General features: G+C 40.3%; 1 protein-coding gene and 1 long non-coding RNA gene across 3 annotated transcripts; both read right to left on the bottom strand.

Moving 5' to 3' along the window:
• Positions 1-17,855: 17,855 nt before the first annotated feature.
• On the bottom strand, positions 17,856-115,114 carry ropn1l (rhophilin associated tail protein 1-like). 2 transcript variants are annotated; one of them, XM_059945397.1, is made up of 6 exons: positions 114,922-115,114; positions 111,621-111,756; positions 106,509-106,632; positions 95,961-96,122; positions 75,315-75,490; positions 17,856-18,626 (listed from the first exon to the last, which is right to left on the bottom strand). In XM_059945397.1, the coding sequence occupies exons 2-6, from the start codon at positions 111,749-111,751 to the stop codon at positions 18,527-18,529; spliced, it is 693 nt and encodes a 230-aa protein (XP_059801380.1). In that variant the 5' UTR covers positions 111,752-111,756; positions 114,922-115,114; the 3' UTR covers positions 17,856-18,526. The 2 variants fall into 2 exon arrangements, with proteins under 2 accessions (XP_059801380.1, XP_059801379.1); XM_059945396.1 differs by lacking the exons at positions 17,856-18,626; positions 95,961-96,122; positions 106,509-106,632; positions 111,621-111,756; positions 114,922-115,114 and adding exons at positions 86,117-86,198; positions 86,342-87,203 and having other exon boundaries at positions 75,439-75,490.
• On the bottom strand, positions 83,900-86,091 carry LOC132378468 (uncharacterized). The gene is made up of 2 exons (XR_009507045.1): positions 85,976-86,091; positions 83,900-84,401 (listed from the first exon to the last, which is right to left on the bottom strand). It is a non-coding gene; the product is annotated as an uncharacterized LOC132378468 (long non-coding RNA).
• Positions 115,115-119,772: the final 4,658 nt, after the last annotated feature.

Here is a 119,772-nt window from a genome sequence, read left to right as displayed (position 1 = left end):
GAAGAGAGTAAGAACAAAAAAAATGTTACCTCAAACAGGAGGAGGTAATCATTTTCCTGACTATAGGTTGACTCATTCTAGAGCCTAATGGCCGAGGGTAAGAATGACCTCATACAGCATTGCAGTTATCTTAGTCTATTACTAAAGGTGCCCCACAGAGGGTGAGAAACATTGTCCAGAGTTGCCAGGATTTTCTGTAGGGTCAATAGACAATAGGTGCAGGAGTAGACCATTCAGCCCCTCAAGCCAGCACTGCCATTCAATGTGACCATGGCTGATCACCCACAATCAGTAACCAGCTCCTGCCTTCTCCCCATATCCCTTGACTCCTCTATCTTTAAGAGATAAATCTTTAAGTCCTTGGTTCTACCACAGCCTTCAGTGTGTCCAGTTTGACTTCTATAACAGAGCCAACCTTTCTAATCAGTTTATTGAGCCTGTTGGAATCACCTGTGTTGATGCCATTGCCCCAGCACACCACCACATGGAAGATTGTACTGGTGACAACAGAATTGTAGAACGTGTGAAGGAGAGGCCTGCATACTCTAAAGGACTTCAGTCTCCTCGAAAAGTGGAGGTGACTCTGGCCCTTCTTGTACGTACATAGCCTTTGTGTTGGTGCTCCACTCAAGTCTGTCATCTAGGTTCATCCCCAGGTACTTGTAGGTCCTCACCACATCCACATCCTCACCATCAATAGTAACACGGAGCAGTGCAGAATTAGTCTTCCTAAAGTCCATCACCATCTCCTTTGTCTTATTCCCGCCATCATGGACATTTACACTACACACTGCATCCGCAAAGGAAACAGCATTATGAAGGACCCCATACACCCCTCATACAATCTCTTCTCCCTCCTGCCATCTGCGAAAAGGCTCCGAAGCATTCGGGCTCTCATGACCAGACTATATAACAGTTTCTTTCCCCAAGCTATCAGACTCCTCAATACCCGAAGCCTGGACTGACACCTTGCCCTACTGTCCTGTTTATTATTTATTGTAATGCCTGCAATGTTTTTGTGCACTTTATGCAGTCCTGTGTAGGTCTGTAGTCTAGTGTAGCTTCCTCTGTGTTGTTTTTTATGTAGTTCAGTCTAGTTTTTGTACTGTGTCATGTAACACCATGGTCCTGAAAAACGTTGTCTCATTTTTACTACGCTCTGTACCAACTGTTATGGTCGAAATGACAATAAAAGTGACTTGACTTGATGTTGAGCTGCAGCTGATTCAGCTTACGACATTTGACAGTCCTCCACCAGAGCCCTCCTGTCCTCCCTTTATACACCCCACTATTGCTGAGTTAGCAGAGAATTTCTGCAGATGAAATGATTCAGCGTTTTATCTAAGGTCTGAGGTATACAGGGTAAACAGGAAGGGAGCCAATACAATCCCCTTTGGGGCCCCAGTGCTGCTTACAGCTGCACAAACTGTGGTCTGCCAGGCAAGTAGTCCATTATCCAGGGTACCATGGAAGTGGCAACCTGCATTGAATGGAGCTTTTCCCCCAGCAATGAGGGTTGTATGGTATTGAAGGCACTTGAGAAATCGAAAAACATGATCCTCACAGTGCTGCCCTGCTTATCCAAATGGGAGTGGACTCCATTCAGCAGATAGATGACAGCATCATCAACTCCAATGTGCTCCTGGGAGGAAACCTGCAGGGGGTCGAGGGCTGATCTGACCAGGGGCCGGAGTTGAGCCAGGACCAGCCTCTTTAGGGTCTTCATAATGTGTGAGGTCAGGGCCATTGGACAGTAGTCATTCAAGACTTTTGGTTGAGCCTTCTTGGGTACTGGGACCACACATGATGTTTTCCACACAGGACCATTTCCAGGCTGAGACTCAGATAATCTTCTCAATTATCATTACAATAGTAAACTTCACTCAGAAAGGGAACTAGTTATAATGATGTAGCTTTTCATTTATACTAACAAGTTTTCAATTGAGTGACAAAGATCATTGATGACTGCTGTATTTTTGCTTACATGGATTTTAGTGAATGATTTGACAAGGTTATATCATTGTATCTAATGCCCTTTCTGGTTAAAGTTTGCAATTGCTATGATAATTGAGAAGACTAGTGAATTCAGAACACATAAAAAATGGTAACTACTTGAAAGTAATGGCACTATAGCTTCAAACTTGTCCTTGTATATAATGCAGGTCCATAATTAATTAAAGATACAGGATTCCTCATTGTATGCTGGTCAAGAAGATAAGTTGTATGGTATCAAATAGTTTGTAAATTGGGTAGAATTTGCTTGATCAGAGAAGAGAAGAAACCAGTTCTGTTGTGCAAGGATCTATGTGGAAACCTCTGTCGATATTAGTACGTTTTGCAGACAACACAATGAATGAAGCTGGTGAGAAAACGTGGCAAAAGTGAGGAAGGAAGTCAAATGATTCAACAGGATATAGATCATTAGACAGTAGGTGCAGGAGTAGGCCATTTGGCCCTTCTAGCCAGCACCGCCATTCAATGTGATCATGGCTGATCATACACAATCAGTACCCCGTTCCTGCCCTCTCCTCATATCCCTTGACCCCGCTATCTATAAGAGCTCTATCTAACTCTCACTTGAATGCATCCAGAGACTTGGCCTCCACTGCCTTCTAGGGCAGAGCATTCCACATATCCACCACTCTCTGGGTGAAAAAGTTTTTCCACATCTCTGTTCTAAATGGCCTACCCCTTATTCTTAAACTGTGGCCTCTAGTTCTGGACTCACCCATCAGCGGGAACATGCTTCCTGCCTCCAGCATGTCCAATCCCTTAATAATCTTATATGTTTCAATCAGATCCCCTCTCATCCTTCTAAATTCCAGTGTATACAAGCCCAGTCGCTCCAATCTTTCAACATATGACAGTCCCGCCATTCCGGGAATTAACCTTGTGAACCTACGCTACACTCCCTCAATAGCAAGAATGTCCTTCCTCAAATTTGGAGACCAAAACTGCACACAGTACTCCAGGTGGGGTCTCACCAGGGCCCTGTACAACTGCAGAAGGACCTCTTTACTCCTATACTCAATTCCTCTTGTTATAAAAGCCAGCATGCCATTAGCTTTCTTCACTGTCTGCTGTACCTGCATGCTTGCTTTCATTGACTGATGTACAAAAACACCTAGATCTCGTTGTACTTCCCCTTTTCCTAACTTGACTCCGTTTAGATAGTAATCTGCCTTCCTGTTCTTGCCACCAAAGTGGATAACCTCACATTGATCCACATTAAACTGCATCTGCCATACATTTGCCCACTCACCCAACCTGTCCAAGTCACCCTGCATTCTCATAACATCCTCCTGACATTTCACACTGCCACCCAGCTTTGTGTCATCAGCAAATTTGCTAATGTTACTTTTAATCCCTTCATCTAAATCATTAATGTATATTGTAAACAGCTGTGGTCCCAGCACTGAACCTTGCGGTACCCCACTGGTCACAGGCTGCCATTCCGACAGGGACCCGTTCATCACTACTTTTTGTTTCCTGTTAGCCAGCCAATTTTCAATCCATGTCAGTACTCTGCCCCCAATACCATGTGCCCTAATTTTGCCCACTAATCTCCTATGTGGGACTTTATCAAAAGCTTTCTGGAAGTCCAAGTACACTACATCCACTGGCTCTCCCTTGTCCATTTTCATAGTTACATCCTCAAAAAACTTCAGAAGATTAGTCAAGCATGATTTTCCCTTCATAAATCCATGCAGACTTGGACTGATCCTTCTACTGCTATCCAAATGTGTTGTAATTTCCTCTTTTATAATTGACTCCAGCATCTTTCCCACCACTGACGTCACGCTAACCGGTCTATAATTCCGTTTTCTCTCTCCCTCCTTTCTTGAAAAGTGGGACAACATTAGCCACTCTCCAATCAGCAGGAACTGCTCCTGAATCTATAGAACATTGGAAAATGATTACCAATGCATCCACAATTTCTAGAGCCACCTCTTTAAGTACCCTGGGATGCAGACCATCAGGTCCCTGGGACTTAGCAGCCTTCAGACTCAACAGTCTATCCAACACAGTTTCTTGCCTAATATAAATTTCCTTCAGTTCATCCTCTACCCTAGTTCCTTTGACCACTATTACATCTGGGAGATTGTTTGTGTCTTCCCTAGTGAAGACAGATCCACAGTACCTGTTCAACTCATCTGCCATTTCCCTGTTCCCCATAATAAATTCACCTGTTGGGAAATCAGGCAAAAATTAGCAGATAGAGCTCAATTTGGACAAGTGTCAGGTGATGAATTTTGAATAAATGACATCTCCCTGGGAGCATTGGAAGTATGGAGAGATTTGGGATGCAAGTCTTTGAAATGGTAAGTTCAAGGTTTATTTATCATCATTCAAAAATACACATGTATACCACCAAATGAAGCAATGTTCCTCTAGACTGAGATGTACATATAACTGACACAAATAACACAAAGTAGTATTACCGCAAATAAATTAACAAATACTAAGGTACATTTACAACACTAGTTAAAAAGTAAACAGTACAACACCACTGGTGTTTCATGCATGCTGAGACCTCAGTGGTGATAGACAGTTCAGTGGTCTTACAGCCTGGGGAAAGAAGCTGTTTCCCATGTTAACAGTTCTTGTCCTAATGCTACATTACTTCCTGCCTGATGGTAGGGGTTTCAAAGAGATTGTTGGATGGAAGGGAGGGATAATTGACAAAGCTAAGGGCTTGCATATGTGGCGCTCCTGATTAAATATCACAAATGGGTGGAGGAGAGACCCCGACGATCCTCTCAGCAGTCCTCACTGCTTTGTAGGCAATTGCAGTCAGACGCCTCGCAAATCTCATATCAGACAGTTATGCAGTTGGTCTCAATGGTGCTCCCATAAAAATTGGTTAGAATGGGGGGGTGGGGAAGAGCCTCACCTCAATCTCCTAAGGAAGTGGAGATGCTATTGTGATTTCTTGACCAAAGTTCCTTTTCACTTGGTGTAAAGGAACCAAGTGAGATCATCCATTATGTGCACTTCCAGAAACTTGGATGCTCCTAACTCTTTCCACAGAGGAGCTATTTATGGATAGTGAGGAGTGGTCATCTTGCACCTTCCTAACATCCATAGTCATCTCTTTGGTCTTGTCCACATTGAGAATCAAATTGTGCTCACACCATTTTATCAGTTGCTCTACCTCCTTTGTTGATGAGGACAACCACTGTCGTGGCAAAGCTCAAAGTAAATTTTATTATTGAAGTCGCTATATAAAATCCTGAGATTCATTTTCTTGTGGCCATATTCAATAAATCTAAAGAATAATAACCATAACAGAATCAATGACAGACTGCCCCAACTAGGACATTCAGTTGAAGTGCAAGTGCAAAAAGAAGAAATAACAATAGTAAATAAATAAACAATAAATATTGAGAAAATTTGAGTTGAAGAGTCATTGAAAGCTAGTCCATTGGTTGTGAGAACATTTCAATGATGAGGCATATGAAGTTGTCTCCTTTGATTCAAGAGACTGATGTTTGGGGGTAGTAATTTGTCTTGAACCTGGTGTGAGTCCTGTGGCTCCTGTACCTTCATCCCCCCCTGATGACAACAGCGAGAAGAGAGCATGTCCTGGGTGGTGGGGGTGGCGGGGTCCCTAATGATAGATGCTGCTTTCCTGCAACAGTATTTCATATAGATGTACAGGATGGTTGGGAGGGCTTTGCCTGTGATGGACTGGGCTGTATCCACTACTTTCTGTTAGATTTTCCATTCAAGGACATTGGTGTTTCCATGCCAAGCTGTGATGCGGCCAGCCAATATACTCTCCACTACATGTCTATGCAAGGTTATCAATGTTTTAGATGTCATTCTGAATCTCTGCAAACTCCTAAGGAAGTAGAGGCACTGAATGCTTTCTTCATAATTGCACTTATGTGCTGGGCCCATGAAATAATAAAGTCTAAAAATTTAAAGCTGCCAGTCCTCGCCACCTCTTGACCTTCTGATGAGGATTGACTCATGGACCCCTGGTTCCACTGGTCTGAAATGAACTCCTTGCTGTTGCTGTCATTCAGTAAGAGGTTATTGTTATGATACCACTCAGCCAGAATTTCCATCTCCCTCCTTTATCACCACTTTTAATGTGGCCTACAACAGTGGTGTCATCAGTTTCACTGTTGTATGACATTGGAGATGTGCTGAGCCACACAGTCATAAATAAAGTGAGTAGAGCAGACCTGTGGTGCAGCTGTGCTGATGGAGGAGATGTTTTTGGCAACCCGAGGTGACTGGGGTCTGCGAGTGAGGAAATCCAGGATCCAATTGCACGAGAAGGTATGGAGGCCAAGGTCTTGAGGCTTATTCATTAGTTTTCAGGGGATGATGGCTTTGAATGCTGAACTGTAGTCAATGAAGAGCATCCTGATGTTTCAGGGCTGAGTGAAGAGCCAAAGAGATGGCATCTACTGCGGATCTTTTGCTCCGGTAGGCAAATTGGAATGAATCTAAGTTGCTTCTCAGGCAGGAGTTGATAGGTTTCATCACTAACTTCTCAAAACACTTCATCACTGTTGATGTTAGTGCTAATGGGCAATAGTCATTGAGGCACGTCACCATGCCCTTCTTGGGCACCAGTACAAATGAAGCCTGATTGAAGCAAGTGGGTACCAAACACTGCCGAAACAAAAGGATAAAGATCTCAGTGAACGCAGCAGCCTGTTGATCTGCACAGGTCTTTAGTACTTGGCCAGGTACTTCACTTAGGCTGGATGTTTTCTGTGGGTTCACCCTCCTGAAGAACTGCACATATTACTCTAAATATGGCCTAAATAAAATTTTATACAGCTGCAACACAACTTCCCCACTTCTATGTTCAATGTCTGAACTGATGAAGTCAAGCTGGAAGCCCAAGAACAGTTTATTTGTCAAGCATATTGTATGCCTCTTGTTGCACTGCAAGCTTGCTGATTAAATCTACCTGCATAGTTGCACGTCAGGTCCAGAGGCTGAAATCTTAGGATCATCGGTGGATGTGGGAGTTCGTGATGGTTCCTCCATGTTTTGATGGTCAAAGGCATTGAGCTCATCTGGAAATGAAGCTCTACTGTCTCCTATGTTCCTTGATTTAATTTGATTTGTCAAGCCCTGCCACAACAGCCAAGCACACTTTGTTGATTCGGATTTAGTCTGGAATTGCCGCTTTGCTCTTGGGATGGCTTTCTGGAGATCGTACCTGAACCTCTTGCAACTTTCTTGGTCACCAAACTTGAATACCTCCGATCTGGCTCTCAGCAGATTTTGGATCTCATGGTTCATCCAGTTCTTGTGATTGAGGAAGACTCTGAATTATTTTGTGGAGACACACTCAACTTCAGCTGTTTTAATAAAGTCTGTTACAACCATGATGTATTCTTTCAGATCTCCAGATCAGTCCTTCAATGTGGCTCAAAGCAATCCCATAGCTTCTCCTCTGCCTCCTAAAACCACCTCTTTGCTGTCCTAATCCCTGGAGCTTTGCTATTTAACCTCTGCCCGTATGCAGGTAGATTTAATCAGCAAGCTTGCAGTGCAACAAGAGGCATACAATATGCTTGACAAATAAACTGTTCTTGGGCTTCCAGCTTGACTTCATCAGTTCAGACATTGAACATAGAAGTGGGGAAGTTGTGTTGCAGCTGTATAAAATTTTATTTAGGCCATATTTAGAGTAATATGTGCAGTTCTGGTCACCACACTAATGGAAGGATGTGGTGGCCTTGGAAAGGGTGCAGAAGATAATCACAAGATGTTGCATGGATTGGAATGTAATAGCTATCAGGAGAAATTAGGGAAAAAAATGAATTGTTTTCTGTGTATGCTTAGAGCTGGAGAGGGAGAAGGTTGGCATGGGGAAGACACAATAGAGCTATATACAATTATGAGAAGCATAGATTGGGAAGATAGAGTCTTTCTAGAGCAGGCATGGGCAAACTACGTCCCGGGGGCCATATGCGGCCCGTTAAGCTTTTTAATCCGACCTGCAGAACTTGATGAAATTATATTAATAAACCTTGTTAACGTTTTTTCCCCGCAATTCTGGCGTTTTCACAATAGATGACGCACTCTATATACATTGACCTTTGTTGAGGTGCAGCGTATTACTCCACATTTGCGCTTTACTCTTTGTTCAGCTCGACCTATTTGTGTGAACAGGCATGAACATCAACAAAGCCAGCCACAGATCCAAGTTAACTGACCAACACCTCAGATCCATCCTGAGAATCGCCACAACAAAACTAAATCCAGACTTTAATGCGCTGGCTAAAAAGGGAGACCAACAACACTGTTCCCACTGAAATTAAAAATAAGTTTCTCCCTTGTGTTATGTAAAAAATGCATTTGAAAATATTTTTTTCAATAAGCCTTACATGTTACATGTCATTTCTGTTAAGTGATGGACATGAGTAGTGCGCAGGTGCACGTACGTTCTCAAAATAAAAAATGCGCTCCAGATCAAATAACGCGCTCCGCATACTGGCGTGCTGTCACTGTTCTGTCCTTGTGCTGGTCGTTGTTGAGTTTTGGCACAGGGGACAACTGAATAAGAAGGAGCAGGACAAGTAGACCTGCATCTCCTACCGTTTTTGAAATAAAGACAGGCAGGAGGAGAGTGATGATGATAATATCTTGAAGGATAACAGAATTTTCAGTGCTTTAAAATAATAACTGTTACTATTTAAAAAAAGTTGTATTTTATTCATTTAATTTTCAGTGTTTTAAAAGTCATTTCAATAAATAGCTAAATACCATGGGACTTCAAAGACAGATATTTTGTTGTAATGCATTTGTTCATTTTCAATTGAAATTAAAGCACATGTTTTCTACACATCCCATGATATTTTATTTTCTCTTATGAGGTGTATTACCAAAACACTCCGTCCATCTGCTCCTGGTCCGGCCCCCCTGTCAAATTTTAGAACCCTTTGTGGCCCACAAGTCAAAACGTTTGCCCACCCCTGTTCTAGAGGTAGATACTTCAAACAAAAGAGGGCATATTTTAAGGTGATAGAGGGGAAGTTTAAAGGAGATAAAAATGGAAAGTGTAAGTGCCTGGAACATGTCAGGAAAGGTGGTGTTAGCAGTTAGAGGAGAAATGTTTCAGAGGCATTTAGACTGTCACAAACAGGCAGAGAATAGAGCCATACTAATCATGTACAGACAGATGGGGTTAGTGGAACGTAACATGATTGGTGCAGAAATGCTAGGCCAAAAGGCCTATTTCTGTTCTACAGAAATGTGCAAAAGTCCTAGGCACCTTAGATTTTTATATAAATTTTGCTTTAAATGTTTAATTTTGACATTTGCATTACAGTATCAGTAGAAAAGAACAAATTTTAAACATTCATCTTCTAAAAGATTTAATGTTTCAGAGAATTTTTTTGTATTCGTTAAATAAAGCAACAGATTAAGTAATAGACCACTTTCCAAACAAGATTACTTTGTAGGTATATAGCCCGGGCGTGATTAAACAAAAACAATGAACAGGGACTAATGATCAATGACATAATGAGTTGAATGAACTAAACTGATTAACTGAAACAGAAATGGGTGCAGAAGGAATCAATCTGGATGAAGGACAACCAAACTATAAGATGAGGGTGTGGCAGATGTGATGATTTAACCTTCAAATCATCAATTCTTACACCATGGCAAGAGTGAACATAGCAACGAAACCAAGGTGAACATCTTGCTTCAGCAAGGTCTCTCCCAAACAGAAATTTCACAGTAGACAGGAGTTTCAGGATGTGCTGTCCAAGCTCTTCTGAAAAAGCACAAAAAACAGGTTAAGTGGAAGACCAGAAATGCAATAGCCAGCCATGGAAACTGTGTGTAGCAGACAATTGATATATCAAACTGAAGTCCCTTCTAAATCATAAGAAATCTAGCACTGCTATCAGCTCTGAACTCACAGAAACCACTGGAATCCAAGTACGTCCCTCTACAGTCTGGAGAAGTCTTGTCAGGAGTGGTCTTCATGGAAGAGTGTCTGCCAAAAAGCCATTCCTCTGAAATGGAAACAAAATCACCTATGCACAAAAACACAAGGACTGGGGTACAGAACAATGGCAGCAAGTGCTCTGGACTGACAAGTCAAAATGTGAAACTTTTAGCTCAGACAGGAGGCAGTTTGTCCGTAGAAGAGCTGAAGAGTGCTACATATCTACAGCCAATAATGAAGCATGGCGGAGGTTCCTTGCAGTTTTGGGGCACATTTCTGCAAATGGAGTTGGCGATCTGATCAGAACTAATGGAATCCTCAATGCTGAGATGTACAAGCAGATTCTCATCCATCATGCAAATACTATCAGGGAGCCATCTGATTGGTTCCAACTTCATTCTGCAGTAGGACAATGACTTCAAACACATGGTCAAGGTCATAAAGAACTATTGTCAGTGAAAATAACAAGGAGTTCTTCAATGGATTGTATGGCCTCCACAGACCCCTAATCTCAACATCATTGAAGCTGCCTGGGATTACCCGGAGAGACGGAAGCAACCAAGACAGCCAAAGTCTGCAGGAGAACTGTGGCAGGTTCTCCAAGATGCTTGGAACAACCTACCATCAGATTTCCTTATAAGACTGCTCAATGGTGTACCTAGGAGAAGTGATCCAGTTTTAAAGGCAAAAGGTGGTCACACAAAATATTGATTTGATTAAATGTTTACTGTTTGCTGCTCTTTATATTAAATATTTTGATATTTAGAAACTTTTCACTATCTTTGAAAGCATCTTTCATTTACAAAAATGTTTTACATATGCTTAGGACTTTTGCACAATATTGTCTACTGTTCAAAGTTCTAATCATTTACACAAATTTGTTGCTGCAGATTGGTTGGACTCATTGGAAAGGCTTGACTCAAAATATATTGTATCTGCTTCAAAACTCATGGAATCTACAGGACATAAACATTTTAGGAAATAAATCCCAGCCCCTGAAATTTGCCCAGAAGAGTGTTAAGGCAATGGAATGTTGCAGTGTCAGATGAAAAACTTTGGGTGCAAACTATTGTATTTGGCAAGACTGTCAGTGGAACAATCTTCAAAATGAGGTCTACTAGCCCCACCTAAGTACCATTCAAAATGCTTTATACATAATACACAAGGTCTTGAACATGTAAAAAACACATTTAATGTTATTTTTCAAAGGTTGTAATCCTCCTAGAATGGTATAAGATTGAATGTTCATGAGTTCCCGTGACAGAAGAGAGGCAGGGGAAGTTACAGTGAAAAGTGAGTTGCATTAGACATTTCTGATAGTTGCCCTTGCAGTGCCCGAGAACAATCCTGTGCTATCGGAGCTTTAATGCCATTTGCTTTAGAAACATGGGAATAATCATCCTCATCTGTTATGTTTTGTGCAATTAGAGTGCAGCAGATGGCACAGTTTGACACTGCAGAGAGGTGAAGACAAGTCCCTTCTGACGTCCTCAGGTAGAACCACCACTGTATACAAATATTGCTTCTTAGGTACTGACGGAAGCAAACACTCTGCAGCTTGTTACAGCAGAAATTTTATGGCATGAAGTTATTTAAAGTTACCAAGGGATGGGATGGAGGAGTTAGGAAAGTGTTTCCAGTGATGGGAGGATGGGTAGGGCTGATGAAGTCCAGAACAATGGGACACATTCAGGATGACGTATGTCAGAAATACACGCTGTTAGCTACCTTCAGTAGAAATACCTCTAGTATTTAATAAAGTGGCCATTGAATGTGTGTTTGTGGTCTTCTGGTGCTGTAGCTCACTGAATTGATATACAATTGACTATTACTTACATCCTTCACATACATGAGGAGTAAGAATCTTTGTTACAAATCTGTCTAAACGTGCAATGTGCAATTTATAGTAATTTATAATAAACTGTATGTACAACAGGACACAGTTGATATAACATAGAAATACAATTGTATCAGCTTAATCAGTCTGATGGCCTGATGGAAGAAGCTGTCCAGGAGCCTGGGGGTTCTGGCTTTTATGCTGCGGTGCTGTTTCCCGGATTGTAGCAGCTAGAACAATTTGTGGTTGGGATGACTCGGGTACCCAGTGATCTTTCGGGCTCTTTTTACACACCTGTCTTTGTAAACATCCTGAATAGTGGGAAGTTCACAACTACAGATGTGCTGGTTTGTCCACACCACTCTCTGCAGGGTCCTGTGATTGAGGGAAGTACAGTTCCCATACCAGGCAGTGATGCAGCCAGTCAGGATGCTCTCAATTGTGCCGCTGTAGAAAGTTCTTAGGATTTGGGGGTCCATACCAAACTTCTTCAACCATCTGAGGTGAACAAGGCACTGTTGAGCTTTTCTCACCATGCAGCTGCTATGTACAGACCTTGTGAGATCCTTGGTGATGTGTATGCCAAGGAATTTAAAGTTGTCCACCCTCTCAATCCCAGATCCATTGATGTCAATAGGGATTAACCTGTCTCCATTCCTCCTGTAGCCCACAACCATCTCCTTTGTTTTTACATCATTGAAGGAGAGGTTGTTTTCTTGACATCACTGTGCCAGGGTGATGACTTCTTCTCTGTAGGCTGCCTCATTATTATTTGAGATTAGGCCAATCCACTTAGTATTGTCAGCAAATTTGATTAGCAGATTGGAGCTGTGGGTGGTGACACAGTCATGGGTATACAGAGAGTAAAGGAGTGGTCTTAGGACACAACTCAGAGGGGCACCTGTGTTGAGGGGCAGAGTGAGGGAGCTCACTCTTACCACCTGCTGGGGATCTGACAGGAAGTCCAAGATCCAGCTGCTCAAGACAGGGTGAAGGCTGAGGTCTCTGAGCTTCTTGTCAAGCCTGGAGGGAATTATGGTGTTGAATGCTGAACTGTAGTCCAAGAGCAGCATTCTCACATAAGCATCCTTCTTCTCCAGATGTGTAAGGATAGTGTCCTTACACCTCAAGGTTCAAGACATTGTGCATTCAGAGATGCTCTTCTGCACACCACTGTTGTAACAAGTGGTTATTTGAGATACTGTCACTTTCCTGTCAGCTTGAACTAGTTTGGCCATTATCCTCTACTTCCCCTTCTTAATAATGCATTTTCACCTCTACAACTGCCGCTCCCTAAATGCTTTTCCTTTGTTTTTTTGCACCATTCTCTGTAAACTCTAGAGACAGCTGTGCGTGAACATCCCAGGAGATCAGCCCATCCAGCACCAGCTATTATTGCATGGTCAAAGTCACATAGATCACATCTCTTTCCCATTCTGATGTTTGGTCTGAATAGCAACTGAAACTTCTCAATCATGTCTGTATTGAGTTGCTGGCATATGATTGGTTGATTAAATATATGGTATTTGCATTAACTGGCAGGGGAGGGTACCAGATAAAGTGGCCACTGAGTGTATTTTTTTATGTTAGAGACTGATGTCTTATTGGCCTTAATCAAACTCAGTCATGTAGCACAGGCCATGAAGATAATCAAGAACCCATCTGTAGTAAATACTTTTGGCAGCATTTGATCTATATCCTTTTATGCAACAGTGATTCAAGTGCTCACTCAAATGTTGAGGCATTAAAAGTTGGTACCTATTTCCACTGCTCACTCAGTGTTCCAGATTTACAAATGGAAACCATTTTTCATCCGATTCCCTCTAACTTCTTGCTCCATTGCTGTACGGTTTTTGGCACCTTTGCTCAGGGGAATATTGCCCTAATATCTACCCTATTTATGTCCCTTTATAATTTTGTATATAGTACTTCACTCAGGCTCCCAGCTCCCCACAACCTTTTCTGCTCCAAGAAAGACAAACCCATTAGTGCAGTCTCTCTTCATGATTGAAGACTCCACTTCATGCAACATCTTGGTGAAAGGAGACATAAAAGGCTGCAGATGCTGGAATCCGGAGGGAAAGACTAATTGATCTTCTTTTGTGCTCTCTCAACCCCTTTCCCTTTTGTCTGCCATTTAAAACTTCTTAATCTCCATCATTTCCATCCCTGATGGAAGGTTCTGAATCTGGAAGCATCGGGGCAGATAATTTGTTGCCCCCCTCCCCAGGGAAAAAAGCAATCTAGTTATACTAGTGTGGTCTTGGTATAATCTTCCCTCAGGAGCTCAGCCATCAGCACATCTGAGATGAACAAATTGCACAGCACCAAGTTTATAGCTATGCCTCCAGGAGATCTGACACTGTAGTGACAGGGGGATGCAGCAATCCTGAAGGTTTGACCACCACTGGGGTGGAACCAATCATTCAACCCAGGCTTTGAAACCTTCCTTGTGAGCTAGTCCCACATAATACAAGCCATCTCTTGGAAATGCCATCTGTGCCAACTCTGCAGACTCCATACCTGCCTGTAATTTTGGTGGTTGAGAAGTTGTAGTCTCCCTTTGAATACTGTATACACTGTACAAAGATAAAGCTCCTAAAATGCAGGTTGCATTTTGGCTTCATCCTTCTTAAGTTTTTCATCCAGTGAATTTCTGCATTGGTTTGCTCCCGGCTCTGGAAAGATCATAATATATAGGAGCAAGATTAGACTACTTGGCCATGGAGTCTGCTCTGCCACTTGAACATAGCTGATTTATGTTTCCTCTCAACCCCATTCACCTGCTTTCTTTACATAACTTTTGATGCCCTTACCAATCAAGAGCATATCAACACCACTTTAAATCTATCCATGTCGAAGGTTTTCAAGTCCAGAGAATAGCCTGCACAGGAAGATCATCCTGATTGCCTACGCCTTTTCAATGTTATGTTTGAGCCTGGCTGTCCCTGGAGAGGGAGCACACAATATCCACTGCTCTACACAAGGCTTTCTACTATCAATGGGCACAGCAGATTCTGGATACAGATGACTTCATTTGATATTTTTTCATTGTTAGTATTTTAATAAATCTATTTGAAAACAAAACAAAAATACAAGCTCAAAATGGGATACAGCCAAAAAAAGGTAGCAGATAGTATTCATGGAACCACTTTGACAGCTGGAGAAGCCCCACTCCCCAAAGTTCATGGGCTCCGAAAACTGTCAGTACAGTCACTTTATGGGGTGTTTTTGATTTCACAATCAGTAAAATTTGAAACACAAAAAAATTATTTAAAAACATAAATATACTTCAATTTTAAAAATAGTACCTGCTTACTAAAGTCAATTAAAATGATTAAAACTTAGTCACAGGCTCAGTTACATATTCTGCTGCCCTGGGAGTCCACAAGAGCATTTGGGAATACGTATGAGCAGGGAATGCAAACACTAATTTAGACCAATGACTGCACTTGTAAATGGGACTTCCATTGGGACTTATGGATAAGATGCAGCATTATCATTGCATCGGGGCAGAATTTTAGTTATGCTAACTCATTCCTCTTTCCACAAGTGCTGCCTGATCTGCATTTTCTGCTTTCATTTCATACTGCCAGCATCCACAGTATTTCACTTGAGATTTCCTAGATAGGGAAGTCCCCAAGTCTGAATCAAGGCAAAGGCCAGTTATAAATGACAGCCGAGAGGAAGCTTAAAGAGGATCAAGAGCTTAATCGTAGTCACTGAACAACAAGTGACACACAGAAAATGCAATGTAGTTGGAGGACAGCATTAATTTACTCTGCAGTTCAGTAAATGTTACTCTGAAATTCTTTGGAAGACAATATGACAGAATGCAATTCACTTTCCATTTGAAGTTATAACTTTGAATTGTTCCAGTGAAATGAATTAGTTTATAGATTTATTTTTGTTTCTATTTGTGGTAACACTATTTGTGGAGACACAGATATTAAGACAGGTACCATACATATACAGTTAAGATGAACTGCAAACTTAAGTTCAACTGCACAGAATTTACAACTTAGAAACAAATCTTATATCTCATTGAGCAAAACGTACAAAATGCTGGAGAAACAATTCCAGCAACATCTATGGAGGTGAATAAATAGAGAAGGACTCAGCCTAAAATGCTGTTTATTTCCCTCCATATTGCTGCCTGACTTGCTGAGTTCCTCCTGCGTTTTGTTGGTTACTCAAGGTTTTCAGCATCTGCAGAATCTCTTGTTTTTCACTTCAGTTGGTCCACAGTGACTGGATGTGGCACGGTAGCTTAGCAGTTGGCGTAGCGCTATTACAGGTCTGCGACCCGGGTTCAATTCCACCTCTGTCTGTAAGGAGTTTGTATCTTTGCCCTGTGACTGTGTGGGCTTCCTTTGAGTGCTCTGGTTCCCTGCCACATTCAAACGATGTACTGTACATGTTAGTAGGTTAATTGGCTACATAGGTGTTATTGGGCAGTGAAGAGCCTGTTACTGTGTTGTATCTCTAAATAAAATAAAATGATGTTTACGCTCAATATGAATCTCCACTCACCTTTTTTCATTCAGCATTTAATTCCTGACTCAGAACTAAGTGACTAAGTTTTAGAGATAGAAAACTCCAGTGGAGAAAAGGAGCGACTGTACGAGCATCAAAAAAGATCAGATTACCAAGTCCCCTGGTAGATCGGAGACAGAAAAAAACATTTAGTAGCTGTTATATGAAACAAAGATTCACCTGACTTGTTCCTAGGGTGTGGGTTTGCCCAATGAGGAGAAATTGAGTATGTAGGTCTGTACTCTGTAATAATTAGAAGGAGGTGATTTCATTCAAAATTATAAAATTCTTACAGGGTCTAATTGGCTGGATGTAGGGAAGATGTTACCCCAGGCTGAGGTTTTGCAATCCAGGAATCAGTGTCTCATAATAACATGATGAAAAAATTCTTCACCGAACATGATCAATCTTTGGAATTCTCCAGAGAGAATAGAGCATCAGTTATTTAATTAATTGAAAACAGAGTTTAACAGATATCTGGATATCAAGGAATGCATGTAAATAGCACTGAGGTAGAATGTTGGGAACTTGAAAGCCCAGAGAGCCAATCTGCTCCTAGTTCTTAAGCTTTCCTGATTAATCCTACCTCAGTGAGCCAGACAGGTTTGCCCCAGAATTTATTGCAAACTATTTTATCACCTTTGTCCAGTCTCTTGCTTCCTTTCCCTCTGCTGTATCTTCACTCAAGTCACTGTACAATGTAATACTAATGCTAAAATTACATTATAGCAATGTGATGTATTGTGTTGTATGTGAATCATACTTTTTTACTATTATTATGTGCTGCTGCGCAAAGTCAACAAACTGCACAACATATGCCGGTGATATTAACCTGATTCTGAACCGTCGTACTTAGGGACACAGCTTGCACTCGGTATTTGGTAACTTGATTTTCTTTTGTAAAATGAGTCAGACAGTAATAATTAGTTTGAGTAGTAATTTATTTGTTGCTTAATAGTAAAATGCATTTAGTTGAGACTACGAAGCATTTATTACAAAGTCAGAGGAAGTAATAATAATAACATAATGACATCATCAAGGAAATACCATTCCAGCATACATTTTCTCTGCCTATTCATTGAACACAAATCTAAGACATTTCCACAAATACACTAGATTGTCATGAAACTATTGTTAACTGCAACTCATTAGGCATGGATGCTTGTCTGGTCCCAAGTGTCTGAGAAAAGTTACCAAACATTCGCTGCTAAGAGCCTGTTTCACATTAATGAGAATTATTACAGAATGGAAACTTTCAAGCTGATGATGCAAAATAATCGCTCTGACACAGACAATACTACCAGTGTGGCCACTACATTAACTGGACAAATCATTTTTCTTTTTGATGGATCAAAAAAATCCACAAAAAATATGAAATTAAATGGCATCAGTAGGTGAAACAATGTGTAATGTTCAACACAAAAATTGAAATTATTTCTCAAATAAGTTGAAGTAAAATAAATCTTACACTTAAAATTATAAAAATTTCCAATCAGACTTTAAGTTATAAAAGGGAGAAAACACATACACACACACCCATAAGCAGTGTTTAGGTAACTTTTCTCATGCTCATTTAAAAGACTAAAGAGACTGTAGTAAATGTTTTAATTGGTGCACTTAATTTCAATACATCTAAAAATTCAACTTATAAACTTGAAGATTTCAACAAAAGCAGGCTGTCTTGAAGTAAAAGGATAGATTAACATGGGATCTACAACAGAAGTACAAGTCATTCATCCTAACTGGATCATGCACAAGACTCTTCCCTCTACTTCAGTTAACCTTGTCATTATAAGCTTCTATTCCTTTCCGTCATATTACTTATAGTTCTGTTTAAAGGTTTCATCACTACTTACTCCAACTATTTTATCTGATAGCAAGTTCCAATTTCTCACTGGTTTCTGGGTAACTAAGTCACTTTCTAATTTTACATTTTGTATTTTCTAGTGATCACCTTACGATGATGATCATTTGTCTTGGATTCCCTCACTATGTTCATTTTATATTGCTTTAAAGAATCTTCAAAATGTCCTAAAGTGCTTTCCAACAAATATATTACTTTTAATCGCAATATAAAACAAGTAGATCTTACATAATAGCAAAAAGAAAACAGATCTTTGGAAAGATTGAACTTTATTAAGTATAAAATCATAGTAAATGATTCTAAAAAACGTGTTAGTTGTTCGCTGTTGTATGTTATGCTTTTGTGTTAAGCAGTTTTAAACTTGACCTTGAAGAGGTGTTTCATTTTCTTTACTATCTTTAGTTTTCTTGAAGTGTTTGAAGTTTCTGGGTTGTATCAATCCACCTTGTTTATCTCTAAAATAAAATTACAGAAAGTTGGCTGTTATAAAAATGCTCTGCACATTCTTATTTAAAAACTATCTTCAACTGTTTCATCTGCAATATCATTTTCCAGATTTCCTGCAGTTAACATTCTACATTTATTTTCTGCACAAAAATGCATAAGGATATTCTAAATATGTATTTTATAATAATAGATATGTTTTTTTGTATTTTGTTATTGCTAACACATTTGTTCTGTTTCCTTCTAATAGCACAGCTTAAAGCATTACAAAGACTGGGCATCCATAGTAACGAAAGTAATGTAGAGATGAATGAAAAATTGATCCTCCTCACGGGGATAACCAGCTTGGTCAAAATGTAACTTGGGTACATACCTGAAACACAATTGAAACAAGTCTTTTCACATTATTTGCTATTCAGTCACAGGATTTGGTCATCACTAGCATTTTGGTCCATCCTTAGATGCTCTGAACTGAGCAGGCAGTTTAAAATCAGCAACATTGTCTGGGGCCACATGCAGGCCAGACCATGTAGTGATGGCAGATTTTCATCCCTGTAGGATATTAATGCACCAGATGGGATTCGACAACAATCTGGTATTTTCATGGATGCTATTACTGAAACAGACTAATTTAACTACTTAAGTGTGAGTTTCCCAAACACCCTGGTCAGATTCTAACTCAGTTCTCTGGGTCAATAGCTGAGTACTCTGGTTGCTAATCTAGCAACTAAGTGCTGCTGCACAAATTCATCTTTGATTTATTCTTCGCATAGCTGTAGGATGGACTTCCTCTATCTCCTATGATAGTCCCTCTTTTCCATTAAACAATGCGCCAAATTACATTTCCTTTGTAATGTTCTCAGGCTGAAGACACTTGCCCGTGTCTTCTTGTATCTACGCTTTGCTTCTTTCCTAGATAGCAAGGGTATCAGTAATTTCATTCATGTGATGTTATTTATCTTGGAGAGCATCTGCACAGATTGTTGGTTTCAAATGAAAGCATTACAACAGCTATTTAGGATGCAGCAAAATGTGATGTTCTTAATCATCATGAACAATAAATAGAGATCTGTTTGTGTTCATGTAGGCTATAGCATTGTGATGAACATTTTCCATGGCCATGCTGGTGAATCATTGATTATGTCAGTGTAACAAAATTGAGCTGTCATGAAACATTACTGGACTGTTAAGACAGTAGAACAACCCAAAGTGTTTCAGAAAAACATTAAAAACTAATTAACAAGCCATTTAACAATGTACAAGAAAGGTGAACAAAACCTTTGTGACAGAGGAGGAAAAGTGGATAGGCTTAAGAAGGGAATTCAGAGCTTAAGCCTCAGTTTGCAGATGATACAACTGACAATAAAAGAATAATGAAAATAGGAATGAAGCCCTATCTGAAGAGGCACAGAGACTTTAGAGAACCACAAGATGGAAGAGGTCTACAGACAATAAGAACATTGAAATATTTGAAAACTCGAATCAAAATATTTAGATCAGGGCAGTACCTAACTGGGAGCCAGTATCACAATACACACAAGGGTTAAAAAGGAATGAGACTTCAGTGGGAACGCATTATTCACTTCAATCTGTTGTGAGATGCATAAGTGGGTAGTAAATTGTTTGATATGTTAATAACTCAGGGAAAAAGCAGGTGCATAACAGTTGAAAATGGTGGGGGTGGGAACTAGTGTTGATACATTTCTTGTGATTTATTATCCTGACAGTTTCATATAAAGGATGGCACAATCCTGTAAATGCTTTCATCACCCAGACAGAGTGACCAGCTACAATCAGAGAGATGCAATAAAGCCTGAAAATGTAGCTGGTGGCAGAAAGGAAGGCACAACAACTGGGTATTGATGACAACGTGCTTACCAACAATTGCTGCATTTTTATAAGGTCAATTATGATCATCTCCCTCTCTCAATTGTTCTCTTCATTATAAGTGACGACAATTCAACAGTATTTCACGGTGTTAATTGGTTTTAACTTAAAGATGCTACATTATTACGTGTTCTTTCTTGTTTTGAAAGTACATGCTTTCCAATACATGTCATTTCTTGTTTTCCCATTGCAAGAGTGCTGCTCCTGGCCTCATCCCAGTGCCAAGGAATATTATTGGCTTCTCACTCAACAGCTCTCCCTTTCTCTTAATCATCCCCAATCCTTGGATCTCTCTGAGAAATTTATCTTCTCTACACTATTAAATTCTCAAGAAGCTACTGCAAATCTGTCTCGTGAGACCCAAGACCCAAAAATGGTTGTGACTCAGCCCTCAAATCTGCCTGCACAGTCCAATGATACTTCCATGCAACTGCAAAACAATTTTTAGATCCTCGTATTCCAAGATACTTTAAATACAAGTTAAATTTTAAGAGACAATAGTTGCTAATAGATATAATCAGAACTGCTACTGTACATTATCTATTAAAGAATCAAGCACCAACGATAGTCACCCATGCCACTAAACTCTTTTACTGTTATGCACAGTTTAAGTTTTATAGTCAGAGCATCAATATTAATATTTATTTATTCATTCAGTGGTGTGCAGGTGTTTATGAAAACACAGTGCACAGCAACTTATTGTGATAATGTTTACAAGGAAACAACAAAACTGCATCATGATGTTAAATGGAGGAAGATGTTCTATATTTTACACACCACGCATTTAAAAAAAATCTGATTAAAAGTTAAGTACAGGCAAAGATTATTCACAGTAATATAGTGGAAAACAGTGCACCGAATAAGAAGAATTTAGTGGTCTGAGCGGCATTTTCAGTGAGAAAGCACTGAAGCTTTAAGCTGCGCATGTGCATGGCTGCACAGTAACTCAAATGCTCCCGCACACAGAGCCGTTGTTGGCACGCAGATGGAATTTTCTTTTATATAATATCTTACTAAAGTGCGATACAGTTTTCAGGCTATGTAAGAGTTTCCTGCTCAGAACAGTGGCTGGTCTGGGTGCTACAAATAGAGGTAGATAAATGATGGATGGAAGCAGAGAGGAACAACAAGGAGTGGAGCTCTAGGAGAGGAGGATGAAGGTGGAGATAGCTGCTGGGGGTGATAAGAAAGAACATAAAGGCCACCAGTGATAGAATCTGACAAATAAGGGAGGTGATAATCGGAATTATTAAGGGCAAGGTGAATGGAAGATGGAATTAGAACCAGAAAAGGGAAGGGGGGTGGGGATGGTAAAGCAGACTGAAATGGGAGGAGTGGAGCAGGATTGAAAGGAGAGAGCAAGGGGGGGAGTGGGTGGAATTGGAGAGTTCTGCAGTTTTGTACAGTAAGCCCATAATCTATAGTTTAAAAAGAGTAAAACAAGCATAATTCTTCAACTTAAGGTTTTGTGTTATTAGGATCTGAATACCAATGTTTTTGCTTCACCATAGCACAAGAATTTGTCCAGTGCCTGGGTACCTTAGTGGAGACTAGATCATGCAACCTGAATTTGCTAGCAAGCTTTTGCTTCATGGCTGTGGACATCATTCCTCCTAGGAGCTTGTGGGATAGTGTACCAATCTGCAAATTACTGGGATAGCTAAGGTGCTGTTCAGTTTCTTTCCTGTTGCAAATCAGCCAGCCAGTGCTAGAAGAGTAATCTAAAGCTGGGTCTTCCCAACAATCTGAAAAATTAGTAGCTTCACCATCCAATCTGCGAGATGTAAGGATCCCTTTTATTGATCTACTTCAGTCACTGAACCACTACTCACTTGACAATGAATCCAAACCAATAGCAACTTTCATTCATAGAATTTTGTTCTTACTACAAATGTCTTCCTCCAAACATCAGGGAAAACAAATACCCATGACCTGAACAAACTTAAACACCCCTCATGGACTTCCGGTCAAGATGGCAATGATTTAGTCGCTAAAAGCTTTCGCTCCATTTTATTTCTTATCTCTACACTCCTCCTGTCCCTTTTTTCACTCCAAACTGTTAAACTTTTTATTCTCCCTTCTGCCTGTGAATACACCTGTTTTACCTTGGCTTCAAAGGCCACCAAATTGGGGAAGAAAGAAGTTCCTGCCACTGGCCCCTTGATAATGAAATTGAGATTTCATTATCTCGATTTTGGAGCAGCACTGACAGGAGATAATAGCTGAATTTAAGTCTTCTAACAGTTCGGTGGGTTTGAAATTGGATTATATTAGGTCCCTAGTGGAGGATCATGCCCAACACTTATCACATCTCGAGTCTGCCACAGATATGTTAGACCACCATTTTAAAGAGCTGGAAAGCGTTTGTTCCGACTTGAGAGATCATAACAGCAAGCTATCATCCGAAGTTACTGATTTGGAAAGTCGGAGCAAATGTCAAAATCAACATATTCTCGGCTTGCCAGAGATCATTGAACATGGATCTCCCATTGAATTTTTCTCCACTCTGCTATGTGAGATCTTCAGGAATAAAATACTTCTGACCCTGCCCGAGATAGACAGAGCTCATCGGACTTTAGGGCCTATCCTGGAGTCGGGACACAGGCCACGTCCAGTAATTATTTGTTTCCATTGCTACCAGACTAAAGATCTCCTCATTAAGGAAGCCTGTCAGAGAGGGAAGTTGGAATATAAGAGTCAACCAGTTTGTGTTGTCGAGGACTATGCTCCCCAAGCTCTGAGTCTGTGAGCCAAATTTAAAGGAGTCATGAAAGAATTATATAATCATGGATTCAGACCTTTGCTTCGATTTTCAGTTCACCTCCAAATAATTCTTACTAGTGGAGGCAAAAAGTGGTTTAACTCGGCTTCAGAAGCTCAGAAATTTATTGATGACCTCCCTGTGGCTTCGACTCCCTCTGGTTTGGTCTGATTACTTATATCAGTGGAGAAGTACATTTTTTTCTCCTTTTTTTCTGACCTTTCTTTCTTAAGTCAGTAAATTATTTTTTATAGTTTTTCGCAGGTAGGTTAGTGTGTAAAATCTGTTACTTGTTTTCATACTTTTTCTTAATCACTAGTTCATTTTTTTTTTGGATTATTACCTTGAGTTAAGCTTAACAAATTTTGGTGGAATGGTTTTTCTTTTCACTATGTATATCTTTACTTTGTAGTGCTAAAAGTTTTCTTTCTTTTAATTGATGCAAAATGGAGCTGCTGATGATGTTAAGAATCAAGAAGTAGGATTATGGGGTGATTGATTTTTGAAGAGCTTGCTGCCGCTTTTTGGCAGCTTTCTTGTTGTGGGGTGTGAGAGTGGGGGAGGGAACTCTAATCCCAATATTATTCATAGAACCTTTAGACATTTGTATTATTCAGGACGTATTTCTGACCTGTTTTTCTCGTTTTACACTTTTGCCCCAAAGCTGTTACTTGAATTTCAGACAATGTTAATGCCTACTATCTATCCTCTATATATTTTTTTAAAGGACAATGGTTCATCCGTTGAATTTTGTAAGCTGGAATGTTAAGGGATTGAACCATTCTGTTAAAAGAAGGAAGGGGTTTTCATATCTTAAGCAGCCTAACGCAATTGCTTTTTTGCAAGAAACACACATTTGTAGTTCTGATAGCTCTCATCTTATGTCAAGATGGGTGGGACAGCACTTCCATTCAACTTTTCAGGGTAAAGCCAGGGGGTTTTCAATTCTTATAAATCAAAATGTTCCCTTTGAGCTTCATAACAAAGTATCTGATACAAATGGTTGTTTTGTGGTGACCCACTTCATAGCGCACTCGAACCGGCTCACAAATAGCCAGCGCGCCTGCATAAAGGCCAGTCCCAAAAGAGCGCCAGGTCTGCTTCACCCACAAAGGGAAATGCCCGCGCGGGGCTGTGAATACGTGCCCCCTACAGCATCTGCACCCAGGGAGGGCGGGATCAGGGAGGCTTTAAAGCGAGGCCGTGAAGTTCGAATAAAATCTTTCTTAACTGCAGTTTACCGACTCTGTGTCATTATTTCAGCGCTGCACGTAGCACACCGCTACAATTGGTGACCCCGACAGCCCAAACGATATTTAGACCAGAGATGAATGACGCCGCATCTGTTCATGTGGTTTCGTTGAAACTGCCAAGCTTCTGGACGCTGCGACCTCACCTATAGTTCCAGCAAGCAGAAGCCCAATTCCACGTTCGGCAGATAACCTCAGAGGACACACGTTACTACTACGTGGTGAGCTCCCTCGACCAGGACACAGCGGCCCAGGTCGCGGAGTTCGTACAGTCTCCCCCAGCGGACGGCAAGTACACGGAATTCAATGCCCTGCTCCTCAGGACTTTCGGACTCTCATGGCGCGAGCGGGCTGCCCGTTTACTGCACCTGGATGGTTTGGGGGACAGACCTCTATCGGCTTTAATGAATGAGATGTTGTCTCTGGCCGGAGGACACAGGCCCTGCCTCATGTTTGAGCAGGCATTCCTGGAGCAGCTGCCCGAGGACATATGCCTGCTGCTGGCCGACGCGGATTTCAGTGACCCCCGGAAGGTGGCAGCCTGGGCAGACTTGCTGTGGAACGCCAAGAAGGAGAGTGGGGCGTCCGTCACACAGATCACCAGGCCACGCCCCCAGCAGCAAACCAGACCAGGCCCAGCCACAGAGCCCGCTAACCCCAGAGGCAGGGGTGAGGAGACCAACGAACAATGGTGCTTCTACCACTGGCAGTGGGGCGCAGAAGCCCGCCGCTGTTGCCTGCCCTGCAAGTTCCCGGGAAACGCCAGGGCCAGCCGCCGCTGATGGCTACGGCGGCTGGCCATTGGGATAGCCTCCTGTATGTGTGGGACAAGAGGTCGGGACACCGGTTTTTGGTCGACACCGGTGCCGAGATCAGTGTCTTACCTCCGACGAGTTACGACACCCACAACAGGGCACCATGTCCCACCCTGAGGGCCGTGAATGGCAGCACAGTGAGGACCTACGGCACCCATACAGTGCAGCTACAATTTGGCTCCAGCCGGTTCATGTGGGACTTCACACTGGCTGCCGTAGCCCAACCACTTCTGGGTGCAGATATTTTGCGGTCTCACAGCCTGCTGGTCGACCTGCCAGGGCAGAGACTGGTCCACGACGAGACCTTTCAGATGTTCTCCCTGGGTGCAGCCCAGTCGCCAGCCCCTCACCTCGACTCCATCAGGCTGTCCGACAACGACTTCACCAGGGTCCTGGCGGATTTCCCATCGATTCTGGCACCGCAGTTCACGGCAGCCATGCCCTGACACGGCGTACAGCACCACATCCCGACCCAGGGACCAGCCCTCCATGCCCGTGCTCGAAGGCTTCCCCCGGACAAGTTCCAACTGGCAAAGGAGGAGTTCAAGAGGATGGAGGAATTGGAGATCATCTGGCGGTCTGACAGCCCATGGGCCTCCCCCCTGCACATGGTGCCCAAAGTGACAGGGGGCTGGAGACCATGCGGCGACTACAGCAGGCTGAACGAGGCTACAACACCGGACCGCTACCCTGTGCTGCACATTCAGGACTTTGCAGCAAACCTGCACGGCGCATGGATCTTCTCCAAGGTAGACCTCGTCCGAGGATACCATCAAATCCCAATGCATCCGGACGACGTCCCCAAAATGGCACTCATCACCCCATTCGGCCTTTTCAAGTTCCTCCGCATGCCGTTCGGCCTGAAGAATGCCGCACAGATGTTCCAACGGTTAATGGACGCAGTGGGGCGCGACCTGGACTTCGCTCTCATCTATTTGGATGACATCCTCATAGCCAGCAGCAGTTGTCAGGAGCATCTGTCCCACCTCCGTCAACTCTACGCCCGACTGAGTGAATACGTTCTAACAATCAACCCAGCCAAATGCCAGTTCGGGCTCGACACCATCAACTTCCTGGGCCACAGGATTACTAAAGACGGGCAACCCCTCTGCCCGCTAAGGTAGACGCAGTCCGCCATTTTCCCCGACCCACCACAATCAAAAGCCTTCAGGAGTTCATGGGTATGGTAAATTCCTACCACTGCTTCCTCTCTTCAGCTGCCCGAATCATGTGCCCCCTGTTCGCCCTGATGTCGGGTCCAGGCAAGGACATTACCTGGGATGAGGAGTCCGCCGCCACTTTCATTACAACGAAAGAAGCCTTGGCAAACGCCGCAATGTTAGTGCACCCCAGAATGGACGTCCCTACCATTCTCACAGTGGACGCATCTAACATGGCAGTCGGTGGGGTACTGGAGCAACTCATCGCAGGTTGCTGGCAACCCCTGGCGTTTTTCAGCAAACACCTGAGACCACCCGAGCTCAAATACAGTGCTTTCGACCGGGAACTGTTGGCGCTATACCTGGCAATCTGGCATTTCAGGTACTTCTTAGAAGGTAGGCCCTTCACTGCGTTCATGGACCACAAGCCGCTTACCTTTACGTTCACGAAGGTGTCCGATCCCTGGTCGTCCCACCAGCAGCGCCATCTGTCCTACATCTCTGAATACACAACGGATATCCGCCACGTCTCGGGTAAGGACAATGTCGTGGCGGATGCGCTCTCTCGCCCTAACATTCATGCCCTTTCCCAAGGGGTAGACTTTGAGGTGCTGGCAGAGGCGCAGCAAGCAGATGAGGAGATCCCTAGTTACAGAACCGCAGTCTCTGGTTTGCAGCTCCAGGACCTCCCCGTAGGCCCAGGTGAGAGGACCCTACTCTGTGACGTCACCACCGGCCAACCCCGTCCCGTTGTCCCGGCAAACTGGCGGTGACGCGTTTTCAACTCCATTCTTAACTTAGCGCACCCCTCCATCGGGACAACGGTCCGGATGGTCTCCAGCAGGTTTGTTTGGCACGGACTCCACAAGCAGGTCAGTGAATGGGCCAAAACATACATGCACTGCCAGACGGCTAAGGTGCAGAGGCACACCAAAGCTCTGCCACAGCAGTTCCACCCCATCCACTGGCGTTTTGACCACATTCATGTGGATATCATGGGCCCCCTGCCAGTGTCACGCGGAGCGCGGCACCTCCTCACTATCGTGGACCGGTTCACCAGATGGCCAGAAGCGATCCCGCTCACCGACACCACCTCCAAATCTTGCGCCCGGGCACTAATCACCACCTGGGTGTCCCGCTTTGGTGTACCGGCCCACATTACCTCCGACAGAGGCGCCTAGTTCACCTCTAGCCTGTGGTCAGCTATGGCCAGCCTTTTGGGGACTCAGCTGCACCACACAACTGCCTACCACCCACAGTCGAACGGCCTGGTGGAGCGTTTCCACTATCACCTAAAGTCAGCTCTCATGGCCCGCCTGTGAGGAGCTAACTGGGTGGACGAGCTTCCCTGGGTCCTACTTGGCATCCGCACGGCGCCCAAAGACGATCTGCACACCTCGTCGGCTGAGTTGGTGTACGGCGCACCCCTGGTCGTCCCCGGGGAGTTCATACCAGCCCCAAGGGGGCACAAGGAAGAACCCGCAGCATTCCTGGGCAGACTATGTGAGAGGCTCAGCAACCTGGCCCCCATACCCACTTCACAGCACGGGCAGAACCCGACCTGCGTACCCAAAGACCTGCAGAACTGTAAGTTTGTGTTTGTACCAAGGGGCAGGCATCGGCCACCACTACAATGGCCTTACGAGGGGCCGTTTACGGTGATCAGGAACAACGGGTCCACGTTCGTGCTGGACGTTGGGGGGAGAGAGGAGGTTTTCACGGTGGACTGACTCAAGCCGGCCCATGTGGACGTGGCGCAACCGGTCGAGTTCCCGGCACCGCAGCGCAGAGGCCGACCTCCCAAACAGGGTCCGGCCCAAACTGTGGACATTGGGGGGTGAATCGCTGGTTTTGTGGGGGGGGGGGTTATGTGATGACCCACTTCCTAGCACACTCGAATCGGCTCACAAATAGCCAGTGTGCCGGCATAAAGGCCAGTCCCAAAAGGGCGCCAGGTCTGCTTCACCAACAAAGGGAAAAGCCTGCGCAGGACTGTTAATATGTGCCCCCTACAGCATCCGCGCCTGGGGAGGGCGGGATCAGGGAGGCTTTAAAGCGAGGCCGCGAAGTTCGAATAAAATCTTTTTTAACTGCAGTTTACTGACTCCGTGTCGTTATTTCAGCGCTGCATGTAGCACACTGCTACAGTTTTATTATTGTCTCTGGGAAATTATGCAACACACTGGTAGTCTTGGCTAACTTATATGCCCCCACTTCAGACGATGTGGAGTTTTTTTATCGTTTCTTCTCTTTATTGCCTGAGCTGAGTTCATATTCTCTCATATTGGGTGGTGATTTTAATTGTTGGTTAGATCCAGTTTTGGATCGATTGTCCTCTATTCCTAGATTAACAAGTTAATCTGCTTTATCAATTCAGTCTTTCCTAATTATGGTATCTCCGATGTATGGCGTTTTCTCCATCCAAATGTGAGAAATTATTCTTTTTTTCCCACATGTCCATCATACTTTCACTGGAATTGATTATTTTTAATTGATAATCAGTTGATTCCATCTGTTCGTTCTTGTGACTATCGGAGTATATTGATTTCAGACCAGGTCTATAATTCTTCCTGGTTTCCCCCAAATGAACAAACATTGGCATTTTAAACTGACCTTGTTGTCAGATAATGATTTTGTAAAATTTATGGAGGACTAGATAACATTTCTTTAAAAATACTAACACGTCATCTGAAACCTCAAGTCAGGTTGTTTGGGATGCTACGAAAGGATACCTAAGGGGTAAAATTAATTTCATATTCTGTGAATTTGAATAGAAATCCCGTAAAGACCCATTAGATCTGATCAATCAAACTAAAGCAACAGACCAACTATATGCCCGGACTAAAAATTCAGAGCTGTATAAGAAACGAGTGGAATTTCAAACTAAGTTTGACCTTACTTCCACTCACCCAATTGAACGACAACTTTTGGAAAATAAGAGCCGGTTTTATATCCATGGTGATAAATCCTGTAAATTTTTAGTCAACCAACTAAGATGCTCTAAAGTTAATCAACATATTACAAAAATTCGAATGGAGAATGGAAACATTACCTTGAATCATTCTGAAATTAATGACACATTCCAGAATTACTATTCTCGACTCTATACCTCTGAATCTGTTGAGCATTTCTGAAATAGTTTAAATATTCCTAAGCTTTCTCCTGATCTTAAAGCAAAATTGAATGAACCACTATCACTAGAGGAAATATCCACAGCTATTTCTGTACTGCAATCTGATAAATTTCCTGGAGCTGATGGGTTATCTGCAGAATTCTATAAATCATTTTCCTCACTGTTTTCAGCTCAACTAAAGTTAGTTTTAACTGACTCGTTTAAACATGGTAAATTGCCAGCATCATTTAATGAGGTATGTATCATTCTTTTAGCAAAAAAGGGCAAAGATCCAATAGAGTGTTCCTCCTACAGGCCGATTTAATTGCTAAATGTTTATGTTAAAATTTGGGCTAAAGTTCTGGTCCGTAGATTGGAGAACATACTACCCTTAATTATTTCTGAACCAAACTGGTTTTATTAAAAATCATCTCCCTTTTTTTAATATACGGCATCTACTTAATATCTTTTACTCACCTTCAGCTGGGATTCCTGAATGTGACATTTCTCTAGATGTGGAGAAAGCATTTGATCGTGTGGAGTGGAATTCTCTTTTTGTGGTTTTAGAAAAATTTGATTTTGGACCACATTTTACTACGTGGATTAGATTGTTATATTCACACCCCACTGCTTCTGTCTTGACTAATTCTCAGCAATCCCAACCTTTCAATCTTAAATGCAGCACCTGGCAAGGGTGCCTTTTAAGTCCCTTACTTCTTGATCTGGCCATAGAGTCATTGGCGATTGCATTTCGAAGTTGTGCTGAATTGACAGGAATTTGAAGGGAGGGGTGCTGAGCACAAAGTCTCTCTTAATGATCTTTTACATTTTATATCAAACACGACTACCTCCTTATCCCCAATGTTTTCACTCCTTAACAAATTTAGCCAGCCTTCCAGGTACAAACCTAATTTACAGAAGAGTGAACTCTTTCCAATAAATAGAGAAGCACGATTATTGGAATTTCATAACCTTCTTTTCAAGTAGTAAATAACCAATTTACTTACCTTGGCATTATAGTAACAAGAAATTAAGTGGCTTTTTGGAGAAAATGTCACTAATCTTTTAAATCATACAAAACTGAGTTTAGCACAGTGGTCACCCTTGTCCATGTCTCTGATAGACCAAATTAATGTTGTTAAAATGTATATCCTTCCCAAATGTTTATAACTCATTTCAATCTTTACCAATTTTTATTTCTAAAGTTTTTTTGATTCGTTAGATTCTATTATTTTGTTCTGTCTATGGAAGAGCAAATGTCCCAAACTAAATAAATCTCACCTTCAAAAACCTAAAAGGGTAGGTGGTATGGCCTTGCCCAATTTTCATTTATATTACTGGGCAGCCAACATATGTTCTCTTATCTTTTGGTCTTACTTTTATAATCAGTCTGACTGCCCAACATGGGGGCAATGGAGTCGAACTCCAATAAGAATCTCTCCATCTCCGTGCTTCTTGGATCCTTGCCAGTTGTTAATCCGGTTATCAGACACACTCTGAGAATATGGGCTCAGTTCAGAAACGGTTTCTCTCTCTCTAGTCCTATTCTACATAATCATCTCTTTCAGCCTTCTATGCAGGATTTAACATTTCTAGACTGGCACAGGAAGGGCTTTGAAGATCTTTTCATAGATAAGCAACTTTTGAACAATTGTCTGTAAAGTTTGGCTTACCTAACACTCATTCCTTTAGATATCTCCAAATTAGACATTTTATACCAAACTTTCCTGAGGTGCCCAATAAAAATGTTGTGGATTTATTTCTTCATATGAATCCATTGGGTACAGGTTTAATTTCTACTATTCAAGATATGTTAGCAATGTTGAGGCAAGCCCCTTTGACAAAATTAAAACTGCCTGGGAGCATGATTTAAATTTTTCTTTGTCTGACGAGGTTTGGGATTCAATTTTCAAGTCAGTTAATTCAACTTCTCTATGTGCTCGCCAGTGCCTTCTACAGTTCAAGGTTGTACACAGGGCTCATATGTCTAAGACTAAATTATCGTGGTTCTACCCTGATATTAGTCCCTGTTGCAATAAGTGTAAAGGGGGCAAGGCTTCCCTTATTCATATGTATTGGGCTTGTCCTAGCTTGGAGAAATTTTGGGGAGATTTTTTTTTGTAATTTAAATTTTTATTATTATTTATTCTTATTTTACAAAGCAGCACAGCATATCATAGAGCAGATACAGTACAGCATATTTATACAGCCATCCCACGACAGGAAAACATATAAAACTAAGAAACAGAAAAAAAGCTTCTAATTTGAGTCTAACTTAACATACAACCAAAATTGATCTCACACATCTTACACTTTTCCCTCACTGTTAATTCTTCCCAACATGTGTTCATATGATGAAATCTTAACCATTTGGGAGATTTTTTTTTAAACTTTATCTCAAATACTTAATTGCTACTTGAAACCTGACCGTCTGATTGCTCTTTTTGGTACTTCAGGAGAAGTTGACATGCATCTGACTCCAACTAAGTGTCGTACATTGTCTTTCGCCTCTCTCTTGGCCAGACTTGCAGTCCTCCTTAGATATATTGCCCCACCCACTCATGCTCAATGGCTCAGAGACATTATGTCCTGCTTAGACCTTGAAAAGATTCATTATTCACTTCTTAATTCGGACATAAAGTTCTAAAAGGTGTGGGGACCTTTTCTTGAATATTTTCATAATTTCTGTTTAGATTAAGGGTGCATCCCTCCCTTTTTATCTTTTGCATTTAAATCCCTTACTTCCAGCTTCTTACGGTTAAGATTTACAGGTTTTTTTTTGATATTATAGTTCAGGTAGAAGGCAATATACCTTCTTTTCATAAATACAGCTCTGTGATGATAAAGGTTCTGATTAACATTTTTATACATTGTAAGGTTGGCTTGGAGTTGGGTAGTAACTAACTTTACCCGATTCTACTATGGGTGCTTTTTCTTAATTGTTATGAACTGTGCATTTGATATGTTTGTTTGCACTGTATAAATCTCATTTTTTACTTTTTTTGTTTTGTCGCATTGTAGAAAATTAAATTAAAAAAATCCCTCTTGTGAGGCATAATTATTGCAAGAATCTGCTTTAGAACATCTGAACTCTCCCATTTTTTTTTCATCTGTTTCAACAATGCAAATGTCGTGGCAGCTAATATCTTTAAATAGTGGATATGAAATGAACACATCATATCCTATCAACTTAACCAGTTGAGAAACCTAAAAATAATAGTCATAAATTCATAGAATGGTACAGCACAAAAGGAGACTTCAACCCATCATGTCTATGCTGAATGTTTATCTATCTACTCCAATCCCATTTTTCTGATTTAGGTCTGTATTCTCTATACCTTGCCTATTCAAATACATGTCTAAGTGTCTCTGAAACATTATGACTATATCTGATTCCACTACCTCCTACAACAACAAGTTCTTGACATTAATCACTCTCTATGCAAAAAAGTTCCACTTAAATACCCATTAAATACTCCTTCCTTTCACTTTAAAGCAACACCATTTTAGATACCCCTAACACTGGAAAAGATTATGAATATCTTCCCTATCTATGCCTCTTATGTACATCAATCACTATGGCCCCTAGCCTCCATGGCTCCAGGATGAACAAGTGCAGCGTATTCAAACTCTACCCATAGCTAAAGCACATGAATATACAGAGAATGGAGGGATCCCTGTAGGCAGAAGGGTTTAGTGTAATTAGACATCATTAGCTGAAATAGTTGGGCACAATATCAGAGGCTGAAGGGCCTGTTCCTGTTCTGTTCTATTTTATAAAGTCATCCAATTATGGAAACATCCTGGTGAACCTCACCCACACTCTCTTCAGCACAACTGTATCCTCTGTTGTATTGTGACCATCTAGAACGGCACATAATGCTCAAAGTGGATCTAACTAGTGTTTTGTAAAACTGCACAATAACATTCCAATTTTTATGTTCTGTGCCCCACCTATGAAGGAATGTCTATTAATGCAGTGACTGGGTTAAACAAAAAAGCCACTGATAAAATGCTCCAAGAAGCTTCTGAAACACAATACATGTTATCCTGACCCCAAAGCAAAAGAAAAGCTAGAGTCCAGTTCCATTTGGAAAGATAGATCATGAGTTTATTCAAAAATGCAAAAATAAATATTATGTAAAAAAAACAGCTGGGCAATCAGTAACTGTAGAGAGAGAAGCTGCATTAACAATTCAGTTCAATGACTTTCAGGTGAAAATTCATCTGCCTGAAACATTAAGTACTTCTCTACGCCAAGCTATAGGGGAATGATGTTGAATGCATTTTTTGAGGAAAGAGCACAGAGCAAGAGACTTCCTTGTGATCTCAATAGATAAAGATTAATTGATTAAAATTACTTTAAACAGTCAATAGTAGATGAAAGTCAACTCTCATAATCAATTTTTTTGACAGGCTCTCTTTGTTAATTGAAGTTACTTAATAGAAGAACATCTGAAATGGCAAACTGGTCCACTATGGGAGTTGGGGAGGCATTGACTATTTCTAGGTATGTAATGCACTAATGGGCACACTCACATGAAAAAGTGGTTAGTTTAATGGAGAACTATAAATAGCAACTGTTGGCTTAAATGTAATTGCTTGATTCTGAATCAGTCTTTTAATTAATTTTAACATTTCGAAGGACAGAATTAAGAGTTGAGAAAATTATTTACTATATAAAGAACTGTTCTAAGGTATGAAGGAAGAATTTTTAAACAGCAGTAGTTATATTGAGCTGTCATATTTATAATAACTGAAGCAACTGAATAAAGATCAACCACTTTAGGCACGGCAGATTCAAAAGGTAACTTTATAGGGGAAAACTGAAAGCATGAAAGTGAAGATGAATCTCCCATCTAATTAATTAATTTTGTGAGTTTAAAATCAGAAGAGTGGAAAGTTGATTGAGCTGTGCCAATCATTCTGGGATTGTGTAACCAATTGCAATTTCAAATTGCGGTAGTACCATTATAGTGGTCTTACACAGCTTGCACCATGAAATTATGCAGTTCACTCGCCCATGCCTGCCAGATGCATAAAGGTGTACAGAAACGACTTCAACCTTTATGGAACATTGATTTGATACACATTCTGACAAATTGTCCTGAAGAGCCGAAATATATATATATATATATATATTTTTTACCAACTATGAATGTTTCAGTATTGGTCTGCAGCACAGGCAGGAGCAGGAGAGGGCACCAAATCAAGGCATGACAAGGATGGCTGCCAGAAGAGTATGTTGCTCAACAGCCTTCAAGAAACAACACCCTTATCACAACATGACAATGAAGAATGGTTTCTTAAGGTTTGCAATTAATAACAAAGGTTAGTGAATGATAACTAAGATCAGCCAGATATTGTAGGCAATGCTCCAGTCACTTAGCAGTAAAAGATGCAATAACCAAAACATAGTCTCTGAATTAATTCAGGCAACAGTGGTTTACATAGTTTATGTCCTAACATGGTTATTAAGTTATGTACAGAGTGAATTCAGGTCCTTTTTAACAAGTAGTGTAGTTACAGGATTTAACCAGATACCGGTCATCCTAATGGATAGTGACAGATTGAAACATGTGATATTATTGCATCTTCAGTTATTCTTCAAAACCATCACACTGCACACAAAAATAAAAATGTATCCAATTGCTAACAGATTCTACTAACACAGTGCATCTGGGAAGCCTGCATGACAAATCCACTCTGAAGCTTTGTCCAAAGTATCTTAGCAATGTGCTCTTTTGGAATAAAGTCTATACCCCAAATCCATGACTCCCCACATCTGTGCAAGCTCTTGCAAGTGCTTTAAAGTAAAATTACACCAGCAATTATATCAGGCCATTAGATATGGTAGAGAAACCACTGGGATTCTCACAGAGATTTCAAAATACAAGTGCTCAGCAGAAGACCTTTACAATATTTCAGGTAGGATCTTCCACTGATTCTTTCATTATCTAGTTATAATAGGTACACCTACATATATACTAAAGAATATTCTCCACTTGGTTTGATGAATATTGCTCCAAGTAGAATGAATGACTTTAACTACTCTGGTTAAAGCTGTCCATATTATTGTCACCTCCACTTACCACCTTAAAATGTACTGATCTCTAATTAAAGAAATTATACAACATCAAAGCAATATGATGGAATCCCAGACAAGTCCTCACTAAAAGAAGAAAAAGTCTTGGTCTCCACTATTTAGAAAGTCCTAGGCAGCAACTACTTTGCTACTGGTATTGGTATATTATTGTCATAAGTACCAAAATACAGACAAAAGCCTTTCCCTGCATGCCTTCCAGACATATTATACTATGCATAAGGACATCAAGGTAGTAAAATAAAATGAAAAACAGAATATAGATTTGCAGTTATAAAGGCGGTGGAGTGCAGATAGACAAATAAAATGCAAGAGCAACAATGAGGTAGATTGGGAGATCAGAGTTCAATCTATATCATGTGAGGGGTCCATTTATGAATCTAATAACAGAGGGATAGAAGCTGTGATGTCCTACCATCTGCCAAGTGGTAGAGTTATGCAGTCTTCTTCTTCCATCGATTTTCAATGACGACTGAGGCCTGGTCAAGGTTGCATGGAAGACCTGCAGTTGCCCATGCTGCAAGTCTCCCCTCTCCACGTCAAGGGACAGGCGTTAGAACCCACACAACTTGGCACCGGTGTCGTCACAGAGTAATGTCTGGTCAGGTGCCTTAGTCAAGAACACAACCTTAGCTAAGGTTGTGCCTTAGCTAAGGGTCGAACTAGCGACCTTCAGATCACTAGACCGATGCCTTATCCACTGGGCTACCCGCCACTACAGTTATGCTGTAGTATTCCTGTGTGCTTAAGGAATTAAATTTCAGAGGGTCCACCTAACAATAATCTGGGTCTTCCTTCACTTCAAGCATGCCTCATTGCCCTTCAGCAATCTCCAGGTAATTACCCATAACAAAGAAAATGTTGTAATACTGTTTTCTTTTTCTTCATATTAGTTTTCTGATTAAGATTCATCTATGGTTTTCCCTTAACTGCAAAGCAGTAACAACTTTACACTGAAATTGATGACACAGTCATACAACCTTTGACTAATCATTCCTTGGAAGCCCTACCTGACTATTTACAGTGTCTCTTTGGGTTCTCTAATATTTCTACTATGTCAAGTTGATAGATTAATTAATTCTTTCAATGCTGCAGATACCCATGAGAACAATCTTGAACCTAGGGTTATTGGCTTATATTTAGACCATATTATCTTGACGTGAGCTACAGTAGTTAATAAGTAACAGCGGGGCCATTGTTACCCTTGCATAACCTGAGTGAAGATAGCTGATTTTTCCTCTATGGAACTGTTTTACTTCCCCAGTGAGACGCCTCTGAGATCCTAATAATTTACAGGAGCACAGATTTCTGGAATACTATGACACTCGCAAAGCTCTTTTGAACATTGGAACCCAGGGGTCATGGTGGCAGCGGTCCGAACTCAGACGTTGGGTGGCTTCTGCCTGTGCTACAATGGAAGTTGGACCTCAGATATCAGGCACTCATCATGATAGGGAAAACAAGTGCTAATCTGAAGTTGTTTACCACTTTATGCTGTAAAGGATGGACTTGAGACTTTGCATAAGAACAAAAATAACAATGGGACCACTGGAGACATAATGGTCACTTTGTCAATGAGTGGAATGCCTACCACCAGTTTGTTGTTGCTGACGATGATCATTATCAACGTTTTAATTGTTCATAAAACATTTAAGTGAAGTTTTATCTTCATTTAATCTATACTATAAAAGTCCATCAAAGATGACCAACATAATATCAGTAACATTTTCCATATGAACATTATTCTAAATGATGCAGCAGATATCAACCAAGACAACATCTCATAAGAACTATGGTGCTAAAGACATGTAGGTGAGAATTAGCTGCACTTCCAGGCAATCTTCTGAGTACACAAGCAACACTGATATCAACCAGACATCATGGAAAAATTGTTTTTGTGTGTTCTGTTCACTCTGACCAATTACCATCTCATCAGTCAATTCTCAATCATTAGTAGATGGATGGAAGATACAGTTTTCTGTGCATTCCAACAGCATTTACCAAGAGGGATGACTGTGTGTAACCATAATTTACTGTTTTAATATGATTTAATGTCTTTTTTTTTTACAAAGTCATAAGAAAAATATATCGTAACAGCAAAGCACATACAGACATGGAATGCTTCATCAACTGAAGTTGAGAATGGAAATAAACAGCATGCACTTATTGGCTAACATTCCCATTCATAATATTATCATGGAAGAAAGATCATGGATACATCAGCTGAATGTAATTTGGTCTAAAGTATAGCCCTGTAGAACACCTGCAGCAACGTCCTATGAAAATTGACCTTTAACAACCACAATAACCTTTCTTTGTAATAGATAAACCAATGGAATGTCTCAACCCAGCTGTCCCCTGTACCAACTCAAATTCTCATTTACTTTGATTTTCAATGAGTTGTCCTTTGAAGCCACACTCAGGTAACTAGATGGACAAGACATTCTGCAGGAAATCTTGAGCAACGCACATGACATGGTGAAGAAACTCAGTAGGTCAGACAGATCTGCGGAGGGAAATGAACCGTCATTGTTTTGAGCTGAGACCCTTCACTGGTGAAGATGATTAGCCAGTAATTTATGTGTTTAGCAGGAATCAGTGATGTGACTGCTTCTTTTCATATTATATGTCAGTGATTTGAATAATAGAATTGTTGGTTTTGTGGCCAAGTTTGTAGACAATGCAAAGATGGGTGTAGGAGCAGGTAGTATTGAGGAAGCAGGGAGTCTGCAGAAAGACTTAGAAAGATTGGGAGAATGTGCAAAGAATTGACAGGTGGAATATAGTGTAAGGAAGTGTATGGTCACACACATTAGTAGAAGAAATAAAGGTGTAGACTATCTTCTAAATGGGAAGAAAATTCTAAATTCTGAGGTGCAAATATACTTGAGGGTCCTCATGCAGGACTGGACAGGACACGGGTCGACAACCCGCGGCTCTGGCGCCGCATGCGGCTCTTTCATCTCTGTGCTGCGGCTCCCTGTGGTTTGTTAGTTTTTGAAATGTAATTCGAAATTTGAAGATTATGGTGATCTTGTACAATCTAAAAACGTTGTGGAGACCCCATTTCCTGGCACATCCGAACCGGCTCACAATTAGCCACCGTTCCGGCTAAGGGAGATAGCCTACGGGGGTTTGTGAGTACGTGTCTTTTGGAGCATCCGCGGCCACGGGGATGGGTTGAGGGAGGCTTTAAATCAAGGCTGTTTAGTTCGAATAAAGTTACCTTTGACTGTAGTGTCTTTATTTTAGCGCTGCGTGTAGCGCTACACCGCTACAACGTGTTTTTTATCGCTATTAATATACATCACCACTGCCAATGCCTGACACCCGCCAGTGCGCGCTTTCTTTTAATTCTTCGATCCAAGGTAGGCTAACTATGGAGTAACCTTCAACCCAACGTCTTTTTTTTGGAGTTCAAAATGTTTTTGTTGCATGCAGAAATGTAATTTTGTTTTCTCTGCAGGAGTTCATCAATTTCATAAATGCAACACATTATAGTTTGTTTATACATAGCATAAAGGCAAAAAAAAACATTGTATGCAGTGTTATTTCATTTTAAATGTCAAACGGGTTTTGTGGCTCCCAGTGTTTTCTTTTCTGTGGGAAATGGGTCCATATTGGCTCTTTCAGTGGTAAACATTGCCGATCCCTGGGACAGGAAGAGAGGAGAAGCCAGAATAAAAGGATGGGTCAGGGATAGAGAAACACAAGCTGGTAGATAACAGGTGAATCCAGGTGGGGGGGGGGGGTGAAGGTAGGTAGTTGGGAGAGAGTGGTTGAAAGGAAATAGTTGTTAGGTGGAAGAGAAAAAGACCTTAAGAAAATTGAACTTGATAGGACAGAACACTTGAATGTGGAATAAATGGAAGATGTAGCGAGGAACCGGGGGAGGCGATTGGTAGGTTGTTAAATATTGTCTCTGGAATTAATTTCTTTTTTCTACTTTTAGATAAAAGCCATTGTAAGTGTGGAACTGGGTGGGCCTGTTGAAAACCAAAGTAAGCATTGGTGTGCAGATTATTGGTAAACATCCTTTGAATGAATTCTAAATATTATGTTCCATCAATCTGATAATGATTGAGACTAGGATAATTGGACAGTAATTGACCAGAGTAGACTTGTCTTGGATAGGATTTGTACAAGCAATTTTATATATTATCAGGCAAATTCTAGTTGTTGCTAAATGCCGACACCAAATTACACAACTATTCTCCAACACAAGTTTGAGCACCTTAGCTGCAATGTTGTGGATAAAGTGTTACCATAGCTCATTGCCTCTGCTGCATTCAACATGCCTCATTGTTTCTTTATTCAGTACTGATGATCAAATCAATGGAAGAATGCTTATGATGGTATTAACCTTACAAGGGGGGCATATGTAGAGGTGCCATAAGCTACAAAAGGAGATATCCTGGGAAGTTACTCTCTCTGTATACATGCCTTTCTTTCTTGCTTTATAGCTCAAAATCTACTGGCACATCTCCTTTCCAAAACTCTAAAGCTCAAATACATGCATCAGATATACAGAAGATGCAGGTTAATTGGGACATCCGTTAATTGGGTAGCAGTTTATTTAGGACAACTCTTAAAGAACAAAAATGAATTGAGAAAATAGCTGTGATTCCCTTCGTTTATTATTTCAGACTCTATATCGCTTGATTGAGACAGGAGAGTGTTGATGAACAGTTCCTAACTAGCATCAGTTCCGTACACTTGTGTGGCCATTAGACACTACGCTGTACTTACAGCGAGCAGTGTTCAAAAAGCAGTGATTTTTATCACTGATAGTTGACAGGAAATAAACAATAAGACAATTCAGAACTGTTTCAAGCATTCAGACTTCGAGATGCCAGAAACGGCTGGGAGTGAAAATGAAATGATTTCACTACTTCAAGTTAAAAACTACTAAGAATTTGTAGATTGATTATATCCTAAATGCTGCAATGAAAATTAATATTTGGAGGATGCAATTGTTAACTGCATTGTATGAAGGCAGTTCATTATCTGCACTAGGTGTCTACACTGATTTTGCTCATATAGAATCAAAACGTGTCTCAGATGAATTCCTCCGTCGATACTGCAGTAGTATTGGTAGTGTTCTAATTTGTTCATTTACCTACTTTATTTGTAATACAATTTGTCTTTTTTATACCTTTTTAACTATTTCCATAAAATCTTGGCTAATTGGGCAGCTGCTTAATTGGACCAAAATGAACTGGTCCTCATGTGTCCCAATTAACTGGAGTCTAGTATATTAAGTAAGTGAGATAGTTAAAATGAATGAATTATTTTTCTGCATTTGACCTTCCTTATTCAAAGTAAAAACAAATTAATGTGCAATAAACTATAAAAGATGATGAAAACTCAGAGGATTAAACTCTCAGATAAGTAACTAATTGTGTGATCATACTGGCCAGGAACTTAATACTTGCAAAAAACATGTACAGACTTGCCATTGAAAAATCCATTGTCTCAGGTGTGAGTTATTTTGAATTTAGGAATATTTATTTTTACACGTCTTTTCACGGGAAGTAAAAGCAAAAAAAAGTGTGATTAGTATGCAGTCCTTGTTCATGTGAACCACTATGATTAAAATTAGACTTGCATGATGCAAATTCATATAATATAGTCCTAAAGTAATAATTACCACAACATTTTTGTTTTAATCTGGCACAGCAGTAGAAGCATAAATAGTCGATTAGTGAAAGAGAAGGTGGAAATCTTATAGAAGACAGAAGGCCATGGAAGAAAGGGAAGGGGAAGGAGCACCAGAGGGGGGATGTGATAAGCAGGTAAGGAGACAAGATGAGAGAGGAAAATGAGAAGGGGATACAGTGAAGGGCGGGGTGGGTGGCAATTACTGGAAGAAACTGGAAGAAGAAATTGAACTATTCACGCCACCAGATTGGAGGCTACCCAGAGGAATTACAAGGTTTTGCTCCTCCAACCTGAGTGTGGCCTCATTGTGGCAGTAGCAGAGGCCATGGACTGACATGTCGAAATGGGAAGAAGAACTAAAATGGGTTGCTACTGTAAGATCCCACTTTCACGTGGCCTACAGCTTCCTTTAGCAGCTCATTCCATATAATCACCATTTTCTATGTGGAAAGATGTTGTCCCTCAGTTCACATTTAAATCTTTTCCCTCTCATCTTAATCCTGTGCCCTCCAGTAAGAAACTCCTCTACCCTGGGAAATTGACATCCCCTTATCCGTCTTATCTATGCCACTCAGTTTTATATACCTTGATAAGGTCAGCCTTCAGGCTCCAAAGCTCCAGGGAAAAAGTTCCTACCTATGGAGTCTCTCTTTTTAATTCAAACCCTGCAGTCATCATCACCAATATTTAAAGTATGTTAACTCCCACTTTTTATGCAACAAACTGATTATCATTATAATATGAGGTTAAACAGAATAATTTACCAGAATTCAGACACATGTTGAGCAGCTGGATGAACCAGATCAAAATTGTGTAGAAGATTGTTATTAATGGTGTGACAAGTTTACGTATGCATTCCCATTAGGTATATGGATATAAGGATATAAAGAATTTATTAGCTGTGCAGAGTGGAATTAATATAGTTGGATTTGGAATTTGAACAGATTCTCCTAAAGGTTTGATTTTCTGATTTAGGGCTTAATATGCAACTAAGAAACACTAATAGCACTCATGCCAGATTTTTCCATTAAATATTTATAATATTTCTGGTTTAAAATAGGGAAAATATTATATTTTGAATATTTTTTAAAATCATTTTTCTTACAAAAATTAAAATTAAGCCACCTTTAAAAATAAACCATAAGTTTATTTATTAATAAACCATAAAGTGTTGCTCTGCAGGGCCAAACAAGCATTACTCCCAGTTGGTCAAATTCACATGATACTGCTTCATTTCCAATGTTGAGAAATGGAATATACTTCACGTATATGCTAAATGTGAAGTACTGTACTGCTGTCTTATAAAAGATAATGAGCTAAGTAATTATTTTTCTGCTGAGCGGATTAAGACTTAGTGTGCAGACTCCCCATGTGGTTTGGTGATCTCCAGAGAAAAGAAAAAAAAACTGTCTTTAATGCACTTATTCAGCAGTTGAAATGTAAAAGTAATGAAAAGCTATCCCACGGTACTCTCTTGGCAATAGCCTATAGTAGAAATACACTCTCATGATTTAATTGTGTAATGATTTAATTTTGTAATTATTGTTTATACTTAATTGAAGATTAAGGTTTGTAAAGTAGACAAAAGATAAATAATAATCTTGGTTCCAAAATGTTAAGGCAATTCAGGAAATGTGTGTAAATTCTCAGCTGTGTTTGGAGAAGAGATATGCCCATGAAAATCATGGATGTCTGACTCCACTAAGTTTTCTGGACAAAGACCTACTTATTTCTGTTAAGCAATCTCTAAACAGGATAAACAGAAGACCATTTCCTGGCCGGGATGCTCATCTTAGTGTTACTGCGGTGATTTAAGACCGGTAACAGCAACGTAAAATGGAAGATGTTTTTGTTTTACAAAAAAATGCAGGCATAAAGAATAGGGATCAGAACTAGTGTGGGAGTCGCAGCAGGGCAAGGGTTAATAAAATGTCCAGGCAAGGGTAGATTGCAAATAGAGTGCAGACAGCCCAGGTCTTTGAAGAATTTAGCTTCTGTTTGCATAGCTGTTTAGAGTTATGGGAGATGAGATAAGAATATAATGAAAGGATGTGAAACATGCAAAACAACTGAGAAACAATTAATGGCTTTACTAACTTCAAAGTATCATTGGTTATCAACTTGTAATTTCCACTGACTTTTAAAACCTATATATTGAGTACGGTGATTGTTCTTTCAAGTAAGAAATTCAAACCTACACAGTTCACCAAACAGTCAATATCTGTTACTGCTAGCCAATTCTGTGTAATTGTCACATTTCTCTGTTCAGAACTCAGAACAGTATGGTGACATGGGCCATATTTTACTCCTTGTGCACAAGTAAAATAAAGTATGTTTGAGTTGAAAGTATCCGTGTGTTCTGGGTCCAGTTATTTTATTTTGTTTTATAATTAGTGGCAACAGTTACTTGGAGGTTCCAATGAGATAGCTAACCCTTGACTTCATTATATTTAATTATTTTTTTTAGAGATCCCATCCTTCCTCTTATATTCTAGTCTCAACATAAATGCTAACTTAGCATTCACCTTCCTCACCACTGATGCAACCTGCAAGTTCACCTTTAGGGAATCCTATACAAGGAATCCCAAGTCTCTTAGCCCCTCTGAGTATTGAATTTTCTCCCCTTTTAGAAAATGGGTTACAGCTTTATTACTTGTCCCAAAGTGCATGACCATACATTTTGCTACACTATATTCCAACTGCCACTTCTTTGCCCATTCTCCAAATCTGTCCAAGTCCTTCTGCAGATTTGCTGCTTCTTCAACACTACCTGTCTCCACACTTGGCCACAAAGCCATCAATTCTGTGATCCAAATCATTGAGACATAACATGAAAAGAAGCAGTCCCAATACTGATGCGTGTGGAACACCACTTGCCACCGGCAGTCAACCAGAACAGGCCCCCTTTGTTCTGACTTTGTTTCCTTCCAGTCAACAATTTTCTATCCATGCTGGTATCTTTCCTGTAATACCATTGGCTCTTATTTTGTTAAGCAGCCTCATGTGCGGCACTTTGTCAAAAGCCTTCTGAAAATCCAAGTAAATAACATATACTGGCTCTTCTTTGTCTATCCTGCTGGCTATTTCTTCAAAGAATTTCAACAGACTGTCAGTCAAGAATTCTCTTGAGGGAAACCATGCTGTCTACTTTATCAGGTGCCTGCAAGTAACCTGAAACCTCATCCTAGTAATGAACTCCAAAAGTTTCCCAACCACAGTAGAAAGGCTAACTGGCCTGTAATTTCCCTTCTTCTGCCTCCCTCCCTTCTTAAAGAGTGAAGTGATATTTACATTTTTCCAAGCCTCTGGAACCATTCCAGTATCTAGTGATTCTTGAAAGATCATTTCTAATGCCTCCACAATCTCTTCAGTCACCTCTTTCAGAACCCTGGGATATAGTCCATTTAGTCCAGATGATATCTGCTTTCAGACCTCTCAGCTTCCTGGGCACCTTCTCCTTAGTAACAGCAATTACACTCACTTTGCCCACTGACACTCTCGAATTTCTGGCTTCCACAGTGAAGACTGATGCAAAATACTTGTTCAGTTTGTCCATCATTTCTTTATCCCCCATTATTATTGGCTTCAGGAGGAGGAAACCAGAGGTCCATGAGCCAGTCCTCATCGGGGTATCAGAGTTGTAGAGGGTAAGCAACTTTAAATTCCTTGGTGTTAACATTTCAGAGAACATGTCCTGTGCCCAGCACACAAGTGCAATTCCAAGAAAGCATGTGAGTGCCTCCACTTCCTTAGAAGTTTATGACTACTTAGCATGCCATCTAAAACTTTGACAAACTTCTGTAGATGTGTGGTGGAAAGTATATGGACTGGCTGCATCACAACCTGGATGGAAACACCAATACCTTCAAACAGAAAATTCTACAGTGGATATGGCCCAATCCATTACATTTAAAGCCCTCGCCACCATTGAGCACAATTTCATGGAGCATTTGTCACAGGAAAGCAGCATTATTCATCAGGGACCCCTACCACCCAGGTCAATTCTCTTCTCACTGCTGTCATCACAAACAAGGTACAGGAACCTCAGGACTCACACCTCCAGGTTTAGGAACAGATTTTACCCCTCAACCATAAGGCTCTTAAACCAGAGGGTATAACTTTACGTGATAACTGTTCCCACAACCTATAGACTCACTTTCAAGGGGTCTTCATCTCACATTGTTGATATTTATTCCTTATTTATTATTATTATTATTATTATTATTATTTTCCTCCTTTTTGTATTTACATAGTTTACCAACTTTTCCACACTGGTTGTCTGCCTGTTGCAGTCTTTCACTGATCCTATTATAGTTAATGGACTTATTGAGTATGCCTGCAAGAAAATGAATCTCAGGGTTGTATATGGTGACATTTATGTAGTTAGATAATAAATTTACTTTGCACTTTGAATTCCGAAATGAGTGTGTCTGTATGCTGGCGAATGTGTACTTTAATGGTAGCATGGAAGTCTCTGTGCCAGACCTCTAAAGTACTCTAATGGCATGCATTATGGACCAGATAGCATTAAGTTATGTTCAGAAGTGTATCATATGAGTGGAATAGACTAAGTGAGTGTCTCAGACAGGTTCATTCATAGTGAAAGGAAAATGTAAGGAGATTGTAGAGTTGTCTGTGATTGTTCATGTAGATGTGAAATACAAAAACAATTCCAAAGCAGAGAAAGTGAGCAAAAAGTTAAAGAAGGAAAAGACAGAGAAAAGACAAGCAGCAAAGGATAACAGTGTCTGTGTCAGTGTTTGAAAAGAGACAATTAGCACCAGAGACTGAGGATGAACTCTGCCCTCCCCAGGCACAGTTTCAACAAAGCCCACAGTAGTCGGTGAGGCCAGTGTCAGCTGATGCCCTGCCTCTGGCAGAGGCTCTCAATAGCACTACGGGAGGCAGAGGGGATGAGTGAAATGTGGAATTAAATGTACCTCGAACTGATCTGGTAACAGCTCTAAAAAAAGTTTCTCTCAGACTGTAGATTTGCATAAAAATGTGTTGGACAAAAGACAGTGATGTTAATGAATATGTAGAACATGTACAAAAATGTTTTCAAAAGTATTGCAGATTATCTCTGGAAGTTGGGACACCTGTCTTAATAAATGTCATTGTAAATAAGTTGCAACCTAGGTTAAAGGAAAATATATCCTGTTACTGATGAGAACAGTTAAGTAAAATGGCGAGTTACTCCTTCTACCAAAGTGCATGGCCATACACTTCCCGACACTGTTCCATCTGCTACTTCTTTTCATTGTATAACCTGTCTAAATCCTTCTGCAGCCTCCCAACTTCCTCAACACCACCTGCCCCTCCACCTATCTTTGTATCATTTGCAAACTTGGCCACAAAGCAACTATAATGTCAAAGGATTCAAATTTTAAGGGAAATGAGGACAAATCTTGTGTGAGACTTCCTGGGCTGCTCCACTATAGCCTCCGGGTAATATTGTACATTGTTTTAAAAATACTATGAAAGAAGTCCTCTACCAGTTTAACTTATTGCTTAAAATTTCACTGTAAACTTAAGTTTTAACATTACCTGCATTATAGGCATTTGTCTCATGTACTTGAGACTGGAAATTTTGTTTCGAACAGTGTAGATATATTTTCGATAATGCTATTCTAAATGCACGATTTTATAGTTCTTTGATGCACATCAACAAACATGGAAGTGGGACGATGGACAGGGTAGAGGTAAAATATGAGGATGTCCACGAGGGGTATGCATCGGTTGTGGACAGCCTGGCCACTGGACACAAAGGTGCATTCAGGCCAAGGTAACTTTGAAAACAGTTCCTGCCTCCACCCGCACCACAGACTACACCATTTACTTTAAATAATCCATTCCTGAACTGTATCTAGGAACTTGTAAATTTTTAATTCTGCCCATTACAAAACACCATCTGATGTAAGCTTGTACATCACTTTTTTTGGCTTTTCCTCCACCTCAAATAGCAGCTGAGATGGCACTGCTACCTTCTGTCCTGTTCTGCTCAAGTAGCTGAACTTTTTTACCTGAACAAAAGCCTGCATCCTTGTAGCTGGTACTGTTGTAAACATTTAAACTATAAGACCAGAAGACATTCGAGCAGAATGAGGATACTCTTCATATGAAGTCTACTCTGCATTTGATCATAACTGATCCATTTCCCTTCTTAACCCCATTCCCTATCATGCCCCAATTTACAAGAATCTATCAGCCTTCACCTTAAATATAGTCAATGAACTGGCACCTGTGGCAACAAATTCCACAGATTCATCACTCTCTGGCTGAAGAAATTCCTCTTCATCTCTGTCAGATGGATTTTCTTCTCTTCCGAGGTTGTGGCCTCTGGTGCTAGACTTGTCCCCTATAGGAAACATCCTCTTCACATCAACTCTAATTAGCACTTTTAACATTCAATAGGGTTCAATGAGATTCCCCCATTGTTTGAAATTCCATCGAGTACAGACCCGGAGCCATCATACGCTCCTCACTAGCAATCCCGGAATCAGTTTTTTGACCCTCCAATGTCAGCTCATCCTTTCTTAGAGAAGAAGCCCAGAATTGTTCACCATACTCCATAAGGCTGCACCAGTGCCTTATAAAGCCTCAGCATTACACCCTTGCTTTTATATTCCAGTCCTCTCGAAATGAATGCTAACATTGTATTTGCTTTCCTCATCACCGACTCAACCTGCAAATTAACCTTTAGAGACTCCTGCACAAGGATTTCCAAGTCCCTTTGTACCTCAGATTTTTGAATTTTCTCCCCACTTAGAAATTAATCTACACTTTTATTCCTTCTACCAAAGTACATGACCATACACTTCTGGCACTGTATTCCATCTGCCACTTCTTTGCCCCTTTTCATAATCTATCTAAGCCTTTCTGTAGCCACCCTGCTTCCTCAGCATTACCTGCGCCTCCATCTACTTTCATATTGTCTGTAAACTTGGGTCACAAAGCCATAAATTCTGTCATCCAAATCATTGACATACAATGCTAAAAGAAGCTGTTTCAATATCAACCCTTGTGGGATGCCACTAGACACCAACAGCCAATCAGAAAATGCTTCCTTTATCCCTCCAGTCTTTGCCTCCCCACCAATTAGCCAATGCTATATCCACGCTAGTATAATACCCTATAATACCATGGGCTCTTATCTTGCTAAGCAGCCTCATGTGTGGCACCTTGTCAAAAATCTTTTGAAAATCCAAGTACACAACATCTACCAATTCTCCTTTGTCTATCCTGCTGGTTATTTCCTCAAAGAATTCCATCAGATTTGACTGGCATGAATTTCCCTTAAGGAAACCATGCTAACTTTGGCCCATTTTGTCATGTGTCTCTGAGTTCCCTGACACCTCATACCTAACAATCAACTCTAACATCTTCCCAACCACTAAGGTCAAGCTAACTGGCCTATAATTTCCTTCTGCCTCCCTCACTTTCTAAAACATGCAGAGATATTTACAATTTTCCAGTCCATTGGAACCATGTTGGAATCTAGAGATTCTTGAAACATCACTACTAATGCTTCCACAATCTCTACAGCTACTCCTTTCAAAACTCTTGGGTATAGTCCATCTGGCACAGGTGACCCATCTACTTTCAGATCCTTCAGCTTCCCAGTACCTTTTTTCTAATAATAGCAACTTCACTCACTTCAGCCTCCTAACACAATTGAAATTCCTGCACACTGTTGGTGTCTTCCACAGTGAAGGTTTTTGCAAAATACTTATTCAGTTCAGCCATTTCCTTGACCCCTGTTACTACTTCTCCTGAGTCATTTTCCAGTGATCTGATATTTATGCTCACATCTCTTTTACTCGTTATATATCTGAAAAAAACATTGGATATTCTCTTTGATATCACTGGCTAGCTTACCTTCATATTTCATCTTTTTAAATTGCCTTCTGTTCATTTTTAGAAGATTCCCAATCCTCTACTTTCTCACTAATTTTTACTCTGTTACATGCCTTTTCTTTTGCTCTGATGTTGGCTTGGGCTTTCCTTATCAGCTACAGTCATGTCAACCTGCCTTTAGAATATTACTTCTTTGGGATGTATTGATTCTGCACCTTCCGAATTGCTCCCAGAAATCCCAGCCACTGCTGCTCTGCTATCATCCATGCTGGTGTACTGTTCCAATCAATATTAGCCAACTCCTCTCTCAAGATTTGATAATTCCTTTACTCCACTGTAATACTGATACATCTGACTTTAGCTTCTCCTCAAACTACAGGGTGTATTATACCATATTATGATCACTGCCTCCTTTACTTTAAGCTCATTAATCAAATCTAATTCATTACAAACTATCCAAACCAGAATAGCTGATCCTCTAATGGGCTCAACTACAAGTTGCTCCAAAAAGCCATCTTATAGGCATTCCAGAACTTCTATCTCCTGTTGTAATTTGTAGCCCGCATCCTGGATACTGTTTGATGGCTTGTATTTAACTCCCATCAAGGTCTTTTTACCCTTGCAGTTTCTTAACTTTACCCATAACAGTTCCACATTATCTGACCCTGTATTTTTTTAGACCAACAGAGCCATGGCGACCCCTCTGCCTACCTGCCTGTCCCTTTGGATGTTAAACTCCCAACTATAATCTTCTTTCAGCCATGTCTCACCCACAACATCATACTTGCCAGTCTCTAACTGATCTGCGCTGCGCTAATTTATTCTGTATGCTGCATGCATTGAAATATAGCACCTTCAGTCCTGTATTCACCACCCTTTTCGAGAAAGGGTGGAAGGATTTACACTGAATCTCATTATACTTTAGCAGTGGCATATGACAATAGACAATTATAGAAACTATGTGGGTTTCTCACCTCTTTGGAACTCTGATAAAACACAGTGGATTAACAATGAATCTCTTCCTGCTTTTCAATTACTTACTACAATTGTTGTTATGAACTATGTGACTCATGCCAACGGGAATAACTAGACAGAACAAATGAGCTGACTCCTTTGCTGAGACTACACAGCACTCTGACGTGATCAGGCTGCCAATACTTATCAAGTTCTTTGATAAACTAGTACAATTACAGCGTGATGTGACAGTGGCTGAAAAGACTTTACTTACTAAAGCACACTATGTGCAAACATTTAGAGGATAATGTGAGAAAATGGAAAACGTGAAATTCTTGACCACAGCAAGAAAGTAGCAACAATTGTATGATTTGCCAGACATAATCCCAAAAAGATACCAGTGGTGTCTACCACTGCTGGGCCCTCCCCCAGTAGATTAACTATACATCTCTAAATGGACTTTATGCAGTTACCTAATTAAGAAGATATAGGCATAGTACAGGCACAGTCTATGCTTGTGGTGACCCTCCGAATCCCATGTGGCCATCAGGACTCACTGGTTGCCAGGGATACCCTCTCTAAAATGGAATCTTTGGCTACATATATTGGAGTATAAAAGTTGCAGTGTTTGCTGTGTAACCAAAACTATGTTGTCAGCTTAGAACTTGCTATTTGCTATGTATGTATCCAATTTAGTAGGAGAATGAAATCTTAATAATGTAGAAGACACTGGTGTGTTAATGAGAGGTAGCTAAGAGATGTACACTATGTAGTCAGCTTTGAACTTGCTATTTGCTATACATACTCTGTACAAGGATCAGTGGGCAATCAGTGACTAGCTCAATGACTGTCTCAGCTTTGATTTGCAAATTAAAGTTTAACCCTTCTTGAAGAATCTTCTGCGTCTCCTGGTCATTTGTGGGGCACAAAAAACCACAACACATGATACGAGCCATTACTGCTGAAATGCTGGAATTCTGCACTGTGGCCCTTCAAAATCAACTTTTGTAGTCAAAGAGATGGTACTTGTTCTATTATTAACAGATGTGTTGCACATATGTCTGTGATACACCAGAGAACATCAACAATTTAGTTATGCATACCCAACTAAAAGCTGATAAGGTTAAGAAGACTGGGTAAGAGTTACATGGGACTCCATCTTCATCAGGGGGGGACCCATTATCTGGTTTAATTCTTTACTGGCAGTTCTAATATTCTCTGCTATTTGTAATATCACTCTGTGGATCAATGGCCTACAGAAAAGCTGCCTTCATCATGATCAAATGACTAACTGCTCTTGATGACACTATCATGGAGTTTTAGTGACTCTGTGCTATTCAAATTTAGTAAGATCTGTGTTATTCTCTACAGGACAAAATGGAGGGAGTGAGGAAGTTGCAGCAAGGCAAGGGTTAACAGTGTTGAAAATAGAGTACAGACAGCCCAGGCAAGAAATCACTCCTTTGCATAGCAGTTTACACTGATGGGTGATGAGGTAAGGATGTAATGAAAGAATGCAAAACACACACAACTAAGGGACAATTAATTGGTCTAGTAAACAAAGTATAATCAGTCGGCTTGTAATTTCTATTGTCTTTTAACACTTGTATTGTGAATGATTGCCAATTCCATATAAAAATGGCATTTCTCTGTTCAAACTTCAGAACAGTGTGGTGACCGGGGCTTTGCTGCTCTCCTGTATGCAAGCAAAACAAAGTATATTTAAGTTGTATGTCTGCATGTATTCTGGGCACAGTTATTTTATTATCAGCAACAGCACCAGCATCCTCTATGGTTTGCTGATGCAAAACTGCACTGTCCACAAAGGCAGATTGTACAGTGGGCATCATGGGAGGAGGTAACCACTGCTAATCAGTCATCTAAATGCCTAAACACGGAAGCTGCATGTACAGATCAAAGGTTAGAAATCTCACAATCAGTATTGTATATTTTCATGCAATGACAAATTAGGTATTGAACAGTCATAATACTAAAAAGGTATATTGACAGCTAATGTGAATTTGCAAAATGAGCAAAACCAGTTCAATGCCGGAAAGGAAGTTTTGATCCACTTCCGATCTGAGATCATTATGATAAAAATCAAAAATAGACTAGGAATTGTAGATGAGTAGAACAATATAGAAATCACCAAAATCTGAAAAAAAAATGCACAGTAGGATATAGGATAATTAATAGGAGGTTGACCATTTAACAGGGTGGAAATAATGTAAATGTTAGATCTTTATTTGCATTCCAACTGGAGTGATGCTTTCAGTTCTGGAAAGTGCACTTTAGGCGGGCTCTTTGGCAAAAGTGAATGCAACTCAGATTGTCGATAATTTCTCTAAGGCGGAAGCAGATGAATCATGAGAAGTATAATAGACAGGATTTGCTTTCTCTTAAATTTAGAAATTAAAGGTCCACCCACTTTAAAAATGCCTACAGGGAAGTACAGAATGAGGGTGTATTACTTTAAAATAAGAGAGGGTTAATTTGGGATGATGCATGCTCAAACCAACCAGAAAAGGGATCTGAAACTCTCAAATTTTAAAAAGTGAAGAGACCAAAATTGATAAATGTTTTGTTAGGCAAGGATATCTGCTATTACGAATATCCTTCACAGTATGAACTGTGGAGTTCAAACACAGATATCTACAATCTAAATGAATATTCAAGAGCTTCACTGAAGGGTCTGCTTTGTTCCCATATTATTCAGCATTTTTCCAAGGTTGTCTTATACCAGCTACCTAGGTAAACTGAGTGTGGCACTTAATGTTTCCTTCCATTTCCACATCTTTTAGCCTACTGAATGTTTACTATGCATGCCTATTCTCATGAGGGTACAATACTGCAGTAATAGTCCCATAACTTCTCTCAGTCTCCTGTGCTCAGAATGGAAATGACCACTTTGGCATTTCTGACTCCTTTTACTCAACAGACCATGGCATAATAGCAGAGTGCAGACCTTCAAAAAGTTAAATTGTTTAGTTATTTGATGATACCTTGAAAATAAGGATATACAGTATAATAGTGGATTACAGAGACAAAAATTAAAGCATACCTCTGACAACCTATCATACAATGATGTGGAGTGATGCAATCTGCTGTTATAGAAAACAAATAACAAAAGTATTCCTCGAGATGCATTGCAGAGTTTCATCGCCTCCCAAAGAAATAACAATCTTCAAGATTGTTTCACTTCTCAGTTAATAACAATTTTGGCTCTGAGCTAGAAGCTTGTGCATTCAAGGGCAACTCCAGAGTCTGAGCATAAAAATGTAAGTGAATACTCCAAAGTAGTAGTGAATGAGTGTTGTTGCACTGATGGAGGCTAAAACAAGAATCTAGCAACTCTCTCAAATGGCAGTAAAAGATTGAAAAGCTTTCATTTCAAGAAGTTTTGTTAAAGCTGCCAATACTGTACTCATCCCTAGATGAAGATCACTATTAAAATTTATCACAATATAATTTGTGAGAACTTGTTGCATGCAATATTGGCTGCAATTTACCCTAATTTTTAAAAATCCAGATTATTGATTGAGCCCATAGATTTTGATCTTATGAGGTTTGAATTTAAAAAGCTCCAGAGTCTGCTGTCATATTCAGTAAGGGGCTTAGGTAATTCAGAAAAAGATTCTATGGGAAATGTAATGAAGAGAATCAAAAACTGCAGATCCTAAAAATCTGAAGTAAAAGCAGCAAATGTTGCAAACTGCCAGCAGTTCAGACAGCATTAGAGAAATGCTATCAAACCTACCATGAGTTTTCAGTGTGTTCTGTTTGTATACATAGTTTGAAAAAGTCATGTCTATTTTCTGATTCCTGGCTTGTAAATTTTATTTTAATAAATTTGTTTGCCATAATCAGCTTTATCACTAAAGAAAAACATTATCCTGCTTTAAGAAAGAGCCTGATATCATACTCTAGATGCAGAAACCATGAGAGCATCATATTTTTACAGCACAAATGACCCAAACAATGAAAAGATTTTTTAAAAAAAGGATAACTTAATTACAACAGAAAGTAAATATACTGTGATGTTGTAGTTCTGTAAAGAGTGCAGAAGATAGCGGCTGTGATGCTGCCTGGAATGGAGGCCTTCAGTTAGAAAGAGAGAATGGATAGGCAGGGATTGATCTGACTGGAAATACAGATGGCTAAGGGGTGAGCATATAGATGTTTATAAAATACTTGGGGCACAGGTAGGGCAAATAGCCAGTCTTTTCTCAGGGACAGAAGAATCTGAAACGAGAGCTTATAGGTATAAGGTTATAGTGAAAATATTTAAAGGAGATTTGAGCTGTAAGCTTTTCTACACAGACAGCAGTGGGTAGATGGAACAAGCAGCCAGAAATGGTACAGGAAGGTATGATCATAGCACTTAATAACAATTTGGATGGATACATGGAGAGGATAGGGGGATAAAGGCCAAAAGCAAAAACATGAGAATAGCATTTATAGTTGATGAGTTGATCTGCAGGGCTTGTTTCTGTGTTGTAGGGCTATGACTTTCAAAATTAATTATTCTAAAAATCCAGCAAGAAAAATGAAAATGGACAATATCTATAACCTTTCAAGAGTTAATTAAATCTGTGATAGCAACATTATGTTTGGAAGCAGATAGGTAAAGCGCTTTAGTCAAACTAATTCCACATATCTATTCTTAGAGTTAAGTAGCAAATGTTACTTCAGCAGGTTAACTGTGAAGGCATTTGCTGAGTTAAAGTAAATTCAATCAAAAATTACATGTTGCATCTTCTCTTCAGTATCAACTGATTATGAAACAGATGTACGATTATTTATGTCAAACAGAAATAACAATCTCATGACTGTTAATTAAACTGAAAGTAATGATGTGAACAGAGATAAAATGAATTTTTTTTTGAAGTTGAGGAAGAGAAAAGAAAGCATATCTTTGTGAGATGCCTTCTTCAGCAAATTTTAAGCCACTGTGCTTTATGTTAACAAACTTATGGAAGTATCTTGCATTGGCTCTTGCCTTAAATTTTAGGAATGAAATTGGAAACAAGAAGATTATTTAAATACCAACAGCGGAACTATTGCAGCCATTACTTCTTATATCCTTCCTCTTCTGTTAGCAGTAATCTTTGATGGAATTTTGTTTTTATTGAACTGGCAACCCTCTAGTATCTCGGCCATGTGGTCACTGTTTAAATTTCAGTCTGCTAAGGTTCGAGCACTAATCCAGATGCTTGAACACAAATTATACTTTAGCAGCTAAATCTAGTACTGGGAGGGTGTAAATCTAGTACTGGGAGGGTGTAAATCTAGTACTGGGAGGGTGTAATTCCAAATGTTAAAAGAAGCTCCCCTCTGCTCTGGTAAGCAGATACATATTTGTTTCATTTCTGCATCACTTACACCTACATATCCACATTATTATAAAGTTGATGAGAAAGAAAAAACACTTTCTGTACATTACATCACATTATTCAAATGAGCTGTCAGGAGTTTTAAGTCATTCTACTGTTATTAGATTTAATGATAGGGCCTTGTTAATCTTTATTATTCTATTCCTGGGGTTAAATTTGTACCTATATTTACAAAGTGCTCTGACTGTGTGGTATGCATCTGCATCACCATTATTCAATGCCTATCAAATACAATGCTAATAAACATTCAAGAGGTACAATATGCAGGATTTTTCTGCAATATATTCCTTAGTTATGAGGTAGAGATTTCAATGAGGGTCAATAGGTGGGGTAGAGCACAGAAGAATAAAATAGCATTACAAACAAGAGAAAATCTGCAGATGCTGGAAATCCAAAACAAAACACACAAAATGCTGGAGGAACTTAACAGGCCAGGCATCAGCAGTAGAAAAAAGTACAGTTGACATTTTGGGCTGAAACCCTTTGGCAGGACTGGAGAAAAAAGGCTGAGTGAGGAGTAAGTTTGAAATGTGAGGGGAGGGGAGAGAGAAATGTCAGGTGATAGGTGAAACGTGGAGGGGGAGATAAAGCAAAGAGCTAAGAAGTTGACTGGTGAAAGAGACAGAAGGTCACGGAAGAAAGAAGAAAGGTGAGGGTGGGATGAGGAGCACCAGAGGGAGGCAATGGGTGGGAAAGGAGATAACATGAGAGAGGGACAGGGGGATGGGAAATGGTGAAGGTGGGGGTGGGGGAGGTGGTGGAGGCATTACTGTTCATACCATCAGGCTGGAGGCTACCCAAAACAGAATATAAGGTGCCGTTCCTCCAAGCCAAGCAGCATCTCCCAGTGGCCACCTATTTTAATTCCACTTCCTGTTCTCATTCCGATATGTCCCTCCATGACCTTTTCCACTGTCGGGATAAGGCCACACTTATGAACTCCTGGCTGTTTCTGGCATCTCGAAGCCTGAATTCTTGGAAACCACAGTGAGCAAAGCAGTTCTGAATTGTCTTACTGCTTATTTCTAACTAACTATCAGTGACAAAATTCACTGCTTTTTGAACACAAACACATGCAACTGACACTATTTAAAAACTCTGCTTGAAGCACAGTGTTGTGTCTAATGGCTATATGCAAGTAAATGAGACTGACATTAGTTTGAAACTGCTCGGCAACAGTTTCCTGTCCCAATTAAGTGGCATAACATTCCAAATTAATGAAGGAATCCCAGCTGTTTTTGATTAGAGTTTTTGTTTTTTAAGAATTGTCACAAATAAGTGGCTGCCCAATTAAGTAGAATCCACTGGATTTGTGATGCATCCAAAATTACCGAGAGTTTTAAAATGGTGCCATTGGATTTGAAAGCAATGCAAATGTACCACTGGCATTGAAGAAAGGAGGAAGACAGAAAATAAGCAATGTCAGCTTGATGTCTGCTAGAGCAAAAGATATGGTTAGAAAACACTTAGAAAGTCATATTGGGGTTTCCATCTAATGCCAACGTTTCTGCTGAGACCCAACAGCATTTCCCTGTGCAAATCCATGTCCACTTATGGGTTTAATCCAGAGGCAGCATCTTCCATTATGCTGTCTTTCCTACACAAGTGGACTCCTGCTGCAGTGGAACAATGGAGACTCTACACATTTCCCCCAGCTCAGACATCAAATACAGCAAATTAACATGCAAATGCAAGAGGACAATGTCATTTTAGCCTTTATTTAAAAAGGCCTGAAATGTAAGAGTAATGGAAAGACCTTCAAGCAAAATAAATGTAGGCCCATCAACACTCCCACATTAACATGCTTTTATAGGCACTATTCATTTTCTGCTACCATTGAACAGGATTACATTGAGACCATATCTACAGTACTGTACTTGATTTTGGGCACATACCAAAGGAAACATTTACTTGTCTCAACAACAGTGCAGGTACAGGGGACTCTTGAGAAACAATTAGCCTATACTCCCTGCATTTATTTTTTAAAAAAATGAGAGGTGACCTCATTGAAAACTACTGAGAGAGCTTTGCCCTGTACAAAATCCCTTCATTTTAGAGAGCTTAATTAAGTACACCTTCTTTGTTGTATTTTTTTTAAACATAATGTTGACTTAAAACTAATGGGGGATTTCTTATAAAAACCTGAATTCAAAGATGAGATGAATAAAACATCAGGAGGTGCAATTACACCAGCTTTGCAATTACCTTTTGTTAGCTTTTATAAGCAGAGGCAATTCAAGAGGGCAAGTTTAGTAATAAAAAAGAAATACCTCATAAAAACCATTAGTGCAATTAAGGAACAGGTAAGAATTATTTATTCATATTATCCATATGCATAAAGAAATGTTCTAATTCCTTGAAAATCTTGCTTACATTCTATTTTGATTTGTGTTATATTATTTTTGTATATAATTAAGCAGCAGGGATTAGTAAACAGCCTAACAGCAGCAGCAAAACTCAGCTCAGTTCAAATTCAGCTAAGCCTATCAGATGTAAATCTGGGATGACCCAGTAAAAGCACTATTCTGGTCACCAGCAAATTGAAGCCTTTGCTTATTGTCACTGCAAGATTGTTTCTAATTTATCATGAGATAGAGAACAAATCTGAGTTCTTCCTCTCTTGGGAGAGGAAATACAAGTACATAATACTGTTTTTATCTCATCCCCAGTGTTTGTGATTAGAAATATTTTGCTCCTGAATAACTGTTATTTTTGGGTTGTTTCAATTTGCTGGAAATTTGAGTGGGAACATCTCAATCACTTCCATGTCTGGAACACACAGGAAAAAGCCAATTCTTTTGGACTAAACTTTCAATGGTCACTTACAGCACAAAGTTACTTTAAAAACAAAAAAAAACCCTACAAATTCAAAAAAAATGTAGAAATGCAATGGCCTTTCTCAACTTTACCACAATTTCTGATTAATCCAACCAAATTTGGCTGTCCTTGGAAAATCATTCCCATTTTATGTGAAGACATGAAAGACATAATCCTAAAAGATTCATCACCATGACTAAGATGAAATAAAGCTGCGTTGTTACACCAATCCTTTTCTCAATTTCCTTTAGGGTAATGTTGCACCTGCACCAAGGTTCCTGTTTGAATTAATCTGCAGAATAAATATTATTGTATTCAGATGACACTTGTATCTGAGCATATTTAAAGGCCACAACCAAAGTCATTGTTAACACATACAACACGCTGGAGGAACTCAGAAGGTTGAGCAGCGTCCGTGGTAACGAGCAGTCAACGTTTCAGGCCAAGTCCCTTCCTCAGGACTCAGCCCAAAATGTTGACTGCTCGTTTCCACAGATGCTGCCCGACCTGCTGAGTTCCTCCAGTGTGTTGTACGTGTTGATTTGACCACAGCATCTGCAGTATACTTTGTGTTTACAAAGTCATTGTTGACTCCTTTACTCAATGATACAAAGGGGTGAGCCTTTTACTTATGGAGGCCCATCAGGGAAAAGTTGGTATCTCTTGAGGTTCTCCACCAATATGTCCCTTTCCACAAAGCTGTCATTCCAGACTTCATCCCCCCAGGGTGGACCATGAGTCATTGAGAAACAAAGTTAACTTTCTAAATATCAGCAACCATTTCTCAGCACTAAGATTTCCAGGAAGGCAGAGAAAACACTGTCACGGTTATTTCTGGCCTGTGATTACATAACATGTAATAGTATCTTGAAGGCACTGAACTTGTTAATTATTTACAACAGAAACATAGAGGCCAAATGCAAACACAGTAGGAGAAATGCTCATCACGAGCAACACATCCACATGACATTCAAAGAGTCATTTATTATCAAGGTATGTATAAATTATACAACCTTGAGATTTGTTGCTTAAAGGCAGCCACAAAGCAAGAAACCCAGAAGAACCCAATTAAAAAGACTAACACCCAATGCAGAGAGAAAGAGAAAAAGCATGCAGACAATTGAAGCCAGAACTGGCATTCCTAACCAAATTGACTCCCTGGACCCAAATTTCCTTAGCCGCCAGAATAGGCTGAAAGCTTTGGTCTCAGTTCATCATGTAATGGAACAAATCACTGTGAAGCTCACAGACATGAAGCTCGTAACAGCTTGAGCAGTCTCACAGGCTCAGCGCTGCAGAGAGAGGAGTGAACATCACAGGAAAGCAAATGAGATCATCCCGAACCGAACCTCTGGCCCCGGCACCTTGCCTTTCCAGACTACCTAGGCTTATGTTTTAATTGTCCAAATACTGGGTAATATCACGCATTAGATTTCAGGCCCCATCACAGTGATACACTCCAGGCCTAGACCTTGTCGCCCAACTATTTGCTCTGGGCTTTACCTTGTCACATAGCCGAAGCCATTCTTGATCTCTCCAAATTGGCTAGGCAATGAGAGCGACCTGATCTTGCACCCGGTTTAGGTGGACAGGCATCGAAACTCCTTTGTTTTGACATGTCTCTGAATCGCTCACTCCAACTTCATCTGCCACAGCAACGCCACCTCCGTTTCCGAAGCCGTCTCGAACATGTTGCACTCTGACATTGTAACGTACCAGCATGGCTCATCCCTCGAGTCAGGTTTGCCTCCGCTCACCTCTTCATTGTTTGTGGAGATAGTTTATCACAATTTACCTCATAAATAGTGTTACTAATGATGTTTTTAGTTGTATTTATTACCTTTTGAACTACCAGTAAGCCATTGCCCAACTTCATCTTAATCTGAAAGAAATCACCAAGAACCATCTCCCTCTCCCATGGATAGCGTATTCAATCAACTCAGGATTACTTTACTTTATTGTCACCAAACAATTGACACTAGAACCTACAATCATCACAGCGATATTTGATTCTGCACTTTGTGCTCCCTGGAGTGGAAGCAAGATATCCTCAACCTCCAGGAATGAACTAGATTAAAAGTTTTGCTGAAATATTGGAGAAAATACAGGAAAGACTTGGAAGAACAATGACCAAAATGAGAAGATGCAATTATCAAGCAGGCTGGAATTCTTATTTCTGGAAAAGAATCACTAGGAAGAGACCTTCAAATTATGAAGTATGATAGAGTGGAAACATATAATTTAATGGAAATAAATAACCAGTAATACATAATAAACATTTGAAGAGGACGCAAATTTTGCTGTAAGGGATGGGTTGGAGTAATTAGCATTAGTTTAACCCATTTATCTATGGTCTTGTCACACATTAGGAAACTGAGGTATATGAGATTACTATGACAGAAAGTAACTTGAATACCAGCATAGTCCAGCAGTACCAAATGAACTGTGCGTGTGTGTAGGACAATAAATGGAATACAATAATATTCTTGATATACCATTACAAATCATGTTGCATTTCTTCTGAATAACACTTTTTTTTGTATCTTATGTATGCTGCAGTTAGCTTTAAACTCAGCTGGTTTATTAAAATTCCCTGTTCTAGGTCATTAATATTCAGTTAGCATGTTCAATGCTATGATAAGGATGTAACACGAAATGGAAAACAGCTGCTGTCGCTCTGTAGGTTATTTTGCTGTTTTAAATGCACTGACACTATCACCAAGAAATTGAGACTCAAAAGCTGGATTTTAAGGGATATCTGTGAATTAAGAATAATTTACATGACACAGTCTAATCAGACAATGGTTAAAAATACTTTTTAAGAGCTTCAAATGGGACAGTGCAGTTTGACTTTTTCTATACATCGATGATCGATTTTCTAGCTCAACTCTGTTCTGCTCCTCCTGAGATCCTAGTGCAATATAGAATGTTAAATCTAAAAATAAGACATCTTGGTACTACATGGCTGATATCTTGTCCTGTAATATTATACTTAGGGGAAGAAGTTTCTCAGCATATCCATTGTGAGAATTTCACATATTTCAAATAGATTACAAAGTTCAGAAATTAGAGGCCCATTCTCCGTACACTCTATTAATTTAGTGAACATTCATTGCTATCATTGCAAAGCTGGTAACCCAATTGTAAGCAGGAAAGGTGTTGTCTAACCAAAGCCTTTATCAATTGCTAGTCGCACTGAATGACAGCATGCATTAACTTCTCACTAAAAAATATTGTTCTATTACTCTTCTTAGCATAATTGACCTGCTAGGCATTTTCTACAGCTCTGCACTTTACAGTTTTGCCCTCATTAACCCATCAACCAGATAATCTCATTCATAGCTTATCCCTTGGCAACCTTAGCTTTACCCTATCAGTGTCTCAGCCATACCTCCCCTCATTCTCTTTACGACTTAACTATTTACTTGTTTTCTCTTTTTTCCACTTCTAAAAAAGCATCTCAATATGAGAGGTTAACTTTAGTTTTCTTTCTAATGACGCTGCCTGAACATTTCCAGTATTTTCTGATTTTGCTTTAACCTTCCAAATCAGTTTGTCATTATTAGCAAATCTTTTTATTTTAAATTCAGTTCCCTCATAAATTACTGATGTAAATTATATATAATTTCTACTAGTGCCTAAGTGGACATTGAACCCATGAACAGTAACTTACTTCTTAATGTATTATTTCTATTTTTGCATGATTTTTAATCTCCAGTATAAATATACTGCAATTGATTTACTTATTTATTTTATGTATGTATATATATATTTTTTCTTTTATATTATGTATTGCATTGAACTGCTGCCAAATTAACAAATCTCACAACACATGCCAGTGATAATAAACCTGATTCTGTTTCTGATATTATAAGTAACTGAAGCTCAGATACAGAACATTTACACCAAAATCAACACTTAAACCTGCATATCTAGAAAATCTCTCAAAAGATCCAAAGCCAAATATTTGGTCTAATAGGTTCCATATGGTAATAATGGCCCCTCAAACCAAGATTGAAGTAGTGACGGAATCAGATGCACATCAGCTCTGACAGGGTTTACAGGCCATTACTTCTTCCAAAACAAAGCCTATCATCATGAATGGCTGTGATGCTTCACTCCCAGATGCGCTCAATGCTTTTGATGCACGCTTTGAAGCAAGAATGGAACCACACCTGTGTGAATTCCTGCAGCACCTGGTGACCCCGTGGTCTCTGCCTAGGAGGCCTACGTCAGAAAACCTTTAAAGAGGGTGAGCTCTCACAAGGTGGCAGGTCCTGATGGTGTACCTGGTAGGGCACTGAAAACCTGTGTGAACCAACTGATGAGAGTGTTCAGGGACATTTCCAATCTCTCGCTGCTGCAGTTGGAGGTTTCTACCTGCTTCAAAAGACCATAAGACATAGGAGCAGAACTAGGCCATTTAGCCCATTGAGTCTGTCCGCCATTTCATCATGGCTGATCCATTCTTTCTTTCAGCCCCAGTCTCCTGCCTTCTCCCCATATCTCTTCATACCTTGACCAATCAAGAATCTATCATTCTCTGACTTAAATATATATACAGACTTGGCCTCCACAACTGCATGTGCCAAAGAATTCCACAGATTCACCATTCACTGTCTAAAGAAATTCCTCTTCATCTCCATTCTAAAAGGACTCCCTCTATCCTAAATGTGTCATCTGGCCTTAGGCATAGCCCTAATCCTAACACCCACTGCAGGAAACATCCTCTCCACATTCAAGCTATCAAGATCTTTCACCATTCAATAGGTTTCAATGAGGTCACCCCTCATTCTTCTGAATTCCAGTGAATATAGGCCCAGAGCCATTACTTGCTCTTAGTATGACAAGCCGTTTAAATCTGGAAATATTTTTGTGAACCTCCTTTGAACCCTCTCCAATTTCAGCACATCCTTTCTAAGATAAGGGGCCCGAAGCTGCTCACAATATTCCAAGTGAGGTCTCACCATTGCTTTATGAAGTTTCAACATTACATCCTTGCTTTTATATTCTAGTCCTCTTTTAACAAAAGTTCACATTGTATTTGACTTCCTCACCACAGACTCAACCTGCAAATTAACCTTTGGGGAATCCTGCACAAACACTCCCAAGTCCTTTTGCAACTCAGTTTTTTGTATTTTCTCCCCATTTAGAAAACAGTCAGCCCTTTCATTTCTTCTACCATACACTTCCTGACACCATATTCTGTCTGCTCTTTGCCTGTTCTCCTAATTTGTCTAAGTCCTTTTGTAGCCTCTTTACTTCCTCTAAACTTCTTGTCCCTCCACCTACTTTCATATCGTCTGCAAACTCTGCAACAAAGCCATCAATTCTATCATCCAAACTGTTAGCATATAACGTAAAAAGAATCGGTCGCAACACAGATTCCACTAGTCACTGGCAGCCAACCAGAAAAGGCTCCTTTCATTCCCACTTTTTGCCTGCTGCCAGTTAGCCACTGCTTTACCTGTGCTGGAGTCTTCCCTGCAATACCATGTGCTCATAGCTTATTAAACAACTTCATATGTGGCACCTTGTCAAAGGTCTTCTGAAAATCCAACTACGCATCAACTGATCTTTCTTTGTCTATCCTGCTTGTTATTTTTTTCAAAGAATTCCAATAGATATGTCAGCCAAGATTTTCTCCTGAGAAAACCATGTTGACTATGGCCTATTTTATCATGTTCCTTCAAGAACCCTGAAACTACATTCTTAACAATCGACTTCAACATCTTCCCAACTACTGAGGCAGACTACTTGGCCTATAATTTTCTTTCTTCTGCTTATCTCACTTCTTGTAGAGTGGAGTGGCATCTGCAATTTTCCAGTCTTCTGGAACCATTCCAGAATATAGTGATTCTTAAAAGGTCATTACTAATGCCTTCACAATCTCTTCAGCCACCTCTTTCAGAACCCTGGGTGTACACTATCTGGTCCAGGTAACTCATCCACCATCAGACCTTTCAGTTTCCTAAGAACCTTCTCTCTAGTTATGGTAATTTCACACACTTCACGATCGCTGACACCTAGAACTTCCACCATACTGCTAGTTTTCATATACTAGCATTGTTTTCCAGCAGTTCAATATCTACTGTTGCCTCTCTTTTATACTATGTATCTGAAGAAACTTTTGACATCCTCTTTAATATTATTGGCTAGCTTACTTTCGTATTCCATCTTTACTTTCTTAAAGACTAATTAATGGCCTTCTGTTGGCAGTTGAAAGCTTCCCAATCTCCTGACTTCCCACAAATTTTTGCTCTATTATATGACAGACAGACAGACAGGCATACTTTATTGATCCCGAGGGAAGCTGGGTTTCGTTACAGTCACGCCAACCAAGAATAATGTAGAAATATAGCAATATAAAACCACAAATAATTAAATAATATTAAGTTAATCATGCCAAGTGGAAATAAGTCCAGGACCAGCCTATTGGCTCAGGGTGTCTGACACTCTGAGGGACGAATTGTAAAGTTTGATGGCCACAGGCAGGAATGACTTCCTATGATGCTCAGTGTTACATCTCTGTGGAATGAGTCTCTGGCTGAATGTACTCCTGTGCCTAACCAGTACATTATGGAGTGGATGGGAGTCATTGTCCAAGATGGCATGCAACTTGGACAGCACCCTCTTTTCAGACACCACCATCAGAGAGTCCAGTTCCACCCCAACAACATCACTGGCCTTACGAATGAATTTGTTGATTCTGTTGGTGTCTGCTACCCTCAGCCTGCTGCCCCAGCACACAACAGCAAACATGATAGCACTGGCCACCACAGCCTTGTAGAACATCCTCAGCATCGTCTGGCAGATCTTAAAGGACCTCAGTCTTCTCGGAAAATAGAGACGGCTCTGACCCTTCTTGTAGACAGTCTCAGTGTTCTTTGACCAGTCCAGTTTATTGTCAATTCATATCCCCAGGTATTTGTAATCCTCCACCATGTCCACATTGACCCCTTCGATGGAAACGGGGGTCACTGGTGCCTTAGCCCTCCTCAGGTCCACTCCAGCTCCTTAGTCTTTTTCACATTAAGCTACAGATGATTCTGCTCACACCATGAGACATAGTTTCCCACCATAGCCCTGTACTCAGCCTCATCTCCCTTGCTGATGCTTCCAACTATGGCTGAGTTATCATAAAACTTCTGAAGATGGCAAGACTCTGCAGTAGTTGAAGTCCGAGGTGTAGATGGTGAAGAGAAAGGGAGACAGGACAGTCCCCTGTGGAGCCCCAGTGCTGCTGACCACTCTGTCTGACACACAGTGTTGCAAATGCACATACTGTGGTCTGCCAGTCAGGTAATCAATAATCCATGACACCAGGGAAGCATCCACCTGCATCACTGACAGCTTCTCACCCAAAAGAGCAGGGCAGGTGATGTTGAGCACACTGGAGAAGTCAAAAAACATGACCCTCACAGTGCTCGCCGGCTTGTCCAGGAGGGCGTAGACACGGTTCAGCAGGTAGATGATGGCATCCTCAACTCCTAGTCGGGGCTGATAAGTGAACTGGAGGGGGTCTAAGTGTGGCCTAACCTAGGCCGGAGCTGCTCTAGAACAAGTCTCTCCAGGGTCTTCATGATGTGGGAGGTCAATGCCACTGGTCTGTAGTCATTGGAGCCACTGGAGCGCGGAGTCTTCAGTACAGGAATGAGGCAGGACGTCTTCCACAGCACAGAAACCCTCTGGAGACTCAGGCTCAGGTTGAAGACATGGTGAAGTACTCCACATAGCTGGGGGGCACAGGCTTTGAGCACCCTAGGGCTGACACCATCCGAGCCTGCAGCCTTGCTTGGGTGGAGACGTTTCAGCTGTCTTCTCACCTGTTTAGCTGTGAAGCCCACCTTAGTGGTTTCAGGTGTGGGAAGGATGAGTCATGAGAGCAGGGTGGGGGGCTGTGAGGAGGGGTAGGAGGGGAGAGTGGAGTATGTGTTGGTTGGGGGCCAACAACAGATAAATTATGTGGGGGATGGGCAGGGGCCACAGTGTCAAATCTGTTGAAGAACAGGTTAAGTTTGTTGGCCCTGTCCACACTGCCTTCAGCTTCTCTGTTGCTAGTTTGCCAGAACCCAGTGATGGTCCTCATCCCACTCCAGACCTCTCTCATGTCGTTCTGCTGGAGTTTCCACTCAAGCTTCCTCCTATACCTGTCTTTAGCCTCCCTGATCTTGGCTTTCAGGTCCCTCTGTATTGTCCTCAGCTCCTCCCTATTTCTATCTCTAAACACCCTCTTTTTAGTGTTCAGGATGTCCTTAATGTCCTTTGTTACCCATGGCTTGTTATTTGAATAACAAAGGACAGTTCTTGCCGGAACATTGCAGTCCACACAGAAGTTGATGTAACCAGTGATGCACTCAGTGAGCCCATCAATGTCCTCTCCATGTGGCTCACAGAGTGCCTGCCAGTCTGTCACCTCAAAACAATCCTGGAGTTCCTCATAAGCCTCCCCAGACCTCTCTTTGGGTTTTACATTAGCTTTGACTTCTATTATCCATAGTTGTCATCTTGCCTTTAGAATACTTCTTCCTCTTTTGGATGTAGACGTATATCCTGTGCCTTCTGAATTGTTTCCAGCAATTCCAGCCAGTGCTGCTCTGCCATCATCCCTGCCAGTGTTCTTTTCCAATCAACTCCAGCCAGGTCCTCTCTCATACCTCTGTAATCCCCTTTATTCCACTGCAATACTGATATATCCTACTATAGCTTCTCCTTCTCAAAATTCAGGGTGAACTTGTTCATATAATGATCACATTTCCCTAAGGGCTCCTTTACCTTAAGTTCTCTAATCAATTCTGGTTCATTGTGCAACATCCAATCCAGAACAGCTGATCCCCTACTGGGTTCAACCACAAGCTGCTCTAAAAGGCCATCTCATTGGCATTCTAAAAATACCCCCTTCTGGAACTGAGCACCAACCTGATTTTCCCAATTAACCTGCGTTTTGAAATTGCCCATGACTATTGTAACATTGCCCTTTTGGCATGCATTTTCTACCTCCTGTTGTAATTCGGAGACCACATCCTTACTACTGTTTGGGGGTCTGTAGATAACTCATTTTACCCTTGCACTTCCTTAGCTCTGTCCACAACGATTCAACACTTTCAACACATAGGGTCGCTATGTCACCTTTTTCTAATGATTTTATTTCATTTTTTACCAACAGAGCAACACCACCCCTTCTGACTTCCTGCCTGTCCTTTCGATACAATGTGTATCCTTGGACTTTAAGCTTTCAGCCACATTTTTTTCAGCCATGACTCAGTGATGCCTATAATATCATACATACCAACCTGTAACTGTGGTACAAATTTGTCTACATTATTCCATATACTGCACACTTTCAAATATTACACCTTCAGTCCTATATTCACCCTTATCAATTTTGTCCATGTTTTATATTGCAATTCATCCTGTTGACTGCAATTTTGACCTATTATCAGTTTCTCCTTGTTAGGAGTATTACTACACATTGCCTCTGTTTGTAAACCAACTACCTCATCTTCAGCACTCCAGTTCCCAACCCCAGCCGAATTAGTTTAAACTAACCCGACTAACTCTAACCAACCTGCCTGCAAAGATATCGAGCTCCTCAGGTTCAGGTATAACCCGTTCTTTTTGTATAGGGTCTTACCTTCCCCAGAAGAGATCACAATGACCTATAAATCTGAACCCCTGCCCCTACACCAGTTCCTCACCCATGCATTCACCTACCAAATCATTCTGTTCTTATCTTCACTGGCACAAGGCACAGGCAGCCATCCAGAGAATACTACCCTGGGTAGTAATCACCAGCTCCCCAAAATTTCTCTTCAGGACCTCCTCACCTTGTCTACTTACGTCAGTAATGCAAATATACACCAAGACTTCTGGCTGCTTACCCTCATCCTAGAGAATGTTATGGACCCAATCTAAGATATCCCTGATCTTGGCACCAGGGAGGCAACATACCATCCAGATGTCTCTATCGTGCCCACAGAATCTTGTCTCTGTTCCTCTAAGGAATCTCTTATCAACATTGCAGTTCTCTTCACCTCTCTGCTCTTCTCAGCCACAGCACCAGACTCAGTGCCAGAGACCCGGTCACTGTGGATCCCCCTGGTAGATCATCCTCCTCAATAGTAGCTAAAGTTGTATACTTATTATTGAGGGAAAAGGCCACGGGTGTACTCTGCGGTGGCTGTGCATTTCCTCTCCTTCTCCTGACAGTCACCCTTGTACCTGTCTCCTGTGACCTAGGGGTAACTACCTCCCTGTAGCTCTTACCTATCACCTCCTCATTCTCCTGAATGAGTCAAAGGTCATTGAGCTGCAGCTCCAGTTCCTTAATACGCTCTCTTAGGAGCTGCAACTCAGTGCATCTGATGCAGATGTGTTTATCTGGGAGACTGAGGGTCTCGCAGGCTTCCCACATCCCACATGGAGTACAAAACACTGGCCCTAACAGATGTGGAATGAACAAATAGGAACAGAGAGAGAATAACTTGCAAGGCAATTTACCTCATGCAAACCTGATCTCACCTAAGCCTGATGAGCTAAAGCCTCTCTAAACACTGGCGCACTCCAAATGAATGGCCGCTCAACTTGCACTTGAACTATGCTTATTGGCTCTTTCTAATGAATCTCTCTTACTGATTGGTCATTCCTCAAATCAGAAAAACTGCTGCAAAACTCTGCCTTCAAAATCTTGATCACTGCCCTAATTAAAAAGGGCGACAATCATACCAGTGCCCAAGAAGAGCAGGGTGAGCAGACTGGAAGTAGCATCTCCTTCTCACTGACAATCAGCACTGGCACACCTTAAGGATGTGAGCTTAGCCCACTCACTCTACTCTCTCTCTATACCAATGACTATGTGGCCCAACACAGCTCAAATCCAATCTATAAATCTGCCGATTACACAATTATGAATTTCAGACGGTAACAAAGATGCATACAGGAGTGAAGTAGATCAGCTCATTAAGTGGTGTCACAACGACTACCTTGCACTCATTGTTGTAAGACCATGGAATCGATTGTAGATTTCAGGAAAGGATGTCAAGGGCACACACACCAGTCTTCACAAAGGGATCAGCAGTGGAAAGAATGAGTAGTTTCAAGTTCCTGGGTGTTAAGATGGTTGAAGATCTATCCTGGGCCCAACATATTGATGTAATTACAAAGAAAGCATTACAGCAGCTATATTTCATTAAGACTTTGAGGGGACTTGGAATGTTACCAAAGACTGTTGCAAATTTCTGCAGATGGACCATGGAGAGCATTCTAGCTGGCTGTTTCACCGTATGGCATGGAGGGGACCACTACACAGGATCAGAAAATGCTACAGAAAGTTGAAACTCAGCCAGTTTCATCATGGGCTCTATCCTTTCCAGCCCTGAGGACACCTTCAAAAGACAATGCCTCAAAAAGGTGTCACCCATTACTTAGGGCGCCCATCATCCAGGATATGCTCTCTTCTCATTGCTACCATCAAGAAAGAGGTACTGAAGCTTGACAACACACACTCAACATTTCAGCAATGGCTTCTTCCCTTCTGCAATCAGATTTCTGAATGGACAATGAACCCATGAACACTATGGTTTTGCTCTCTGTTTGCACTACTTATTTATTTTTATATACTGTTGTCATTTATAGTTTTTAGAATTATTATGTATTACAATATACTGCTGCCACAAAACAACAGTTTTCACAACATATCCCAGTGATATTAAACATGATTCTGATTAGTCAAAACTTGTGTATACTGGAGACCAAACACCTTGTTATCATTGCTACCTCTCCTGAAGCATATGAGAGGATGGGCCTCACACTACACGACACTTGGAAAGACGAAGATTCTCCATCAATCTGTGCTCTGTCACAGCAATATGCCTATTCATTAAAATTCAGATCAAGATTGTGGAAAATATGGATCTCTTTTTGTATCTAGGGAGCCAATCTTCAAAGAAATTACTAAATTCCCCACTGCTTCCCATAATCCAGCACAGACATGGTCCTACTGAGAGAAAAAAAGTTTCAAGGGCCAAGGCCTCTACCTTGAAGCAGTTATCTGCATTTTCTAGTATACTTTAGAGATATGGATATTCTATTGTGGACCACAAAGTCAATTCTGCAGAACTGCAAAACCTTTGACATGCATTGGCAACTTAGATGCATCTATGTTAGTGCCCTGTACCAAGCTCTGATCATGCATAGTTGGGGCACCCACATCAGCCTCAGCTATGCCTGGCTCTTTGTTGGCTAAGTAGACCAGTCCATGTTTGAAGCCTTCCCCAGTAATATTCCCCAACTCCTCCTCCACTACATTGATGACGCTTCATGCACCCATGCTGAGTTTGTCAATTTCATCAACTTTGCCTCTACTTCCAACATGCCTTTAAATTTACTTGGTCAAACCCTGATACCTCTGTCCCCTTTCTTGATCTCTCCGTCTCTGTCTCTGGAGACAAACTGTCAACTGACATCTTTTATAAACCTACCGATTCCCATGATTATCTTAACCATACCTCTTCCCACCCTGTCTCCTGTAAAAGTGCTATTGCCATTTCTCAGTTCCTTCACCTGTTCCCAGGACATAAGAGATGTCCTCCTCCTTTAAAGAACGGGGTTTCCCTCCCCCATTATTGATGTTGCGCTCACCTGCATATCTATTTCCCAAACATCCTCGCTTAATCCATCTTCCCACCACCTTAACAATGATTGCGTTTCTCTTGTCCTTACCTACCACCCCATCATCTTCCACAACTTTCATCATCTCCAAAAGGCTCCTACTTTTACTTCCCCCAACTCTGCTTTCTGCGGTTCCCTTGTACATTCATCCCTTCTCACTAATCCTCCTTCCGGCACGTATCCCTGCAAGGGGCCAAAGTGCTACACCTGGCCATATATCTCCTCTCTCACCTCCATTCAGGACCCCAAACATACCTTCCAGGGAACACATCACCTGTGAATCTGCTGGGCTCTTCTATTGTGCGCAGTGCTGCCAATGTAGCCTCCTCTACATTGCTTTCAATAGGTACATTTAATGTCAGAGAAATGTATACAATATACATCCTGAAATTCTTTTTCTTCGCAACATCCATGAAAACAGAGGAGTGCCTCAAAGAATGAATGACAGTTAAGTGTTAGAACCCCAAAGCATCCCCCCATCTCCCCCTCTCACACACAAGCAGCAACAAGGCAACAATCCCCCTCCCCCACCGAGCACTCAAGCGTGCAGCAAAGCACTAATAAAGGCACAGACTTGCAGTACCCCAAACACCCCTTGTTCACTCAGTAATTCGACATACCACAGGCTCTCTCTCTCTCTCCCTAGTAAGGGAAAAAGAGGTGTCCACGTTTCACAGCATGGGGGGAGACATAACAAACAACTCGCTGACTTACGATGTTGAAAGTTTGTTGGTGAGACCCAACATAAATTGGGAGACTGCTTCTTTGAGCACCTCCACTCCATCCACCAAAAGCGGAAGTTTCTGGTGGCCAAATATTTTAATTCCAATTCCCATTCCAACGTCAGTCCATGACCTCCTCTCGTGCCAAGATGAGGCCATCCTCAAGGTGGAGGAGCAACACCTTAACGTCTCCAACATGATGGTATGAATATTGATCTCTCCTTCCGGTAAAAGCATTTTTCCCTCTGCCTCCCCTCCCCTCTTCCTTTTTACCCCACTCTGAACTTTTGCCTCTTCTCACTTGCCAATCACTCCCTGCTGGGATTGCTCCTTTTACCCTTTCTCCCATCAGATTCCTTCTTCTCCTTCCCTTTACCGTTCCTACCCACTTGGCTTCGCTTATCACCTTCCGGCTCGTCTCCTTCCCCTCCCCCCACCTTTTTATTCTGACATTTCCCAGCACCCACCCCATTTGCTTCTCAGTCCTGAAGAAGGGTCTCGGCCCAAAATGTCAACTGTTTATTCATTTCCATGGATGCTGCCTGACCTGCTGAGTCTCTCCAGTATTTTGTGCGTGTTGCTTCTGATCACGCTCTACCATACATTCTCAAGGTCACCATGAAAGAAAGAGAATCATTCAATTCATGGGAATGGCTTCAAAATGGAGAAGCTGCACTCTTACTGTTTACTGATAGTAAATGTGCTCAACATCCCAAATAATCCAACCACACATCTTGTCAAGCAACTGTTGTCTCATCTATGGCAGAAAAAACAGATCTTACAGACTCCTCAGTCTGTGAGCACCTTCAGGCAACTCAGAATCCACAGAGCTGCAGTGGAAGCATGCATTTCTCAATGCCTAAATTAATGATGGCCTCTTTCACCAAATACAATGCATATTCTTCTAAAGCATTCCCTTTGGATCCAGTGTGACTCACTTCCGCTCTGGCTTTGTGGGCTCTGAAATAGCCAATGTGGGAACTTTCACACAGAGGCCTTGGCCTCGAGATTCTCAACAGAATAATAGGCCTTCTTCTCCAACATTTTATTTTCATTTTAGCTGCTGTGCTGTAAGTATTCCAAGCTGCTAGCAGGAGTTTTTGTAAGGTGTAAAGCCATTTGGGATGTTTAGACGCCAGCAATATTATACAATGCAATCGTTGAAACTGAATCTTGAAAGAAACTTTGTAGCAGAAATTCATTCCCAGATGAAAATGTTTGCTAAATTGACACTTCATAAAGAACCTACAATACTTTTACCCAGTGCTGCTGCTGCTAGAGGAAGCTTCTTGAGCATATTTGCTGCAGATGATTGAATTCACAGAAGTGAACATCCTGACAAAGAACTGGAATACTCCAACCCTTCTCCCCACCAGAAAATATGAAAGGCTTCACCTGAGTAACACACAGATCAATTGCTTTAGTGTTCCATTCCTTTAACTATTGCAGGTACAGGGAAGTTTCCATTTTCTGAATCTGCTTGTCAAATCTTCTTTTCCATGTCTTTTTCATGTATATGGCTGTTTAATGTTCCAGCATGTATTCTGAATTCTGATTATACTTGAATTTAATGTTATATGACACATATCAATTTTATACTGCAACTCAATTGTAAAGCCCAAGATAATTTTATAGAGGTCTTTTATACCACACACCCAAAGCATGGAATACAAGTCTGAGGTACATATGGTCTAACTGGAAAATGATCTGGTCAAGCTATACCTTGAATGTTTATAACATTTCTAGGAATAACAGACTTTCAAATGCTAGACAACACGAGTAAATCTGCAGATGCTGGAAATAAATAAAAATACAAAATGCTGGCAGAACTCAGTAGACCAGACAGCATCTATGGGAGGAGCTAGTGACAACGTTTTGGCCGAAACCCTTCATCAGGACTGAAGTAACATGGGATGGTCAAGGGGGGAAGAAGAAGTGGAGGGAGGGATGAAGTAGAGAGCTGGGAAGTGATAGGCTGGAGGGAAATGGGCTAGGGGGAAAGTGGAGAATTATGGGAAATAAAAGAGAAAGAAAGGTAGGGCTGGGGAAAAACCAAAGTGAGGGTGAGGGTGGAAAAAGACAGAAGAAGAACATTCAACTCACAGACCTCCGTTGATACCCCTGCCCCCCCCCCTTTACCCCATCCGTATCTATAATTTTAGTCTGGTTCTCTTTCTCTCACTTTTTCCACCCTCACCACAATCTCCCCCCAGCCCTACCTTTCTTTCTCTTTCATTTCCCATAATTCTCTACCTTCCCCCAGTCCATTTCCTTCCAGCCTACTTCATCCCTCCCCCCACTTCTTATTCCCCCCTCGACTATCCCATGTTACTTCACTCCTGATGAAGGGTTTCGACCCAAAATGTCGTCACTACCTCCTCCCATAGATGCTGTCTGGCCTGCTGAGTTCTGCCAGCATTTTGTGTTTTTATTTTTCAAATGCTAGAGGCAGTACAGAGAACTGTGGTAAGAAAATAGGAGAATAAAACATTGGACAAATGATCAAATCAAGTTAAAGGTAAAATAAAACATCCAGATATAGATGGAATATTTTAAAAAATCCCATGGCACAGGCCAGTCTCCTAGATTCCCAACTGGCATTCCTCATAAATCATCATACAATTAATTAGCTGCTCTTTATAATATCTGCATTGTGAAATATGGCATGAATAACAATTATTGCATATTTAAAAGCCATACGTACTTACAGATATAAATGCATATAAACACTTATGTATGCATGTAATATATATATATATATATATATATCTCAACCAAAGGGCAACATTATCCCTAAAGTTTTGAGGCAATTAAAAAAAAACCCAAACTTGTGCAAATGTTGCATCTAAAATTTTAAGATGCTCTACACTGCAAGCAATGTTTTTTGCCAATGTTCTTTTCTGTCCCACCTGAATGTATGCTTCATGTACAAAAGCTGGATGCACTCAGCAGGTCAGGCAGCATCCGTTGAAATGAGCAGTCAACACATGCTGCCTGACCTGCTGAGTTCATCCAGCTTTTGCACGTGTTGATTTGACCACAGCATCTGCAGTGTATTTTCTGTTTACTAGTGAATGTATGCTTGTGTTTCCCTGAGTGGCAGGTGGACCTGACCGATGAATATCAGCAAGCATTTAATTATCACTGGATATCTGGGGGAGGATCATTGTCCAACTCGATTATAGCTTCTCAGAAGAACATCTGCTTCAGGCACTTTTACAATTCCTACCCCAGGAATTCTGTGCATCACTGTTGCAGTCAAAGTTGAGGCCTGTAGTAGACTTGCTGCTTTTTATGGCCCGAGTATTGACTATTTAAACCTGTAAAAGTTCGTGGGGAATTACTAGTGCCATTATTTTTTATATATAAACTAACAGATTTTATTTTATGATTATTAACTAGCATCAGTTCAGGAACTAAAAGGAAAAAGCAGGAAGTCACTGCTCTGATGATGTTCATATAATTAGTGCCTCTGAAAACAACATGAGGACACTTCATGCATCTTTTCAGAAATGACAGGATTCCATGTTATACTCACACAGCCTCCTTTAAGGATAGAAGCATTTCTTCAATTTTGACATCTGAAGATTCCCCATCCATCTTTGCGAGGTAGGTGAAAAGATAAGTGAAGGTTTCGATTTTAATGTGAGCAGCACCACCCGGTGGGTCAGTCGTTAGAATTTCACAAGCGTACCTCAAGGCACTGTAGAGAGACTTCAGAAAGAAAGCATATTTACTGGTAAGTTGCTGCTTCAATTTAAGAGAGGTGTGCAATGTTGTGTCATCATATCCTTGTGTTTAACGTACAGAGTTAATTAGCTTTATAAGAGACATTACTAACTAACCATATTCACGTGGAAAGACAATATTTTTGAAAATTAACCTTTTGATGAAAATATCTCAACCATAGAAAACAGTTAAAATATAACCTCCATGTAAAATTAACATTATCTTCAAAAAAATTAACAGTGCAATAACTGCCCTTTTTAGGAAATTTGTACATTTGCAAGATGCATATTCAGCTCTCACTTCAAGTAAGTACAAGCAATATAGTCAGAATGAGACTCTGTTGAACTGAATAGGTAGCAAGCTCCTTGGGATCACTGTGAAAAATTATATATATAGTAATTGATTCAAGAAAACAAGAAAACAGAAGCAGAATTAGGCCATCAGATGTTCAAAGCCTACCTTGCCATTTAATATGATTATGGCTAATTCTTTGCTGGTCTTAACTCCTCTCTATGCCACTTCTCTACATCACTCCACTCAAAGTTCAGAATTCGGAGTCAATTTAACACCAAAGTACAAATATGTCTCCATATACAATTTATTTTCTTGTGGGCATTCACAGTAAATATAAGAAACACAATAGAATCAATAAAAGACTGTACCTCACAGGACAGACAAACAACCAATGTGCAAAAAACAACAAACGGTGCAAATACAAAAAGAAAAAAAATATAACAGATAAATAAGCAATAGATATCGAGTACGTGAGAGGAAGAGTCCTTGAAAGGGAGTCCATAGGTTGTGGGAACAGTTCAGTGATAGGGTGAGTTGGGGTTGAGTGAAATTATCCCCTCCGGTTCAAAAGCCTAACGGTTGAGGGGTAATAACGGTGTCTGAACTTGGTCCTGTGAGGCCTGAGGCCCTGTACCTCCTTCCTGATGGTAGCATTGAGAAGAGAGCATGGCCTGGATGGTGGGGGTCCTTGGTGATGGATGTTGCTTTCCTGCTACAGCGCTCCAGGTAGATGTGCTCAATAGTGTGGAGGGTGTTAGAGCATTTTTTGGGGTTAGCACATATAGCAAATAACATCAGCAACTGACTTCAGCCACCAGTCTTCAGTTCGGAATATGATCTATGGATTAAATCTGAACTGCATATCTGAACAATGGGTTCCTAAAAAAACATGAAACTAGTTAATCAGAGGACCAGTCAATGCTGATTTAAATTCTATATTTGTGTGTACCTGGGTGTCTTAAAATGGCTTAAAAATGTTGTGTAGTGTTGGGTCAGGCAGACCTTCCTCCAAAAGGATCTCCATCTGATGCCTGCAGTATCTCATTTTGTTGACTGAGGAGATGGCTTCACATCTACCAGTAATTCTTTCTAGAGACGTTGTCATGCAACAACGTTTGGTGTCTGGAGCAGGATAATTTATTGAGATCCATTGTGTGGCCTGTGATCTCAGCAGTCTAAGCGAATGAGTATTTATAAAATTAATACTCACATTTGAATCTGTTCAGGTTAATAGCTATGGGATCACTAGGTATCATGGACACGACAGAGTTGAATTGATTGATAGAAGTAGTATGGTGTGTGTGAGTGCATGTGTATTTATGGAAGACACTAAAATTTGTGTGCTAATTTAATGAGGTGGGGCCACCAGTTGTGAAGGGTGGTTATTGAAGGTTCCTGACACTAGTGGGGTGTGAATACTCATTCCAGGAACTGTATTTTAGCATATGTGTCTGTGAGTGTGTGTGTGTGTATTACCATACATCTGTAACATTGACATAAGGTTTTACCCAGAATTATCTGTCAGGATTGTATCTATTGAGGTCAGGCAATGTCAGGTCAAACCCCTGAAGATGCAATCCAGCCCCTGACCCTGATTACGATCATTCATAAACCCTTCACCCCGGGGAGGAACTGAGCATTTTGTAAGAGATGCCCTCACTTAAAGTTGCATTCAGAATTCTGGCACAAGCTTCAGGAAGTGGTTGAAATTCACCAGATGCATTCTAAAGATATACATATACATAAAAGTGAAGTGCCCGAGGAATATATGGGATAGTATGGCCAAGGGGTGCAGAATGGTACATGGGCAACTACCAGGAACACCAGCAATGAAGGGAGATATACCTTTCTTAAAGGGGAAGTGAAGCAATGGCGGGAGGTGAGAGTCACTGGGGAATGATAATGGCTTTGATTCAAAGAGCTGATGAGACGACATTGAATTATGCAGAACATAAGGCCTGAGCTCAGCCCACCAGAAAGTTTTAGATTTGGGGAGAGCAGTGGGATTGACCTATTCCACAATAGTTTCATGGGCCAGTGCAAGAGAAATTGTACAGTGGCTGTATCGAATGTAGCCGCTCAGAGAACTTGCTTTGTATGCTGACAGGTGGCGAATGTGGCAAAAAGCTGCTAGAATAGACGTGGGAGGGTAAAGGAGATGACTTGTTACAGCTGTGGCTTTTCAGACCATGGTTGGAGGCAGTGCCCTGAAAAACGAGGAAAGTGGAAAACTCACTTACCAAAGCAGGCAGAGTCCACAGCAATACCCTCACTTTCTGATTTGATTGCTGACCAGATTATGGATCTGCCCTGGTTAGACAAATGGCTGACAGATGCCTCTATTGAGAGATTTGGTCATCCATTGATGTACACAAGAGGTTTATTGGGGGACAGCATGGGGTATCAGCATTGTTAACTCATCTACCCTTGCCCATGGCTGGAGAGTTCATTTATATCATCAGTGCAGGAGGTGAAACAATAAAGGTAGAGAGAAATTAATCCCAGGTATTTAAAATTGTGGGATTGCAGCTTCTTGTAGATTTCTGGATCTGTCCAAATAATGAGAGTACTATCCTTGGAATAGACATCTTAAGAGAGGCAGGGGCCATTATCGGTTCCGGAAAGCAGAAATTACTTGGACAAATCAGGAGTAGCAAACACATACAACTAGTAGAGCACTCAGCATAGCCACAGCCACTGCCAATTTGATCATTGGAGACTGGAGCCAGTACGGTTCTGTGGATTACTTTGCCAACAGTTCCTAGTGGGTTGGGCTATACAAGTGAGGTTGTGGCAGAGTGAAGATGGGGGGGGGGGAGTGGGCTGCATAAACCCCGTACATAGTGTCCGATTAAAGCTGACGTCCTGACAGTGATTCCAAGTATAGTTAGGGATATGAATATGTTCATATCCCAGGGGATATGAATAGAGACTGTGTTAACCACTCACTCTGCTTTCTGGCCAGCTAGGAAGCCAGATGGATCATACTTGTTAAACAATAGACAATACCACCCTTAATAAGACCAGGCCGAGATTGCATCCAATTATGGTGAGCCCTGTTACAATCCTGAATGGTCTATCTCCATAACATAACATTTTCTCAGTCCTGGATATCGCTGATGGATTTTGGGAGCTCTCTTTAGCACCTGAATCCCAAGACCGATTTGCTTTCATGCTGGATGGGCAGCAGTACATGTGGACCAGACTCCCCCAGGGATTCCACAATAGGCCAGCAATTTTTCATAAAATCATGCCGCAGACTTTGGAAAAATTCAATCTAACACTCTGCTGACCAACCAGCTTGTGTAGATGATCTACTAATTGCTTCAGAAGATGAAGCAGGTCATTTAGGGGCAATAGCCTGCGTTTTGAGATACTGCAAGACGAAGGATTGAAAATCAGTCCACAGACCCTACCACCCTCAGAGCTCAGGAATGGTAGAAAGGATGAACTGAACAATCAAGAATGACTTAGACAAAGCTATAACTGAGATGGGAAAGGCATGGGTTGATGTAATACCAAAGATCCTGATGAGATTGGTTTGCAAGCAACCACAAACCACATGCTGGGTCTCAGCCCCTACAAATTATTGATGGGGTGAGGAATGCAACTCCCTTATGGACTTGCAGCGATAGAATGACCCAGTATGTGAAAGATCTTTGTAACCAACTTTAGAGTGTTGAAGGACCGAGCGAAAGAGCAGCACATTGCTGATCAGAGACCGGACAGAAAGGAGATTGTCCTCCCACAGCCAGGTGACGAAGTCATGGTGAAGGTGCTGCCTGAAAAGGTAGGGTTGCTCCACAGATGGTACTTTTAACAAATGACACTTGTGTCCATTTGCAGACTCGGCAAGGCAATCAGTGGAAACACTGCACTCAACCTTAAACAGTACAACTCACCTCTTGTTCCCCCCCCCCCAACAGACAGAGTAGGGGGATCAAGTAACCCTGTAATTACAGAGAACCTAAGATATGAACACCAGAACCGACCACGGTTGATGGAAACAGATCCACAGCAAACGTGAAGGCAGGAGATACTGGGAGTGTGGCAGGAAGCTGTGAATAGCATGCTACAGTGAAATGGTAACAGCACTCTGTAATGAACGCTGGTTGCTGAAGGTAGATGATTAGTTCTAAAGCATAGAATAGAAAGGATATTGGGGAAAATAGACAGGGTGGGATTTAGGTTACAGCAGAGACATCAGGTTCCACAACTCTGATGGCTTGGCAGACTGAGAAAGATTGCTCACGGCACCTGAAGGTGGTCACCCCAGCCTGAATGGGGAGTGAATACAAAAGAGCTGGGCCCTTTTAGCGGTTGGGACATTGATCTGTTTGGAAAGGGTTGCCACCAGGGAAGACATCCTTGCAGTCATCCAAATAAAGACCACCCCAACCACTCCTGTGCACTGATGAGGGGCCTGTGAGCCTGATACATTTGCCTTGCTGGTGTCCCTGGGAAGAGAGAGTTTTAGCTATCATAGAATAAAGGGATGAAGAGAAAAATGTGATCAAAACTGCAATCGTCCAGCAGCAAAGGAGGCAACAGGCATACGAATGAGGAAGCTGCATTTTTAAAGACTGTTGTTTAAATTTCTGGAACAATCTCTCTGCTAGAGTCTTGTAGATAATAATAGGAATCATAGGGTAGATGTAGATGCACATAGAGCAACTGGGAAGAATTCCAAGGCAGGGCATTTTTGATGCCTTTTTTGAGTAGATCCTCTTTAAGGTTGGCCTTTCGTGGTACAGATTTCTTGGGACAAACACTGAGGCAGTTAACACGTTTTCTTAGGCACCAATATAATTGAAGCCTACCTGAGGTTGGAGGATACCCTAGTCTGCCAAAGTGTGAGGTTGAAGATATCAGTCAACAGCTCAGCCAGTTGATCAGCACAGTTCTTGGCCAGGTATCCTGTCTGGACCAGATGTTTCTGTGGGTCACCCTCCTGAAGCAGGCTCTTATGTTGGCTTCAGACTGAAATCATTGGGGACAGTGAGAGTTTGTGAATGTCAAACTGCCATTTTTAGACTGTCAAAGGAAACATAAATGGCATTGAGTTGATCTGGGAGAGCAACCTTATTGTCATTATGTCACTTGGTTTCACATTGTAGAAGGTGATGGCATTCAAGCCCTCCCACAGCCGTCAAGCATCCTTCCATGATTCAAGTTAGGTCCCAAATTGCCATTTTGTACATGAGATGCCTTTCCAGAGATTCTATCTGGGCCTCTTGTATTTCACTTAGTTACCACTGATCTGGCCTTCAGCAGATTGTGGATATCATGGTTCATCCAAGGTTTCTGGTTGGTGAAGGCTGTATGATTTTGTGGGGACACACTTGTCTATACTGTTTTAATAAAGTCTATGAAAATTGTGGTGTTTTCATTCAGATCTTCTGATGAGTATTTGAATGCAGTCCAGCCCACCAACTTGAAGCAATTCCGTAGCCACTCTTCTGCCTCACGTGACCACCTCTTCATTGTCCTTACTTCTGGCTCCTTGCTCTTTAGCCTTCTGCTTGTAGGAGGATGGCAGTCAAATGATCAGATTTCCCGAAATGCAAGTTGAATGGTGGGCATTCCTTATGGTCGTATCAGAGTGGTCGAGTGTTTTGGGGCCCCTGATGCTGCAGGTGATATAGTGATAATTAAGCAGAGATCTCCTCAAATAAGCCTGACTGAAGTTCCAGGCAATCATTTGAAAGACATCAGTGTAGGCTGTTTCTTGTTTGCTGATAGTGGCACTCAGTACTTGAGCGTCTGCTTAACATCGGCCTTTGACTGTAAACTGCAGGCAGGGTCATGGAGGAGAATTCTCTTGGTAAATAGAATGGTCAAGCACTTAATCATCCTTAATACTCCTTGATCTATCAAATATTTATCCATCTCTATTTTTAAAATCTTGAATGATTCAGCTTCCACCATTCACTGGAGCAGAGAATGCACTGCCCTCTGTGACAAGATATTTCATGGACCTGTACCTCAGTTAAATGGCCAATCCTTTAACTTGTAGTTATTTCACTTCGTTCAAAACTCTCTGACAAGTGAAAATATCCCAACATATACCCTATTGTGCCCCCTTAAGATCGTAGGTGTTTGAATAAGGTCAGTTCTTATTCTTCTCACCTCTCATGGATACAAGCCCAAACTATTTAGCTTCTTTTGTTAGGACCATCCTCTCATCTCAGGAACTTGCCTGGTGAATCGTCTTTGTACTGCCTCCAACACTTGGTCACAGTTGTGTAGCACTGGCACCAACGATCACCAATCGGAATCTGATTCCCGCTGCAGTCTGTAAGGAGTTTATACATTCTCTCTGAGGCCATGCGAGTTGCCTCTTGGCACTCCAGTTTCCTCTCACATTTCAAAAAATGCACGGTTAGGGTTAGTGAGTTGTGGATATGCTACGTTGGCACCAGAAGCACTTACAGACTGGCCAGCACAATCCTCACTGATTTGATTTGATGCTAACAATGCATTTCAAAGATCAAAATTCAAAAGTAAACTTATTATCAAAGTACATATATGTCACCTTATACAACCGTGACATTCATTTTCCTGCAGGAACACTTAATAAATCCATAATAGAATAATAACCATAAAAGAATCAATGTTAGTCCATACCAACTTGGGCATTGCATACCAACAGTGTGCAAAAGACACAAGCTACAAATACAAAAAGAAAAAAAAATAATAATAAATAAGCAATAAACCAAGAACAGATGATAAGAGACCATGGGTTGTGGGAACATTCAATGATGGGGCTAGTGAAGTTATCCTCTTTGATTCAAGGGTTTGATGGTTGAGGGGTAATAACTGTTTCTGAACATGGTGGTGTGAGTCCTGAGGCTTCTGTACCTGCTTTCCTGCAACTGGGCTGTATCCAATCACAAACAAGAGAAAATCTGCAGATGCTGGAAATCCAAGCAACACATACAAAACACTGGAGGAACTCAGCAAGCCAGGTAGCATCTATGGAAAAGAGTATGGTCGACCTATCTGGCCAAGACCCTTCAGTAGGACCCTGCTGAAGCGTCTTGACCTAAAATGTCGACTGTACTCTTTTCCATAGATGCTGCTTGGCCTACTGAGTTCCTGCAGCATGTTGTGTGTTGCTTGGGCCATATCCACAAGTTTTTTGGTTCAAGGGCATTTTGTGTTTCAATACCAGGCTGTGATGCAATCAGTCAATATACTCTCCCCTACACATCATAGAAGTTTGCCACAGTTTTAGATGTCATGCCAAATCTTTGCAAACTTCTGAGAAAGTAGAAAAGCTGCTGTGCTTTCGGAGAAATGTCACTTATAAGTACATGTGACAAATTAGCTGATCTCTTTATCTCGCCAGACAACCAGACAAGTGAAGATCATATTGTTAGTGATGGTTAGCAGTTGTGACTGGTGATTCCATTAGGGCTAAATTTTGAGACCAAAATCACTGTTTATAAAATACATAGATATTCCAACTGTAGAAAAAGGTTGCGGAAAAATCAGAAGATTAAATAACGTATTGTGGAAAGCAGAGATGTGTAATGCAGTGTAAAGGAAGAATAGTGTATTTCATCTAACATTTTCTTTTTCATTAAATTCTAAACATTTCACATAAAGAGCAGAAAAATTCAGTCTGAAAATAATGATTCATGAACAAAGCAACTGAATAAAAAATGGCAAAAATTGAACACGCCTTTTGTACAGAATCAAAAGTGAACTTTATATCTGGAAATCCATACAATTAATTTAGGGATTACGTATAAACTCTCACAGCAAAGGTTGGAATCTTTTCCCATCATTCCATTGAACAAGATTTCAGCTCACTGGACTATTTAAGTCATATTTACTCATTTTTATACAAACTTATCAACATAGATTGCTGCTTTACATCAGAGATTACATTTCTGAACTACTTCATTGACCTTAAAATGCTTTAGTGAGCCCTGAGGTTGTGAAGGGGACTTTCCATCTGAAAAGTTCTGAAAAACTAGTAACTTTATTAAAAACACAAGGGATTCTGCAGATGCTAGAAATCCAGAACAACACATACAAAATGCTGGAGGAACTCAGCAGTTCGGGTAGTATTATTGGAAAGGAAGGGGGATGATGTCAGAATAAGAAAGTTGGGGTGGGGGGAGGAGTGATAGGTGAAGCAATGTGGGTGGGAGGTGAAGTAAGAAGCTGGGAAGTGATTCCTGGAAAAGTTAAAGGGCTGGAGAAGAAGGAATCTGATAAGACAGGACTGTGAACTGTGGGAGAAAGGGAAGGAGAAGGGGCATCAAGGGGAGGTGATAGGCATGTGACGAGAAGAGGTAAGAGGGGATCCAGAGCAGGGAATTGAAGAAGAGGAAAGGGGGAGGACAGGGGAAGTTGGATAACTCAATGTTCATGCCATCAGGTTAAAGGCTGCGTAGTCTTGAGGGTGGCCTCATTGTGCCAGCAGAGAAGGCCATGGATCAACATCTTGGAATGGTAATGCAGATTGGAATTAAAAATGTCAGCCACCAGAAAATCCTGTTTTTCACTAATGGAGTGAAGGTGCTCGACAGCTCCATATCTTTATTAAAAACTATGTTGTAAAATATAGTGCCAATCTGTAATCAGGATCCTTTAGGGAAAGAAAATTATAGTAAGTTGGAAAGTCAGAAGGGATAACCTTTAAAACAAAAATTACTTTTTAAACAATATGTTGGAATAAATTTACCCCATTTTGACATGGAAAAATTAAGTTTGATTACAGAAGATTTTCAACAGCTCCATCTAGTGTTGAAATGTTAGATTTTATGAAGTGGAATTTCCCAATTGAGCATAACATTCATAACAATAATATGTCAAGAAGGAAACAGCTTGTTTTATCAGAAAAATCGCTGAACAAATGGGAATTTGCATGGCCAACCCAAACAGTTAAACCCTTCCAAGTTCTCCACCACTTCTGCTAACTGTAAAACCATTATTCTGTTCCAAATTTTATGCCTGGCAATATCAAGAATATGCTCAAATGTTCTGCATACTGCAAAGATGAAAGATGTCATTGTTGATTCCTGCCGTGTATGGAGGTTTTTCATCGCCAGGAGCATTAGTTCCTAATTTTAAAAAAATATGTCCCAGCATCACCCTTTCAGAAGAATTTGGCAAAATAGGGACACCCACAGCAGCAGTAAAAATAGCAAGTTAGGAAACCCATGAAATTTACCAGCTATAAATTGGTATTAGATGTTCTATCCTTTTAATCTATTCATTTTTTTTTCAATTCCTATGAAGATTCTAAAGAGTCATAGAATACCACAGTACAGAAACAGACCCTTTGGCCCATCGAGTCCATGCCAAGCCAGTAATCTGCCTAGTCCCATAGACCTCCATATCCCTCCCATCCATCTACCTATCAAAACCTCTCTTAAATGTTCAAATCAACCCTGCAACCACTACTTGCGTTGGCAGTTCATTTCAAATTCTCACCACCCTCTGAGTGAAGAAGTTCCCCCTCATGTTCCCTTTAAACATTTCAACACTCACCCTTAATCCATGACTTCTAGTTCTAGTTGCACCCAAGTTCAGAGGGAAAAGCCCATTTGATTCACCCTATCTACACCCCTTATAATTGTGTACACCTCTATCAAATCTCCCCTCAATCTTCTACATTCTAGGGAATAAAGTCCCAACCTATTCAACCTTTTCCTATAAGTCAGGTCATCAAGTCCTGGCAACATTCTTGGAAATTTTCTCTGCACTCTTTCAATCTTATTGACATTTTTCCCATAAGTAGGTGACTAAACTTGGACAAAATACTCCAGATTAGGCCTCATCAACGTCTTATATAATTTCAACATAACAGCCCAGCTCCTGTACCCAATATATCAATTTATGAAGGGCATGTGCCAAAAGCTCTCTTTATAACCCCAGTTACCTGTGATACCAGTTTCAAGGAGTCATGGATTTGTATTCCCTGATCCCTCTGTTCTACCACACTCCTCAGTGTCTTACTGCTCACCATGTAAGATCTACCCTAGTTGGTCCTCCCAAAGTGCAAAACACCTCACACCTGTCTGTATTAAATTCCATCTGCCATTTTTCAGCCCATTTCACCAGCTGGTTCAGATCCCACTGCAAGTTTTGATAGTCTTCTTAGCTGTCCACTACACCCCCAATTTTAGTGTCATTTGCAAATTTTCTGATGGAACTTACCACATTATCATTCAGATTGTTGACATAGATAACAAAACAACAACACACCCAGCACTGATCTCTGTCACATGCTTCCAGTTAGAGAAGCAACCATCTACAACCACTGCTCCCACAAAGTCAATGTCTAATCAAATTTAATACCTCATCGGGGGACGTCACGTGATGACGTAGGATCGAGACGCTGGAATCCAGCCCTCCCGTAAAAAAGTTAATAAATCAATGTCTAAGTGAAGAAAAGTTAATTAATACTTTTTTAAGGTTACTTATAAACTATTCCGGATTGTTTTAAGCTATGCCTCATAAACAGAGGACGAAGAAAACTGCTACCGCGAAGACCGCTCAAGTTGGAACAGAATCAAGGCCTACTTCTACCGAAGAACCGCGGACTCAGGTACAACACATCACCGGTGAAACAGAAAAGGAGACTGCGGCAGCATCGGCCATTTCTAAAGGGAAAGATCAACGAGAACTGCGCGCGTAAAGGAACGAGCATGCGCAAAAGAGAACAACCAGAACTACAAATCCCAGCAACGACTGAAACCGACAGTGAAAGTGAGTCTGAGAGAGAGACGGACTCTCTGGAAAAATCAGATGAAGATGGAGAAGATGAAAGTTCCTCTGAAAGTACAAAAAAAACTTTGAGGCAAATAATGCATAAATTAGAAAAATTAAATGCATTAAAAGTAATTAAAAGTAACCAAAAAGTAATGACACAAAAAATAACAAACATGGAGGCTATGTTTGATAAAATGACAAAGAAACAGGAAAAAATGGAAAAGAAAATTATAGATTTGGACGTCAGAACGGAAGATATGGAGGGAAGAATGAAGAAAAAATCAGATGAAGATGGAGAAGATGAAAGTTCCTCTGAAAGTACAAAAAAAACTTTGAGGCAAATAATGCATAAATTAGAAAAATTAAATGCATTAAAAGTAATTAAAAGTAACCAAAAAGTAATGACACAAAAAATAACAAACATGGAGGCTATGTTTGATAAAATGACAAAGAAACAGGAAAAAATGGAAAAGAAAATTATAGATTTGGACGTCAGAACGGAAGATATGGAGGGAAGAATGAAGAAAAAATCAGATGAAGATGGAGAAGATGAAAGTTCCTCTGAAAGTACAAAAAAAACTTTGAGGCAAATAATGCATAAATTAGAAAAATTAAATGCATTAAAAGTAATTAAAAGTAACCAAAAAGTAATGACACAAAAAATAACAAACATGGAGGCTATGTTTGATAAAATGACAAAGAAACAGGAAAAAATGGAAAAGAAAATTATAGATTTGGACGTCAGAACGGAAGATATGGAGGGAAGAATGAAGAAGATGGAAGATGATAATGACGCCTGGACATCAGAAAGAAAACAACTCGTGGGAAAAATTGATAAACTTGAAAATTTTAGTAGACGCAACAATATTAAAATTGTTGGACTTAAAGAAGGTACCGAAGGAGAAGACCCAATAAATTTTTTTCAAAAATGGATTCCTGAAAAATTGGAAATGGGAGAAGAACCTTTAATTGAGATTGAAAGGGTGCACAGAGCTTTAAGACCAAGATCTCAAGATGATCAAAATCCGCGATCAATTTTGATAAGATGTTTAAGATACCAGGATAAAGAAAAGATTTTGAGGGCGGCTGCCCAGGGTGCTAAAAGAAGAAAAGGTCCGTTGATGATAGCTGAGAAACCAGTTCTTTTTTATCCTGATATAAGTTATAACCTTTTGAAGAGAAAGAAAGAATTTAACCCAGCTAAAAAGGTTTTGTGGGAAAAAGGTTATAAGTTTTCAATGCGTCACCCAGCAACACTGATAATTTTTTTGGAGGAAGGAAAAAGATTTTTTTCTGACTATCAAGATGCGGAGGTGTTTGCACAAAGACTTCCATCTATTCGTTGATTAAAAGCGGAGATTTCTAAATGTAATGGTTAAAGACGAAGACAGAGAAAGTAAATGGAACTGATGGACATTTAAGGACGATATAAGGGAGAAAAGTAATATTTTAGAAATATTAATTGAGAATGGTATGTTTTTTTTTTATATATATATCTTTCATGTTGCGGGGGGGCTGGGGAGCTTTGAATCGGTTACTACGGGATTCACGTGTGTAATCATGGCGATTGCCATGACCCGTACAATAGAGGGGGGTAATGTTGTGTTTCTTTTTTTTCACAACATTAGTAGGGGGGTATTTTGTTTTTTTCTTTATTTTCTATTTTTCTTCTATTCTTTTGCCTGGATGATTGGTGGGGACACACATAGCAACATGGAGACTTCTAAAAAGATTTCCCAGGATATAATGAGAGTTGAAAGATTAGGTATTATTATAGATTGGAGTAACATAAATAAAAATAATGACTAATTTATTGAATTTTTTAAGTTTTAATGTTAATGGGCTTAATGGACCAATAAAAAGAAAAAGAATTTTAACATACATTAAAAAAATGAAAATAGATATAGCTTTCTTACAAGAAACTCATTTAACGGATATAGAACATCAGAAATTAAAAAGAGACTGGGTTGGAAATGTTATTGCAGCTTCATTTAACTCAAAGGCAAGAGGAGTTGCAATTTTGGTTAATAAAAATTTACCAATTAAAATACAAAATGTATTAATTGATTCGGCAGGAAGATATTTAATTATACATTGTCAAATTTTTTCAGAACTATGGACTCTTATGAATATTTATGCACCAAATGAAAATGATGTAAAATTTATACAGGAGGTTTTTTTGAATTTGGCTAATGCACATGATAAAATATTAATAGGTGGAGATTTTAATTTTTGTTTAGATCCAGTTTTAGATAGATCAACAAAGGCTATTACAAAATCAAAAGTAGCAAAATTAACTCTATCATTGATGAAAGATCTAAATTTGATTGATATATGGAGAAGAATCAATCCAAAAGAAAGGGATTATTCATTTTATTCAAATAGACATAAAACATATTCAAGGATAGATTTTTTCCTGTTATCAACAAATATTCAAGATAGAGTGAAAAACATGGAATATAAAGCAAGAATATTGTCTGATCACTCTCCTTTAATAATGACAATGATAATGACAGATAAAGAGGAATCAATTTATAGATGGAGATTTAATTCAATTTTACTAAAACGTCAAGATTTTTGTGATTTTATGAAAAAACAGATTCAGTTCTTTTTAGATACAAATTTACATTCAGTTGATGATAAATTTATATTGTGGGAAGCAATGAAAGCATATTTGAGAGGTCAGATAATAAGTTATACTTCTAAAATTAAGAAGGAATATATGATAGAAATAGATCAATTGGAAAAGGAGATTATAAAATTAGAAAAAGAATCTCAAAGAAACATGACAGAAGAAAAACGAAGACAACTTATTAATAAGAAGTTAAAATATAATACACTCCAGACATATCGAACAGAAAAAGCAATTATGAGAACTAAACAGAGATATTATGAATTAGGTGAAAGATCACATAAAGTTCTTGCATGGCAGTTAAAAACAGACCAGATTTCTAAAACAATAAATGCAATTCGAACAAAAGTGAATGAAATTACTTATAAACCTCTAGAAATTAATGAGGCTTTTAAGAATTTTTATTCTGAGTTGTATAAATCAGAATCAAAGAATGACGATGTTAAGATAGAAGAATTTTTATCACAAATAACTCTTCCAAAATTAAATACAGAAGAACAGAAGGGATTAGGTATGTCTTTTACAGTGAAAGAAGTTGAAGAAGCTTTGGGATCACTTCAAAGTAATAAATCTCCAGGAGAAGATGGTTTTCCACCTGAATTTTATAAAAAGTTTAAAGATTTATTAATTCCTCCTTTTATGGAGTTAATATATCAGGCGGAAAGAACGCATAAACTTCCAGAATCTTTTTCAACAGCTATTTTAATAGTATTGCCAAAAAAAGATAGAGACCTTTTAAAACCAGCATCATATAGACCTATTTCTTTATTAAACACTGATTATAAAATAATAGCAAAAATCTTATCTAATAGATTATCTAAATGCTTACCAAAATTAGTGCATATGGATCAAACAGGATTTATCAAAAATAGACAATCGGCAGATAATGTAACTCGGTTATTTAGTATAATCCATTTAGCACAAAAGAGGGAGGAAATGAGTGTGGCGGTTGCTTTAGATGCAGAGAAAGCATTTGATAGATTGGAATGGGATTTTTTATTTAAGGTATTGGAAAAATATGGACTAGGAACATCATTTATAAAATGGATTAAAACCTTAAATACTAATCCCAAAGCTAAAGTAGTGACAAATGGTCAAATTTCAACATCATTTCAGTTAACAAGATCAACTCGGCAAGGTTGCCCACTATCACCTGCTTTGTTTGTGTTGGCAATAGAACCATTAGCTGAATTAATTAGAATGGACCCAGATATTAAGGGTTTCAGAGTTAATCAGGAAGAATACAAGATTAACTTATTTGCTGATGATGTTCTAATTTATTTAACAGATCCATTACATTCACTACGCAAATTATCTTATAGACTAGAAGAATATGGGAAAATATCGGGTTATAAAATAAATTGGAATAAAAGTGAAATTTTGCCTCTTACTAAAGGAGATTATAATCAATGTCGATTAATAACTCAATTTAGATGGCCAGTAAATGGTATAAAATATTTAGGTATAAGAGTTGATAATGATATAAAAAACTTATACAAATTAAATTACTTACCACTTTTGAAAAAAATTCAGGAAGATCTTGAAAAATGGATGGCACTACCAATAACATTAGTAGGTAGAGTAAATACTATAAAAATGAATATATTCCCTAGATTACAATATTTATTTCAATCATTACCAATACAATTACCCCAGAAGTTTTTTCAAGAGTTAAATATTTGAGGAAATTCCTCTGGAAAGGTAAGATGTCCAGAATATCGTTGGAAAAATTGACATGGAAATTTGATCTAGGAGGATTACAACTTCCAAATTTTAAGAATTATTATAAAGCAAATCAACTTAGATTTATTGCATCTTTTTTCGAGAAAGATAAACCGGCATGGATTAGAATAGAATTAGATAAAATAGGAGAAAATGTACCAGAAGATTTTATATACAAATGGGAATCTAAATGGATACGGGAAAAGAAAGAATCTCCTATATTAAAACATTTGATTGATTTATGGAATAAGATAAATGTTGATGATGAGATAAAAAAATCTTTATTAGCAAAGAGATCTTTAATTCAAAATAGACTTATTCCTTTTACAATGGACAATCAACTTTTATATAATTGGATTCAAAATGGGATTAGATATATAGGGAATTGTTTTGAAGGAGGTATATTAATGTCATTTGAACAATTAAAGAATAAATATAAAATATCAAACAACACTTTATTTTGTTACTTTCAATTAAGGGCTTATTTAAGAGAAAAATTAGGTCAAACAATGTTATTGCCGAAATCTAATGAAATAGAAATTTTAATTCAAAAAGGAAATATCAAAAAATTTGTATCTTGCATGTATAATTTGATTCAAAGACAGGTAATTAAGCAAGGAGTCCATAAGTCAAGACAAAAATGGGAAAGTGATTTGAATATTAAAATTGAAGAAACAAATTGGTCAAGACTATGCCTTGACAGTATGACAAATACAATAAATGTTCGGTTAAGATTAGTGCAGTATAATTTTCTACATCAATTATATATTACACCACAAAAAATAAAAAAATTTAATCCAAATTTATCGGATCAGTGTTTCCGATGTAACCAGGAAACTGGTACTTTTTTACATTCGACATGGTCTTGCTCTAAAATTCAACCTTTTTGGACAAATTTAAGACTTTTACTGGAACAAATTACAGGAACACAATTTCCTCATAATCCAATATTATTTTTACTAGGTGATATTGAAGGGATAAAACCGAAACTCAAACTAAATAAGTATCAGAAAGAATTTATAAAAATTGCACTGGCAGTAGCCAAAAAAGCTATTGCAGTTACTTGGAAATCGGATTCACATTTAAGTATAGATTCTTGGAAGAAAGAAATCTATGGTTGTATTCCATTAGAAAAAATTACTTATAATTTAAGAGATAAATATGAAACATTTTTGAAAATTTGGAGCCCTTATTTACAAAAGACAGGATTAAATATATAGATGCTTTTAAGATGAAACAATTGGTTATTAGGGGAAAGAAATAAATATACATATTAAAATTATTACGAACTCCATGGAGCATGTGGAGATCTTCCAACCACCAGGCATTCTTTCTTTCTTTCTTTCTTTCTTTTTTTTCTAAGGGGCAGTTAGGGGGGAGGGGTTAAGGGGAGGGGGTATGGGTTATATACATTGTTTTTTCATACTTTGTAATCATTTAAAAATGCAATAAAAAATTATTAAAAAAAAAAAAAAAATTTAATACCTCATCTTGGATGCCAACCTTTTTGACAAATCTCCCAAGTGGGATCTTGTTAAAGGCCTTGTTAAAGTCCATGTAGACAACTTTCTTGGTAACATCCTCAAAAAACTCTATAAGATTGGTTAGACATGACTTACCATACACAAAGCCACGTTAACTATCCCTAATCAGTTTCTGTCTATCTAAATACTTAAATATACGGACCCTTAGAATATCTTCCAATAACTTTCCCACTATTGATGTCAAGGTCACTGACTTCTAATTTCCAAGTTTATTCTTGAAGCCTTTCTTAAACAATAGAACATCATTAGCTATTTTTCAGCACCTTATACGTGGCTAAGGATGTTTTAAATATCTCTGCTAGTACCTTTGCAATTTCTGCACTAGCCTGCCAGAGGATCTGAGGAAACACCTTGTCAAGACCTGGAGATTTATCCACCCTAATTTTCTTAAGTGTTCGCTTGCATTTCTTTTACTTTTCTTTTGACAATATTGTTATGGTGTTTTTAAATAAAGAGAACATAGTGTATTGGAGAATTGTGCAGTGCATAACAAATGTACAATTCACATTCATGAAAGAGATGCACCCATAGTGCAAACATTATCACCTCACCCCTCCCAGTCCCCAACTCCAAGCCATCAAATGCATTGGCAAAAAAGGTTAGTTAAACAGAACCTTTGTCCCCACAGAGCTGCATTGGTATAGAGAAGTTGTATTTTTCTAATACATAAGCTGTTGTATGATAACAAATCTGAGTCCAAAGAGTTTTACCAGAAAATGCAGGAGGTCAGGGATTTATGTACTGAGGAAAGGGAGAAAGAACGGAATTTTGAAAATTTTCAAGAAAGGGTCTCCACATCTTTTGGAACTTTATGTCCGAATTGAGAGTTGAATAATGGGTCTTCTCAAGGTATAGACTGGACATGATGTCCCTGAGCCACTGAGCGTGGGTGCGTGGGGCAGCATCCCTCCACCTGAGCAAGACTGCACGCCTGGCCAAAAGAGAAGCAAAAGACAGTGTGAGACGTTTAGTCAGACTTAGGCGCGTGTCCCCCTCTCCGGAGGTGCCGAAAAGGGCAATCAAAGGGTTACGTTCCAGATTGTAATTAAGCATTTGGGATAGAATTTGGAAGACATCTTTCCAGTATTTTTTTAAACTAGGACACGTCCAGTATATATGGATAAGCACTTGCATTTCTTATACTCTTCAAGTACCTCATCTGTTCCTGTCTGCCTATACCTGCTATATACCTCCTTCTTCTTCTTAACCAGGGCCTCAATATTTCTTGAAAACCCAGGTTCCGAAACCTATTAACCTTGCCTTTTATCCTGACAGTAGCATAAAAACTCTGTACACTCAAATTTTCAATTCTGAAAGCCGCCCACTTACCACGTACATCTTTGCCGGAAAACAATCTACCCCAATTCACACTTGCCAGATCCTTTCTGATCCCATCAGAATGAGCCTTTCTCCTATTCAGAATCTCAAACTGAGGACCAGACCGACGCTCTTCCATAATTACCTTGAAACTAATGGCAATATGATCTTTTGATGCAAAGTGTTCGTCTACACAAACTTCTGTTGCCTGTCCTGTCTCTTTCACCAACAGATCTAGTATTACATTCTCTCTAGTTGGGACTTCTATGTACCGTTTATGGAAACTTTCCTGAATGCATTTGACAAACTCATTCCAATCCTGCGCCCTTTAATCCCTCTTACTCTATCACGTTTAAAACAACAGAACCCTGGAACATTGAGCTACTGAACCTGCCCCTCCTGCAACCAAGTGTCGCTAATGGCTAACCCAAATCCATAGCTCGCGAAAGTGATCATACAAGTTAATGTGTGTGTGTCTTTATTATTAGAGCCATTCATTTCCAGAATCAAGAAGTTACGCTTCAACTGTGTAAAACTCTGGTTAGGCTGCATCTAGAGTATTGCCTTCAGTTCTGGTCATTCCATTATAGAAAAACTGTGCAGGCTTTGTTGAGGATGCAGTTTACTAGCCTGGATGAGAGGACATGTGCTAGAAGGGGAAGCTATACAAACTAGGATTGTTTTCTTTGGAGTGATGGAGATCTGGTAGAAATTTATAATCAGGAAAGCTCACCAATGCTTCTACCTTCTGAGGAGGCTGAGAAGAGCTCGTCTGTGGCCATCTATACTCACACATTACCTCAGATGTGGTAATGCTAACAAGCCACATCACTGCATGGTACAGAACCTGCACTGCAGCAAACAGGAAGGTTTTCCAACTGCCCATTGCATCACTGGCACCAGCCTACCCGTCATCAAGGCTAATATACAGAAAGATGCCCAAAAAAGTTCAAAGTAAATTTATCAAAGTACATATGTGTCATCATATACAACCCTAAAATTCATCTTTATACAGGCATACTCAATAATAACAATAACAGAATCAATGAAAGATAGCACCAACTTGGGGATTCAACTAGTGTGCAAAAGACAGCAAAATATGCAAATACAAAGAGAAAAAATAATAACAAATAAGCAATAAATATCAAGAGTGGGAGTTGAAGAGTACTGAGAGTGAGTCCATAGGTTGTGGGAACATCTCAAAAGGACTAGTAATATCATGAAGGATCCCAACCACTCTTCCCATGGATTGTTTGTCCCACCCTATCAGGGTTGATGCTACGTAGCATCTATGTCAGGACCACCAGACACAAAAACAGTTACTTTCCCCAAGCAGTAAGGCTGATCAACACCTCCACCTACTAACACAGTCCACCGCACCCCCAACTACAAGTACTTTATCATTTTCTATTAGTCACCTTATGTACAGACACTCCTGTCCTGAGCATCTCTTTATGGATATGGAATCAATCTATATACAGAAACTATTTTGTGTATTTATATTTATTGTGTTTTTATTATTATTGTGTTATCTTATTGTGTTTTTTATTTGTGCTCCATTGGATCTAGAGTAACAATTATTTCATTATCCCTTACAATTTTGAATCTTGAAAATTATTAGAGGCCTAGACAGTGGACAGTGATTATCTTTTTCCCTGGGTTAAAATGTCGTACACCACAGGGGATGCATTTAGGGTGAGAAGGTGGAAGCTCACAGGAGATAGGTTGATTAAGTTTTATTTTACATACAGAGACTGGTGATGCATGGAACACACTGCCAGGAGTAATGGTAGAGGCAGATAAACACTTAAGAAGCTCTTATGCAGGCACATGAATGGAGGGATATGGACCATGTACTGGCAGAAGGGATTATTGTAATTAGACATCATTAGTATAATTAGTTTGGCACATTTTTCTATGTTCTGTGAATGATGTTCTTCACCAACTCTGTTCTTTCCCAGCAATATTACAGGGATTAGAATTTTGATGTGATAGATGATAATTTTGTAAAGTCTCTGAAACAAACCTATTACATTTGCATTTTACAGACAGCTCATTTATCATTTAATTAATGTTACCTTTGGAGTTTTGAATTGTTTACATATCAGCACAATGCAATAACTACTGCAGCAAATAACATCCAATATTATGCTCTGTTACCTTCCAGTAAAAATACCATCAAATATTTAGTTTTGTATTAGAAATGTAAACATACCCCACCCAAATCACTGCAAGCGAGTGCCAGAAACTTCATCCATTCAACTTCGTATTTGAAATTTCCCAGTTGCAGAATGCTTCTCAGGCGCTGGACTGGCAAACCTAAATCTTTCCATTTCTCTTCCAATTCGTATTCTTCAACAATGTTCTTTGGAGAGAGCTGATGCATAAATACATTTTAGAAACTGAATTTCAGCATAGCAACATTTAAACATCTTGATAATCAAAAATGATCAAAAACATGCAAACTAGAAGCAGGAATAAGTCACTGGACCCTTCTAACCTGTTCTGTCATTTAATAAGACCACAGGAGGTCTGACTATAAAGTCTATTTCACTCTCCTTCCTATACACAGCATTATCACTCTTTGTTCACCAAGAATCTATCCCACCCTTCAAATAATTCATATCCCCAAATTCCAGTTTAATTAAGAAGTTAAATTTAAGACAGATGCATAATCTAAACCTGCTGTATTCATTAAAGCAGTCCTGATGAAGGGTTTCAGCCTAAAACACCAACTGTTTATTACTTTCCATAGATGCTGCCTGATCTGCTGAATTCTTCCTGCATTTTGCATGTGTTTCTCTTTTATTCAAATATCTTAAATAGGAAAGGCTTGTAAAGCAAGTAACTATATATATATATATAGCAAACTTCAGAAATTGGAGAAACTATCGTCCATAAATAGCTCTGGGTCTTTGATTATTGTACAAATGGTGATTTGGATAATAAAGTGGATTTGAAATTTTAAGCTTGCAGTTGACTTTTTCAATTTTTTAAATGCTAGTTATAAGCATTGCAAGAATTTACACTATAATTTTGAGATAAAAGATTAAATTTTTTTCATAAATATCACCTTTATACTGATTTTTTAATATAGAAATCATGGTGAGATGTAATCAAGTCCAAGGAAATCACATTAACTATTATCCAATTTAAGCCAAGTGTATCCATTTTCATCATCTACCTCAGTGTTTCCCAATCTTTTTTAGCCCAACACCCCTTAAAGCACTTTCATACTTGTCAATACTGCCCTAAAGCATCTTTATACTTAAAAACACCCCTCTTAGGCGCAATGTAATTTCTGGCACCACCATACTGTAAAAGCATATGTAGCGTATGCTATCATGAGAAAAATGATTCTGTTTTAAATTTTTATTTGCCTTTAAACCTAGCTTACACAGTACTTGTACAGCTTTGATATCAATGTGATCCTTGAGCTTGACAGTTTTTGGCAACAGTTGAAATACCTGGTTTGTTGTGACAGCAAAAGCCAGAAGTCCTCATGCATAGCAATGATGAAGCGGTTTCTGTTTCTTTTGAGTATGGGGTTCACTGCACTGAAGCCCTTTTCAACAAGGTAGGAGAATGAGAATGGAATGAAGAGCAGTTTTGCTCTTCTCCAAAGACCAGGAAACTTCGTATGACATGTAGCATCATACCACAAAAACCCAACATTTTTGAAAAACATTTTTTCATTTTCTTCTAAATTTTAATAATTTCTTCTTGGAAACTCTCTTCCTGTTTCTCCACCTTAGAGAGAAATGGGTTAAATCACCCAGACCGGAATTTCCAGATCATTCAAATCCTTGAATCAATCCTGAAAATTCTTCTTCAGTAAATGCAGGTATAAGCAGTACTCTTGCTAATCACTGTCTGTGAAAGAGAGTGCCATACTTTCCATGAAAGGAAACTGTGAGGACATTCTTCTCCCACTGTTTTACTTATATATTTCCAATTTTCTGATAAAAGTGGACATTGCACTTTTTGCTTGGATTAAATTAAAATTCTCACCCTACAGTTTCATATTTAAAATGTCCAGTTTGTTATACATATTGGCTAGGTATGCCACATCTCCATGTTGAAGTTCAATCTTGTTTCCCAAATGCTTGTTGACTTTGAGCAAAATTTCAACCACAGTGTCAAAAAGATCAAAGAAACATTTTAAAGCAGCAACTTCAGCGTGAAGAACCAAGTATTCAAATTCTTCATCATTACCTTGGCATAACTGGCAAAATACTCAGCTATTTAATGAATGAGCTTTAATTTTGTTGATAGCAGATATTACAAGAGCCATGCTTGAAAAAAGTCACTGGCTGAGGTTTTTGGCTGCAAGGTGTTGACAATGAATTACACAATGGATTACAAACAGACTTGGAATTTGCTTTTTCATAAATGCCACTGAACCAGCATGATGAACTGTCATATATGGTGCTCCACCTGTTGCACAAAAGATCATGTTCCTAATCAAAATACTTTTATCCTCAATATACATTTTGAGCTTGTCACTGATTGATTCTGATATTTGTTTTTAACTTTCTATAAAAGAGAATCTCTTCAAAAGTTTTTCTGTTTTTGATAAACTGTACATATGCCATTAGAAATGCCTTGTTGTCTCGCACAGTTGACTAATCCAGTTGTATCCCAAATTCTGATTTTTGTAGCTCTGTGCATAGTTGATACTTAATGCCTTCACTCATTTTGTCAATACAATGAGCTACAGAGTTATTACTCAGAGGAACCGATTTTAAAATACTGATATCCATTTTGAGAACAGTGGTGAGCACTTTTGATACAGCAGACATTATTAATCTTTCACTAGTTGGATGATATTTTCCACACTGCTATCATTTTAGAAATGTTATAAGAAGCAATGAAACCACTATCAAGGTCATTTTCAGATTTCCTGGCAAATGAGTGTGCAACACTTTTCAAATGCTGCTTTCATTTTCTAGAACTGAGTAATACCATAAATAGTCCATGTCTTCTGCTATCGAGCAGCTCACTGGTGGGGTAGACCTGCAATATCTGAAGTTCTCAATGTCCAGCAAGGTCTTGCGATTGTAAAAAAGACATTTAGAAAAGACAAAAAATAACTTTGGTTGGCCCCCGAGAGTTCACCAAACTGAATGCACTGCCATCTTAGCAGAAGATTCTCGGCTTCTGTTACTCTTTCTCTAAAAAAGATTTTACTACAAAAGGTAACATCCTCTCCAAATCCTCTTCGGATCCTATTGGTTCAATAAACTGAACTCCGGCAAAAATCCCAGCCTGCCTAAAAGACAAACTTCCATTCCAATATCAGTCTAGCAGACAATCTTTGAATTCCCTTTAATACATGTCTAGCCTTCTTTAAAGGATATAATCTCACTGATACACCATATAATTGAAACACAGCCCTCTTTTTGTTTTGAATTCTTCCAGCAATAAATAATGACATTGTGTTAACTTTTTCACTTTCTGCATGCTGGTCTTTTGCAAATCATGTGTTAGGACACTCAGATCCCCCCCATAATTCAAACTTAACAATGGAAAAAGAGTACAGTCGATGTTTTGGGCTGAGAGCCTTTGCTTGTTTATGACAAACATTCTACTTTTGTGATAAGAAAAGGCCTTACATTTGTTAGAAACTAGCTTTAAAGAAAAGCCTTCACCCCACCCCATCAATCCAAACAACAATGTATAATTTCTTTAGTGGGCCCAATATGCTGGTTTCAATCAACTCAGCTCCCTCTCTGTTAAAAAAAAGTTGTAACGATAGACAAAATTTGGAAGGTAAATTTCAGCCATGAAGACAGAAGGCACCCACCTCATGACAGGGAAAAATCACCAGTAGTCACTTAATTCTGAGTGTACACACACACACACAACATTATACTACAACATTATATTCTACAATAGCAGCAAGCTCAATTTGAGGCATCCAGCTGAAGATAATCAAAACCTTTACCAGCAGGTTATCAGAGAGTGCAACAATGTTAGTGTCATACACTGAACAGAACTCATGTGAGTCAGTTGTTGTGCACATTGTCGATTTCCAGTTCCATGTTGCTTCAGGAGTTACAATACGTCTGGCCAATGGTTTAAATGTTATGAAGGTATATTCCAGGTTGAGTTCACCAGTAAAAAGTGACACATGGAAGACACACACATTGCTCTGAAAATTGGGTACTGCTGAACATGAACGTTAGTTCAACTTCATTCTGCCTAACAACACACATAACCTATCATTTGATTAAACTGTTTGGCAACTTACAGGCATTTTTGGAGAGCAGTCATCTCTCTTTGGTGTTCACTACCAATGCTTAAAACTCTTTAAACATGACGCCAATGACTTCATCACATATGCTGGTATCGTCAATCGCAAATGTGAAAAGTTCAAGCAGGGTAACACAAACTGAATCACAGTCCTCCCACCGATCTCCCTCCTGGCACTTATCCTTGTAAGTGGAACAAGTGCTACACCTGCCCTTACACTTACTCCCTTACCACCATTCAGGGCCCCAGACAGTCCTTCCAGGTGAGGCGACACTTTACCTGTGAGTCAGCTGGTGTGGTATACTGCGTCCGGTGCTCCCGGTGTGGCCTTTTATATATTGGTGAGACGCGACGCAGACTGGGAGACCGTTCGCTGAACACCTACGCTCTGTCCACCAGAGAAAGCAGAATCTCCCAGTGGTCACACATTTTAATTCCACGTCCCATTCCCATTCTGATATGTCTATCCATGGTCTCCTCTATTGTCAAGATGAAACCACACTCAGGTTGGAGGAACACCACGTGGGTAGCTGACGGCTGGGTAGCTCCAACCTGATGGTATGAACATCGACTTCTCTAACTTCCGTTAATGCCCCTCCTCCCTTTCTTACCCCATCCCTGATATATTTAATTTTTTTGCCCCTCCTTTTTTTTCATCTCTTTCTGCCCATTCTCCATCTCCCTCTGGAGCTCCCTTCCCCCCTCCTTTCTCCCTAAGCCTCCTGGTCCCATGATCCTTTCCCTTCTCCAGCTCTGTATCCCTTTTACCAATCACCTTTCTAGCTCTCAGCTTCACCCCACCCCCTCCAGTCTTACCCTATCATTTTGCATTTTCCCTTCCCCCCGCTTTCAAATCTCCTATCTTCCCTTTCAGTTAGTCCTGACGAAGGTTCTCGGCCAGAAACGTCGACAGTGCTTCTCCCTATAGATGCTGCCTGGCCTGCTGAGTTCCACCAGCATTTTGTGTGTGTTGCTCACAGTTCAAATGTCTGATTTTTATTTGCGTATTTCAGGCACGTGCAATGCAGACATTCACAAAGGGCTCCTGACCAGACTGGAGCAAGACTCTGATATGACTTTACAAGCTGTTACTCAAGAACGTTAGCATTTGATTGACCCAAAACTTGATTCCACCTGATGGAAAAGAACAATGTCAATGTAGGTTTCAGTGGCTCAGACATCAACATGTGGCAGGTCTCCAAGCAGCCAAATACATCTTGTCAGAACTGTTGTGCGTGTCATTAAACAAGAAACTGCTATTACAAGAAATACATTTATTGCAAATGCCAACACCACGGTCACAAAGAAGGCTTTTTCCATTTTTTCCATTTTTTTCCATTCTTCACCCACTTGTAGGCCAGTGAAACACAAGGACAAGAAGTTTCAAAAGCCATCAATTTAACGGTCACATTCAAACACAAAATGCTGGTGGAATACAGCAGGCTAGGCAGCATCTACAGGAAGAAGTACAGTCGATGTTTCAGGCCAAGAACCTTCGTTAGGACCCTGTGTCATGATGAAGGGTCTCGGCCTGAAATGTTGGCGTACTTCTTCCCGTAGATGCTGCCTGGCCTGCTGCGTTCCACCAGCATTTTGTGTGTGTTGCTTGAATTTCCAGCATCTGCAGATTTCTTTGTGGTCACATTCAAAGTTGACTTCACCACCAGAAGAAGGTATGTAGCTGGGCCAACAATCAATTAGCCCAGCTACAACTCGATATGGCATCAGACATCACCATTATCTGTATATGGATATGGTGGGCAGTTGGTTCCCCACAGGTCTAATCAACTCATCACGATGCCTGCAGTGCATCAGATAGAGCCCCCCAGCTAATTGGTGAACTGCACTGCATGGTAAAGCTGAACAGTAACCAAGTCAGTGTGTGTGTTACCTAACAGATCAGCCAGATGTAAATGTCCTTGGCACTGACTGGATGAATGAGCTTGACCTCTGGATCATCCCTCTGGATGAAGTTCGTACAAAGACATTGGCTATGCAGCAGTTACACGTAGCTTTTAATTCCTGGGTCTTGCCACCAATGCACCCAAAATGAGTGTTAATTACTGTCATCGTTGAGTTGTATTTATGCAATGAGATGTTGATTGCATTCATGCATATGTAGACATACAGTATATCAGTCAAATGGGTGCTTCCTGATCTGCAATTTACTCTTTTGAGCTGCATTTTAAATTCAATCTACAATGCATGTTCAGATTGAAGGTTGGTTGCTGTTGAGATTAGAGATTAGTGTCTGCTATAAACCCTAACCCCAGAATATGCCTTAACAAGTCGACGCATACCACCATCAGTATCAGAGACCATACAACAATAATTGCAACAGTGCTACGCAACAGTGTTTCAACAAGGTTTAAGTTGCTGCGCCAAACTTCAAACAGTACTCTATTTCCATCCAGACACAAAGCCAGTCCTTTGTCCCAGAAGACTGGTATCAAACACTGCCTTATCAATTATGGAGCTAGAGCTAGATCACCTGCAACAAGCTGGTGTGATCAAGGCTGTCAACTCCTCACACTGGGCAGCTCCAACAGTCATTATCAAGAAAGCAAACAGCACAGCAAGGTTGTGTACAGACTACTTAACATGTCTCAATGCAGCTCTGGAGACACAACGGTACCCATTCCAAGTACCAGGAGATCTCTTTGTAAAATTGAATGGTGGTCGCTACTTCGCAAAGTCTTTTGCCTGAAGCTTACCTCCAGGTGGAAGTGGAAGAAAATTCACAGGAACGTCTCACCATCACCATATGGAATTGTTCTCCTTCCTCCATCTGTTTTTTGGGGTAAAGGCCGCTTCTTCAGTTTTCCATAAGTTTATGGATACCATGCTGAGTGCTATTAATGGTGTTGCTACTTAACTTGATGGCATCATTGTGATGGGCATGGATCAGACACCCACCATCAGATGTCAGCAACTTATGATCAATTTTGGACATGATCAGTCATTATTCAGCATTTCTCCCAGCAATGAACTAGCTGAGGGAGCCACTCAATGCTCTACTCAACAAGGGTGCAACTTGGAAATGGTCCAAACAATGCTAAAAGGCTTTTGACCAGGTGAAGAATATGCTATCATCTAACCCTAGCTTGACATAATTCAGCCCAGAGTTGCTGATCACTGTCACGACTGATGCATCAACTATGGGGTAGGAGCTGTCATATCCTATATCTGTTGGCAAAGCTGTCATGCATGCAGTCAGATCACTAATCGAAGCAGAAAGAACTATGGACAAATTGAGAAGGAAGCCTTGGGAATCACCTTTGTTGTTAAGAAATTCTACAAGATGCTTTATGGCAGACATTTCACCCTCCTTACTGATCACAAGCCTGTTGTCTATCTTTGGGTCTAAGAAAGTTATTCTGGTGTATACGGCTGACCATCTACAAAGGTGGGCAGATTTTGGAAATCAAGCAAGCATCAAGCCAGGAACTTGGTCAGGCAGATGCCCTCTCCAGACCTATAAATCAGTAGGTTACTGAAAACAAAAATGCAGTTGTGGCTTTGGTGGATTCAGAAGTCCACTGGGTTGTATCAGATGCTGTGGAAGGTCTTCAGGTCACAGTCAACAAGGTCAAAGCAGAAATGGCTGTAAAACCTCTTCGGCATTTCAGATACCTCATTGACAGATGGCCAGTCAAGGTTGAGGAAGATGTCGTACCCTACATGACTCTCAACAATGGACTCCTGTCTAATGTTTAGAGACAAAATAATGATTCCATGAATACTTTGAACAAAACTACTAAAACAATTCTATTGCCATCACCCAGGTATCAATCAAATGAAAGCACTGGTCAAGGGCTTTGTTTACTGGCTGGCTAGAGACATAGATATCACATCGCATACAAGCAGTGTACTTAATCCTCTTTGGCAACAAAGAATCCAAGTAGAGCTGTGTCCTCAAGGTCTCAGGCTACCAAACCTTGGAGTCAAGTACATATTGATTTCATTGGCCCATTCAATGGGTGGACCCACCTTGTCCTGGCTGACATCTATTCCAAATGGCAGAAATATTATCTATGAAGTCAACAGCAGACCTACAATTCAACAGCTGCTGCAGATCTTCAGTTGCTTTGGGATATTAGAAAAGCTTGTTTCTGACAACAGCATTCAGTTCACAGCTGTATGCTGCATTCTGCCAGAACAGATCCACATCCATTCACTCCTATATCATCCACAGTCCAATGACCAAGCAGAGAGTTTTGTGGATACTTCCTATTAGTCACTTCTGAAATCAAGAGGGGAAGAAACATCGGCAGAGGCTCTCAACACATTCCTGCAGGCATATCAAATTACATTGCATCTTGGTCTCGAGGGAAGTCAGCAGCTGAAGAGCTTTCAGAAAGAAAATTACACAATATTCATGGTAATGCTGCCACAGTGTCCAACATCCAAGACAACAGATGGCCAGGTGCACAAAGGGAGCCACAGAGACTTTGGTTGACAGGTGAAGTCATTTAAGCCCGGAGCTACTGTGTGGGTGAAACGTTACTGCAATGAGCAAGACCCCTGGATACCAGGTGAGTTTGGCAAATGAATGGGGAAAATGCTCTACAAAGTTATTATAGACAGACATTGCTAGCGTCACCACATCAACCATTTGAGACCACATGCTCCTAAAGGCACAAGTTTATTAGGCAGATTATTAAGCACAGAGCTGAACCTTCATCTGTTCATAGAAGGGTTTGACCTACCCGACCAAACCAACCAACAGTGCCAGCACAGCTACAAGCAACAAGAAAGTGACAGCCTGCAACCACTAAAAAGTACGGAACCACTAAGATGGTTGTTTCAATCCAAATCAACTTTTGGCTCAAATCCTACAGGTAATCATCTTCAAGAGGGAGGTGTTACAGTGAGCTGAAACAACCAGTGCCTATTGGTCAGCTGACAACCAATCTCTGGCTGACTTTCACTAACTGATAGTTGTTCCAATTAATGTCTTCAATGTTCTTTCAGCAAATCATTTAAATACTCGTACTTTGAGGCGTACAATTGTGTTTTGAGATTTGTGGTTGTCTGGTTTTAATGAATAAAGGAGCATTTCGTATTCTGGCTTTGGGTCTCATGAGTAGTTAAACAGTGAGTTAAGCGCAACAATCCTGCTGAGGAAGTCCCTAATCAACACAAGATACAGTTCCATTTTCCTAATTTCCTCTATTTATCCAGCAATCTCTTGACCCTCCTCAGCTCATTGTCTTTCAGGTCACCAGATTATTTTCACTGCTTTCATTTGTTGGAAAGCTCTTAAAATCTTTTTTCCCATTAAGTGGTGAATTGAACTTCATTGAAGAATCCCAAGAAGCAATGAGCTACACTTCCCTGTATTATTCCTAGACAAGATTAGCAGATATACTATGGTTTTTCTCTGTTACTATAGTCAGTGGCCACTTCATTAGATACAAAAATGGAACCTAGTGTGGTCTTCTGCAGACGTAGCCCATACACTTTAAGGTTTGACATGATGTGCTTTCAGAGATATCTTCTTCAAACCACTGCTGCAACATGTGGTTATTTGAGTTACTGTTGCCTTTCCATCCTCACTTATTAATAAGGCATTTTTGTCCACAGAACTGTCACTTGTTGGATGTTTTATGTTTTTCATACCATTCTCTGTAAACTCTAAAGAGTACTGTGTGTGAAAATCCCAAGGGATCAACAGTTTCTGAGATATTCAAACCACTCCGTTTGGCACCAACAATCACGTGTTGAAACACATGGCAATTTGAGTGACTGGCATCTTCCTGTCAGCTTGAACTAATTTGACCATTCTCCTCTGGTCTCACTCATTAATAAGACATTTTCGCCCACGGATACTCAAACCACTCCTTCTGGCACCAACAATCATTCATGGTCAAAGTCAGTTGGATCACATTTCTTCCCCGTTCTGAGGTTTGGTCTGAACAACTGAACGTTCAGATCATTATGCATGCTTTTATGCATTGGGTTGCTGCCATATGATAATTGCATTAACAAGTAAGTGTACCTAATAAAGTGGCCACTGAGCTGGAATTCGGGAAAGGAGTGCTCAAGAATGATGGAAGAAGATAAATTTGAATGGCGCAGCAATATTACCATTCATTTTCTTCAGATGTAATTATCTGGAGTTTCCATTTCTTTTACTTCAACCCATTTCTTTCACTTGAGTTGAAGTAAAAGAAATGGAAATGCCAGATGATTGCGTTGCTTTGATTTCAACATGTTGTCAATTGATTTGGTTGGAATCATTCCACCACACCGTTACTAGAAAAGAGCAAAACTTAAATCTAACCTTGCAATAATTATTTCCTGGCAATATTCTCCCTGTAAGCACAAAATTGACAAAAGACAGGAAACAAGCAATGTTTATAAAGTATAAATGCAAATATGAAGCAAAGGTCCATTTTAAATTTACGTATGAATTTATGGACTGATGTCTACCTATAATAATTATTTACTCCCTTGCATATAAATTATTTATAAACTTTTGCTTATAAGTTTTCCAGTATCATACCTGATTGTGCAGAACCTTTAGAAGTCCTGGTGTAAAACCAGTATCATTTTTCTGTGTTGCCACTGGCATTTCAAACCGCTCCTTCACAGGAGGTGTTTCACCTTTAGATAAAGCTGCAAAATACCTAAGTCGATATAATTGATCACAAAATTACATTAGTTTTGGGTAGTTTGGAACATATTAGGCAATTCATCAAAGTATTAGATTGCCACAAATAGAAACTGAAAATGGCAGAAACACTTGGTAAGTCAGGCAGTATCAGAAGAAAGAAAAAAAAAGTTAACATTGCAGTTTTTGACCAAAAACATTAAATCTTTTTCTTTCTTTCCAAGGGTGCTGTCTGACCTGCTGAACATTTCCATCATTTTGTTTGGATTTTAGTTGTTCAGCATCTGCAGTTTGTTTGATTTTATATATATTTTTTAACTTTAGAGATACAGCATAGTAACAGACTCTTCCAGCCCAAAGAGCCCATGCAAGCCATGTAACCAATTAACCTACTAATCTATCTGTCATTTTGTTTATTATCAGATTATCATACTGGAACAGAAAATACATTTATAATAGACTGTTTTAAACTCTTCTCTCTTCAGTGTTACCATTGCCATTCTCTAAGAAAAACTGTGCAGAAGTAACATTATTCTCAATGTTGCTGTTTATGGACTTAAGCTAAGAACTCAAAGCTAATTTTTGCAGTGCATCTTCTGAATTATAACATCCAGGGAGACAGACAAAAGATTGGATTTTTTAAAAGTGATTTTTTTTTAAAGAGTCATGTGATTACCCATTTGGGGACACGAGTGAATCTGCAGATGCTGGAAATAAATAAAAAACACAAAATGCTGGCAGAACTCAGCAGGCCAGACAGCATCTATGGGAGGAGGTAGTAATGACTTTTCGGGCTGAAACCCTTCATCAGGAGTGAAGTAACATGGGATGGTCGAGGGGGGATAAGAAGTGGGGGGAGGGATAAAGTAGAGAGCTGAGAAGTGATAGGCTGGAAGGAAATGGACTGGGGGAAGGTGGAGAATTATGGGAAATAAAAGAGAAAGAAAGGTAGGGCTGGGGGGAGAGATTATAGTGAGGGGGGGGGGGAAAGAGGAGGAAGAGAACCAGACTAAAATAATAGATAGGGATGGGAGTAAGGGTGGGGGGCAGGGGTATCAACGGAAGTCAGTTAGTTGGATGTTCATGCCGGCAGGAAGGCGGCTACCTAGGCGGGAGATAAGGTATTGCTCCATCGACCTGCGTGTGGCCTCATCTTGACGGTAGAGGAGGCCATGGACAGACATGTCGGAGTGGGAGTGGTCTGTGGAATTGAAGTGTGTGGCCACAGGGAGATCCCGCCACTGCTGGAGGACCGAGCGCCGGTGTTCAGTGAAACAGTCTCCCAGTCTGCGGCAGGTCTCCCCAATGTATAAATGGCCACATCAGGAGCACCGGATACAGTATATCACCCCAGTTGACTCGCAGGTGAAGTGGTGCCTCACCTGAAAGGACTGTCTGGGGCCTGGGATGGTGGTGAGGGAAGAAGAGTGGGGGCGGGTGTAGCACTTCTTCCGTTTGCAGGGATGAGTGCCCGGAGGGTGGTGCATGGGGAGGGATGTGGGGGATGAATGGACAAGGGAGTCGCGTAGGGAGCGATCCCTGCGGAAAGCTGAGAGTTGAGGGGGGGAGGGGAAGATGTGGTTGGAGTTTGGGGAGTTAAAAATTATTGTGAATCAGCACATGTAGCAGAAATGTTATTTGTCCAAGTCTAAAAGCTATTAAATCTTGCTGCATGGGAACACAGGCTGTTAATATTACACATGGAGCTGTGGATGGATCTAAACACTGTGTAACCATTAGTAAGCTTCTTCATTTTTGATCTTATGATAGAGGAACAATCGCAAACAAATCTGTCTGCAGAAAATCATTTGCAGCCTTCCCCAACCAGAAGCTCTTGATGAACGATGAAATTCTCAATCTGCTGAGGGACAGGTCAGTGGCATTCAAGTCTTGTGACCAAGTAAAATGCACGAGGTCCAGGTATGATCTTGAGAAAGCCATCTCAGAATCAGGTTTATTATCATTGGCATGTGTCGTGAAATTTGTTAACTTAGCAGCAGTCCAATGTAATACATAATATAGAAAAAAAATAATAATAAATCAATTACAGTATATGTATATTGAATAGATTAATAATTGTGCAAGAAAACAGAAATTATACTAAAAAAGTGAGGTAAGGTAGTGTTCAAGGGCTCAATGTCCATTTAGGAATTGGATGGCAGAGGGAAGAAGCTGTTCCCAAATCGCTGAGTGTGTGCTTTCAGGCTTCTGTACCTCCTACCTGATGGTTAACAGTGAGAAAATGGTATGCCCTGGGTGCTGGGGGTCCTTAATAATAGACGCTGCCTTTCTGAGTCACCGCTACTTGAAGATGTCCTGGGTACTTCGTAGGCTAGAACTCAAGATGGAGCCAGTTATAGCCCTCTGCAGCTTCTTTTGGCCCTGTGCAGCAGCGCCCTCACACCATACCATACAGTGATGCAGCCTGTCGGAATGATCTCCACGGTACATCTATAGAACTTTTTGAGGGTACTTGTTGACATGCCAAATCTCTTCCAACTCTTAATGAAGTACAGTCGCTGTCTTGCCTTCTTTATAACTGCTTCGATATGTTGGGACCAGGTTAGATCCTCAGAGATCTTGACACCCAGGAACTTGAAGCTGCTCACTCTCTCCACTTCTGATCCCTCTATGAGGATTGGTATGTGTTCTTTTGTCTTACCCTTCCTGAAGTCCACAATCATCTCTTTCATTTTACTGATGTTAAGTGTCAGGTTGTTGCTGTGACACTACTCCATTATTTGGCATATGTCACTCCTGTATGCCTTCTAGTCTCCATCTGAGATTCTTCCAGCAATGGTTGTATCATCAGCAAATTTATGGATGGTATTTGAGCTATGCCTAGCCACAAAGTCGTGGTATAGAGAGAGGGAAAAGCTATGGGCTAAGCATACACCCCTGAGGTACACCAGTGTTGGTCATCAGTGAGAATAATATGTCATCACCAATCCGCACGGATTGTGGTTTTCTGGTTAGGAAGTCAAGGATCCAATTGCAGAGGGAGGTACAGAGGCCAGGTTCTGTAACTTCTCAATCAGGATTGTGGGAACGATGCTATTAAGCGCTGAGCTATAGTCGATGAACAGCATCCTGACATTGGTGTCTCATGTGCAAAGTGGCAATTCTGGACCAAATCTGAATCACTGAAGGATACTCGACAGCTGTGGCAAGGATTGAATGCTATACCTACTACAAAGTGAAACCAAGCGGCATAAGTGATAACAAGATGCTCTCTCAGATGAGCTCAATGCCTTTTATGCTTGTTTTGACCATCAAAGTATGGAGGCACCTTCATGGTAGTGCCTCCACTTTCTCAGAACTTTGCGAAGACTTGCCATGTCATCTAAAACTCTAACTAACTTCTATAGAAGTGTCATCTCCCAGATGCACTCAATGGCTTTTATGCTCATTTTGACCATCAAAATATGGAGGCAACTTCATAATAACTGGTTGCTTCACAGCCTGGTATGGAAATAGCAATGCCCTTGAATGGAAAAGCCTACAAAAGTAGTGGACACAGCCTAGTCCATCACAGATAAAGCCCTCCCCACCACTGAGCACATCTATACAGAGCACTGTCACAGGAAAGCAGCATCCGTCATCAAGGAGCACCAGCATTCAGGGCTCTCTTCTTCCTGATGGCAGCAGCAAGAACGTACAAAAGAGCCTCAGGTCCCACACCACCAGATTCAGGAATAGTTATTACCAGTCAGTCATCAGGCTCTTGAACCAAAGGGGATAATTTCACTTGCCTGTTCACTGATCTGTTCCCACAATCTACAGACTCACTTTCAAGGACCCTTCATCTCAGATTCTCAGTATTTGCTTATTTATTATTATTTGCTTTTTTATCTTTCTTTTTGTATTTACACAGTTTGTTTTTGATTGCTTGTGGGTTTTTCCATTCTGTTGGTTGCAGCCTTTCATTGATTCTATTATGATTCTTACTTTCTGTGATTGTCTGCAAGGAAACGAATCTCAGGGTTGTATATGGTGATATATATGTACTTTGATAATACTTTTACTTTGAACTTTGAACATAGCACCTGCATTGTGAAACATCTGCTCAGAAGAATATCTGCAGCTGAAGTGGTTAACCTCTAATAAACACCAACCGTGTTCTCAAGTTAAAAACATGAAAGAGAGGAACAAGCATACAGGCAGATTGGAAGCCCTGAGGCCATACAGCTGGGGACTGAAATAGTCAATTAAAAATCAATAAAAGATGTGATTGAGAGTTTCAGCTACAGTTAGGGTGAGACAAAAGTAGAGGCAAAATATATATCAGAGGTAAGAGTAGGCAGTTTCATAATGCAGAGTTAATGTATCCCAGGGCACAAAGTAGCAATTTGTTTTAATCACATCCATCCCAAAAGGTTGGATGGGAAGATTGATGATAGAGTACAAGTTTGAGTTAGGATTTGAAGAAATGACCTCACCAGTGTAAGTGGAGAAAATGCTGCTTGCTTCAGATGTGCTGAACACAGAGAGACATTGTGAGGATGACAAAAGGCAGAAGAGTAGTACAGCTGTTATTACTGAAAGTAAATTAATGGACTAACTGCACAACATTCTTTCAGGGGTTCCCAGTCTGGGGTTCACGGATCTCTTACCTAATGCTATTGGTCCATGACTTAAAAAAGGTTGGGAACCCGAGGCACTGTGTACACTAAGGAGTAACAGGTGGAAATTCAAATCTTTGGCTGAATCTCAACATCGGCAGTGCAAGAATAGGTTTGGAAGATATTGCTGGAGATGTTTTAGTTTTAATCATATAGGCAAGAGTGAAATAGAGCAATAACACAAGACTGAATTTATTTTAACAACCACTGAAGTACCTTTCTCAACGCATATGTCCAGATTCTCAGAGCCATGTTGTCAGGATATAGCTACAATTGAATAGTCCTAAAGCTTTCGTATTCTTTTTAGCTCTTGACTTTAATTTCTCAATGCCAAACATGCTGTCATTTAAAACCTACTAGATGATGTAAAGGGTTTACTCACGCAGCAGACCACTGAAGGACATCGTGTGGCTGTGTCCGGATGGCAGCCTTTGTAAACTGCTTTAAAATATCAGGAAACTCAGGGGGGACTTCAATCTGCTGAGCGCAGAACATAACATCAGGAAGAGGCATGGTTGCTGAAAAGAATTAACAGATGGCTAAGTACAATAGAAACTTGTTAAAGAGACACAAATCATAACTGATACCGGTTGTGTTCAGTGAGTTAAAAAATGAAACTAAATTTCAAAACTAAGAACAGATAGAGTAAAACTCTGACAATCTATAATTCGACCACCCAGAAATCCCAATGTACTAGCATCTAGCTCACCAAATAACGTTTGCCTTGCTGTCTTCTGACAATTGCGACCCTAGCTCCAGTGCTCTTTTGTGACTCACCTGTTCCTGCTGGCAAGTCTGAAAGTGTAATAATACTATTACACTAGTGTATCAGAGACAGAAGAGGTACTGCAGATGTTAGAAATCCAGAGTGATACAGTAAACACAATGTGCTGGAGAAGCTCAGCTGGTCAGGCAGAATCTAGGAAAAGAATACAGTCAACATTTTGGGTTGATCCCTTCAGCTGGACCTTCAACATCACTTTCCTAGCTATAGGTTGACTCATTATGGAGTCTAATGGCTGAAGGTAAGAATGATCTCATATAGCACTCTTTCGAGTGGCACAGTTGTATTATTAGTCTTTACCAAAAGTGCTCCTCTGTTCAGCCAAGGTGGCATGCAGAAGGTGAGAAACAGAATTGCCAGGATTTTCTGGAGGATCCTTTGTTCTATGACAGATGTCCAGTTTGACTCCTATAACCATGCCAGCTTACCAGTTTATTGAGCCTGTTGGCATCACCTATGTTGATACCATTGACCCCAGCACCCTACCACAGAGAAGATTGTACTGGCAGCAACAGACTGACAGAACAGGTGAAGGAGAGGTTGCATACTCCAAAGGACCCCAGTCTCCTCATGAAGTAGAGACGACTCTGGCCCTTGTGCACAGCCTCTGTGTTGGTGCTCCACTCAAATCTGTCGTCCAGCTGCAACCCCAGGTACTTGTAGCCCCTCACCATATCCACGTTCTCACCATCAGTAGTAACAGGGAGCAATGTAGGCTTAGTCTTTCTAAAGTCTATTACCTTCTTTTTTGTCTTACTGATGTTGACTGCAGATGATTCAGCTTGCATCATTTGACAAAGTCCTCCACCAGGGCCCTACATCCTTCCTCCAATTATACATCTAATTATTGCTGAGTCATCAGAGAATTTCTGCAGGTGACACGACTCAGTGTTGTATCCAAAGTTCGAGGTATACAGGATATACAGGAAAGGAGCCAATACAGTCCCCCATGGGCCCCAGTGCTGCTTACAGTCTTGTTTGGCACACAGCTCCAAACTACAGAAACTGTGGTCTGCCAGTCAGGTAGTCCATTATCCAGGATACAATGGAAGCGCCAATCTGCATTGAACAAGGTTTCCCCAGCAATGAGGGCTGTTTGGTATTGAAGGCACTTTTGGTTGGCCCTTCTTGGGTCCAGGGACCACACATGATGTTTTCCACACAGTCAGGACACTTTCCAGGCTGAGATTTGGATTGAAAATACATTGGAGAACTCCACACAGCTGCTCAGCACACTCCTTCAGGACCTTGGAATTCACATCATTCAGCCTCAATGCTTTGCTGTGTCTCAGCTTCCCCAGAGCCCTTCTCGTCTGCTCATTGAAGGTGTGTCCATTATGACTGGGGAGTTGGTGAAAGGTGGGGGCTGCGGGAGGTGAAGATAAGGACACTAACAGTTGGTATGTGGAGGTGTTGAGGTGCAGGGGAAGATACAATACATGCACTATTATCATTTCACTAATGTACCTAATGTACAGCCACTTATTTTGCTCTGACACTCAATTATTTCATTAAAATGCTCTCTAGTTCCACTGTTGCTTCTTCTTGCTTAACATGTATACTTTATTTTCATTTTTCCACCTATTCATACACCCAGTAATTTCACTATATACCTACCTAACGTGCAGTCACAAACTCTTGTTTCACTGTGATGTGTTAATTTCTTAAGAGTATTTATTTATTCCACGTTGTACTCATTTCACTAATAAACAAATTGAATTCACAATTGTATCCAGCTATTTCACCAATCCATATGGATAAACCTTGATTTCACTATTCTGTGTATTTATTCCACCCAGCTGTTTCAGACCTGTTAATACTTTCTTCACTGACCATCCTTCACTTTATGATTACACTCATCTATTTTAACAATACACCCACTGATTTCACTTACAGTACATAGAACAGCACAGTACAGCTCCTTTGGCCCATGATGTTGTGCTGACCTTTCAACCAACTGCAAGATCAACCTAACCATTCCCTACCACATAGCCTATAACCCTCCATTGTTCTTCATCCATGTGCCAATCCAAGAGTTTATTAAATGTCTCTAATATATTAGCCTCTGCCACCACTTCCGGCACTTCCAACTCTGTGTGTCAACAACCTACCTCTGAAATCTCCCCTAAGCATTCCTCCATCCAGGGCAAAGTAACCCCATGCTCAATGCTAAATATTCAGTCTCTCTCCCACTGACACACTGTACTAGAGTATGTAACAACTACAAAATACATTGCAGTTTCTTGTGCAGGAAACTCCAGGCCTACAGCTCTTCCACCAAGAAGCAAGGGCTGCAAGTGCTTTAGAGGAATCTGGGCCAAGCAGAGGCAAATAGGCCAAGTTGGGCTGAAGGACGTTTCCCTGCTGTATTCCTCATGACACCATGCATGGGAGCATACACAAAGTGCTGGAGGAACTCCGAGCTTCTAACTTTCCAGTCCTGTGAAGCCTGAAACATTAACTGTTCATTTTCCTCCGTAGATGCTGCCTGACCCGCACACGTTGCGTTAGAGTTGCAGCAGCTGCAGTCCCTTTGTCTCCAGGTGGACATCCTTCCAGTAAAGCGCCATCCTAACTTGGAAGCGTATCGTTGTTCCTTCACTGCTAGTGAGTCTAGGTCCAGAAATCCATTCAATATCATTTGATGTATTTTCACCAGAAGTACTGCGGAGACTCTAGAATGTGGTTCACTGCCTCCTTTTCAAAGAATATTTAGCAATGGGCAATACTTGCTGGCTTCGGTAGCAACACCAATATTCGCGAATATTGATTATCAAACAATCACTGACTTTACTAATACAACAGCTCCTCTCTTACAACCACTTTCCCACCCACTTAATTTAACGTTGCGGCCGTTTGTTTTGCACCCAATTGATACACACCTTTTCCACGGACTCACCTTCTAACTCGGCCTCCTATTGCACTTGATACACCCGCTGGGTCCAGCAAGAAGTTACTATGACACCACACTCACAGCAATGACGGCGTTGTTGTAACTGACGACCCCTGTCTATTACGTGAAACTCAGCAAAGATAACCGGCCTTCACAGGCAGTGCCGGTCCACTCTCGTTTCTTGTCGGCGGTTGCTAGGTGACCCTCGTCATACCGCTTTCTGGTTGCTAGGGCACTGGCCAGCTGGCGACTTGTCGTCTGACGTCATGTATAACTGAACAGTGGTTTACCGTAATATGAAACCGTAAACAAGCATTCGAGTGCATTTTCGACTGAAACACAATAGAAACAGAGAACGACCATGTTCGTTACGTCTGGGCCAGCTCTTCCAAGCTAAATCAGAACTAAATTCAGTACAGGATGGGGCACACAACTTCGTACTATTCACTTCAGTACAGTTCTGTACAATATAGTGCGTGGCATAATAAGCCATTGAGTATCATACAACATTCAGTGCAATACAATTCAACACAGTATTCTTTCCAGAATATTTAACGAAGGTTAGTATTAGTGTAATGTTCGGTATAAAACAATTCAGCTTTACTTCATTTCAGTCGCATCACTTCAGATCTTTTTAAATTACGAAGTTCAATGATTATAACCTGATCTTAAATGTAGAAAAACAATCATACCAAGGTGATATACTAGAGATATGTGGTCTTACTGGATTAGTTAACATTAACCATACTTGCAATACAAGAGATTGTATTTCAAATGTTGTCTAATTACAAAAAAACCCTGAAAAGAATTGGAGGTAAGCAAACCGAAGGCCATGTATTCAACAGTGTGGTGCAATCGAGGATGACATTAGTCGGAGGCGGTATACGGTGTACAGTAGCTGAAATATAGTCGCAAACACGACGAAGTCTGCAGATGCCGGAAATCCAAACAGAACGCCGGGTGAATTCAGGTCGGGGTGCTACCTGACCTGCTGGGTTCCTCCAGCATTCTGTGTGTTGCCTTGAAATACAGCCGCAATGGGACACGACCAGGGCACGTTTAATGTCACTGAATTACCTGGGTCAGGGAGGGGAGTATGAAAAATGACTTGAGAAGCTAGGTGGTAGGTGGAAGCAAAAGGTCTCTTGGGCGGGATTCCTTCAGCCCCTTGCCTCTTCAACCTATTATCTCCTAGCTTCACACATCGTTTCCATTCGCCCCACCAACCCACCTTCCTCCACTTACTTGGATTCACCTGCCATCTGAAACTCCTACCTCTCCCTTATCTTTTTGTTCTGGCTTCTGCCCTTCCTTTCCAGTCCTGATGAAAGGGTCTTGAGCCAAAATCTTCACGTTGAATTACCTCCATAGTTGCTTCCTGACCTGCTGAGTTCTTTCCAGATATTGTGTTGGTGGTGATGGTTAAGGAGTTGGCTCGGTTTTCCATGTTACCTTTAAACTCAAAGTCCATTTCCCATGTTCACTTTAAGCTCACTAGACTCCCATTTCCCTAAGCTCTTCTTAAACTCAAAGTTCATGGACTGATGTCTTTGTTATACTTTTAATGTTTTTTTTTACCAAATGTTACACAGTGGTATGTTTATGTATTAAGGGACCAGAAAAACTGCTAGTTCAGCATCACCAAGGATGCAAGGGTGCTGATTACTGCGGTGTTTTCAGAGCTTGGTATGATTAAAGATTACATTGTGATGCATCCACACAGCAACTTGATGCAAATCACATTGGGCTGCTGCTTATCAATTACAGTCTGGCATTCAATACCACCAACCTCTCAGTATTTACAACCAAGCTTCTAAACCTAGACCTATAAATACAGCGACATATTCATAGGGATCAGTAAAAACATTCTCTCTTCGCAGGAAATTAACAGGAACACCTTAAGGATGTGCACTTATCCAACTGAACTCATGAATGTGTGACTGAACATAGCTCTAAAACCTTACAGACACCACTGTCGGCAAAATCTCAGATAGCGACAGGGCGCACAGCAGTGAAATAGTTCGGCTGGTTGAGTGATGTCACAGCAACTCGCACTCATCTTTACCAGACCACATAATTATGAACTTCAGTACGATAAGTTAGGAAAACATGCACGAGTCTTCATTGAATCCGTGGTGGAATGGGTGAGCAGCTGGATGTCAACATCTTGGAGGGCCTAACCACGCCAGCGGCTCAGCTTCGTTTTGGAGTTTGAGATTTAGTATGTTTGCAACGATTTTTCCAAATTTCTGAAGATATACAGTGGAGAGCATTCTGACTATTTGCATCACAGGCATAACCCTCTCCACAATCGAGGGCATTTTCAAGAGACAGTGCCATAAGAAGGTGGAATCTAAAATTAAGTACATTCAGGCTCAGGAACATGCCCTGTTCTTGTTACTACCATCAGGGAAGAGGTACATACATGGATCTGAATACCCACTCTCAAAAATTGCTTCTTCCCTTCCACCACCAGATTTTTGAACCGTCAATGAACAAATCCTTGTTTTTATTGCGTTGCTTTGTGATTTATAGTAATCTTGTGTCTTTGCACTGTACTGCTTCCATGAAACAATACATTTCACATAAGATAGTGATAATAAACCCAGTGCCTATAAATGTCAGACATCATTGGAATATGGATCTTCAGAAAGATTATCATTCTAATCGCAATTGCAGCAAGACACAATTTTCTTTGAATAATTTCATAAATGCCTGACTAGAACCCAAAATATACATTTCTGAAGATGCTGAATGTTATCACCTGTCATCTTGAACAAATTGTTCTGAAGATTACTGACTATTTTACATTTTGCTTCTGGGCTATTCCAAGTGATGTGAAATCTTCACTGATGCTAATTTCCTGTTCTTACATTCTCAAGTGTGGGTAATAACACTAGCTGATAGTGGGCTCTTTGTAACCCAGGAAGAGGTACAGAGTAAAGTACTGTCAATCCAGGATGCACAACAGTTTCTCCTTCCCTATCATCCTCAGCTGCCCCCCCCCCCACCCCCAAGTGTTGGGTGCTGAGACCACTGCTGTACATAAATGCACAGCCATACACCAGAGCAATTACATCAAGTTCACCCATGACATGACAGTGTTCATCATCAGCAATGATGAGATAGCCTACTGAGAGGAGGTGGAAGAGCTCGAGACCTGGTGCCAGGCAGATGACCTCTACCTCAACGTCAACAAGACAAATAAGATGACTACCAACTTGAGCAGAACTCACAGCACTCTGCCCAACGCATCACTGGCACTAGACTGCCCACCATCAAGGACATATACTGGGATGCGTGAAAAGTTTCAGTATCATGAAAGATCCCACTTACATTGTTCATGGCTGCTACGTAGCATCCTCACCAAGACCACCAGACTCAAAAACAGTTACTTTCCCTAAGCAGTAAGGCTGATCAGCAAAATCCCACCTACTAACTCCAATACTACTTTATTATTTCCCACCAGTCACCTTACATACTACCTAGCGTCACTGCATGGACATACAACCAAACTATGTATACAAGCTATCTTATGTATTAAATTTATTGTGTTTTATAAATCATTGTGTTTTTTAAATCTTTTTTTTGGTGTTGCATCAGATCCAGAGGGCCAATTACTTTGTTTGCCTTACACTTGTGTACAGGAAATAACATTAAACACTCTTGAATCTTTAACACAATCATAGGAAGTCATCAATATTTTCTGTCTTCCAGATATGAATTAAGTGACATATTGTCTCTACCAAACTAGAACTTACTTTTCTCATCCATTTTTCAGCATGTTTTGATCAGTTGATATAAACTGGTGTAGTCAACTTTCTAATAAAGCCAAAGTAGCATACAACAGAGTTTACCTTGAACAAATACAGTCTTGTTGCTGTAATTACCATAACATTTTGTTTAACAAAACTTGAGACTTGGAGAACATTAACAGTAACAATTTAAAAAAGCCACTTGGAAGCATTTTAATATTTCAGAAAATATGACAACTTATTTGATTCACTCAAATGAACCATAAGAAAAATTCTATCAATGAGGCATAAGGAATCTTTACCTATTTAAGAATGGAATTTGATGATCCAGCTGTTGTCCTGCCTGCGACAAAGCTGGCTCTCAATTTTTCTTTGATAGTAGGTAAATGAAATGACAGAAGAATCAGGTGCATATCATGCAAGGTAAATGGTAAGGCCTAGGTGTCATTGCTTGAGAGCACATCTCTGCAGCACAGGCCCATAGATCCCTGAAAGCAACAGTGTATGCAATGCTTGTCTTCATCAGCTGTAGCATAGATTACAAAAGCAAGGCATCATGTTCCAACTTTATAAAATATTGGTCTGCCACACCTGAACTACTGTGTACAGTTATTGCCAGCACACCGCAGGAAGGATGTGATTGCATGGAGATGGTGCACAGAGATTCAAGTACAATGGTCAACATGATCATGGTAGGCTGTTTGATGCTATCATTCTTTGAGAGAAATTATTGAAAAATAGAAAAAGACTTACTGAATATTTATCAACCACACTTGGAATGAGCACTGAAGGTTAAATACAGGACATTGTAAAAGTGGAAGACTGAACTTTCTCTCACTGTATAAATTCTACTTTGAATGCCTCAAGATATCTTGTTAATAAACTAGGAAACTGCTGCTGATATTCATAGTAGCTTCTTCAATATTTTCAATATTCCAAATATATTAGTGTTTGACTTGGCAAATATTAATATATTTAGTGTGTAACGAAAACACTTAATATATGAACTTCAAACATGAATTAGAATATTGATTGATGCCTACAACTGGTGTTCCAACGGAAGTTAAACTTAAGGCACAGATGCTCATTAAAGCAGTCCTGA

Source organism: Hypanus sabinus, chromosome 20, assembly GCF_030144855.1.
Source record: "Hypanus sabinus isolate sHypSab1 chromosome 20, sHypSab1.hap1, whole genome shotgun sequence".
Taxonomy (NCBI): domain Eukaryota; kingdom Metazoa; phylum Chordata; class Chondrichthyes; order Myliobatiformes; family Dasyatidae; genus Hypanus; species Hypanus sabinus.
The sequence above is the reverse complement of the archived record's forward strand: the minus strand, read 5'-3'. Positions and strand labels throughout refer to the sequence as shown.

Bases quoted from the DNA above. Each gene is read 5' to 3' on its own strand.
- ropn1l (XM_059945396.1), bottom strand. From the start codon at position 87,203: ATGTTTGTTATTTTTTGTGTCATTACTTTTTGGTTACTTTTAATTACT. The intron at 86,199-86,341 runs GTAGGCCTTGAT...TTCTTCACTTAG, and splicing joins TCCGCGGTTCTTCGGTAGAA to ACATTGATTTATTAACTTTT.